Source organism: Petromyzon marinus, chromosome 18 (assembly GCF_048934315.1).
Source record: "Petromyzon marinus isolate PM22_M1 ecotype Great Lakes invasive population chromosome 18, UKy_Petmar_22M1.pri1.0, whole genome shotgun sequence".
Classification (NCBI taxonomy): Eukaryota; Metazoa; Chordata; class Hyperoartia; order Petromyzontiformes; family Petromyzontidae; genus Petromyzon; species Petromyzon marinus.
The window spans coordinates 14,648,213-14,792,391 of NC_133684.1; the positions used below are offsets into that span (position 1 = coordinate 14,648,213).

The window sequence follows — 144,179 nt, forward strand, 5'->3', positions numbered from 1 at the left end:
GTGTTAATCAGTGAGACTCCCACAGGGTTCAGTGTTATTCAGTGGGACTCCCACAGGGTTCAGTGTTAATCAGTGAGACTCCCACAGGGTTCAGTGTTAATCAGTGAGACTCCCACACGGTTCACTGTTAATCAGTGAGACTCCCACAGGGTTCAGTGTTAATCAGTGAGACTCACATAGGGTTCAGTGTTAATCAGTGAGACTCCCACAGCGTTCAGTGTTAATCAATGAGACTCCCATAGGGTTCAGTGTTAATCAGTGAGACTCCCACAGGGTTCAATGTTAATTAGTGGGCATCCCATAGGGTTCAGTGTTAATCAATGAGACTCCCACAGGGTTCAGTGTTATTCTGTGGGACTCCCAAAGGGTTCAGTGTTAATCAGTGAGACTCCCACAGGGTTCAGTGTTAATCAGTGAGACTCCCACACGGTTCACTGTTAATCAGTGAGACTCCCACAGGGTTCAGTGTTAATCAGTGAGACTCCCACAGGGTTAAGTGTTAATCAGAGGGACTCCCACAGGGTTCAGTGTTATTCAGTGGGACTCCCACAGGGTTCAGTGTTAATCAGTGAGTCTCCCACAGCGTTCACTGTTAATCAGTGAGACTCCCATAGGGTTCAGTGTTAATCAGTGAGCCTCCCACAGGGTTCAATGTTAATTAGTGAGCATCCCATAGGGTTTAGTGTTAATCAGTGAGACTCCCACAGGGTTCAGTGTTAATCAGTGTGACTCCCACAGGGTTCAGTGTTAATCAGTGAGAATCCCATAGGGTTCAGTGTTAATCAGTGAGACTCCCATTGGGTTCAGTGTTAATAAGTGAGACTCCCACAGGGTTCAGTGTTAATCAGTGAGACTCCCACAGGGTTCAGTATTAATCAGTGAAACTCCCATAGGGTTCAGTGTTAATCACTGAAACTCCGACAGGTTTCAGTGTTAATCAGTGAGACTCCCATAGGGTTCAGTGTTAATCAGTGAGACTCACATAGGGTTCAGTGTTAATCAGTGAGACTCCCACAGGGTTCAGTGTTAATCAGTGAGACTCCCACAGCGTTCAGTGTTAATCAGTGAGACTCCCATAGGGTTCAGTGTTAATCAGTGAGACTCCCACAGGGTTCAATGTTAATTAGTGAGCATCCCATAGGGTTCAGTGTTAATCAGTGAGACTCCCACAGGGTTCAGTGTTATTCAGTGGGACTCCCACAGGGTTCAGTGTTAATCAGTGAGATTCCCACAGGGTTCAGTGTTAATCAGTGAGACTCCCACAGGGTTCAGTGTTAATCAATGAGACTCCCACAGGGTTCAGTGTTAATCACTGAGACTCCAACAGGGTTCAATGTTAATCAGTGGGACTCCCACAGGGTTCAGTGTTATTCAGTGGGACTCCCACGGGGTTCAGTGTTAATCACTGAGACTCCCGTAGGGTTCAGTGTTCATCAATGAGAGTCCCATAGGGTTCTGTGTTAATCAGTGAGACTCCCATAGGGATCAGTGTTAATCATTGAGACTCCCATAGGGTTCAGTGTTAATCAGTGAGACTCCCATAGGGTTCAGTGTTAATCAGTGAGACTCCCATAGGGTTCAGTGTTAATCTGTGAGACTCCCACAGGGTTCAATGTAAATTAGTGAGCATCCCATAGGGTTCAGTGTTAATCAGTGAAACTCCGACAGGTTTCAGTGTTAATCAGTGAGAATCGCATAGGGTTCAGTGTTTATCAGTGAGACTCCCACAGGGTTCAGTGTTAATCAGTGAGACTCCCACAGGGTTCAGTGTTAATCAGTGAAACTCCCATAGGGTTCAGTGTTAATCATTGAGACTCCCATAGGGTTCAGTTTTAATCAGTGAGACTCCCATAGGGTTCAGTGTTATTCAGTAAGACTCCCACAGGTTTCAGTGTTAATCAGTGAGACTCCCACAGGGTTCAGTATTAATCAGTGAGACTCCCATAGGGTTCAGTGTTAATCAGTGAGACTCCCATAGGGTTCAGTGTTAATAAGTGAGACTCCCACAGGGTTCAGTGTTAATCAGTGAGACTCCCACAGGGTTCAGTATTAATCAGTGAAACTCCCATAGGGTTCAGTGTTAATCACTGAAACTCCGACAGGTTTCAGTGTTAATCAGTGAGACTCCCATAGGGTTCAGTGTTAATCAGTGAGACTCACATAGGGTTCAGTGTTAATCAGTCAGACTCCCACAGGGTTCAGTGTTAATCAGTGAGACTCCCACAGCGTTCAGTGTTAATCAGTGAGACTACCATAGGGTTCAGTGTTAATCAGTGAGACTCCCACAGGGTTCAATGTTAATTAGTGAGCATCCCATAGGGTTCAGTGTTAATCAGTGAGACTCCCACAGGGTTCAGTGTTATTCAGTGGGACTCCCACAGGGTTCAGTGTTAATCAGTGAGACTCCCACAGTGTTCAGTGTTAATCAGTGAGACTCCCACACGGTTCACTGTTAATCAGTGAGACTCCCACAGGGTTCAGTGTTAATCAGTGAGACTCACATAGGGTTCAGTGTTAATCAGTGAGACTCCCACAGCGTTCAGTGTTAATCAGTGAGACTCCCATAGGGTTCAGTGTTAATCAGTGAGACTCCCACAGGGTTCAATGTTAATTAGTGAGCATCCCATAGGGTTCATTGTTAATCAATGAGACTCCCACAGGGCTCAGTGTTATTCAGTGGGACTCCCACAGGGTTCAGTGTTAATCAGTGAGACTCCCACACGGTTCACTGTTAATCAGTGAGACTCCCACAGGGTTCAGTGTTAATCAGTGAGACTCCCACAGGGTTAAGTGTTAATCAGAGGGACTCCCACAGGGTTCAGTGTTATTCAGTGGGACTCCCACAGGGTTCAGTGTTAATCAGTGAGACTCCCACAGCGTTCACTGTTAATCAGTGAAACTCCCATAGGGTTCAGTGTTAATCAGTGAGCCTCCCACAGGGTTCAATGTTAATTAGTGAGCATCCCATAGGGTTTAGTGTTAATCAGTGAGACTCCCACAGGGTTCAGTGTTAATCAGTGTGACTCCCACAGGGTGCAGTGTTAATCAGTGAGAATCCCATAGGGTTCAGTGTTAATAAGTGAGACTCCCACAGGGTTCAGTGTTAATCAGTGAGACTCCCACAGGGTTCAGTATTAATCAGTGAAACTCCCATAGGGTTCAGTGTTAATCACTGAAACTCCGACAGGTTTCAGTGTTAATCAGTGAGACTCCCATAGGGTTCAGTGTTAATCAGTGAGACTCACATAGGGTTCAGTGTTAATCAGTGAGACTCCCACAGGGTTCAGTGTTAATCAGTGAGACTCCCACAGCGTTCAGTGTTAATCAGTGAGACTCCCATAGGGTTCAGTGTTAATCAGTGAGACTCCCACAGGGTTCAATGTTAATTAGTGAGCATCCCATAGGGTTCAGTGTTAATCAGTGAGATTCCCACAGGGTTCAGTGTTAATCAGTGAGACTCCCACAGGGTTCAGTGTTAATCAATGAGACTCCCACAGGGTTCAGTGTTAATCACTGAGACTCCAACAGGGTTCAATGTTAATCAGTGGGACTCCCACAGGGTTCAGTTTTATTCAGTGGGACTCCCACGGGGTTCAGTGTTAATCACTGAGACTCCCGTAGGGTTCAGTGTTCATCAATGAGAGTCCCATAGGGTTCTGTGTTAATCAGTGAGACTCCCATAGGGTTCAGTGTTAATCATTGAGACTCCCATAGGGTTCAGTGTTAATCAGTGAGACTCCCATAGGGTTCAGTGTTAATCAGTGAGACTCCCATAGGGGTCAGTGTTAATAAGTGAGACTCTCACAGGGTTCAGTGTTAATCAGTGAGACTCCCACAGCGTTCAGTATTAATCAGTGAGCCTCCCATAGGGTTCAGTGTTAATCACTGAAACGCCGACAGGTTTCAGTGTTAATCAGTGAGACTCCCATAGGGTTCAATGTTAATCAGTGAGACTCCCACAGGGTTCAGTGTTGATCAGTGAGTCTCCCACAGGGTTCATTGTTAATCATGGAGACTCCCACAGGGTTCAGTGTTAATCAGTGAGACTCCCACAGCGTTCACTGTTAATCAGTGAGACACCCATAGGGTTCAGTGTTAATCAGTGAGCCTCCCACAGGGTTCAATGTTAATTAGTGAGCATCCCATAGGGTTCAGTGTTAATCAGTGAGACTCCCACAGGGTTCAGTGTTAATCAGTGTGACTCCCACAGGGTTCAGTGTTAATCAGTGAGAATCCCACAGCGTTCAGTGTTAATCAGTGAAACTCCCATAGGGTTCAGTGTAAATCATTGAGACTCCCATAGGGTTCAGTGCTAATCAGTGAGACTCCCATATGGTTCAGTGTTAATCAGTGAGACTCCCACTGGGTTCAGTATTAATCAGTGAAACTCCCATAGGGTTCAGTGTTAATCACTGAAACTCCGACAGGTTTCAGTGTTAATCAATGAGACTCCCATAGGGTTCAGTGTTAATCAGTGAGACTCACATAGGGTTCAGTGTTAATTAGTGAGACTCCCTCAGCGTTCAGTGTTAATCAGTGAGACTCCCATAGGGTTCAGTGTTAATCAGTGAGACTGCCACAGGGTTCAATGTTAATTAGTGAGCATCCCATAGGGTTCAGTGTTAATCAGTGAGACTCCCACAGGGTTCAGTGTTATTCAGTGGGACTCCCACAGGGTTCAGTGTTAATCAGTGAGACTCCCACCGGGTTCAGTGTTAATCAGTGAGACTCCCTCACGGTTCACTGTTAATCAGTGAGACTCCCACAGGGTTCAGTGTTAATCAGTGAGACTCCCATAGGGTTCAGTGTTAATCAGTGAGACTCCCACAGGGTTCATTGTTAATTAGTGAGCATCCCATAGGGTTTAGTGTTAATCAATGCGACTCCCACAGGGTTCAGTGTTATTCAGTGGGACTCCCACAGGGTTCAGTGTTAATCAGTGAGATTCCCACAGGGTTCAGTGTTAATCAGTGAGACTCCCACACGATTCACTGTTAATCAGTGAGACTCCCACAGGGTTCAGTGTTAATCAGTGAGACTCCCACAGGGTTAAGTGTTAATCAGAGGGACTCCCACAGGGTTCAGTGTTATTGATTGGGACTCCCACAGGGTTCAGTGTTAATCACTGAGACTCTCGTAGGGTTCAGTGTTAATCAATGAGACTCCCATAGGGTTCAGTGTTAATCATTGAGACTCCCATAGGGTTCAGTGTTAATCAGTGAGACTCCCATAGGGTTCAGTGTTAATCACTGAAACTCCGACAGGTTTCAGTGTTAATCAGTGAAACTCGTATAGGGTTCAGTGTTAATCAGTGAGACTCCCATAGGGTTCAGTGTTAATCAGTGAGCCTCCCACAGGGTTCAATGTTAATTAGTGAGCATCCCATAGGGTTCAGTGTTAATCAGTGAGACTCCCACAGGGTTCAGTGTTAATCAGTGTGACTCCCACAGGGTTCAGTGTTACTGAACCCATAGGGTTCGTGTTAATCATTGAGACTCCCATAGGGTTCAGTGTTAATCAGTGAGACTCCCATATGGTTCAGTGTTATTCAGTGAGACTCCCACAAGTTTCAGTGTTAATCAGTGAGACTCCCACAGGGTTCAGTGTTAATCAGTGAGACTCCCATAGGGTTCAGTGTTAATCAGTGAGACTCCCATAGGGTTCAGTGTTAATAAGTGAGACTCCCACAGGGTTCAGTGTTAATCAGTGAGACTCCCACTGGGTTCAGTATTAATCAGTGAAACTCCCATAGGGTTCAGTGTTAATCACTGAAACTCTGACAGGTTTCAGTGTTAATCAGTGAGACTCCCATAGGGTTCAGTGTTAATCAGTGAGACTCACATAGGGTTCAGTGTTAATCAGTGAGACTCCCACAGGGTTCAGTGTTAATCAGTGAGACTCCCACAGCGTTCAGTGTTAATCAGTGAAACTCCCATAGGGTTCAGTGTTAATCAGTGAGACTCACATAGGGTTCAATGTAAATTAGTGAGCATCCCATAGGGTTCAGTGTTAATCAGTGAGACTCCCACAGGGTTCAGTGTTATTCAGTGGGACTCCTACAGGTTTCAGTGTTAATCAGTGAGACTCCCACAGGGTTCAGTGTTAATCAGTGAGTCTCCCACACGGTGCACTGTTAATCAGTTAGACTCCCACAGGGTTCAGTGTTAATCAGTGAGACTCCCACAGGGTTCAGTGTTAATCAGAGGGACTCCCACAGGGTTCAGTGTTATTCAGTGGGACTCCCACAGGGTTCAGTGTTAATCACTGAGACTCCCGTAGGGTTCAGTGTTAATCAATGAGACTCCCATAGGGTTCAGTGTTAATCATTGAGACTCCCATAGGGTTCAGTGTTAATCAGTGAGACTCCCATAGAGTTCAGTGTTAATCACTGAAACTCCGACAGGTTTCAGTGTTAATCAGTGAGACTCGCATAGGGTTCAGTGTTTATCAGTGAGACTCCCACAGGGTTCAGTGTTAATCAGTGAGACTCCCACAGGGTTCAGTGTTAATCAGTGAAACTCCCATAGGGTTCAGTGTTAATCATTGAGACTCCCATAGGGTTCAGTTTTAATCAGTGAGACTCCCATATGGTTCAGTGTTATTCAGTAAGACTCCCACAGGTTTCAGTGTTAATCAGTGAGACTCCCACAGGGTTCAGTGTTAATCAGTGAGACTCCCATAGGGTTCAGTGTTAATCAGTGAGACTCCCATAGGGTTCAGTGTTAATAAGTGAGACTCCCACAGGGTTCAGTGTTAATCACTGAGAGTCCCACAGGGTTCAGTATTAATCAGTGAAACTCCCATAGGGTTCAGTGTTAATCACTGAAACTCCGACAGGTTTCAGTGTTAATCAGTGAGACTCCCATAGGGTTCAGTGTTAATCAGTGAGACTCCCACAGCGTTCAGTGTTAATCAGTGAGACTACCATAGGGTTCAGTGTTAATCAGTGAGACTCCCACAGGGTTCAATGTTAATTAGTGAGCATCCCATAGGGTTCAGTGTTAATCAATGAGACTCCCACAGGGTTCAGTGATATTCAGTGGGACTCCCACAGGGTTCAGTGTTAATCAGTGAGACTCCCCCAGGGTCCAGTGTTAATGAGTGAGACTCCCATAGGGTTCAGTGTTAATCAGTGAGACTCCCACAGGGTTCAGTGTTAATCAGTGAGACTCCCACAGGGTTCATTGTTAATTAGTGAGCATCCCATAAGGTTCAGTGTTTATCAATGAGACTCCCACAGGGTTCAGTGTTATTCAGTGGGACTCCCACAGGGTTCAGTGTTAATCAGTGAGACTCCCACAGGGTTCAGTGTTAATCAGTGAGACTCCCACACGGTTCACTGTTAATCAGTGAGACTCCCACAGGGTTCAGTGTTAATCAGTGAGACTCCCACAGGGTTCATTGTTAATTAGTGAGCATCCCATAAGGTTCAGTGTTAATCAATGAGACTCCCACAGGGTTCAGTGTTATTCAGTGGGACTCCCACAGGGTTCAGTGTTAATCAGTGAGACTCCCACACGGTTCACTGTTAATCAGTGAGACTCCCACACGGTTCACTGTTAATCAGTGAGACTCCCACAGGGTTCAGTGTTAATCAGTGAGACTCCCACAGGGTTCATTGTTAATTAGTGAGCATCCCATAAGGTTCAGTGTTAATCAATGAGACTCCCACAGGGTTCAGTGTTATTCAGTGGGACTCCCACAGGGTTCAGTGTTAATCAGTGAGACTCCCACACGGTTCACTGTTAATCAGTGAGACTCCCACAGGGTTCAGTGTTAATCAGTGAGACTCCCACAGGGTTCAGTGTTATTGATTGGGACTCCCACAGGGTTCAGTGTTAATCACTGAGACTCCCGTAGGGTTCAGTGTTAATCAATGAGACTCCCATAGGGTTCAGTGTTAATCATTGAGACTCCCATAGGGTTCAGTGTTAATCACTGAGACTCCCATAGGGTTCAGTGTTAATCACTGAAACTCCGACAGGTTTCAGTGTTAATCAGTGAGACTCGCATAGGGTTCAGTGTTAATCAGTGAGACTCCCATAGGGTTCAGTGTTAATCAGTGAGCCTCCCACAGGGTTCAATGTGCCACGATGTTTTCCTGGCTGAGGGATTTTCCCTCCCCCAGGACCTTACAGAAATGCTCAGCAAATCTGCAAACCTGTTTCACCGGGGGGTCGGAGATTGGATCACCGTTTTTTTCCCCTAATGATGGTAATAGGTGTGGCACTGCAGGTAACTTTTTTGATGGAGTTAAATAGAGATTTGTGATCGTGGGCCACTGAGGCAGACTCCATTTCCTCAGCAACCCGCGACCACCATCCATCCTTGCAGCGCCTCACGGCTCTCCGAACCTCCGAGCGAAGGTTGCGGTAAGCCTCCTCATTCTCTGACGTGGGATTCTGTAGCCGATGACAGTGGGCCTGTCGCTTTTTCTCAAATATCCTGAACACCTCCTCTGTCAGCCCGGGTCTCTGGGGAGGTCTGGACCGCGTACCCAAAGCAGCCATTGCAGCTGCATGAGTCACAGTCCTAAACCTCGCCCATTTACCCTCGACATCAGGAGGAGTCGGGGACGATGCCAACCCCAGCCGCAGGCGATGATGAAATTCTCAGTAGATATATGGGCCCTGCTTCACCCACCCACCCACTCACTCCCTCATCCATCCACTCACCTACTCACCCATCCACTCACTTACTCAATGAGCCGCTCACCTTCTCACCCAGTACTTACACATTAACTGACCCTGCCACCCACTCAATTTCTAACCCACCTTCTCAATTTCTAACCCACTCACTCACCCAACCAGCTGCCCACTCCCTCAGCCACTCACCTACTTACCCACCCACTTATACATCCACTTACCATGCAACCCACTCAATTTCTAACCCACCCACTCACCCAACCACCCACCCACTCATCTACTCACCCATTACCACGGAATTAATTCACCCACTCACCCATCAGTCAACCACCCAATAATTCAACCACTCACAAACTAAATCACCTATTAATTAAACCACCCACTAACTCAGCCACCCACTACCTCAACCACCCACTAACTCAACCACCCACTAACTCGACCACCCACTAACTCAACCACCGAGCCACTCACCCACTCAGCAAGCCAACCAATACTATATCTCTAACCCACTATTTCACTCACACACCGACTCACTCACCTATCCACTTATGCACTCACTCACCCACCTCCCACTCACCTACACACTAAACTAAATCTAAATTATGTTTATTTTACCAGGTAAGGCACACTGAGCTATATATCTCGTTTTCAAAACAAGCGTCACCACAAATGATAGCTCAACAATGTGGCGTATCACGGATACATTTATAGCAGCCAACTCCTCTAAATGCATGTTTCTAAATGTTTAGGGAAATAGATACGCAACAAGGTAGGGATTGAACCTAGAAGCTCCTGGATACCAGGCGAGATAGTATCTTGTCCCATGGCGCTACACTCTTGGACTCTCTCACCCACTCAAACACCTACCCACTAACTTAATCACTCACTAACTCAACCAGCCACTTACTCAACCACCCACAAACTCAACCACCGAGCCATTCACACACGAACCCACTCACCATGCCACCATTGTTGTTATTCTGTCTCTCACTGTTCAAGTAAACCTACCATTAAATTATAGACTGATCTTTTTTTGTCAGTGGGCAAACGTACAAAATCAGCAGGGGATCAAATACTTTTTTCCCTCACTGTATATGTGATAAACCACTTTGTTTTCCTGTCATTTGTAACAAGGTCGCTTTTGAAAAAGATCTATATATCTCTGTGGACCTTAGCTAGTACGATGAAAAATAGTTCAGTTTTAGTTTATTGAGTGGGTAGGTGTGTGATTGAGTCATGGGTGGTTGGGTAGGTGGGTGAGTAGGTAAGTAGCTGGGTGAGCGGACGGGTGAGTGTGTGAGTTAGAGAGTGGGTGGATGGGTGGGTTTGTGAGTGGGGGAGTGAATAGGTGAGTGGGTGGGGGTGAGTGGAGTCTTGAGTGAGTGGGTGTTGTACATGTGGATGTGTGAAAATTGATGAAAAGTAATGAAAATTAAATGAAATTCGAAATTTGCATAATGAATCCAAAACTATGTTAATTGGTGTAATTATGCGTATAACTATGCGAATTAGAGAGGTAATCGTATTAATTTATACGAGTGGGTGTGGTTGTGTTAATGATTGCCTTTATGATAATCAGGCCCCGCCTCGTTGACGAGGTGGGGTTATCAATCAAGATAACGCAATCAATCGTGTGCAGTTACGCTAGTGTCAATTCGGCCTCGTTGTCTAACTTTGTATTATTGATCAGCATAATGTAAGGATTCTCGCTTTAACACTCTCCGAGTGTTCATATTTTAGGTCCCAAGTTCATATCATTCGCTTTAAAGTTTAATGAGTGTGGATTGGTGTGTTTATAGTTTAGGTTCCCGAGTTCATATCTCATCGCAGGATACAGATCTTATGCAAAAATTTCCGGAAAGAATCACACGACCACTTCTGTATTAATCAATTTATTTTCTAATTAAACCTTAACTATAATATGTATGTGAACTCTCAATCTCGGAACTTCAACACGGTATCCACACGGTATCAATACAGTATCATCAACGACTGTACGATTTCACTTTGATAACACATGCACCCTGCATAAAGCGATTGCTGTTAGTGAGAGAGAGAGTCAGAACATGCCAATGCTATGCTACACAAAAGTTTATACATTATAATATGAACGATCATTATGCTTGAAATGGTCAGCATGTTATCACAGGCGATTGATTAACATGCAACGGTATTCATCTAAAAAGACAATCAAACAGTTATTATTTCCAAAGGCATAAATGTAACAACAGATCCACCGGACAGACTAAGATTACCGAAATGGCTTAGTGTGAGGGTATTCGGCGGAACGTGTTATCTCACGGGAGATTAATTAATTCGTGAATAAGATTGTATGATCAAAAAATCGGTTTAGCACGATTCCTCCCCGGGAGCGTAGCTCCGTGGCGAAGGTGCCAAGGGTTAATTCGTATTAATGGATCGGTTGGTAACTTATGCGATTAGAAGTACAGTCCAAAACAAAATATTAAAGAGGAAAATTACGAATATACTTATAAACGACGGACTGTTATCACACGATCGATGCTTCCACGGCCAGATGGTTCACGGACTTGAGTGTTTGTGTGTCATGAATTGTGTGGAGTAGTCATTGTTTGGAGTTGTCTTTAGGTCCAGCGAACGTCAGATTGGTCGTGTAGTGGGGCATAGCGCATCACCGTATCGTGGAGTTCTCTTTATAGGGTAATGTGAGTGTGGTTGGTCTTCTCGCGTTAACATACGTCGACGGGTCCCTTGTATGAAAGGGATACTCGCTCCCTTTAGAGCTGTCAGGGTGAGTGGGGGTTGTGCATCATACGTATCGGCGTTCCCTCCTCCACACAGCAGCCAGCCTCTGTCCACGGGGGAGAGTTGCTTGATCGCTCTCAGTGCTGCTCAGTGGCCACTTCTCTCCACTGCTGGATGAGCTGCGCGATGACGCTCGTGCTGGTTCGCTGACAGCAGTTTCTCTCCGCTGCTGGATGAGCTGCATCGGCACGCTCCCTCTCTCTGGGTGGAGAACTCGAACGTGCTCGTTGCTGGTTTACTGAAAGCAGGTTTTTCTCCACTGCTGGATGACTCAAGTCGCACGTGCTCTTGCACTGGTTTGCAGAAGCTCTTGCTTGGTGCGTCGGTCGCTGTGCAGCTGGACTCAATGTAGAATAAACTTTCAACAATACTCTTTTTTTCAGCTCTTTTAAAATCACACTCGGTGGCGCCTCACTACCTTGCGAGTCTTGCCAACGTCAGTGGGTAGCGACGGGGCCACTTTGGCCTCTGTTCGCCGCCCCCTGTTCTGCAGCTCGCCGGCTGGCGACCTGTTCCTCTCGTTCCCGATTTGAACTGCTCCTGAGCCGACTCACTGGTCGAACTCTCTCGCGTTCCGACCTCCTCCGAGTCGAACTCCCCGAGTTCCGAGCCCCCTGGTCGAACTCTTCCGAGTTGCTCCTCCGAGTCGAACTGTCTCCCGAGAGTCGACCCCCCCCGGTCGAACTCTGGTGAGCCGACCCCCTCCGGTCGAACTGAGGTTTCAATGCTCAGGATCCTCTTTTTATGCACAAAAATCCCTTCACTCGGATCCTGCCCACAAGGCGGGGTTTCTTTCGATTTTTGCTGTGTCAGGATTTGTCCGTATGTATCTGCGTCCGTGTGTGTCTGTACGTGTGTCATTGTGTGCATCACCCACGGTATATTCCGTTGTCATACTCCTACCATAAAACCCACAAGTAAAACAATCAAATGTTATAAATTGTCTCGAAGGCGCCTCTGTCTGGGTGCACAACCTGGAGGGAGGGGCGATATTCCATCCGACTTTCACCGACGCACAAAGAAATGGTTAAAAAGTTCAGTTAACATTTCATTTAATCAGCGTTCCAAAGTTATGATTCTGTATTAATCCAAGGTCTGGGTCAGCTTCCCGTTGTGGTGTTTGACTCGTGTTTCCTCAAGCGTATACACACTCCTACCCCGCGCTGCGGGGATACAAAGACGGCCGGGATCTCCCTTTCTCTCCGACCTTGGGTTTAACATCGCCCTTTGCTTACGTTGCAGTTTTGCTGTGCGCTTGAATTTATTTTCCTCTCTACTCTTGCTTTAACCCTGCTTATTATTTGCGTATGGGTGGATTAGAGCATTCATGTTGACTTAGGAAAACCTGATTGTTATAGGCTTCGGGTCAAGTCGTATAGAAATTATTAAAATGTAAATACATTTCATATTAAATTAATAGACGGGTGATGGTTACATTGACATAGCTTGTGGCAGGGTTCAATTGAAGTGGGTGTGAAGATAAATAACTTTAGCCTACCCTGTCGTTAAATTCCGACTTTAAGTTACTTTAATAGTAATGCAGAACCAATTAGCTTTTTTGACTTAACTAGATCTAGGCTAACGCAACCTCCCAGTGACCCTGGCATTGTGTTTATGTCAGCCCCTTGCAATCCGCTGGGCTCTGCTCTCTATCTGCTCCCTCTGACCCTGGGAGGGCTCTGAACGTCAAAATCGTGTTAGTGGGTCAAGGTAAATATGACCTCCACATGCCATGCCGAGGCCTGGTTTGGCGTTTTTATTCATTATTAAAATAATAACAATAGAAATATGTATCTATATGTATCGAAAAATTACTTGTTAATATTAAGATGGAAAGGGGGGCATATACAACAGTGGCCTGCTTCATGTATCTATTTACGAACGTTCGATTTTACAAAATGTCACGTTCATGCAATTGACAAATTATGGACACCTTTAGATGAACAAAATCGAATTTTCGCGTGAACGAAATTCCATACGGCACGCGCCAGATCAAACGAGAAGCACCGTGGAGGCTGCATCATCCGTCCACTACAGTGTCACGGTGTCCCTGCAGGGCAGCAGCAAAGCCTCCACATCACCTCCAGTCAATTCAACATGCAAATCTTTTGGTGAATACCCTGCAAAGGTAAAAAAAAATCCTTACGGGTACTTTTGCATTGTGAAAAGTGATAGGTGTATATTTTTAGATAAGGAGTGGAGTTGATATGTCCGAAACGCATCCCGATTTTTTTTGCATTAAATTAATGGGAAATTAATTTGATATTTAGTTTTTCGCGCGTTTTATAAAGAAAGCATCGCTTTCGTAAATGGAGGAACATCAGTGAGTGTCGCTGTTGGTGAGCGTGACGCTAGCAATGATGGTCGAGTCAGAGGCGCGAATGTGGCCCAGGGCAGACACGCGGACGTGCGGGCGTGACAGTGGGGAACAACGGGGTCATGATTCCAGTCGTATGAGCACAGGGCTCGTTTCAAGTTTCAATTATTATTGGTATATCCCTGTGAGCCATGCGGCTCTTGAGTCGGGTGCAAGCACAAACAATATGAACAGAGAACATCTTAAAGCGACGACATGCAACAGAAACATCCTGGATAAAGCAGCAACTCTTCCAGAAAAGAAAACGGTATTACAACGCTGTGTGCAAAAATATCAGTGTAATGCAAGTCAAAGAATAACAACCATAAGACAATTTAGATTTAAGTTATCAGGCCAACTCCGCACTTCCACAAGAAACATGGCTTAAACCATGTTTTCGAAATCAAAATAAAGCTATAAGAACAATGTAAGAACAGTAATCATAGGAACTGTGATTCAAATTTAACAAAACACATTGCAGCGGAGGGAGCTGATAGGAACGTTGGGTTGCTCGGTCAATGACCAGGGTCAACGGCGGCGTGGTGTATTCCGCAAATATGCCCGACTATGAGGGCAGGCACAAGTCGGCGTGAGTAGGTTAAACGTTGAGTTTTATAAGGGCACCGCGGGGTGACCAGCCCCTCCCCACCCAGCCCCTCCCATTTTTGTATGCACGACGGACGGTCACAATTATCCCCTGTGGGCTGGTGTCACCAGGAGGTTCCTACCAGTATTAACGATATACATTTCAGTTTATTTATTTATTTGGTATAGCCCTGTGAGCCATTTGGCTCTTGAAATCGGGAGCAACCGCAACAAACAAAAAACAAGAAAAAACGAACAAGAAAACATCTTAAAGTGACTGTGCAAACAGAAAATCCAGGAAAAAACAGCAAAATATTCTTGAAAAAGCACCGTACACCAACGCTGTGTGCAAAAATCCCAGTGGGATGCAAGTCAAACAACAACAAGAAAACTTAGATTAAGGCCACCATTCTAACTCCGTACTACAAACATGTCCAAACCAAAAAACGTTTTCGAAATAACCAAAATGAAGCCATAATTGCAATGTAACAGTGATCATAGGGACTGACCGAATTTTTAACAATAAACTACATGAATAACTTGAAACACCAAACCCTAGAGCCACAGCTGGCTGAATGAGTTACTCCACAACAGAAGCATCAGTCGGAGTATCTATTTTTTCAATGCACCTTTAAGATCAGCACGCTAAATCAAAATACAGATAATACTTTGCAGTAGTCATCTGGAGCGAAACATTTTATTTTACGCTAATGAATAGCAGTAGCAGCTAGGGGTGTACAACTCCTCTAGAGCAGTGTTGAGAGAAGATCTCATTGGTAGCGATTCAAGTTGCAGTTTATTGGCAATAGCATTCCAGAACCTGGGGGCATCAATAGCAAAGACCCTTCCTCCAGTTTTTGTACGGCAATAGGGAATGTGAAGCTGGTAAATGAGCGAAGACCTGAGGTCAAATTTGTTCTTTGAAACAGAGACGAGATCCAGTAGGTAGTCTGCGGAATTTTTTGTAAGTACATCGTGAATAAATAAGATCTGTTGCACAAGCCGTCGAACATTAAGAGATGTTAAGTTTGACCCAATGTAGAGAGATCAGTGGTGAGTCCTATATGGGCAGTGCAATGTAAATCTTAAGGCCGAGTGATAGATGGAATCAAGCTTCAGTACTTGGGGCTGATTTTTACACGATGTCACAGTAATCAAGTAGATGCAGTATGGTAGCTTTTATCAATGCCAAAACGGAACATTGGGGGAGAAGCAGGGCTTGTGTCGATACAGAAAACCAATTCATATTTTCGTCTTTTTACCAATATAATCAATGCGATCTTCAAAATTCAGTTTTGAATCCAGGATGACCAAGATACTTATAGATTTTGACTTGCTCTATTTGATAATTATTTAAGGACTGTAATTGGGGAAAAATAACTTCCAGCTTTAGTCAAGGTGAGAAGCATAGCACCTTGGTTTTGGAAGTATTCAGGACTAGTTTAAGAGCAACTAGCTGATGTTGTAGTTTGTTGAAATCACCCTGTAGCTTAGCAATAAAGTCATCCGGAGAGCGGCCAGCAGTAATTAGTATCGTGTAATTTGCAAAAAGATTTACCCTGGAATGATCCAGGTAGTGCCCAAGTCATTGACATAAAGAGAGAACAAAAGGGGGCCAAGGATGGAACCCTGTGGAACCCCTTTTGTTATCTTAACGCCGATTGACCTCCAACCATCTGTGAATACAGTTTGGGTAAGAGAAGAGGTAATTTGTACCCATTTTACTGCGTTTTCGGAAAAACAGAGGCAACTTAGTTTACTTAGCAGGGTGTTGTGGTCTACTGTATCAAAAGCTTTGGACAGGTCAAGAAAAAGACAGGCACATTACTGCTTAGTATCAAGGCTACTGTAAATGTGATTCAGAGAGTCTAATGGAGCAGATGTGGTGCTGTATTTTTTTCAGAACCCAGATTGTTTTAGATGTAGTAGATTGTTGGTGGACAGGAAACTGATAATTTGGTAGTTCAATAATTTTTCAAAAATTTTCATGAACGGGGACAAAATTGAGATAGGTCGGTAGTTATTTGGATCACCTTTAGGGCCCTCTTTGTGAAGTGGACGGACATAGGAATGTTTCCATTCTAGAGCAACTGATGCTTATATGATGGACAGGTTGAAAATATGGGCTATAGGTTTGTATATTAGGTGACCAACAGTTAGTAGAGCAAAGATGGGAATACTATCTGCTCCGGTAGAGGAAGACCCTTTGAGGTAGGACAGTTGTTTCAGAACAATACTTTCGTGGATTTGCTGGAAACTAAAGTCGTTTAATATTTGGACAGGGGTGTATGAATTTGCATGAGCAGGGGTGACTCCCAATACATTATCAAAAATATTACCAGCTTCAGAAAAATGAAGGTTAAAAAATTGTCAACTATTTTTTTGGGATCTGAAAAATATTCCCCATTTCCGTTAAGCTCAACGGGCAGATTATCTGTATTGGATGCCTTTTCGATACATTTGATTGTTTTCCAGAAAATCCTGGCATTTCCATGTGATTCCAGGAGGAAAAAGGCATTTTTTCGACGCATCTATTCCTTAAAATCCTGTATTCTAGCCAGTCATTGACCAAAGTACTTTTCTGAGCACATGTCCAAGCCTTGTCCCTAGTTTTCACGAGCTTTGTAATCAAAGGATCAAACCATGGTGGGTGGTTGCCTTTAGTTTTAAATCTAACCAACGAAGCATGTTTGTTAAGAATTTGGAGAAACGTGTACCTGAAGGTCTCCCAAGCCGTAGTTAGGTTGGGGATATCACAGACCTTGTCAATATCCGAGTGAAGCACATCATTAGTAAATGCCCGAGTGCTGAAGTGTCCGAGTGCTTCGGGTCTGGCTGATGATCTCACCCCAAAAATGGAGCGATCACTAAGGTTTTTACCCAGAACACCAGTCAGTGTGAAATTGTGAGGGGCATTTGTCAATAGGACGTCAAGCAGAGATGACTGTACCAGATTTTTTAGGTTGGGTCTTGTGGGGACATTTATTAATTTAAACAGGTTAAATTCATCTGCAAAATTTGTGGCCACGGCCAGCGGGTTTAGCAAATTCCAATTTAGATCACCCACTAAAACTATTTCACCTTTAGGGAGGCCTCCAAAAAGCTCTGCAGATGCAGCTTCAACATCGTTCCCACTAGGCGGTCTATATCAGGACACTACCAATATATGTTATTTGGGAGAGTTAATCTGAGAGCCAGACCTTCACAGCAACATTTTTTAAACAAGGAGTGAGCTGGTGAACATGCAATAGTATTACGATACTATAACATGTCCGACCAAAGTTGCAGCCATAGCTGGCAGCATGACACTCCCAGTGTATGATGTGTGCGAGTCAGTGGTAGTGTGAGCGAGTGTATGATGAGTGAATGGGTCTGTGGTTGCGCGAGTCATTGATGTGCGAGTGAGTCGGTGTAAGAGGAGCGAGTTTATCACGGCATCCTTTCCGCTACCACGGCCTTCTCCACGCCATCACGGCCTCCATGACGTGGTGAGTGAGCACTCGAGTCAAGAAGTGCCGAAAATAAATGTCATTATACTCTTGGTAGGTAAGAGGCCAATGTTCAGTATAACCCTCCACCAACCGACAGAGCCAATCACTTCAAGTCGTCACTTGGGAAAACATGCCAATTGATTTGGCACTTCAGCAATAGCCGAAATGTTGAGAGCAAATTTTCCAATCTCATATTCGACGTTTCGCTGCAGATACCATTGTCGGCGTTAACAGAACAATAAAATTCACGACGTTTCGACTGCAACACAACAATCATCAGGTGTGAAAACCACGTGACTTTACCGAAAGAACCAAGAATATAGCAATACAACTGTTAAACTTTTTTTGGTACACTGTATTCAATTGACACCTTTTATTGCCTCCATACGCAATAATATAATCGTGATTGAGCGAACCAGTGAGTGAGTGTTGTTGAGACCTGTAGTGTGGTGGTTGAACACAGCTTAAAATGTTAATACAGGTTTTAGGATTAGATCCCATAAGTATAGATGCGTCGCAACCCTCCACCACCCGACAGCCAGTAAGGTATGTCACGTAAACAACGTGCCAAATAGTTAATTAAAATACAATATATTGCCAACAGCCTACTGTAGCCAGCACCTATGAAGGCTGGTACGATACACAATGGGGTGTGTGGCCAGCACCATGCTTGGCCGCCTTTATCTCCCCAGTGGCGTTGTTTACACATTGTAATTGATACTCATTCGAGGTTGAGTTAATCTAGGGGAGGCCCAGGACCGGCTCAGATAATTGTCACTGGTGTTGGACAATCGAACCCTGGTCGCCATGTTCATTAGTGTGTTAACCGCTGCGCCACCGCTCCCCACACTAGGTCTGATGCCCTATAAAAAATTGCCCACGAACTGCTCTATTTGAAGGGGTTAGAAGCACCTCACTCCCAGCGATTTTCTGGTCGAGCCGTTACCGCAGCTCAAGGGTATGAGCATCTGTGCATCCAGGGGAACCCTAACAGTTTCACACACCATGGCCTGAACCACAGTGTTAGCGATACACCATCCAGTAGGGGACTCCAAAAATCTCAACCGATGCCCCGACGGTAACTCCACACAACCCTGGTCAATTAAAATCCAGAGGGGCATCCTCTTCCAAAAATCCTTCCACAATAAACAAGGCACCGCTAACGAACTTGAAACCAACACCAGGCCCGTCCTTTAAATATCGCCAGTCCGTATAGATGCCTTGATTTAGCCCACAATGCCTAAACTCCCACCATTAGCGGCAACAGATTATCTACCAGACCCAGGCAACCCACATCTATGGCAGAGTCCTAAAAATAAACTCTGCACCCATGGTGGCGGATGCCCCCATATCTATGAGCATTCGCACCTCAACAGCCTGCACAAATCCACATACTGTGGATGATCCCGCTGCCATGACACAGTGTGCCAGTGCGGTCCATTGCCAACCATCATGCACCACCTTCATACCCCGTATTCCTATGAGGGGCGATGGCGTGTGCACCTGACACTGACTGCAATGGGATGCATGAGGTGGCTGTGTCGGCCGGGTGTGTGACCTATTGCAACCTGCCTTTGGACCCAGAGGAGCGGAGGCGGCCCCTGGAGATGTGTCCCGGTAGGCCACAACTGAAAGAGGTAATGGGCCCCCCCCCCCCCGCCGCTTGTCCCATCGTCGTCCCACTCCGAATGTCCTCCGCAGGCTCCAACCACCTGACGCGCACACCCAGGGAGACTCTCAGAGAGCCTGGTTGCCCTTTTCTCCCGGAAAACCAGCCCCTGCCGTCACCCCAGCACGTCGTCGCAGGTTATAGTGGGCCTGGATGCAATGGGCTACCTGAATCGAGGACAGGTCATCCTCCTCTGTGGCCGGCAAACAAACGTTAATTTCCTGAGCCAGCGTCAACATTTTCTCAAGCACCAGAGAATCCAGTCCTGCCTGCTCCATCTTTGGGTACGCATCCTTGGCCAGCGACAGCAGTGTGCTGCAGAAAGCGCGGGGTGTCTCTGTCTCCCCCCAACTATGTATTACGAATGTCTGCCGCGTTGGATGGCAGTTCAAAAATTGCCGCCAACTGGGAGTACGCTTGACGCAGCTTCGTTCTGTCCACCTCCGGAATGTAAAAAAAACGCCACCAAGGCTGTCATCCAGTGCGGTGGGAAGAATAAGTAGCGCCTCCGCATCGGACCACCCTGCGAGCTCGCAAGTGGTGGAGAACCGCCGCTGGAAGGCCGCCCAAGCACCCCCCCGCAGCCGAAAATTAATTGAGAAGCGGCAGCCGCTGCGCTAGGGAAGGTGCCCCCGGATGAGCTGTCGGCGGCAGGTTAAAGGGACCCAATTCATGCCCTCGGTCGGCAGTGATGGTGGAGTCGCCCGCTCGCCACCCCCGAGCCACAGCCCCTTCCTTCGGCTGTTCCCTGCCCAGCTGCCCCACCAGGGTCGACACTGTGGAAAGCAGCCCCACGATGCGCTTGCCGATTGCCCGCAGCCCCCCTTCAGCCGGCGGCGGCGCAGAGCCGTCGCCCTTTGCTCGCTGCCCCGCCGGGATCACCACTCCGGGGCCCCCCACAAGGGGTCCCGGTTGCCAGCCCTGCCCGGGAATCCTCCTTTCCCGAGGGTATGCGGGTGAGAGCCTTCCTCTTCACGTGTTTCAGCATAGTCTATTTCCCCCTCAAGGATTCGAAGAAAAAACATTCATAACAACCCTAAAATATAAAAAAAAATTCGTTAACACGCCTGACACCAAATGTTGTGTTCTAGTTCACAGACACTAATAGGAGGTACTCTATCTCTTTTATTCCGACCTTCAGAGCCTTAGGGGATAACCACACACCGGGTCGGGACAGCCAACATGCTGCCAAACCCACAGCTGAAGAGGGTGACGATCACAATTACGACAGCACGACGAATTCCACTCCAGATCGCAGCTGCCCCGGCTGTGAGTTGGAGCTCGCCTTATATCCTGAAAAGCGTGGCCAGGCTCCACCCTCGGCCCTGCACCCCTCTGGATCCTTCAGATGGCTTCATGCTTTGCCCACAGCTGCAACTGGTAGAACGGGCTGATAGTCCTAATGCCATTGTCTACCAATCTCCCAGCGGCACGCGCTCCAGTGACTCATTCCACGTCACCACACAAGTGTGTGAGCATTAGCTGGTAATGAAATCAGTATCCATCGAGCAGTGGATTAAACATGTCCGATGATGATGATGAAGAATTTAAACTGCAAGCATACACTTATATTTTATTAACGAAGAGCGTACAGACATTAAATGGCTCAATCGTGGCATGATGCCTCAATCTTCCACCTATCTAAATATGGCAACATAATTGACGTGAATAATTTCACACATTAAACTCATATTGCACACGTGTATATATTCTGCGCGAAGATGACTGAACAAAATATAATATATAATGCCAACCAACCGAATAAATGTTCCGTGTAGTTAACTGGTTCACAGTGGGTGTCCATTACATGTGTAGTGACATATAATGGGTCACTACGGTACCTAGTGCCATCTACCGACAGAGAGAAGAATAGTGGGTATAGTAGCCCTCTGCCAGCAGAGTATATGTCATGGTAGACGTCTCTGGGGCTGGCAGAGTAGGGGGCAGTTGAGGATGTAGCAGCCCGATTGGCCGCAGGGGCACGTGATGGCATGTAGGCCAAAGGTGACAGAGGGGACACGTGTTGTAGGACCCAGTACCTTCTAGTGAGTTCCAGAAGGGGGCGTGGCCGAGGGCAGAGCCAGGCAGGGGACATGTGGAAGGCGATCCAGAACCTTCTAGTAAGTTCTGGATGAAATCGTGTCCGAGGGCAGAGCGGGGCCCCGCTGAGGGGTATGAAAGGGGGGTCCCGGGGCTGCATCAGGGCTGTTTGCTGCAATAGAACCCGCCTTGCTACGTCTTCTCTTCGGTCTTCATGCTCAGCAACTTGGGTCAGGCAGTGTGCCGACTGACCTGACGCGTTTGTGTCGTTACCCCATTGTGGTCATAGAATAAATGTGTTGCCTCCTGAATCAGTGTGTCTTTCAAGTGAGCCCACTACACGTGCACTGTACTTAAATACATACGAAAAAGACTTAGAAATTACAACTAAGCTCATCTGAATTATACGTGAGGCTAACAAGATAACTACATTGTAAATTGAGAATGCCGCAATTAAAAAAAAATACATAATACTATCAAACTTAGTCACGTATTATTGATGTAATAGACTTGGAGTGAGTTCAACTGAGTCGCAGACATAGACTTGGAGGCAACACATGTATTTAACTCCAACACATGGGATAACTACCCCTTAACAGAATAACAACCTATGGTGGTGACCACCAGGCTAACTACACTAATTACAACGTACCGAGCTACTACGGACCGGGACCACAGCTCGGGTCCAGGTCCACGTATTGGAGACTCATTGAACTGAGAACGGAGAACGTAGAACGTAGACAAAGGTTTATTCAAGGATGAACAACAACGCCGGTCCCTCTGGGGACCCAGATTATATTCTCTGCGGCGTGGCTGGCTCTACACTTGGCCATGACCACCTTCCAAAATCCTCGGGAAGGATCTGGATGCTAACCACGTGACCAAACCTAGCCACCACTTGGGCCCCTTTGTAGACTTAACTGGTCACGTGTCCTCTCGGGTCAACCAGAGTGCCATGCCCTCTAGTAACCTAATTTCTATGGTCAGCACTCCCACACCTTGTCTTGTAGGGTTGGCACTGCACGCCAAGCATGGTGCCATCTAGCGCTATCCATCAGCGCTCACCAGGCCCCTCTAAGGCCAGTACTAGACCCACACTTTTGTGGTATCCGTGATGTGGTTACACCACACACAGTGCCTCTCTAGGGCCGGCACTGCACAGTGACTTCCCGCGATGTCACTACATCAACCCCCCCCCCCCCCCTTTGTAGCACTCAGCAGTCCCGCCTGTCAACTCCCCCTTCAACAAAAGAACAAAACGAACAACACCTTAGTGTTCCGCAACAAACAAATACCCCAACCCATCTATACAACATATACACTATATACAGAATATACAGTAACTAATGGGGGAAGAGGATGGAAGTACATAACAACAATAGGCAAAAAAAGGAAGAGAGAAAAGGGAAGAGAGAGAGAAAAAAACAAAACGCAGTAACACACGGAACCTTTGGACCCCCTCCAGCACCAGCAGCTCCCACACTCACCGTGTAACAACACCCGCAAGCATAATGAAGGCCAGGTTCAGCCAATAACCAATACAACTGCCGAGCGGCTGATGTCAATTTTTTGGAGCAGATGACACTTCTTCGGCTTAAATTTGAGGTTCGCCGCACGCATTTTAAGAATGACAGCACGTAACCGTTCCAGATGTTCTTCAAACGTACGGCTAAAAACGATAACATCATCGAGACATATCAGGCACGATAACCACTGCAGGCCAGCTAGAACCAGTTCTATCAATCGCTGGAACATAGCCAGCGTGGAATGAAGACCCATCGGAAGCCGATTAATTTCAAATAAGACTTGTGATGTATGAAAGGCTGTCTTGGGCTCAGCCAATAGGGGTTCTGCCGGATGGGAGTGGCGTCGCCCGTATCGATGTGGTGACTCAAAAGCGTAGTGCGGCTGATGTTAAATTTGCCATTGCTAAATACATTGGAGAATTCACGCAAAAGCGCCCTCAACTCCCACCTCTGGGACTCATAAAAATCAGAATTTTCGGAACAAAATGTATCCATCAGAAACCTGTTGCGGCTTCGTATTTGAAACGGCCCCCTTACCGCTATCGGTATTTCCCTCATGAAGCGTGGGTGATGTGTGGGCTAGCACGGTGCCCTCCTGAATGACAGACGTGTCCAACCCTGCATTCAGGACTTGAATGAACGGTTCCTGGTCATTGGATAACCAGAGTCTGGGTGCCTACCAACGTCAACTTCCGAATGGCTTTGTTTGAGGGTCCTAGGAGAATTCTTCCCGCAGTCGCCTCCTGGTCTAGCGGCTTGCGCAATCATAAAGAAACGAACATTTTCACACCGGGGGGAATCTTTACGGTCTTACTCGCAAGCGCTTGTACAGTAGTGTGGCCATGCACATTCGAGTGGGAGAAAGCGAAAAGGCCATTTGACGGCCCGATGTCGACTCAAGGCAACCTTGATCAATCAAAATTATTAGGGGCATCTTCCCCAAGATGTCAGTCTCGAGCAAGCAAAGCACGGCCAAGGACGTTGATACATGAACTGGTCCCGTCATTTTCTGGGTTGGAATCATTCTCAGGTGGTGCAATATATTTGGGAGGGTCAACATTGTAATCAAGTGCACCCTGTTAGGAAGAGACAATGGGATATGATTCCACACTGCCAGGGAAGTTTGGATCTATTGGGGTAGATGGGAGAAGTTCACCTTAAAAAGCTCACTCAGCCGACTCGGAATAATGACTCCGAGATATTTAATCCCCTGAAGGCACCATTTGAAGGGGCAGAATTTAATTGGGAGGCCTTGAGAGTCTGGGAGATGGTAACTAGTTATGATTTGTTTACATTTAGCTTATATCCTGCCATTTCTCCATATTCCTTAATCTCCTTCTGGAGGGCCGGGATTGAGGTTACAGGCTCGGTGATGGTTAATATTATATTGTCAGCATAGAGATGTATTTGATTTACTCAATCCCCACAGGACAGCACTTTGATCTCTATGCTTTTTCTAATCTTCTCAGCCAGGGCCTCTATGGATAGCACGCTCAGGAGGGAGAATTCCATGCGTGAGTGTGAACCTTCTTGAAATGATTCCGTTGGTGGAGACCGTTGTGCAGGGGTGGCAAGTACAATATATGGCACCAATTGACGATTCGGGTCAGTATCCCTATTTCTTCCATTGTACTGAACAGGAACTTCTATTTTGTATTTTGTGGTGTGTTGTATATATATAGGCCTTTTTTCCAAATATTGATATTAAGAAAAATTCTGCCAATATTTGTTTTTTTATAATAATAGATCGGGGTGTCGCTTGGGGCAAAAAGGGGGCGACACAAACACCCTCCCCTCAAACAGCAGCTGCCTCCCACAAGCTACACCAAGCAAGGAAGTAGCCATAAAATGTAATAAATAAATAAAAACCGGTGCAAAACGGGGAGAGGGGGGGTTGCTAATGAGATTCTGGGGAAATCTCTACACGGCTTCAAAGACCGCCACAAAGCACGTACAAACAATAGGCGCCACAATTCTTCCCGGGCGGCGAGAACCGAACAGACAACTTTTTTTGTAGTTTATTTTAGTTAACGGTAAAGTTCGAAACTTCGCGACAAGAATAAGTCTACATCATAGACTACCAACACACTCACCCAGATTACGAACCAGACAAAGGTCGAGAATAGTGGCTTTTATTTATTACTTACCTTATTTTAATCTTATTCACCATATATATTGTTTTTTTAATTGTATCTTTCTATCTATGTGACTTTACCTAAAGAACCAAGGAATATGAGTTCTGGCAATCACGAAAGCTTAAGTCAAAACTTAGTTATATCTCCAACCTCAGGATATTAAAATATAACTCGAGAATAAGAAGCACAGATCCCTGGTGACATGGACAAAGAACAAAGCTTAATAAAACCATCAGAATACCTGACGTAACAACTATGGTAGATCACAAATCTTGGTTAAACATAAACCAATTAATAATTATAAAGTATTAGACAGAGGGTCATCCAGAAGTAATACAATGCGAAACAGGTCAATAACAAACGACCAAGATAATATGTATTCCATAGAATCAGAGCCTCCCATCCGCCTTTGTCTTTCAGAAGGACGTGGTAGCAATAAATCACACATGCAGGGAGGGCGCCTCCCCTTGAGATATCAAACACCACGAAGAAATTCTAAACCAGGCGTACTGTAAACACTGCTCAAAATATACCTTGAGTCACTTAAAGAGTCAACACCGCAAAAAGGGATACACACTAAGATAAGGGGTGGAAAATAATGTTTATTTTTCTCTCAACTCACAACCCACAAGAGTGAACAGAACACATGGTAACGGGAGGTCACACTTCACGAGACGGCGCCCCTCTTTGTGAGAGACAAAAAAATGTAACACCTCCAACGGCGACGGAAGAGGGGGGGGGGGGAGAACGCAACCGGGCAAAAGGAACCCCTCCCTCTTCCAGATTAATCATTGCAGAAGTTGGAAAACTAGAAAAACACACTTAGGCACAATTGAAAGCATCTGTTTCCACAGTTGGCGAGATGGCTTGAGGAGGGGGACAGGAACCAGGCCTTGATGAGACTTAACAGATTGCTTAATAAATCAGAACACACACACACAACGTGCACCGGACAAACAACTGCTCCCACAAGCTGAGAGTGAAATCAAAGGAATTCCGGTCATTTGTGAGAAGGCAAGCCAAGGGGAGAGAATTTTAGATATAAGCAGGGACACAACACACACAATTCAGTTCTGCAAGTGGCAGGCTCCGGGAATCTTCCCCCGATAGGGAGCTGCATCGGCAGAAGCCACGAGTCTCCGAAGTCAACGGAAATTGAGTCTTGCTGCGGCAAGCTCCGGGGGTGGGCCCCACAATCGACACAGGATGGCGAGGCTTGCAGTGGCGATGTGTCACCGATTATGAGTTCGGCGCTGACAGACAAAGTATCGCTGAAAGTTTTATTCTACATTGAATGCCAGCTCCCACTAGCAGCTGCAGCAAGAGAGAAAGAGTGACGAGCAACGACAAGCAATCAACCTGGAGAAAGGGCGGAAAAGCGCCAAGCATCGACTAAGCGAGCATCGCACAGGACCAGCAGCAGTAGCCGAGCTGCGAGCGCAATCGGGCACCTTCAAAGACAAGCGTCGTGCCGACTCAGCTCATCCAACAGCAGAGAGGCCTGCAGCATCGCCAAGAGAGAGCGAGAGCGCCGTGTGTATGACACGCCCACACACACACACGACTCATCGCTCATCAGGGAACCAACTAATTTTTGCTACAAGAAACGCCCCTCCTTGGCGTCTACTTAACACAAAGAGTTGAGCAAGGAGACAATACACCAACGCACACATAACGCACATATCGGAACTAGAATAAGATTACTCCAAAGTTCTCCAACCATGGAAAAACAACCCCCTGAGAAGCCGATCAAAACCATCACGTTACCATACATAGCAGGTGTTACCAAAAAGATTTCCAAAATCCTAAACAAACACAAGATCCAGGTCCGATTCAATACAGTACACAAAATCCGTGATCTAATCCCATCTGTGAAGGATGTCATTCCTGAGATGCAATATCCTGGAGTCTACAAACTGAGTTGTACCTGCAGGAGCAGTTACATTGGGAAAACGAAACGACATGTCTCGGACCGTGTTTGAGAGCACAAGGCAGAACCAATACCTCTGCCGTGACTGACCATTGTTATAACGCTGTGAGCTCGCATGCTATTGTTTTTTCCGAGACCAAGGTACTCTGCAAACCTTCGGGCTAACTATCAAAGGTTTATTCATGAAGCCATTCAGATATATAAACATAGACATAACTTTAACCGAGAAGATGGATACAAATTGAGCAATCATTGGAAGGATGTTATTAACCAGGTAAAACCTCAACAGTTTATGGTTGTTCCATAATATCTGCCGGGTACGAGTCTATTTTTCCGAGTTAATTTCCCCCCGCAGCCCTAGCGTTCCCAGCCTCCCACGTCCAGCCCCGCCCACTCCCCCCCTCTCAACTTCACGTCCTCTCTCTCCCTAGCGTTCACGCAGCCCCCCCCATCCCCCCCCTATTTCTCTCTCCCCCCTTGCTCCTCCCCCTCTTTCTTTCCTATATAACCTCTTGCCACAGCAGCTCTCTCGCCCACTGCATTGGCATTGTTGCTACATTGGCATTGTTGCTACATTGGCATTGTTGCTGCATGGGCATTTTTGCTGCATTGGCATTTTTGCTGCATTGGCATTGTTGCTGCATTGGCATTGTTGCTGCATTGGAATTGTTGCTGCATTGGCACTCGTGCACCACCCATGCTCCTGATGCTGTTGATAAACTTGGGCTACACCCATCCCCAAACCTTTATAAACAGTTTGCCTTTAGAGGCTGACTCCTTTGCCTGATGACGACCGCTTGTGTTGCGATCGAAACGTCGTGATTTGTTTTATTTTATTTTATTTCTAACTACGTGACTTTACCAAAAGAACCAAAGAGTAGGATTCCTGCAGTCACGAAAGCTTCAAATCAAGAGGGAGACTATTGTGGTAAAATCACAAAATCTTGCCCGCGAATTTATTGAAGCCTTAGCCAATTGATAAGCATTCGCTAGACAAGCAGGCACACTGCTGCACACCATTGTTCCAAGACATTTCGTCAATTGCATAATCTTACCAATGAATTCATTGAGGTTTACTATTGCTTTCCGGACATGTTTCTTTATTGCTGTTTGTATGAATATTGTCACATTAATTTTTAAGGACTTTTTTCCCATCGCCGTGTATGCTCGCTTTACTCTGAGGAATTAACCGATTGTTCTGTTACCCAGTTTAACAAACGTAATCATTGAGGGTTAAATGTACGGATCAATGAGGAGGACATCTCCAGGAGTACTGTGTTGACATGCCTAGCATAAGAGTTCGCATATTAGAGTGTTGTGTTTAGAGACACAGAAGAGTCTGAGTGGTGCCGTCCTAAGTTCATGCATAATAATCTTAATTATAAGAAGTGTATCCTGCGGTGAGATCTGAATCTTGAGACCTGACATAAACACTAAAACACAATCAGTAAAAGTTAAAGTGAGAATCATTGTATTATCCTGATTGATAAGACAACCCTAGACAACGAAGCCGAGCTTAATCAGCATACTTACATCACACTTGCATAACTTCATACAATTCAGTGTATTATCCCGATTGATAATACAACCCTATACAACGAGGCAGGGCCTAATTATCATAATTGCATACATTAGCATACTTACATACACTTGCATAACTTAACACAATTACACCTGCCTAATTAGCATAAAGTTATTTGTATAATTACATACGTCGTTGGATAATTACACGTTTTTTAGTTTCATTTTTTCGTTATAATTTTTATATTTCAAGACCCAAAATATACAACAGGTGACATCAACCGCATTGACGAGGGTCCTTATGTTATCTGCGGAGTCTCTCCCCGATGACTATATATGCTGAAGTTACTTTTAAATTTCCATACGATTTTTGTTTACATATATAATCATTGACAGCTCTCGTTTAATCTATTGCTGGATGAATGTCTTTCCATGGCTTGTCGATCGTGGGGTTTGTTTAACCGTACATGATCACCCTCGTCAGTGCGGGTTGATAAATTTGTATGTATGTGTGTTACGTAATAAACCGTGCTAATCGGAGTTGGGGATGACTGATTTAAGGGAACACCACCCTGTTTATATACCAGGTTTTATTTGATCAAAACATTCATCATCTGAAAGGTAATAAAGTATTTGGCTGCCATCAATTTTCGTGATAAGCCACTTCGTTGAGCTATATGGCCAGGTCGCTTCTGAAAGGGAACAATACGGCTGAGTGGACCTTGCATGGTAAAATAAACATAGTTGTCTAGAAACATTGGCGTTCAACTCACAGCTTTTAAGTTGGTGCTTGCGGTGTTTTAAATTAAATACCAAAAGCAGCCTGGCTGGGCACTGGAATAAGTATCCTGAATAGTTTGAGGACCATTTGTGATATTTTAAGAATTTTTTATTATTATGAATTTAATCGATATTTTAATGTTGCTTGTTGTTTTACTGTGAGTCTTAAATGTTAATGTCAATGTTACGTCACAAAATCTTGGTCTGTGCGGCTTTTCAGTTTCCTGGGTGTTAAGTGGGCTAGGTTTTTTTTCTTTCCAATCCTGGCCAGCTGGCTCAAAACAGTGATGTTGGCCGTAACCAAAATAGTTCTGAGATTATCGGGTTCATAGAGCAGCGCTGTTCTACATCCACCTCTACAAATCTGTAAATTATCTTTCAAATTGTATCAATCTTGATTTGAAATTGTATCATTTAGATGTTTTCTGCAATCATGTATTTTTTTACGTCGTGGTCCTAAAAATCTGAAATGTAATATTTTACAGATTGTGCTTTGTTGTTTGTTTTTGACAATACAGAGATACAAATGTGATTAAAAGTAATGTGCTAATACATTAATACGTAAATATATCGGGCCCTGGTCTACAGAATACCTATTACTGTTTAAGGTGATTTGGTCTAGTTATAATGAATGCGTGCTATCTGAAGCAGTTTAATGCCAGAATGATCATAGCCAAGACAACAAAGTAATTGATCTCTATTTTATTTATAGTGTGCTTTAACCTGGTAAGGCAGGTTTGCGTTTAGAATATCACATAGCCCAAAATCATAACGTTTTAATTTCCAGATTGGGAGTAGTTTAATTTTTCTACGGTTGATCAAGCGAGAACCACTTAGATGAGATTTCCAGTCACACAAACACTGCCAAATATATATTCTTAGTTCTTTTGGTAAAGTCACGTTGGAGGGAAACAACAAAATAATAAAATATATATAAAACAATAAAAAAATATTATTATTTTGTTGTTTCCCTTCAACGTGACTTTACCGAAAGAACTAAGAATATGAATTACTGCAGTCACGAAAGCTTTAAATCAAAACTGCCAACTATGTTAAGAGGCCACCTTTATGTGTGTTCCGCAGTACACAGCTTCATGTGAAGCAACAGCAATGGTAGTATGTCCGACATCCTTCCATGTGTAATGAGCGACTTCTGCGACACGTCGTTTAGAGGGTACTCTTCTTTATTTCACACATGGGCACAACACAGGCCAACGTTATCTTCTCTTCTCCCGAGTACACACGTAGATATTAACGCCTCACAGACGACACACACGGGTGATCTCCCGGCGGGTCCCGCCCGTCCACTCCCGGCCTCGCCGCTGACTGATGGCGTGCTGGTGAGGGCGGTGGAGCTCCGCGTGGCCGGACGACGGAGAGAGATGACGGCGAGCAGCGACGCAGTCCGGACCCAAGACTCCACACACCGACCACGAGTCCGCCTCCGCTTATATTACTGCAGGCGCGGCTAATCTCCGCCCCCGGCCACGCTCTCTCGTGTAACTTTCTAGCCGGTTCTCGGAGTTTCTCGGCCAGCCCCACCCTTCACCTTTGGCCCAAATACCTCTCCCTTTTGGGATTGGATAATGTTTATAGTGGTGCCTGTACCCGTGCTTCCCTTTACTAACAAGTAGATGGCACTATCTGATTACACATGTAATTAGAGAAGATGCAACACGTGTTACCTTCACACACCTTTATAGGGTCTTCCCTGGCGAATAAACCGATGGCAGCAAAGCAAATGGACCACCCCTGAAGGACACGGCAGCCTTCCGATTAGTCCATCGCCGTGAATCGTGCAGCTCAACGTGGACGGATTGTGAAGCATCAAATGCGACTATCTTGTGAATGTTTTGAGGACAGAAGACATCATGTCCTGGCGCTGCATGATGGTGCACTTGAGAAGTCAAGGCTCCTGCTGGAAGATTCGTGGATACTGCCTTGTGACAGTGAGCCACAAACCCCGAAACGCTGACTGGCATCCTTTGTTACAGAAGACATCAGAGACACCATTCAAGTGCTGGACATCCCCGCTTTCCTGAACTATCACCATCAAGATCAGCGAACTGGCTGTGGTGAACTCGTATCAATCACGACCCACAGAATGGTCACAGCCAACGCTACCAACAGTGAATGAACACCTCAATACCACACTTAAAATATATTTGTATTGTTAAATGCTATACAGAGCGTTTACTCATTTTAAGTTAATACATAGTTTACTGCATATCAGAATGCACATTTTGTTGTATTTAAGACAGTTACATTAGATACCAAGGGCAAGATAAAACTTGCTTGAAATGTTCAGGAACCGAAAGCATTAGCCAATCCCATATCATAGGTTTGGTCCGTACACTCCTTGAGAGCATCTCTAATGCTTTTGAAATGATCATGAAGCCCAGGCGATCATCACTAAGTGCATTGCGCTCATTCTAATCCTGCGGTCGGGGCCGTGCCGGGACTCAGCCGCGATTGAACGTGGAGGTCACGTAAAGAGCGAAATACCATGCTCAGAGAAATTGTTCAAGAAAGGTACGGGCAAGAAGGCGTGACAATGGGATGGGGGATTTTAAACCATTAAATAAACTTTTCTTCATTTTTCCAGATAAAGACCACTCAGCTATATAGTTTTTTTTCAGAAGCGACCTGGCAGCAAATGATAGCCCCATGAAGTGGCTTATCATTTTGAAATTTATAGCAGCCAAATACTCTAAACGCACATTTAGAAATGTGTAGGGAAACCCCATCTACCTGACCAAGAGGAGAGAGACATGTAAACTCCAAATATACAGGCATCCGAGTCGGAATCGAACCTACGAACTCCTGCATACAAGGCGAGGGAGATAACATTTCGCCTTTGGAAATTGGTGGCAAATGTTAAAGGATGCCACCAATGCATTATTTGGGCTAAAATGTAAAGAATACATTGGCAGGAAGAGAGAGGAGAGTAAGAGAGAGTTTATAAACAGGTGTGAGACAGGCTGGGGGCTCGGGGTGAAGAAAAGGGTGGATGTCATTAATGAGTGTTGATACCCTGCCCAACGCGCGGTCGTGTTCGTGTTGAAGGGAACAATACAAATTCCGTGATCAAGACGATTTTTGTGGATTTCCTTTCACGATTGAAATTAGATTTGAAGCCAGAAATCCATCACTCAGTGCTTTATGTAAAGACTATTAATCGTAAACACTTTTTGCTTTATAATGTAACTAGCAGCCCGCGCGTCCTGTCGACGTCACCCTTCCTGCAGTCAGCTAACCAGCAAAACATTTGTCTTCATATTATCGTGTATTGGTGGATGGTTGGTGGATGGTTGGGGGATGGGGGGGAGGTGTGATGACGTCACCACGTACAAACCCTGCTCAATGCCGTGGGATGATTTTAAACTACTGACTGCAACTCTCATCCACTTATATGGCCAAAACGTCAGCTATTGTCTGTTTCATTTTAAGGAAGCGTTATTGACCAATCCGATTGGTTTGTTGTTGTTGTTGTTGTTTGTGCTTGCGCACCACTACCAACATAGTAATACTAAAGACACTGATGAAACAATACGAATCGGTTTTACCCTTTCTGGCAAAAAAAAACAGGCGGTGTGCATTAACCACAAGTACTTGTGGCAAAACATGCTGAGAAACTTGCTTTGATAATATATGCATTGTCTTTAAAACTGATTTGCCTACAGCAGAGATCCTTCTTTATGGCATTGTTTCACCATTGTTAGACCAGAGAACGCCAAAAGGTCAACGCATTTGGGGGAAATTCTTTCATTTTCCCCTGCCACAGAAAGTAACATTTGTAAAATAATCAAAACCACATTGGTTTTTTGTATTCCTATACAACATAAATTTTTAAAAATTAAGTCGAGAAGTAAACTTAATGGGTCCGTTTAACACGTAGGCTTTCGTGACCTATATTATTCATAATAAACATAATAAACGTTTTTGGGTGAGATCGCGTTATTTATAAATGTGTCGTAACCCTCCACCACCCGACACGGCCAAACAGTTGAAAATGTGTCACGTTCACAGAAGACAAATAGTTCTCTTCTTTAGCCCACCGGTGTGTTGAAGAGTGATTCAACATCATTTACAATTTTTGAGTACGACGTTTCGCTGGTAATTACATCCAGCATCATCAGGCAATTTGCCAGAATTGTGAAGCCCTCCACTCCCGGTCTTAAATAGAGCAGCACGGTGACGTCAACATATAACCTAATCTGGTGCAGTGATTTGAGGCGGAGAGGGGGAGGGTATTGTAATTATATAATAGATTGGTAATCATTCAATTGTTATTAATTAGTATTTCATTCCCCTATAAGGAATTGGAATTGTAATCTATTTTTTTTTAATAATACGCTTACAGGCCGCACTAAGCCTGTAGCTGTCATAGCGATTAAAGTATTTATCTCAATTTCAATGGATTCTCTAATTAGTTTTGGCCAGTAATAATTAGTTTTACACAACACTTCAACGTTATCAAAATCAATTGAGTGTCCTTGTTGACAAGCATGTTCTGCCACTGCCGACAGTTGTGTTTGAGATAATTTTACATTTCTTTGGTGTTCTTTTATGTGGCAGATGCTATATTGGTCAGACGGGATGTAACATCAGAGTAAGATGGTTACGACACATTTATAAATTACGCGATCTAACCCAAGAACGTTTATTAATGGGTCCGATTGTTTCGTAGAGTCATTAGCGACTAGGCTAAAACTCTCGAGTCCTTACACTTCAGAACTCAGCTTCATCACAAGTGGCTCTTTCGATTCGAACCCAGGATCAGAGCGGTGCAACACCTTGACCTCTGCTCAACCCGACCACCTCGAGTTCAAACATATTCAACATGAAAGCTATATTTGGTCGTGCTATCAATGATGACCATGGCGACACAATCAACTTCCTGATCTCTCGGTCGTTTTTGGATGTGGGGATTCACTGAGCTCACGGCGTCATCGTGACAGGTAACATGCATTACACGGAAGTGTCTAAGTGCCATCAGACTATTTTAGGAAACTGCTGGTGTTTTGATGTTAGTGATGTATATATGGTGTTTACTTCTTGATTTGTTTGCTTATTGATTTGTAACACTTGCTGCGTGTTTGTCTGCTGGCCGAGTCACCGTTGGTAACGAGCTGTAGAGTTCAATGTGTTATTGACTTGGCTAATCAACTTCTTATTCTATTTCTGAACCCCGGCCCCCCACATAGATTCCCAACCACGGCGAACATCAAACGGCAAGAGGATTCAGAACTAATTCCCCCACCCTCCCGCCGCCCCTCCTCCCACCCCTCTAAAGATAGAGGTCCCCCGTGTAGCCTAAATAGACCTGTTGGGGTAATTGCTGTTAGAGAATAGCACCTGAGAAGTCTTGCACGGCACACGAGGAGGTGGGTAGCTATCACAATGCCCGGCCGCATTTGTCTCTCTCGTGGCGATGTTTGCTACACACGACACCAGGTACTCATTTGAGGCCCAGAACCGGTTCTGGTGATCGTCAGTGGTGCTGGCCGTGAGCAGGAATTGAACTCGGGTGGCCGGGTTCGTAGCTCAACGGGCTAACCGCTGTACCGCCGCTCCCGACCCTTTCAAACAGATACCCCGTATAGCCTGAACAAACTGTTGGGGCAGGGGATGTTAGCGAGCACCTATGAAGGCCAGAACAGCACCAGAGAGGGTGGGTGAGCAGCACCACACCCAGCCTCCTTTGTCTCCCTAGTGGCGATGTTTTTACGCACCGCACCAGATACTCATGTGAGGCTAAGTCGACCTAGGGGAGGCCCAGGATCGGTTCAGATAGGCGTCGCCGATGTTGGCCGTGAGCGGGGAATCGAACTCGGGTATTCAGGTTCGTAGCGAAATGCGCCAACCACTGCGCCACCCATCCCCACCCCTCCCCACCCCTCCACCCTACTCGTCGCGAACACTGACCCAGCATGGTGGTCAAGTATGGTCGAAACAGCTCCCACAACCAACGTGGCGTCGGGATTCCATCATCTATTGGTAACGATGCTGGTGGGTGATGTTGATGAATGATGCTAATGTTCATCATGATTATGATGATGGTGACAATGGTGGTAATGCAATTAATGATGGCGATGGCGCTGTTGTTGATGTTTGATGACTCAATGTTAATGATGATGACGTGATTGATGTTGTTCATGGCAAAAAATGATGATGACGGAATTACGCTGCTTTGAACATTAACTCACGAAATCGCGACTGTGAACGTTAAGCCGCAGAGAATATCAGCTTCCTCATTGTAAATGTATGCCCCGTGGCTCAGCAAGTCTCTGCCTCCCTCAGCTATGTCATTGACCACTTGCAAATTATGGTGTCAAACTGAACCCGGGGTCATCGCTCCCTTTTGATATATATAATCAATGGTGCTACCACGCTATCTGAGACTAGTACCCCGCTCCCTAGAGGGCTCAGTGCTGATGCCTCTGTAGAAGTATGTAGACAGTTGAAATATCTGCATTCAGTGTCAGATGTTTTCTTTCCTCACCACTGGAGTCTAATCTTGCCAATTTTATAATAATCATTATCGCTAGTTCGTGTGACAATTATAATACACGGTGTAAGAGTGTAGCGTATCAACGCAATCGCATCTCAAAGATAAAACTATTGGGCTGATTGTCTCAACGACTCTCAGTTGAGCTCTACAGATGAGTTATGTCCATTAATCACGCCACAGCTCATCGCAGACAGGTAGGGGTTTAATGATTATTGAAGGGAGACCCGAGAGGGAGACTCTACCACCACCGGCATTTGAGCTCCCAAACGCGTAAACGGGCGATGACGAAACCTCAAGCATCACCGAAGTCCTTGAAGCCACCAGAGAAAGGAGAGGCGGGAGCTGTTGAATGGAAATGCGAGTGCCCGTGTGCGGACGAACGCAGGGACGTGCAGAGGAAAGCACAATCAGAAGAAGTGGAGCCCCAAACCCAATGCGAGAAGTAAGTTAACGTTTCACCACCACCACAATCACCACAACCAAAACCAGCACCATAACAACCACCACCACCAATAACACAGTACCAACAACACTACCACCATAACCACCACAAAAGAAACAGATCCACCTCATAGCTTTAACAGACTGTTGGCCCAAGTGCTGTTATCGAGCACCTATTAATGTTGGAATGGCACACTCGGGAGTGGGTGGCCAGCTCCACGCTCGGCCGCTTTTATCTCCTTTGTGGCGATTTTTACAAAAATGTACTCATTTGAGGTTGAGTCGACCTAGGGGAGGCCTAGGACTGATACAGATAATTGTCTGTACGAGTGGTAGTTAGCGTGCTAGCGTGCTAACTACCACACTACCACTCCCTACACCACAACCACCCCCACAACCACCACAACCACAACCACCATCAATTATCGTGAGCATCAGCCATGATCCATCCACTGCTGGATGAACACCGCCTCAAGTCGGTGTCATCTCTCACGGTGCTTTGTGGAATGTTCTCGCCCGTCGACAATGACGCGAGAATATTTCTACGACCGATTATTGGCCGACACGTGAACCATACCGCCAGGTACGTTAAGCGAAGAATACTAAATCAGCTGATTAAAACAAAGTAAACAACTATAAACTATTTTATTTTACCAAGTAATGCCCACTGTGCTGTAAAGCTATTTTCACATGCGACCTGGCCACAAATGATAGCTCAAACAATGGCTCATCATGTGGGAATTTATAGCAGCCAAATACTCTAAACGCGTGATTTTTATTCCAAATGTGGAGGGAAAACTCGGAGGACCCGCAAAAAAATCCATGCGGCCATGGGGAGACAGCGAGAGAGGATATGCAAACTCCAAATATACAATAGGCGCAATAGGCGTCAGGGTCGGGATCGAATACACGACCTCCTACATACTAGGCGAGGGAGATAACATCTCGCCACCGTGGTATTGCTGATGGCAGCGCCTCCCTTCACCACGGGGAGTCCTATGGGCCCCCGCTAGGGTTGTATGCGGCCCACTCTTCGAGACAGGCCTAAATGACGTATTGAATGGGTGGGGGTACCCACACTTTAACCCACCACATGCGATCAGCCGATCGACTTGAATTGCTGGTTGGACAGAGGCCAGCTGCCGCAACGGGAGAATCGCAAACACTGCAGCATCCCTCGATTATGTTCATTGTCTGCGTCGATTAGCCTCGGATGAGGGGCGAGATTCAAATGAAACGGCAATGGCCAAACACGCAAATAACATTTTGGCGAATTCCGTATCACCCCCAATTGGTGGCATTGAAGACACTGGTAAGTTTTCGTCAAAACATATAATGGAGTTACTGCGTGCGTGAGACAAATCATGGTCAGCCAACTGCCCTGTGAACCTGGTTACCTCAGCAGCACCAGCAAACAGGTGGGTGATTCGATCGTAGGCGACAAACTAAAATGTATATTTAAAAACAATTACGTAATAAAACCGACCCTCTTATGTTTAGCTTTAATAGCCAACCAGTTTCTGGCAAAGCGAAGCAATGCCCCAGAATGCGTCGCTCAAGCTGCTTGAGTCACCGTCGTCTGGGATCAATGTCGCAGAGGTTGCCATCGCTCCAGCCTCGGCGACAGGTGATGTCAATTTCCTCTCAGGCATGGGTGAGCATTGGTCACAAAGTGGCATCTTCCCCAGTCCACGCTGACCAGAATGGTCACGCATGGTCTTCCTCTCCTTGCCTCTTCGTGCAATGCCTAGCGTCCACCGATCCAGTCTCCTTTGCGCAATTATAAGAGGGTTGTTTTTTTGCCCTCCTCTCCATTTGCTTCGTCAACGTCTTCTTCCTATTAGCAACGAATATCGTCGATTAAAGCTCTGAAGTTATTCAACTGAATCTAGCAAAGTGTAGACTGTTGCGACCACTTATCGTGCTTCGTAATCGATTTTCGGGTCAGATCGTATGTGTAAAATGTTGTGTCGCAAAGCTTCCTCCACCTAACGCAACCAATGAAAAACGTTGTTACGTGAACAAAAGATCTAATGCATTACTGCAGCTTCAGCAACAGCAGCAGCTGATTTCGGAGAGCAATTTCGCAACACAACATTCACTGTGACTCGACCGAACGTCTGTTTCCACCGTAGATCCTGGGACAGGTTCAACATTCGCCCAGACATCAATGAGGAGGAGTCCTCAACTCGGGGTCTTCGGGTTCTCAGGTTTATCCTCCTGACACTGCTCTTCCTCGCCGTGTTCGGAACGGCGGTGCTCAGCAAGGTGAGGAGAAAGGAGGAGGAACTCCCTCACCTCTCTCCCCAGCCTCACCTCATTGCTGCACGATCACGCGATTCGTTTCCCACACCTCCGATTAGCACGGTTGGCTACTTACAGTGGGAAAGAAGCTCAAGATACATACACACATGCCCTCGATATGAAAAAAACTAAAACAATTTTTTATTTTACTAGGTAAAGCCCATTGAGTTGCATAGAATAAAAATGTCATGAGCGACCTGGCCACAAATGATAGCTCAACTTAGTGATGTATCATCATCACTTGGAAATGTATAGCAGTTAAATACTCTGAACGCGTGATGTTGATTCTAAATGTGGAGAGAAAATTGGGGGATCCAGCGAAAAATCCACACGACCACGGGGAGAGAGAGACCACGCAGACTCTAAATATAAAATAGGCATCATCAGGGACGGGATCGAACCCACGAACTCCTGTGTACCAGACGAGCGAGATAACATCTCGTCACCTCAACCCTCACATCGTGTTCATGTAGTCGGCATCTCAGTTGCTATTATTCTTAGTCTCATCGACGACAACCTGTGGGACGTCTCGGTCTGTGGGTTTTATTGTATTCTGTAAGCATATTTATTTTTTTGTCATGCCATGAAATACTTTACACTGCCCTCACCATAACCGCTGACACAGCAATGCCTTTCAGATGTTGCGGATACACACAGGCACACCCGTGTACATAGACGAGATATATCTCACTTAAGCCATACTTAATTAATGAGGTTGTCACTGAACAAATGTGCAGCCAATCAATGTGTATTACTGCTTCAGCAGCAGCAGGAGCATTGATTTATTGATTGACATTGAGCACCATTGGTGTGGTTGTTGTTGTTGTTGTTGTTCGAGAGTGATCCACACACATTCACCAACTGGGTATGGACGCCTCGCTGGGAGTTACAGCCAGCATCATCAGGCAGTTGCCAGAAATCTGAGGAGGGTTAACTGCACATGTATAGCGAGCAGTGTGCCACAAGCAAGATTCACGTTATAGCTAGAAGTCTGTCACATACTAGACTCGCGTTGTAGCAGGCGCAGTGCGCGTTTAACGAAAAACCTTCCATAAAATATAAATTGCGTGAAAGCAGAAGACGCGGAGAGTGAATGCCGCACGCTCAACGAGGATTCCCTATGTAGATAGGATGCGCAGAGTATCGTGACGCTTTTTTCTGTCTCGCGTGTGCAATGTGGTGGAATGCAACTGAGCCTGGTGTACTTGGCCGAGATGAAGAGGGTCGCCAGGCAGGCCGGCGAGCTCGACCAGAACCAGTTCTATTCCTGGGTCCACGCCTTCGTTCTCGTCCTCCCCAACATCTTCAGCTCCATCCGCTGCGGCCTCCGGCTCGCCTTCAAGAACTCCGATGTCTCCAATCGGATGATGATCGCTCTGGTAAGATTCAGAGAGACAAAGACGGACAGAGGACAAGGCAAAGGTGCAGTCTTGAAGTTGCTCTGTCAACGCGTGCTGCCCTACTTGTCCACGCTGCAAGCCCATGTCTAATCTAAGTTATATTTCTATAGAGCACCTTCTCCCCATGCACTCTATGATGTAGCTTGCATAACAATTACAGAATGGAATGATCTAGTGTACACGGGCGTGTTACAAGGATTGAGGAATGAGTGAGAGTGATAGAGGCATACTTAGGGGTAACGGAAGAGCTATAAAAAGAAGAAAGAGACGGAGTTGAGGGGCGAGGGGAGGGAAGAGGAAGCGAATGGGTCACCACAATGGCGAGATGTTATATTCCTATCCTAGTATACAGGTCGTGATTTCGATCCGGACTCTGACGCCTGTATATTTGGAGTGTGCATATTCTCCCTGGGTGGAGTATTTGGCTGCTATAAATGTCCACGTGATAAGCCACTTCGTTGAGCTATCGTTTATGGCTTCTGAAAAAGAAGCTAATAGCTCAGTGGACTTTACCTGCTAAAGTAAAGTTTTTTTTGTAAATCCTGTTTATAAGTGATTTGCTTATCTTTCCCATACTTTACACTTACGTGTTTTTTGTATTATTTGTTGTTGTAACGATCTGACCCACCTCGAATGGACATCTAAGAAAAAGAGTTGTATAGCTCATCGCATTCCTCAAGTATAAATGTAAATGATTCTGCTAGACCCCCCCCCCCCCGCCCTCCCTTGGTTCTGGGTGGGCAGAGCGAGGAGAGGTCACAAACTCGCCCGTTTATTTCAGCTGCCGCACTGGGAGATAGACCCGGCGGCCTAAGGAATTGCACGTCGACTGTGCTGACCATTACCTCGCAGCAGCAACATCGCGTCTATGTCACTAATAAAAATGAAACAATGAATATCATTCACGGAGTCATTTGACAATCCATTGCTGGACATACAAAATGTGGAAAGAGTATGTTGGGGATGCTGCAGCTGCGTTGGCAGTGGTGCCCAAGGCCAATTAACAACAATAACAGCATACTCTTTGGATCTATTCGGTAAAGTCACGTAGGTAAAAAATAAAACAACAAAAATCACAACGTTTCGACCACAACACAAGTGGCCTTCATCAGGTGAAGGGGACCGTACTGTCACGAGGACAGCGTTGGAGTGAAGACAGTCCAGCCCAGGTCGCGTCCTTTAAAGCTGTGTGGGAGGACACAAAACGCTTTGACAAAGGAATTAGCATAAAATGACCGTAAACTGCAAGAGGACCGGCAAGGAGGGGGGAGAGGGGGAGGGGAGTGTGAAGGGGAATGACCGTAACGTAGAGGACCAGCACGGGGGAGGGGGAGGGGAGTTTACAAATGTGGTTTGAAGTGAAATAAGCTGCAATGAAAGTTCTGCATATCACTACTTGGATAAATATACTACCATTGAAATTAGTTTAATGTTTGGTATGATTTAGTACCCCGGGGTTTACAAATTGAGCTGCACTTGTGGTGATTGCTATATCGGGGAGACAAAACGACGTGTCTCTGACCGAATTCGCGAGCACACATTAGATTTAAAACACGGCAGAACAAATTCTTCTGCCGTAGCTGACCACTGTTACAACGCTGTGGGTGATCACGATATCATTATATCCGATACCAATGTCCTTTGTAAAGCCACGGGTTTTCATCAGAGCTGTCTCTCTCCCCCTCCTCTGTTCCGACCATGGATGAACTCGTCCGTCTGAACGGGGCCCGTAGCTATCCGTGGTGCTAAAGTTGAGGGTAATAATCCACCCATTTTTTCGCCATATAGCATTGTGATATATAACGACTTATTGTTGGTAGCTTAGCTGATTGGAGAATATAGAGTTTATTGATAACAATAAGGTAATTTATATTTTAGTTTTTTATTGGTTCACTATATAGTACTGTGAATAGCTCAGATGTGTAGGCCTGGACTTCAACATAGTCATTTCTGTGATCAGTCACTAGCTAATCACTCAGTTATTTCAATGCTAAATTCGCCTAGTTATTTCAATGCTAAATTCTCCTGTTTGATTTGTACTAAGTGCCTCGGTGAATGTGTATGCTCTGACTTTAACGTAGCTATTTCTGTGACCAGTTACAAGCTAATCACTCAGCTATTTCAATGCTAAATTCTATGCTAATTCCTTTGTCAAGGGGTGCCTCTGCGGATGTGTGTGCTTTAACTTAGCTATTTCTATACTAAATTCTATGCTAATTCCTTTATCAAGGGGTGCCTCTGCGGATGTGTATACTTTAACTTTTAACATAGCTATTTCTGTGACCAGTCACAAGCTAATCACTCAGCCATTTCAATGCTAAATTATATGCTAATTCCTTTGTCAAGGCGCTTTGTTTCCTCTCACACAGCTTAAAGGTCGTGATCTGAACGTGGCTCTTTCACTCCAGCGCTGTCCTATCAGACAGTCTCGTCCCTTCACCTGATGAAGGCCGCTTGTGTTGTGGCCGAAACGTCGTGAGAATATTATTGTGTTATTTTATTTTATCAATTTATTATTTTATTCTCATACTACGTGACTTTACCGAAAGAACCAAAGAAGATCCCTCAAGTCCTTTTACTGGCTTCATCGGTGCTAGTCGCTAACAGCCCTTGCTCCAACAGTCTCTCAAGGCTCTATGGGCGATCTTTGTTTTTAGTTTGTGTTAGTCTGGTCGATGCCTTTGTCTATGTTTCGTGTTTTGCGTATCAGAGGTTAAGTATGGTCATATAATCAAAGCAAGATTTTATTCTTTCTGTTTTATTTCATAATGATTACGATTTGTGACGTTTGCCCTTCTGTTCTACAGACTGAAATATGTCCATCCCACAATATGCCCAATGCATAAAACAGAGAACCCGCGCTCTGCGATTCCTTCTCTCAATCTGAACATGATTTCATCTTCTCGTTGTATCCTCTAGCAACCACAAGCAAGAGAGGGTGAAGATCTACTTGTGCGCAACCATGTGGCACGAGACCAAGGAGGAGATGACGAAGATCATCTCGTCCATCCTGAGGTGGTATATTCCCTATCGCCCAATTCCATCAAGCGGCCGGATCCCAAGGGCCAGTGGGGGTCCCTCGCGAACATGCAGATGGGGTGTGGTCACGGCACCGCGCACTTTCAAATGCCCTTCTGCGGCCGTCTGGAACACTCTTCCTTCCGATATTAGGAAACAACTGGAGCTATGCACTTTTAAATAATATTGACAACTAATTTCTTCAGAATTTATTTTTGTGTTTAGATTGTTGTCCTTCTCCTGCACATTCGATTATCTTGGTTGGGTATGTATGGTGTGAAATAAGTCCACCACACATACGTACATTCATTTCTGCAGGGCACCACACCAGTCAGGCTACCACGCTACCGCGTCCCTCCCTTCAGCTCAACGAGATTTGAGGATATTAATCTAAACTGCACGTTTAAAGTGTCCTGAAAAAAATATATCGTGATATATGCAGCAATGCATATGCCGGTGAAAAAATGTTAAACAAAATAGAACCACATTACTGTGGCTCTTATTTGGACAATCTACAGCAATGCCATATTACCATGTCGCATATACGACCGTCATATTTCGACCTTGGACATTTAACCGCTTACACGCAGTGCAGTATTTGTGGGCGGTGTATTTTCAATTTTCTTTGGATGCTCGTAAATATGACATCTTCACATGGAGCAGCGCCTTCCTAACCTCAAGAACATTTGCCCTCCTTCGAACGTCGCAACTAATCAGCTGATCGTGTTTAACGCGGACCGTTCTTTGTATGTGACCATTGTACGATGTTTGTGAATTGTGCAAGCTGTAAACTTCTCTTGAGTTAACACGTCTGGGCTCCCGCAACAAAAAATATTATGATGCATGCTGAGAGCGTCGACAAGTGAGAGCCTGGGCAGGTGAGAGCCTCAACCAGGTGAGATCCTGGACAGATGAGAGCCTGGATGGGTTAGAGTCTGGATGGGTTAGAGTCTGCTTCTTGGTTGCTGCTGCGTGTGCACCAGTGGGAGATACAGAGAGAGCTCCAGACGGCTGCTGACTGGTACAGCTACAGAGAAACGCACTCATCCAGAAGCCGGTGCCGGCGATGGGTAGAGGTCGTTGTGAGTTGAACTCAGTAGGATGCGGTGGAAGTTTGCTGTGATCAGTGGGATGAGAAAGGTGTAGGAAACGTTTCGGCGGGAGACCTTGGGAGAGCGCTCGATTGCAGAGGAGAGCGATGCTGTACCATGACCTTGACTCGATGGGGAGCGTGTGGCGGGATAACAATAACGACCCTTCTCCCTTGCCGCTGCCAGGCTGGACAGGAGTGAGCCAAAGGATCTCAACGTCGGTTCCCGCGGCGGAGGGAAGAAGAAGAATGAGAAAAAGGAGGAGATGGAGAAGAAGGAGAATAAGAAGGAGGAAGAAGAGGGGAAGGAGGGGCAGGATGGGAAGAAGGAGGAGGAGAAGGAGAAAAATAAAGAAGAGAAGAAGACGAAAGAGAATGAGGAAAAGAAGCAGAAGGAGGAAAAGGAGGAAAAGAAGTGGGAGGAGGGAGGGAGGGATGGATGGATAGAGGCACGGGCCTTGTAATAACAAAGCACGGGACGACACGGGGTGGTTAAGCTCAGCTCGTGGTGCGAGAGACCACGGGAAGGATGGCAACAGGTTGCGCCGATGCCTTCGTTCAGAAGTGAATAGATCATGGTGAACGATGACGATGATTGGTGATGGTCACGCAGATGAACGTCGTGAGTGCGGATCGCAGGGCTAGCAATGCCTTCCTTGCGTCACCATCACCGTTGTTGAGTGCAAATCCGAAGGTGCACAAACTGACAATTGGCCGGCAAACAGAGACACTATGGTGGGCGGTGTGATAGATGGACGTTCACGCGCGTGTTGAATTGAGCAGAAACCTCATTTGTTGAACTATTTTTTGCACCATACGTAGCCAACCTTGCTGTAAAGCGGACTAGGCGCTTAACATAATTTACACAAACGGTGCAGCACTGGGGAGATAAAAGCAGGCGGGTGTGGTGCTGGTCACCCACCCCCTTGTGTGCCGGGCCGTCCTTCATGGGTGCTACTGGCTAACAGCCCTTGCTCCAACACTCTGTTGAAGGCTATACGGGGGGATCTTTGTCTTTTGTTCGTGCGTTGGTAAGAATTTGGGCAACGAGACGACTCAGTCTGGGCGACCGAGGCCCTCGCCGTGGGTGGAGCAATCGAGCAGCGAAGTTCGTGTGAACAGTAACAATGGTTGTAGAAGTAGTAGCGATAGAAGTGAGATACGGAGGCGACTGACTGGCAGAGAGCGAGCAAACGACTGGGAAATAATCTTTGAGTGCTGGATCATCAGTCACCCACGACTGCTGCTGCTTTACTCAATTCCGAATCAGAATATGTATTTATACTGCAGGAGGAATTCGATGAGCTAAAAGCTCTATTTCACAGATGTCCAGCAGGGGCGGGTCAGACCGTTACCTCAACAAACAACACGATAGGAGTGCAAAGTATAGGACAGGTTCGCAGATCACAAATAAAACGAAACTATTCTTTTTTTTACCAGGTAAGACCCACTGAGGTATAATCTTTTTTTTAGAAGCGCACTGGCCGCAAATGATAGCGTAACGAAGTGGCTTATCATGTGAAAATTTATAGCAGCAAAATAATCAAAATAAAAAAAAATTGCGAGTGTAGCAGTGAGGTGGCAACTGGGGACTTCATCCCAGATATGACAGCAGTAGCAGCAATGGAATATAGTAATTGGGGCATGTCTTTTCTGTCGCTTGCGCTGCTGCTGCTGATGTGAAGGTATTTTGAGAAAAACTCGAAGATTCCACAAGAGGCGCCCTCAATGGAGTGGACTCAGACGCCGTACGGAGCGCGACTCTCCTACAAACTCCCGCACGGCAACTCGCTGTGCGTGCACCTCAAAGACAAGGAGATGATCCGCCACCGCAAGTGCTTGTCCCAGGTATTTGTTGCATCCCTGGGCTTCAGATCTTCCACCCCAAATCTCATTGGGCCACAAACCCTACAACCGCATCCACACTTAGAGCATAGTAGCAACAGCAACATCTGATGTGCTTCTACATGACGATGACGATTATGCACAATTGGAAAAGTAAATATCTCCGGTCAGTGTCCGGCGACGATACGTATGTATGCTGAACTTCTATCGCACTGTACCTCACCAACCATGCTAATTGGTGGTATAGAGAAAGATACAAATAAATAAACACAAAAAGCAGTTCTAAATAAATTAGTATCAAATCTAGAGTTAAAAGTGCACAGCTTCGGTGCATTCCTAATATCGAAAGTGGTCACCACCTGGAACAGAGCGACTGAACACACAACGACTCAACACCCGATTCACAACACGAATGAAGGGAGAGGCATCATCACAGCAGCGATGATTCGCCACTCCGCTACTCCTGACGCAATCATCTGGATCGTCAACCACCTCGATGTAAATTTACAGCTCGCTCTACGAGTCGACATCAGCATCAGCCGTAAGAAGCAGATGGCAATAGCTCACATCTATTGAAGCCATCTGTATGCTACCTCGAGAGTCATGCTCTCATATTGAAATTAAATCACGTGATGATTAAAAATTCGTTTCACGTGCGAATCAGTGCACACCATAGAGACGAAGATACCCCATATAGGCTCAGCAGGCTTTTTGGGGCAAGTGCTGTAAACGAGTTGCACACAGCAGTGTTGTCCGTGACCGAGTGTTCCCCGACTCGATTGATTTGGTGTTCCGTGGTGTTACCCGTTGAGTGCTATGATGATGATGACTGCACCAGGGTTGTTATCGATGTATCACAGCAATCTCACGCCGATGCTCATTTGCGTGTTGTTCTATTGCCTTCTATCCACGACTGGGGGGGGGGAAGGTTGGTGGCGCTGTTGAGTTACACTTGAGCAGCACGCGCTGTCATGGCCATTGGGTCGAGAATAATAACGGAGCGGCAGCCAAAGAATGGAACTCATTGCAGAGAGGTGACCACTGGGGAGATGGAGCGATGGAATCAGTCGGTAATAGAGGTTCTGGGTGGATAACGACTCAGGATCTCATGAAACATCGCGACGACTTGGGTAGGTCTTAATCCAGTAGTGGATCAATCACGGCTGCTGCTGCTGATGGTGATTGTTGTTATTAAACCCCTTAACGTGTTCTGTACAGGTGATGTACTTGTACTACCTCCTTGGCTGGAAGATCTACCACAAGATCCACACAGTTAAGAAAGATGAACAAGAGGAATGGGTAGAGGTAAGGATTTTGTAAACTGCAAAGACAACGACGCCTCATATATCCATTAACAGACTGTTGAGGCAAGTGCTGTTAGCGAGCACCTGTTAAGGGTGGGATGGCATGCGAGCGGGTCGTGTGTCCAACACCACGCCCATCCGTCTTTGTCTCACCAGTGCTAATGTTTACTCATTTAAGGCTAAGCCGACATAGGGGAGGCCACTTTCAACTTAGCAGTATAAATAGGTAGGCCCTGCACATTCCGTGGATGGGCAGTTCTACATGCGGTGGGGTAGAGTGTGAATACTCACACTCTACCCCACTGCACGCGAACCGCACGCAAGCTGCCCATCCAGGGAACGTGCAGGGCCTACCCAATTATACTTCTCCCAAGACGTGGGAGCAGTGTGGAAGTGTAGGCCAAATACACCCTGCTAGGGTGCCGCCATGGCGAGATTTTAACTACCTCGCTTGGTATGCAGGAGGCACTGCGTTCGATCCCGACCCTGATGCCTGCATATTTTAAGTTTACGTGTCTCTCTCCCCTTGGCCGCATGGATATATCTCTGGGTCCTCCGGTTTTTCCCACCACATTTAGAATCAACATCACGCATTTCGTGAATTTGGCTGCTATAAATATCCAAATGATAATCCACTTTTTTGAGCTATTATTTGTGATAGCCAGGTCGCTTCTGAAAAGAGCTAATTGCTCAGTGGATCTTGCCTAGTAAATTTAAATTGTTTCGTTTGTTAGAGGGTCTCTCTCTCTCAGGCCCTTTCCCTCTGGGTTGAGGCCCAGTCATAGCGTGCACTATGCGTGTCTCTGCACACAGAGTCGGCACATTTAGAAGTTAATCTTTGGTTGCCTTTCTGGCACAATCTGTCACTCAACGCGCCATCATCACGTTGATACTCAAAATAGTGTACTGGGTTCCACGGAGGCACACACTTGAACTCGGAGGCAACACGTTTATTCTTACACCCCAACAGGGTAACTACATAAACATACAGCAGGTTAACTAGACGACAACGGGTAACTAGACACAACGGGGTAACTACATAACCGGGTCAGTAAGTAACACACTGCCTGACCCACGATGCCGAGCGTAAAGACCGACGACCGAGGATCGAAGAGGCGTAGCACCGACGCGTTCCATTCCAACAGACAGCCTGGATCGGCTCTCGGGACCTCCCTTTTATGCCCCTGAGCGTGGCCTGGCTCCGCCCTCGGCTACGCACCCTTCTGGATATTACCAGAAGGTTCTGGGCCTAATATCACGTGTCCCTCTCGCCACCTTTTGGCCCCCCTCATTTTCCTGTTCTGGTCACGTGCCCTCTCGGGTTCACCTAGACTGTCACGTCCTCAACTGCCCTCTCTCTGATAGTCACCAGAAGCATGCCCCGTAGGGCGCCCTTCCATGCCAAACATACTCTGGTGCCAGAGAGAGGCTATAACACGCACAGTTCCCCTATTCTGTCAGTAGCTGGCGCTAAACGCCATAGTGACCCAATATAGGTCACTACAATAGCAATATAACTTTCTATACAAAAAGAAAAAAATATATACACTTATTACAGTTGTTTAAAATAGAAGTGTAAAATAGGTTTGCGGCTGAAATTTATTTGTATTTATGTTTAACTTCTTTCGCACCGTACGTAGCCAACCGTGCTAATCGGAGGTGTGGGGGCAGGACAACAAACCAAACACAAAAAGCAGTTCTAGAGAATGTAGTTTCCAATCTAATTGATTATTTAAAAGTGCAAACCTCCAGTTGCTTCCTAATATCGGAAGGAAGAGCGTTCCAGACAACCGTAGAAGCGCATCTGAAAGCGCGAGATGCAGTGCCCATCTTTGTTCGATAGCTCGCTCAAAGCCGCTGCTGCGAGGATGACCGGAGTTAGTTGTTGGTGTACGCAAGCGAAAACAGCCGCGTTGTTGCTGTTGAGTTGTCACTTAATGAAGTGACGATGGAGTCGAGTGTGCGCACCGCTTCAGGGAGGTTGTTTCCAGAGGTTGTAGCGCTGCAGATAGAAACGATCTCTCCACTGGAGCTATGCACTTTTAAATAATCTATTTGAACACTCATTTCTGTGAAATGCAGTTTGTGTTTAGTTTGTATCCTTTCCTGACGAACATGGTTGGCTACATACGATGCGAAAGAAGTTATACATACATACAATATACATACAGCTAAGGCCGTAGCCATGGAGTCAACATTGGGGGGGACTAAGTCTTCCAGGGGGTCTCCCCCAGAAAAAAAAATCTTAATTTGAATACTGGTTTCCTGCCATTTCCTGCCTAAAATATATAAAAAAATATTCACTAACACATAGGACTTTTTTTTACAATAATGTCTAATAGTGTATTGTATTCCAATGCTCTGTTTTTTCTTATTTACCTTTTCTTGTTTCATTGTATGTAATGGCAGAGATCAGGGATTAATAAAGTACAACCATAACTACAATCATATAAACAGAAATGTATTTTATAGCAATACATTGGGGGGGGACATTTTGAGCATATTTGAATATTGGGGGACACATCCTCCTTGCATACAGCATGCATACGTTGTGTGTTTGGTTGTTAGAGGTTGGAGAAGGAGCGTTGGGGTTGAGGAGCTAAGTGAGACGGTTGCTTTGCTTGCTCTGTACGAGGTCACGGCTGTAATGCCACCGCTGTTGCTGATCTGTCTCCATGCCACTACTTCCCGTTCACCGCCGCAGAGGAAGAAGCGCAACACCTACGTGCTGGCCTTGGACGGAGACACGGATTTCTACCCCTCGGCGCTCTCCATGCTGGTCGACCGACTCACGAGGGACTCCACCGTTGGCGCCGCCTGCGGGAGAATTCACCCGACGGGCGTGGGTGCGCAGACAGCTGTGGTGTGTGTGGTGGTGCAGGATGTGTGTGTGTGGTGCAGGATGTGTGTGTGTGGTGCAGGATGTGTGTGTGGTGGTGCAGGGTGTGTGTGTGGTGCAGGATGTGTGTGTGTGGTGCAGGATGTGTGTGTGTGTGGTGCAGGATGTGTGTAGTGCAGGATGCTTGTGTGGTGCAGGATGTGTGTGGTGCAGGATGTGTGTAGTGCAGGATGCTTGTGTGGTGCAGGATGTGTGTAGTGCAGGATGTGTGTGTGGTGTAGGATGCGCGTGTGTGTGGTGTAGAGTGGTGGTGCAGTGGTTAGTGCACTGCGCTATGAACCTGGCGACCCAAGTTCGATTCTCGCTCAAGGTCAACACCAGTGACGATTATCTGAACCCGTACAGCGGCTCCCCTAGGTCAACTCAGCCTCAAATTATCACCTGGTACGATGTTTAAATGTCGCCGCTGGGGAGACAAAGGCCGCCGGGCATGGTGCTGACCACCCACCCCCTCGTGTGCCGTGCTGGCCTTCATAGGCGCTTCTTGTGAACAGCACTTGTTCCAACAGTCTATTAAGGCTACACAGGGGATCTTTGTCTTTGGTGCGGGATGTCACCAGATATCAGCAGCGCCGAGCCTGGACAGGGTGCGTGTGGATGGCAGATGTGTACAGCGTGATTTTACTGGTAGGAAACGTAGTGCACTAGAAGCCCAACCGGGATTAATTCACAGGAGGCAGGGGATTAATTGTGTATGTCTGTGGATGTCTGTCCACGTGGGAGGGGTGCGGCTGGGTGGAGAAGGGATGGTAGGGAGGGGCTGGGTGGGGAGGGTGGGGAGGGGCTGGGTGGGGAGGGTGGGGCTGGGTGGGGGGTGGGAGGGGTGGGGCTGGGTGGGGTGGGGCTGGGTGGGGAGGGGCTGGTCACCCCGTGGTGCCCTTATATGGACTGGAAGCCCAACCGGGATTAATTCTCACAGGAGGCAGGGGATTAATTGTGTATGTCTGTGGATGTCTGTCCACGTGGGAGGGGTGGGGCTGGGTGGAGAGGGGAGGGTAGGGAGGGGATGAGTGGGGAGGGGCTGGGTGGGGAGGGGAGGGTGGGGCTGGGTGGTGGGAGGGGTGGGGCTGGGTGGGCAGGGGCAGGTCACCCTGTGGTGCCCTTATAAAACTCAACGTTTAACCTACTCACGCCGGCTTCTGGCCGCCCTCACAGTCGGGCATATTTGCGGAATACACCACGCCGCCGTTGACCCTGGCCATTGACCGAGCAACCCAACGTTCCTACCAGCTCCCTCCACAGGAATGTGTTAATTGTTTACAAGTTATGGAAATGTGAAACCCGCGACAGTGATTAACGTTCGGATCGGATCTGATTTTGTTGATTTCGCATTCTGGGTGGGGAAATCAACGCCCCCCCCACCCCCACTTCCTGGTTGTGCCACACAATTTAACTGTGCGAACCGCATGCCCGCCCCGCACGTTTTATTGCTCGGCTTTTTATTGCTCGGCGTATTAACTTCAGCACCTTGAACGCCTTCGCCTCTGTTAAAGTCCTACAGTAAAATGGCACTCAACCCAATCAGATTACGCACAACCGTTGCAGGTCGGAATTAAGCATTCAACAATTAGTTCCCATCAGGTTATCGTTGAAGTAATTGGAAAACATGCAAATGCAGTGGCCTAGGGTGTCCCTGATGCAATCCTCACGCAAGATTCACCCTCAGTGCACACGCTGTTTCAGCAGACTAAGAGAACGCCAGTTTAACACGTAGGCTTTTGCAAGCAATATTATTCATAATAAAGGTTTTTGTGTTAGTTCGCATACGTATAAATGTTTAGTAACCCTCTACCTCCCTACACAGCCAGTCAGGTTTGTCACTGAAACAAAATGCGCCAATTAATGACTACTTCAGCCCACCCGTGTATTGGAGAGTAAATCTACAACATTTACAATTCGAGTACGATTTGTGAAATCGCCCGATGGTGATGAATGCAATTACCAGCAAAACCTCGTACTCAAATTGTAAATGTGTTGTCTCTCTCTGCTTGTGTCTGTCTTTGTGTCTCCGTGTTTGTCTTGTCTCTTTCTCAAATTTTACACTTAACTTCTAATTTAGTAATCTTTGGAAGAACGTAATCAACCAGGCTATGCGTTAATTCCCAAATTTTACTAAGTTTTTTTATTCAGTTGATTTTCTCTGTCTCCATGTTCTCTTTAGTATTTCCTGCAGTCACGAAAGCTCCAAAGCTCTCATTGACGTGCTAATTTATCTACCCCCCCTCTCTCTCTGCCCCCTGCTCTCTCTATTTAAGTCCTCGACACAGAGGCCATGTTTCTCTGTGTGCCTATGTGTGTGTCTCTCTCTGCTGACGTGTCTGTATATGTGTCTCCGTGTCCGTGTTTTGTCTCTCAAATTTAGCAATCTTTGGAAGAGTGTAATCAACCAGGTAGGGTTGATTACGTTGTATTGCATTATATTTCTAAGTTGACCAGGTTTGTTTTTTCTCATTCATTCGTACCTGATGATGATTGCTTGTGTTGCAATCGAAACGTCGTATTCTATTATTTAATTTATTTTGTTTCTACGTGACTTTACCGAAAGAACCAAAAAGTAATTCCTTCAGTCACGAAAGCTCCAAATCAAGCTTACTGGCTGTGTTGGATGGAGGAGGGTTATGACACATTTATACTTACGTGATCTAACCCAAAAACCTTTAATGTGAATCACAGAACGCCGTTGCTACCACAACTACTCGGGATGTTTAAATAAAGTTAAATAAACACACACGTAAGCACGGTGGAAGGATTGTAATTAAATCAACACGCATCCACCACAGCAATACCGAGTGGACATGGAGCAGGATTAGTATATCATGAAGTGGTCTGAGAAAGACCACTACCACCGCTAGTAATGGAAGTTTAACTTTACATAACTCAAATGAAATACCAAAATACTGCAAAGACTTCGGAGTAAATTACGCAAATCCTATAGAATTGTTAAGTGAAAACAAAATCAATATCATTATTATCAGCCGTGGTCCATACACTGCGGGATGAAGGCCTCCCCCCAAGTCGTCGCCATCTCTCACGACTCGCGGATGTAATAATCCAACACATCGCCAACCTTGGTAATCTTTCGATTTAAAGCTTTCGTGACTGCGATGATTCATCTTCTTTGGTTCTTTCGGTAAAGTGACGTAGAATGAGAATAAAATAATAAATTGATAAAATAAAATAACACAATAATATTCTCACGACGTTTCGGCCACAACACAAGCGGCCTTCATCAGGTGAAGGGACGAGACTGTCTGGTAGGACAGCGCTGGAGTGAAAGAGCCACGTTCAGATCACGGCCTTTAAGCTGTGTGAGAGGAACAAAGCGCCCTCAACTTTTACATTTTATGCTAATTCCTTTGTCAAGGCGTCTTTTCTGTTTACCCACTCACAGCTTAGAGGCGAACTGCGCTTGACTTTTTTCACTCCAACGCTGTCCTCCGGACAGGTTGGTCCCTTCACCTGATGAAGGCCACTTGTGTTGTGGTCAAAACGTCGTGATTTTTGTTATTTTTTTTTTACCTACGTGACTTTACCCAATAGAACCAAAGAGTATGACTAACACCAAACAGTGTTGTATATGTGGGTTATGAAAAATTTATGAAAATAATGAAAATTAAATGAAATTTAAAATTAGCATAATTTATCCAAAATTACATGAATATGTGTAATTATGCATATAAATTATGCTAATTCGAGATATAATCGTATTAATTTATGCGAGTGGGTGTGGTTATGATACTGCAGGTCGTTATGATAATCGGGCCCAGCCTCGGTGACGAAGGTTGGTTATCAATTAGGATGAGACAATTAATCGCATGCAGTTATGCAGGTGTTGTGAGCGTGAATGAGAGAGTCAACATGGCTTCGTTGTTTAACTCTGTATTAGCAATAAGGATACGATTATTCTTGCTTTAACATTTATTGATTATGTGTGTTAGTGTGCTTATGATAGGTCCACCAGGTTCAGATCTCAATCGCAGAACAATTCTTATGCGGAATTTCAGAAAGAATCACACACAACCCTTCTGCTTTAATCAATTTTATTCTCTAGCTAAACTTTAATTTTGGATAATATGAGAATGCTCAATCTCGGAATTTCAACACAGCATTAATACGGTAACCATCACGATTGCGTTTCACTTTCATTCATTCCCCCCCACGTAGCGCGAGCAGTTGGTGAGAGAGAGAGAGATGCTAAGAACATGCATATGCTATCCTAACAAAAACCTTAACCTTATAATATGCAAATTCGTATTTGAAAATTGCCCACACAGTACCACATCCCTTCATAGACCTTCAAGTCAATTCTTATCACGTTGTTTCACTTTGGGTATCGGCAATTAATTTTTATGCAATGTAACACGAACATATGAGAAATATGAATAAAGTCCTTAAAATTATGCGACGATATTCATACGAAAAACAATAAAACAAGTATTATTCCTAAAGGCACAAATGTGCGTTAATGGATTCGTTGGCAAGATTATGCCATTGAAAAGAAAAAGGTACGACTCTTTTGCTTCTAAATGACCTTATCCACGTAACTCAATGGCAGCAGTGTTTTTCATTATCAATTGATTTTTAATGCACCGCCTTGGAGTGGCAACCCTTCTTGATTATCCCGATATGCGTATCGTGTGTCTTCTTTATCACTGGTTCAATTCTTTGCGTAAAGCAGACGCCGAGGTTGGCATCTCTTATGTCAAAAATGTGTTTGTTCCCTGCGGAGTAGTGGGGGTGTGAGGGTGAGCGTGTGGGGGAGGGGGCATATGAACACGGTACACAGTTTCTGTCCACAGCTGGCTGGAAGAGTCGGCACGACGCTCGCCGTCGTCGCGCCGATGGGTGTTGAGTGCGGGCCCGCTGCTCTCTCCTAGTGCTGCTCGAACGCTCTCAGCACTGGTGGCGCACGGTGGCGTGAAGTGGCGCTGGTGGCGCGAACAGTGGCGCGCTGTAGCGCTGGCTGGCGCTGGTGGCGCGCTCTGAAGTGGCGCGCAGTGGTGGCGCTGGTGGCCCGAACAGTGGCGCGCAGTGGCGCTGACACTCTTGCTGGTCAGGCTCTTTCCGCTGCTGGATAAGCCAAGTCGCACGCGCTCTCTCTGTTGAGATGCCCGAGCGCTCTCAGCTGATTCGTTGGCAGCCGGCTTCTTCACTGCTGGATGACTGAGCTGCACGCTCTTGCTTGGCAGCGCTGGTCGCGCTGCAGCTAGAAGCTGGCACTTGATGTAGGAATAAAGTTTTGAGTGATACTTCGTCTCTTTGGCTCTGAAATCACTTTCGTTGATACATCGCGACTCGGCGATCCTCGCTACTCAGCGAGGCTCGCGCTTCTTGGAGCCAGCCGTTCGTTGCGACTGCCCGTGTCTTGTCGAACTTCTTGAACTGTTGATCTGTCTTGACTGAACTTTTGAAAAAATGGTTGGACCGTTATATATATAAAAAAAAAATCTCCGCTCTGCGCAGTGAAAAGGGGGGGGGGGGCGTGGCCTGTGTGTGTGTGTGTGTGTACGTGCGTGTGTGTAGCAACCCCCTACCTCCTCGCGGTGCCGGATGGGCAACTCTGTCGTGGACAGCGCTGTGGGGGGAGATCCAATTTTGATTGGCTCCTCCCCTTATGGCATATGTGTCCACCACAGGGGCTAAACGGGGGCTCTGGACGGGTGCGAGGGGCTGGTAACCCCTCCACCTTCAATTAATTACCACGAAACTACGAATTAAACTGAAATATGTAACAACTAAGCTTGTGCCGGAGGCCCCGGGGGGCCAGGCGTCTATGACGTCTCCTGGCCAAACCCCAATTGGCGGAGCCAGGAGATTGAATACCTACCCTCGGGGCTACTCCAGAAACAACGAAAAGCCACTACGGTTGGCCACGTGGAATGTTCGAACGCTCACTGCAGAGGAGAGGCTGCCACTCCTCTGTCGGGAGCTGGACCGGTACCGCCTGGATCTATGCGGCATTCAGGAGGTCCGGTGGACCGGCTCTGGCTCCTGCCACCATGAGGGGTGGACAGTCCTCTACTCGGGGCAGCAGACTGCCAAACAACAGGGTGTGGGTCTTCTTTTGAACAAAAGAATGAAGGGGGCGTGGGAGCGTGGCGGTGAGGTGTGGGAAGCTGTAAGCCCCAGGCTACTTTGGGCTCGCCTTCCCATCAACCGGAGGCGAGGAATGGTGGTCGTGGTTACTTATGCCCCCACCGAAGATGAACATCCGTGGAGGGATGCAGGCAAAGCCGATGAGTCAGATGCCTTCTATGACCTCCTGTCACAGGTGCTGGCTAAAGTGGCCCCTCGGGATAGAGTCATCATGTTGGGTGACTTCAATGCCCGAGTTGGTCATGATACTGGCACCTGGTCTGGAGTGATTGGAGGGCATGGGCCAGATCAGCTCAATAACAACGGTAGGAGGCTGCTAGATTTTTGTGCAGCCCATGGGCTTGTAATTACCAACACGCTGTTCCGGCATCGGCGCATCCACACAACATCATGGATGCATGCCGGGTCCAAGCAAGAACATCTGCTGGACTACATAGTGACGGACCAGCGAATGCGAGCCCATGTCCTTGACACCAGGACCTACCGTGGAGCTGATCTGCCCTCTGACCATCGACTAGTCATCTGTAAGATGCGCCTGCCATTCTTCCACTCCGGTGGTGGGTGTACACCCAGGACCCCATTCCAACCTAAAGTGGCCTGGTCTCAGTTATCTGATGAAAGTTGCAAGCGAGAATTTCATCATCGCTTGCGGCTGGGATTGGCATCGTCCCCGACTCCTCCTGATGTCGAGGGTAAATGGGCGAGGTTTAGGACTGTGACTCATGCTGCTGCAATGGCTGCTTTGGGTACGCGGTCCAGACCTCCCCAGACACCCTGGATGACAGAGGAGTTGTTCAGGATGGTTGAGAAAAAGCGACAGGCCCACTGTCATCGGCTACAGAATCCCACGTCAGAGAATGAGGAGGCTTACCGCAGCCTTCGCTCGGAGGTTCGGAGAGCCGTGAGGCGCTGCAAGGATGGGTGGTGGTCGCGGGTTGCTGAGGAGATGGAGTCTGCCTCAGTGGCCCGTGATCACAAATCTCTATTTAACTCCATCAAAAAAGTAACCTGCAGCGCCACACCTATTACCATCATTAGGGGAAAAAACGGTGATCCAATTTCCGACCCCCAGGAACAGGTTCGCAGATTTGCTGAGCATTTCTGTGAGGTCCTGGGGGAGGGAAAATCCCTCAGCCAGGAAAACATCGTGGCACAAAGTGAGGATGACCCTGCTGAGGCTGCGGTGCCTCAAATATCGGATGAAGTCACCCCCTGTGAGTGGCTGGCTGAGGTGCCAGCTGCTGATGAAGTATTGAAGGCGATCCGGAGTCTGAGACCAGGAAAGGCAGCGGGCAGAGATGATCTCCCAAGCGAAATGCTGAGGGAGGGTGGCGTTTGTGCACAGACTGCCCTATACGACATCATAACAACAGTCTGGACCACTGGACGGGTTCCGCAGGATTGGAAGGATGCCCTGGTGGTCCCCCTTTTTAAGAAGGGGGACCGCACAGACTGTAACAACTACAGGGGCATCTCACTCCTCAGTGTGCCGGGAAAGGTCCTGGCAAGGATTATTCAGCATCGCCTTGCCAGGCACGCTGAGGAGAGGCTTGCGGAGCCCCAATGCGGTTTCAGGAAAGGGCGGTCCTGCACAGATGCCATATTTTCTGTCCGTCTGCTACAGCAGAGGTGTAGGGAATTCCAACAAGACCTACATCTCTGCTTTATTGACCTGGTCAAGGCCTATGATACCATCAGTAGGCCTGGGCTCTGGGTCGTTCTTCGTGCTTTTGGAGTACCTGACCCTCTGCTCACGATCATTAAGGACCTTCATGATGGTGAGCGGGCCCGGGTAAAACTACGTGGCCGGGAGTCAGAGCCATTCCCTGTACACCTTGGGGTGCGACAGGGATGTCCTCTGGCTCCCACATTATTTAACATCTATTTTGACCACGTAGTTCGTGAAGCCTTCAATAGCTGTACCGGGGGAATCTCCATATGGTACAGATATAATGGGAGGCTAATCGATGCCCGGGTGCGGTCAAGGGATGGCTCCCTATTGCTCAACCACGTTATGTATGCTGATGACTTGGTAATAGCTGCTCAGTCAGAGGAGGAGTTGGAGACGCTGCTGCTGAGACTGGAGCGTGCAACTAAGAGGTGGGGCCTTACCATCAGCCCCACCAAAACTAAGCACCTGCCTGGGTATTTTGTACCATCGGACACTCCACCCCCACAACTACCAATCGGTGATGGGGCAGTTGTGGAGAGAGTGGAGAGTTTCCCATACCTGGGCAGTGTGCTTATGACTGGCTCCTGTTTAACAGCAGAGGTCTCACTCCGAATCAGTCGAGCGGCAATATCTTTTCATCGGTTGCGTAACGCTGTGTGGAAGCTACCTGGTCTGTCGCTCCGCACTAAGCTTCAAGTCTTCTCGGCCACGGTCATTCCCTCCCTTCTCTACGCTTGCGAAACGTGGACCCCCCTAATGGAACATCTTCGCCGGTTAGAAACATTTAGGCTGGCCTGCCTACGATCCATCCTGGGTTTAACCAGACTGGATTGTGTGAGGAGCTCACAAATCCTTGAAAGATCTGGGCAGGGTCCCATCGGTGAGCTCCTCCGGCAGGCAAGGCTGCGATGGCTGGGTCATGTAGCCCGCATGCCCAGCCACCGCATGCCGAAACAGCTTTTGTTTGGCCGGATTGGGGGGGCTAAGCGGGCGCGGCACGGGCTAGAGAGGAGATGGAGTGATGTGGTGCAGGAGGATGTGGAGCTGAGTGGACTTGCCGATGACTGGTGCCAGCGGTGTCAGGATCGGCCTCTGTGGAGGAGGCTCGTGAAGGATGCTACTGGGCAGTTGGAGGCAGTCGCCCTCCAACAACAACGGAGGGCGGAGGAGCGACGCTCACGGCGGCGAGCGGAGCGCCGGGTGGCTAAAGCACAGCAGGTTGGCACAGTAGGGGGCACAGGTGGTGCATCAGCCAGTCATCTCAGTCAGTCGACCCGTGGCACCTGGGTCTGCCCCGTGACCTCCTGCCAGCGGGCGTTCGACACTTCACGTGGCCTCAGGGTGCACATAGCCTGGCACAAGCGTCGTGGTGACGTCACCGCCACTTAGTGGCGAATGGCGGTTGTTGTTGTTGTTGTTGTGTGGCATTCCACAAGCCATCTGCGTTATATGATCCTGGGGGGCGGAGGGGACGACCCTCTTTGTAACAACAAGCCATTCCTCACTGGGTGTTAAATTCTTTTCTCGTGCTGCGGGGAGAGACAAAGACGGCCGGGATCTCTTTCTCTCTCCAACCCTTGAGTGAGAGAAAACAGATACCCCCTTTTCACCGTCCTTCCGTGGCAGTCTGGAGATTTCGCAGATAACCTCTGCCCTCTCTTGGAGTTTATTATTCTATACATTTATGTCCTTTTTACGATTTCCATCTGTGTTTGCGTGTTTTTGGGTTTGTGTGTTTTATGCATTATTTTTCTTTATTATTAAAAAAATATATATCGGCAGATATTATTGTTAATATCAATTTTGGAAAAAGCTCATATCCAACAATAGTTACGACGAAATCAAACTACATGGCACGCACTAATATCTAATCTCGATGCTTTAACGGCACAATTCAAATGTCCTTCGTTTATTAAGTGGTCAAGCTAGGCGGGACCAGCTAGGACACCCAGGAAACCGGAGAGCACAGATTTAGCCACTCCTTGACTTATTCTTATAACAAAAATCACATCTATTTATGAATGCACATTTTTTAATAAATAACAAATACGCAATTAAAACAGGAGAATAATTCAAAGAGCATGTATTTTTTTACTTGACCCCACCCATCCCTCTGCTCCCTGCCCTCCCGCTTTCCCACCGTGGCCTCCCGGATCGCTCTTCCCGGCTTGCTTCTCTTCCTCACCTCCTGCCCTCTCTCATAACCCTCTCCTTTCGTCTCCCCAGCATTCCCTTCCCTACCCTCTAGCCGTCCACTCTTTCTCCAACCCCTCCCTCCCTCTCCACCCCCAAATGTCTCCGATCTTCCCCTCCATTGCCCACCTGCCTATTCCCTCTCCCTCCTCCTGTACCTCCCCACCCCTCCTCTTGACTCGCCCTTAATCCCCCGTAGTCCGCAATTACATTTCCTCCCAATCTCGGAATTCAAAGTTCTAACCTCGCTCTCCATACTTACAAAAAACGTCCTTTGGTTGTGGTTTCAATGCAAAACCCACAGTCCTTTTTTCAGCACATATACATACAACGTACATACAGCATGAATACAATACACAATACAACATATAACCCACATACAACATATATAAACAACATACGTACAACATAAATGAATCCAAGAAAGCCACACCTGAATCGTAGGACTGCTCCATTGGGTTTTCACTTTGAGTTGCGTTCAGCCAATTAACCACAATTGTTTATACACCGACAGGGCCGCTCGTCTGCTACCAGAAGTTCGAGTACGCGGTAGGCCACTGGCTACAGAAGACGGCCGAGCACGTGATGGGCTGCGTTCTCTGCAGCCCTGGCTGCTTCAGCCTCTTCCGAGCCAAGGCCATCATGGATGACAACGTCCTCAAGACCTACACCACAGTGGCCACCGAGGCCCTGCAGTACATCCAGTACGACCAAGGTAAGCGTCGACGTGTGTTTGGATCTCGCACCTCCTATTAGCACGGTTGGCTACGTGTGGTGCGAAAGAAGTTCAACATGTATACATGTCACGCTGGCGAGATGTTAACTCCCAAGCTTGGTATACAGGAGGTCGTAAGTTCCATCCCGACCCTGACGCGTGTATATTGCAATTTGCGTCTCTCTCCCCATGGTTGCGTAGACTTTCTAAGGGTCCTCTAGTTTTTCCCTCATTTAGATGCAACATCACGTGCTTAGAATCTCTGTGATTGCCAACAAGGGTTTTGCCACCAAGTACGAAGTCATGTTTTGCAGAGGGGTCAAATACTTATTTCCCTCATTAAAATGCAAATCAATTCATAACATTTTTGACATGCGTTTTTCTGGATTTTTGTTGTTGTTATTCTCTCACTGTTCAAATAAACCTACCATTCAAATTATAGACTGATCATTTCTTTGTCAGTGGGCAAACGTACAAAATCAGCAGGGGATCAAGTACTTTTTTCCCTCACTGTATCGTGGTAATACTTGGGCCAAGACCCCGCAAGATCAATTTAATACGTAGACTTTCACGACCAATATTCATGATTCACAATTCATTCCTGCTGGATTAGATTGTCGTGTAGGTTTAGTGTAAATTTGTTTTAACTATAAGCGTCCAACACCCGACAGAGCCAATCGGGTAAGGTTGTTAGGTCATGGGGAAACTACGTCGATTTTGGTTTAATTAGCAAAATCCGAATATTGAAAGGCAAGCAAAATATAAAAAATGTTTGAAGGTGGATGATGCTGGTTGGATGTAGTTGCTGTGGCTCCTGCGTATGCAGCAGTGGGAGATGCAGAGAGAGAGATAATTGCAGAGGGCTACTGCCGGTGCAGCTACAGAGATATGCCGCTCGGCCAGGAGCTGGTGCTGGCTGTGGGTATTATGAGCCGGTTACCCTCTACCTCGCGGACGTCCCCTCTTCCATTTGTTGGTGCAGGTGAGGACCGCTGGCTGTGCACGCTGATGCTGCAGCAGGGCTGGCGCGTCGAGTACTGCACCGGATCGGACGCCTACACCAACGCCCCGCAGGAATTCAAGGAGTTCTTCAACCAGCGGAGGCGTTGGGGCCCCTCCACGATGGCGAACACCTTCAGCATCCTGGAAAATGGCGTCCGCACGGCCAAGAAGAACCCGTCCATCTCTCGGCTCTATATTCTTTATCAGATCATCTACACGGCCACCTCCAACATGGGTCCGGCCACCGTCTGTCTCATGATTGCAGGTGAATTCGGGTTGCCACATGTCTTGGGTTTTTTTATTTACCCGGGTTCATCCTTTTGATGCAGGGACTACATCAAAAGAGACGTCGCCATGGTGGAGAGGCGTTAACTCCCTCGCCTGGTATACAGGAGGTCATGGGTTCGAACCCGACCCTGACGCCTGTATATTTGGAGTTCGCATGTCTCTCCTCGTGGTTGTGTTGATTTTTATCCGGGTTCTCCGGTTTTTCTCTCTACATTTAGAATCAAAATCACGCGTTGAGTATTTGGCTGCTATAAATTTCTACGTAATAAGCCACTTCGTTCAGCTATAATTTGTGGCCAAGTTGCTTATGAAGAAGAGCTACATAGCTCAGTGGGCCTTATCTGGTATATTAAAAATAGTTTCGTTTTAAAAAAAAGTTAACTTGGAACACTTCTGCTCACAGTCGTGCATGGCTTCAAGTCGTCACTCAGAGTTGTTCCTTCCACGAGATTTTTGATTGCAAATATTTAACGATAACAATTGGCCATCTTTGGGTGTTTAACGCATACAACCTCAAAGTGAGTGGTCGTGTTAATCCTCTCATCATAACGTATGCGCACTGCTTGCGTTTTAAAAATATTGCGAGTCGTGTTGCTTGTGTACCAGGGTATTCAAACTGCTGCATGTTTCTTTCAGCCAAAAATTCTATACACACAGGCTGCACGATTCTGTTCATCTGAGTGCACTCTTTTCTTTACAGCTGATTGAACGGTTGTCGTTGTCAATCATGGTGGTGATGATGGTGGTGGTTGTGGTGATGAGATGATACTGGTAGGAAACGTAGTGGACTGGAAACCCAACCGGGATTAATTCACAGGAGGCAGGGGATTAATTGTGTATGTCTGTGGATGTCTGTCCATGTGGGAGGGGTGGGGCTGGGTGGAGAGGGGAGGGTAGGGAGGGGAGGGGCTGGGTGGGGAGAGTGGGGAGGGGCTGGGTGGGGAGGGTGGGGCTGGGTGGGGTGGGGCTGGGTGGAGAGGGGCTGGTCACCCCGTGGTGCCCTTGTATGGACTGAAAGCCCAACCGGAATTATTAACAGGAGGCAGGGGATTAATTGTGTACGTCTGTGGATGTCTGTCCACGTGTATCCAGACACCCGGATATATAATAAATGCGCTCCTAGTGGGCATTATTGGTAGGAAACGTAGTGGACTGGAAGCCCAACCGGGATTATCACAGGAGGCAGGGGATTAATTGTGTATGTCTGTGGATGTCTGTTCACTTGTATCCGGACACCCGAATAAAATGGGAGGGGTGGGGCTGGGTGGAGAGGGGAGGGTTGGGAGGGGCTGGGTGGGGAGGGTGGGGAGGGGCTGGGTGGGGAGGGGCTGGGTGGGGAGGGGCTGGGAGGGGCTGGGTGGAGAGGGTGGGGCTGGGTGGGGGGTGGGGAGAGTGGGGCTGGGTGGGGAGGGTGGGGAGGGTGGGGCTGGGTGGGGAGGGTAGGGAGGGTGGGGCTGGGTGGGGGGTGGGAGGGGTGGGGAGGGGCTGGTCACTCCGTGGTGCCCTTATAAAACTCAACGTTTAACCTACTCACACCAGTTTGTGTCTGCCCTCACAGTCGGGCATATTTGCGGAATACACCACGCCGCCATTGACCCTGGCCATTGACCGAGCAACCCAACGTTCCTACCAGCTCCCTCCGCAGGAATGTATTAATGATGGTATTCAGCTCGTGTGGTATTTGTCTCGTGCCGGTGCTCAGGTTGCTTCACCTTCGTTTTCAAAATGGACCAAAACTGGGCACTTCTCATCTCCATCGTTCCGCCTGCTCTATACATCGCCGTCTGCTTCAAAACGTAGCCGGACACGCAGATCAAGGTGGGCGCCCAGGCTTCTTCTGCAGAAGCACGTGGCACTCATTGCACACAACGTGCTTGCCACAAATGAAACACAATGTACGTATATATGTTGAACTTCTTTGGCACCGTACGTAGCCAACCTTGCTCATCGGAGTTGCAGGGGACGTACAAAAAACTAAACACAAAAAGCAGTCTTAAAGAAATTAGTTTTCAATCTACATGATTTAAAAGTGCAAACTACAGTGGCTTCCTAACATCGGAAGGAATATCGTTCCAGATGGCCGCAGCAGCGCATCTGAAAGCTTGTGATGCGGTAACGGTCTTTGTTCGATGGCTAGCCAAAAGCCACTGCGAGGATAGCTGGAGTTCGCGTGATTGTTTATGCTCTTTGACGTGGTTATCAAGGTATTGTAGTTCATTTGTGGCACGCTCTTTTTGTGTTACGAGTACGACCTTATAACAATGTATTTGGTCGGCAACTGGAAGCTAAAGCAGCTCGGCGAGCACTGGATGGACATGGTCGGGTCTTGCAATGCCTGTTACAACACGTGCCAACGTCCCATAGAGCGGTGTGTTGCAATAATTGTGCCTTATCGATACTATGCTACACATCACCGCGGTGGTTATGTCACTGCTCAATAGTGGTCGAATGTGTCGTGAGCCCTGATATGAAAATTACAGAAATTGACTACATTTTGCATGTGGTGATCACCTGACATATTCTGGTCGAGTGACGCCGAGGCTATTTTAATCACAATCTGAATCCTTGAGTCTGCGACTGCCACACCTGATCCTCGCACAATTTCGTTTCATGCAAACCACACGTGCATCACTCGCTTGCAATATTCGGGGTTGCCGATGCTCTCCACATTTAACTTGGACTTCATTGCGGTGTACAATTGTGAGTCATCAGCATATATATAGAACTTCATATTGAGATGATATTGGCGATCGGAGAGACATATATTGAAAATTAATAGGGCCCGAAGGCGGACCCTGTGGTATGCCGACTAGGCATGGCATAGGAGATGACTTCATCACCTAGCTTGACAAACTGTAATCCACCATACAGGTATGACTCAATACACTTTAGTGCCATACCCGATACACTGAACCTTGACCTTATCTGCTCAATGAGTATCTCATGGTCAATGGTGTCGAAGGTGGCTGAGAAATCGAGGCCAACCAATGCTGCGATGCACCGGTCAGCCATGATCTTTTAGAGGTCAACAGTGACATCTAGTAGAGTCATCTCAAGACTGTGGAATTGTCGGTACACCGACTAGAATGGGTTGAATTTGCCCATCCCAGTGACGTAGGGAATTAACCGCTTCAGACACAGGCACTCAATGACCTCTGAAATTGTACTCAGGTTTGAGATCGGGTGATAGTCTGGATGGTCACTATGGCTCAAGCCAACTTTTTCAGAAGCGGTGTTACCTGCGCCATTTTGCAATGGTCTGGCAAACAGCCCTCGCTGAATGAAATATTTGCCAGGTGGACAATCAGTGGCGCAAGTACGTCCAAGCATAATTTGAGAATTTATATCTGGACGGAGTCGAGCGGCGATGTCTTATTTGGCAGCTGGGCAATGAACATTGACACCTCTGCTACTGACGATGGTGCCAGGGTCTCAAGTTTTGCATTGGTTATCAGGTTGATCAAACTCACATGACAGACCAGGAGAATGCGTTGCTTGCAAGTTAGAAACTGCCGTCTTAATCATCACTTTATTGGCGAAGAACGTTGCAAGTACTGTGCACAGAACCGGCTGACTGGTTGATGGGGTTGGAGTGCAACAGACCCTTCACAATGTGCCACAGAGCACGGGGTCGCGAACTGACTCATTGATGCACAGACCATAGAACGGTCTGCGAGACTCAATAATGAGCTAGTTTTCAAATCTGTAGGCGGCTCTGTAAGCAGTCGGACAATCTGAAAACTAGTTTTTTTTCAAAGACACCCCAGCCTCCTCCGCGTCTTCTTCACAGTATCGCCTCCAGTGACAGTAAGTCACTTCGTGCTTTCCCGTTCTCTGTGTGCTTGTTTGGATGGACACACGTTCAAAGATAGCGATGATGCCATGTTCTAATTGAGCTGCAAATGAATAGACCGTTGATGCATTATTCAGGCTTGCCAATGATGACCGGATCTTCTGACTGAAAGCATCGTGGGTTAGTCGTTTTCAGTTCCTGTATGATATCGTTGTGATGGGTGGGCAAATAATTTGTAATGCCATTTTGCACGTCACAAGACTGATCTGACTTCAATACACGTTCTTATCTTCGATAAGAACGTGTATTGAACGTCGTTTAAAGTTACGACGTCGCCGTATGTGAAGATGTGATCCAGTATACTTCCTGAGCGGCATGTTGCACCGCTGACGTGCTGAGTTAAACTGACTGTCGAACGTTTCGGCGAGATCACTGTTGATTTTACCATAAAAACCAGTCGGTCCGGGACAGTTCTGGTCATCACAGATGATAAAGCGAGAGCCAAATGTCTCACAGTCTCGCAGACCAGAAAGCTAGGAAAATAATTCTGACAGCTGTGAAGTCGACGGTCGATAGACGACAGCGATCGTAAGCCCCCACATGCTGTTCGTTATTTCACAAGCAGCAGCTTGAATTATGTGATTGTTAATGAGTCGCTCAGGACTTTCACGCAGATTTCTCCACGGTGAATTAGTGCGACCCCATCACCATGTGAACTGCTAGTTTATAGCATAGTTATAACGCAACACAGGATAGAGCAGCGCACCGTGGCTGTTTCCTCCTCTTCCTCCCCCTCCTCCGTTCCGAACACAGATGGACTCGTCCGTCTGAACAAAGCTCGTCGCTCTCCGTGGTGTTAATCCCTCATACTAACATCATGCTAATCCCCCAGTTACATGCTAATTTACTGTTGATATGTAAACTCCTCTCCCCCCTCCTCTGTTCTGAACATAGATGGACTCGTCCGTCTTAACAAAGCTCGTCGCTCTCCGTGGTGCTAATCCCTCACACCAACATCATGTTAATCCCCCAGTTACACGCTAATTTATATGTAAACTGCTTTGTCAAGGTGCTCTGTTCCTCCCACACAGCTTAAAAGACGCTGCCATGCTTGGCAGGGTTCACTAAAGCGCTATCTTCCAGACAGTCCTGTTTCTTCACTTGAGGAAGGCTACTTGTGTTGTGGCCGAAACGTCGTGAGAATTTTATTCTGTTATTATTATTTTTATTATTTCATCTCCATTCTACGTGACTTTACCAAAAGAACCCAGAAGAACAATGAGCTATCATTATTTTGTTGTTGTTTGCAAAGTGCAGGGTGTTGAGGACTTTGTGGAAAAGTGCGGAATAAATGCAAAGTAACTCCCAAGAATTGGTGGTGGTTGGACAAAAGGACGATGGTGACGCCGATGGCTAAGGTCTCCTCCTGCAATGGCGAGATGTTAACTCCCTCGCATGGTATACAGGAGGTCGTGGGTTTGATCCCTATCCCGACCTTAACGCCTGTTATGTATTTGGAGTCCACGTGTTCTCTCTATCTTCCCTCCACATTTAATCTGGCTGCTGATATACATTACCACGTGATGAGCCACTTCGTTGATCTATCATTTGTGGCCAGGTGGCTTCTGAAAAGAGCTTTATACCTGGTATTTTTTTTAAGGTGGCCATGGTGCTCACCGTGATCTACATGTTCCTCATGACGGGCACGCTGCTCGCTATGGTCGGCGACATTGTCAAGAACGGTATCCTCACAATCAGCGGCATCTTCTTCATCACTCTCGCGGGCATCCATCTCATCGAGCGAGTTCTTCTGCATCGTGCACGGATTCTTGTACCTCATCTGCATTCCCACGGGATACCTGCTGCTGCTCATCTACTCATTGGTCAACATGTACAACGTATCATGGGGCACACGTGAGACCAAGGCGCCTTCTGAGCCCTCCCCCAAGGAGGTGAGTTACTTTGTGTGTTATCGTTATTGTCGTTGTTGTTTTTGTGTCGAACGTTATTTGGAGTGTCGCTCCATTCTCCTCTGTTGTTCCGTCCCACACCTCCGATTAGCATGATTGGCTACGTACATTGCAAAAAAAGTGTAACATATGCCCCCAACCCCCGCCAAGACGAAGGCAGCGATCCCCCATGTAGCTTTTAACCGACCGTTGGGGCAAGTGCTGTTAGCGAGTAGCACCTGTGAAGTCCGGAATGGCACATAAGGGGGTAGGTGACCAGCACCATGCCCGGCCGCCTTTGTCTCCATTGTTGTCATGTTTACTACATCACATTTGGCTATTTTTGAGGCTTTTTGAGGGAAGGCCAAGGACTGGTCCAGATGTATGTATGTTGAACTTCTTTCACACCATGTGTAGCCAACTGTGCTAATTGGAGGTGCGAAGGAAGGAACGTTTCTAAACACAAAGAGCAGTTTTTAAGAAATTAGTTTTCAATGTAATGATTTAAAAGTGCATAGCTCCAATTGCTTTCTCATATTGGAAGGAAGAGGGTTCCAGATGGACGCACAAGCGCACCCAAAAGCACGCGATGTGGTCACTGTCTTTGTTCAATGGTTAGCCAAAATCCACTGATGAGGATGACCAGAGTTTGCAAAATTATCGTTTATGTTTCTTGACAAGAACGGTGGTGGTGGCTGTGCCACTCGTGTCCATTAATCCAACACAGTGGGTATCGAGGAGGAGTCGTTCACTGACTTTCCAGGAGAATGCAGTATGACAATTATGGACTCTATCTGTTCCATCTGAATAGAACGCAATGTTTCCCCCTCGCATTTGTGGGTCTATTCCATGGTGTTCTGGTTTCCTGTTCGCCAATAAAATATTCATACATGGAGGACCGCAGAGCTTGGACAGTTATTGGCGCCAGTTCACTGAGCAGCTGAAACTGCCTTCCAGCTTGTGTGCGCTTCCCGCTGGTTTGATATCATTGAAGGACCCTGCCTTCAGCACAATGCCCATCCTCCTGTCCCAGCAGAAGAAGGAACGCAAGCATCGTTTGAATGTAACGAAATGCTGTATACTGCCACTCGAGTGGGACTGCTTCCAGTGGAGGATCAGCGTCCTTCCGAAGAAATACTCGGCGCTGAGTCAGGAGGATGACAGTTCAAGGTGCCACCACCTCACTGAGAGCCTGTAGCCATGCTTTTAACTTTGATCCTTACCTCTCGTGTATCAATAGTTCAATGTTTATGTCCCATATTATTGAGGGACTGTGTTATCTTGGTGTGGTTTGGGACTGTTGTTTTGCTGCCTTGCCCCAAGTTATGCATTTAGTATTGAAAAATTGGCAGTAACTGATGTACTCATGCAAGTTGCACTCATATACTTTATTTATTTTCTTATCTTTCCTATACTTAGCACTGCTATCGTTTTATGTTCTAACTTTCTAATCCCCTACACCTACTGGACATCTGTGAAAAGAGGTTCATAGCTCATTGGCCTCCTCCTGCAGTAGAAATACAGATTCTGATTATTGATTGGCTGTGTCGGGTGGAGGAGGATTTACAATGTAACATTTTACTCAAGTCAATACTGAGTCTTGTCTCAACTTATCAATTGTGAGTCTAGTTGTGCTTGTATCTTAGGCGCCGTGGTGGCTAGATGTTAACTACCTCCCCTGGTATGCAGGAGATAGTGGCTTCGATCCCAAACCTGACGCTGCCTGTTGCCTATATGGAGTCTGCGTCTATTCCTTTCTCTCCCCATGTTGGTGTGGATTTTTCTCCGGGTCCCCTGATTTTTTCCCTCCTCATTTAGAATCATCATGTGATTAGAGTATTTGGCTGCTGTAATTTCCACGTGATAAGCCGCTCATTGAGTTATAATTTGTGATATTCAGGTCGATTCTACAAATTTTTTTTATATCTCAGTGGGCCTTACATGGTAAAATAAAAATAATGGTTTAGTTTAACAGTTTATCATCATCCATCCCAGCCGAGTGGAGTCGTGCGCGGTGGAACTCGACAGAGAGATGAAGTTGCGTCCAATTGAGGCCAGACAACAGGACACTACGAGCACTCAGATGGAGCATCCTGAAGGAGCAGAGATCGAGGTGAGAGGAGAGGACATCGCGAACACTCATATGGAGCATCCAGAAGGAGCAGAGACGAGACCAGAGGACATCGTGATCACTCAGACAGATCATCCAGAAGGAGTAGAGAGTGAGGCGAGACGACAGGGCATCGCGAGCACTCCGACGGAGCATCCTGAAGGAGCAGAGATCGAGTCGAGAGGAGAGAACATCGCAAACACTCAGATGGAGCATCCAGAAGGAGCAGAGACGAGACCAGAGGACATCGCGAGCACTCAGACAGATCATCCAGTAGGAGTAGAGAGCGAGGAGAAACGACAGGGCATCGCGAGCACTGGGACAGAGCATCCTGAAGGAGCAGAGATCGAGTTGAGAAAAGAGGACATCGCAAACACTCAGATGGAGCATTCAGAAGGAGCAGAGACGAGACTAGAAGACATCGCGAGCACTCAAACAGAGCATCCAGAAGAAGTAGAGAGCAAAAGTCGACCTCCAGAGCAATCAGACACAGACCTCGCCCTCCATACCAAAGGTAATATTTTCATCAAACAAAGGCAAAGTCTTCTTGGTTCTTTCGTTAAAGTCACATAGAATGGAAATAAAATAATAAAAATAAAATAACATTCTCACGACGTTTCGGCCACAACACAAGTAGGCTTCTTCAGGTGAAGGAACAGAACTCTCGGGACGACAGCGCTTCAATGAACGCTGCTAAGATTCGCAGCGTCTTTTAAGCTAGGTGGGAGAAGTAAAGCGCCTTGACAAAGGAGTTTACACATCAAACAGGATAATTGAGCATTGAAATAGCGGTGTTAAAGTGTTGGATCAGCAGGGTGTTAAAGTCAGAAATTAGCATGTAACTGGGAGATTAGCATGATGTTAATGTGAGGGATTAGCATGTGACTGGTCACGGAAATAGCTATGTTAAAATCAAAGTTTACATATCAACAGAGCCATTTAGTATATGGACGCTAAAGGACTGCAACTATCCAACTATCATACAATAAACCGATGTGAAAAAACTAAGTATAAACTACATCAATATAATAAATGTACTCAATATTTTCTTCAATAAGTTGAGCTATTAACATAAAGTAACTGGGTATACACTACACTATATAATGAATACCATATAGTAAACTAATAAAAAACTAAAATATAAACTACATCAGTGTTATCAATAAACTCTATATACTCTCCAAACAGCTGAGCTACTAACAATAAGTCGTTATACATTACAATGCCATATGGCGAAAAAATGGTTAGCGGTTTTTTCTTTTCAACGTTAGCACCACGGAAAGCGACGAGCTTTGTTCAGACGTGCGAGTCCATCTATGCTCGGAACGAAGGAGGGGGGAGAAACAGCCACGATGCGCTGCTCTGTTCTGTGTTGCGTTACAACTATGTTATAAACTAGACTACAATACATTGCAATGTTATACCTTCCAATCTAAACTACATTGTATAATATCGTTTACAGCCCAATGCAAGCTCTAACATTATGCATTATATTGATATGTCTCCAACTAACTTTTTTCTACATTACACGACTATACACCGTAATATACATTGCCATAGACAAACCCACCATTAAATTATACAATTCGTTACTATACACTACCCTATACTTTAGACTGTAAAATAGACTTGTAATATTACACTATGTATTATTCTACCAACCCTACTGTATACCACACTGCTGTATATTCACTATACAATTACGATACCATATATTGCCTTATGAATTATGTTAAACATTACAATGTTATACTATTTATTATACAACATGCTATACCTTTGACCGTTGTGTGAACGGTATTTAGAGGCAATGCCAGGGAATGGACTGCAGTCTGAAAGTCACCGTAAAATACAATCAATTAAGAACCGAAATGGTTTATAACGTCTTTCCAATGGTTACTAAGCCAGAATCCATCTTCTCGTTTGAAACTGTCTCTGTGTTTGTATATGTGGATGGCCTCATGAACGAATGTCTCATGGTAGCCGGATGGCTTGCAGAGAACCTCCGTGTCATGTGAGCCCACTAAATTATAACAGTGATCTGCCACGGCTGAGGTGTTCGTCCTACCGTGTTTCAAGTCTGCTTTATGTTCACGGATGCGGTCCGAGATATGTCGTTTGGTTTCTCCAATGTAGCTGCTACCACAGAGGCAACTTATTTTGTAGACGCCCGGGTACTGTATGTCTGGAACCACATCTTTTACAGATGGAACCAGATCACGGATTTTATGTACTGTGTTGAATCGGACCTGGATCTTGTGTTTATTCAGGATTTTGGAGATGTTTTTTGTGACCCCCGCAATGTAGGGTAAGGTGATGGTTTTGAATGGCTCCTCAAGAGGATCCTTCTTCATGGCTGGAGTGATGGCTTTGCGGATTGTGTAGTCGGAGTAACCATTAGCCTTGAGAGATTGGTGTACGTGCTAGAGTTCACTGGCAATGTGTTCCTGGTCGGAAATGCATTGGGCTCTATGGAGAGCCTTCATGAGGGAGTTCTTCTGGGACGGATGGTGGTGGGAATCTGGTTTTAAGTAAACATCCATATGCGTAGCTTTCCTGTAGACACAGTGGCTCATTGAACCATCAGGTCTCCTTCTAATTAGGACATCCAAAAAGGGTAGCTTGCCATCTTTATCGACTTCCATGGTAAATCTGATGGCTGGGTGTATGGAATTGATGTGGTCGAGGAATTGGTCTAGAGCAGGCCGGCCATGTGGCCAGATGACAAAAGTGTCATCCACATACCTCTTCCATAAGGTCGGGCGTAGAGTGGCAGTTTGAATGGCGTCAGTTTCAAATTTCTCCATGAAAACGTTGGCTACAACCTGAGATAGGGGGGTGCCCATTGGGGTGCCCTCAGTTTGTTTGTAGAAAGTTCCATTCCAGGTGAAGTATGTGTTGGTTAAACAGTGTCTCACCAGGGGGGGGGGGGGGGGTACATCAGTATGCAGTCCTTGATGAACCAAGTCTTCAATGGTGTCAGGTACAGGAACTTTGGTGACTTCGCTGGCACTGCCTCTAAATACCGTTCACACAACGGTCAAAGGTATGGTTTATAGTATTTTGTATAATAATAAATAGTATAACATCGTAATGTTTAACATAAATTATAAGGCAATATATAGTATCGTAATTGTGTAGTGAATATACAGCAGTGTGGTATACAGTAGGATTGGTAGAATAATACAGTGTAATATTACAAATCTAATATTTTACAGTCTAAAGTATAGGGTAGTGTATAGTAACGCATTGTATAATTCAAGGGTGGGTTTGTCTATGCCAGTGTATATTATGGTGTATAGTCGTGTAATGTAGAAAGAAGTTTAGTTGGAGACATATCAATATAATGCATAATGTTAGAGCTTACATTGGGCTGTGTATACGATATTATACAATGTAGTTTAGATTGGAAGGTATAACATTGCAATGTATAGTAGTCTAGTTTATAAAATAGTTGTAACGCAACACAGGACAGAGCAGCGCATCGTGGATGTTTCTCTCCCCTCCTCCGTTCCAAGCATAGATGGACTCGTTCGTCTGAACAAAGCTCGTCGCTTTCCGTGGTAGTAACGTTGAAAAGAAAAAAAACGCCACACATTTTTTCGCCATATGGCATTGTAATGTATAACGACGTATTGTTAGTAGCTCAGCTGATTGGAGAGTATATAGAGTTTATTGATAACATTGATGTAGTTTATACTTAGTTTTTTCACATCGGTTTATTATATGATAGTTGGGTAGTTGCAGTCCTTTAGCGTCCATATACTAAATGCCTCTGTTGATATATAAACTTCGACTTTAACATAGCTATTTCCGTGACCAGTCACATGCTAATCCCTCACATTAACATCATGCTAATCTTCCAGTTACAAGCTAATTTCTGACTTTAACACCCTGCTGATCCAACACTTTAACACCGCTATTTCAATGCTAAATAATCCTGTTTGATATGTAAACACCTTTGTCAAGGCGCTTTACTTCTCCCACCTAGCTTAAAAGACGCTGCGAATCTTAGCAGCGTTCATTGAAGCGCTGTCGTCCCGACAGTTCTGTTCCTTCGCCTGAAGAAGGCTACTTGAGTTGTGGCCAAAACGTCGTGAGAATTTATTTTATCATGTTTTATTTGTAATATTTTATTTCCATTCTACGTGACTTTACCGAAAGAACCAAGAAGATGAATCCCTGCAGTCACGAAAGCTTTAAATATAAAATTAAATGCGAAGTCATTACTTGTCAATTAAACAAGACCGCGCATCTGAAATCACGCGATGCGGTGACCGTCTTTGTTCGATGAATGGATGAACGAAGTGTGGGTGATGGTTAATGCTCCTTGACGAGATTAGCAAGCTATTGTGATTCATTTGTGGCAAGCACTCTGTAATGAGGGCATGTTGCTGCTGCTGCAGAAGAAGCGTAGGAGATTGAGGAATGATCTCCCCCTGTTCTGCATGGGCATCTTTTTCTCCAGTTTCCTCCGATGTGTCATTGATATTGGCCAAAATTTTACACTTCTGAAAAATATAACTGCAAATCACTTAATTTGGACCGCACTCAGCAGCAACATCACCCCTCTACTATGGTAACTTGGTAAGACCCTCATGAACACAGAGCCTTGCGACTCAGCCAGGCTTTGTTGCAGGCTAAACCAGCCTAACGATGAGAATAATCATTACCGTCTGTGCAGCTCTCTTCGCTGAGTCACGGTAAACTTTTTTCCCGAGACTCTGTGGGAGTGCACCGCACATCGCTATCCTCCTTTGTCCCTTGCAGGGCGCCATGACCTCGTGTGGCAGCGCCACCAGAAGATGCAGGTCATGTTTGAGAACGTCCTGCCTCAGGGTTACGCCATCACGCAGAGGTGCAGCCTCGATCAGGTGCGTCCTTGTGTCTGTGTGTCTTTATGTCTGTGTGTTTTTATGTCTGTGTCGGTCTTTGTACGTGTGCTACATATACGTTGTGAGGAGTGGTGGCGCAGTGGTTAACACACTGCGCAAAGAAACGAGCGACCTGAGTTTGATTCCCGCTCACTCACCAACACCAGTGACGATTATCTGAACCGGTCCTATGTCTCTCCTAGGTCGACTCAGCCTCAAATGAGTACCTGGTGTAGTGTATAAATATCCCAAATTGAAGAGACAAAGGTGGCCGGACGTGGTGCTGGCCACCCACCTCCTCGTGTGCCGTGCTGGCCTTCAGAGGTGGTCGCTAACAGCACGTGCCCCAGCAGTCTGTTAAGACTACACGGGGGATCTTTGATCTTTGTCCTAGTTCGTGTATAAGTGCCCAGAAGATAACAACCAACTTTAATGAAGAAAATATATCGGGAAATTGCCTGGCAGCTAATTAGGCCCTTCCTACTGAAATAAATAAATCTATCAAAATAATATCGAGATGTTTACGTTTAAGATTTTACATTAATGTTGGGGTTCTTGTACTAAGCAACTCAATTAATTTAGAAGTCATCATTCCCCTCCCCCGGCTGCCTGTCTCGCTTAATTGTTCAACGCATTGGCCAAATGTCCAAATATTGCCGTCAGTTGACTGAGTGTCGTTTTCTGTGACGATCAAACAAGTGGCGCGTTCCTCTAATGTGTGGCTTTGAGACTTTGAAAAAAGGTACCTTAGCACTGCATTGTTCTGGGAGAGTTCCACTCGCAGTTTTTATCTCGTGCAAAGACAGTGCAATTTGGATAACAATTCTGGACAGTGGACAGGAAGTGATGTCATGATTCTTGGAGGTGGTGGTGGCTAGGCTGGTGCTACACGTGGTTGGTGGATCACACACTGAGAAGATGCCGTGAATTTCAGTTCCAGTGGGCGTCAGAAAGGAGCCGCACCCTGGCTTGCCAGGAGCGGGTGGTACAGAAAATGTAGAATCCACCTGTTCCGTCTGTATAGGATATAATGTTGCCCCCTCACACGCGTGCATTTTCTCCGGTTGCTCCGGTTTTCTGCGACATGTGAACAATCATTAATTGGCCGAGAACACATTTATATGCAGAGGACTGCAGAGCTTGGGCAATTGTTGGTAGCACCGTCTCATGGTGTGCATTGCTGCTGCTTTCCCATCTATATGTGATTCCTCCTCGTGTCTCTGAATCCCTCCCTATGTCTCTCGTCGAAAGCGAGCAAATAACTGTGCAGTGATCGGGCATTACAAATTACCATTAATATTAATTTTGATTTAAAGCCTTCGTGACTGCAGGGATTCATATTCTTGGTTCTTTCGGTAAAGTCACGTAGAAGGGAAACAATAAAATAATAAAAATTTAAAACAACAAAATTATCTGTGGTAGTAGTTACATTAGAGAAACCAAACGACATTCGTGAACACAAAGCAGACCTAAAACACGGTAGGACCAATACCTCGGCCGTGGCAGATCACTGTTATAATTCAGTAGGCTCACATGACATTGCCTTCTCCAAGACAGAGGTTCTTTGCAAGCCATCTGGCTACCATGAGAGATTCGTTCATGAGGCTATCCACATATACAAACACAGAGACAATTTCAACCGAGAAGATGGATTCTGGCTTAGCAATCATTGGAAGGATTTGATAAACCATTTCGGGTCTTAATTGATTGTTCACGCTTACGGTGGCTTTCAGACCGCATCCATTATTTTCGTCTCCCCCCTCATCTTTTCTGAACATAGATGGACTCGTCCATCTGAACAAACTGTAAAATCGCTCTACGTGGTGCTAACGTTAATAAAACCGCCACTTTTTCAAATTTTCTTGCTGTGGTTTTCACAGCTGATGATGATTGCTTGTGTTGCAGTCGAAATGTCGTAAGAATTTTATTATTTTATATTTTAATTATTTTATTGTTTCCCTTCTACGTGACTTTACCGAAAGAACCAAGAATATTAATATTTTAATTATGAGACCTCCTTTGCCAGTAACAAGATAGGTTTACCCTTTTAACTGGCACAAAAACTGAAACCTTTATTCAAGGCATCATGTTTGCAATAACCACAACACAAGCAGTCAAAAGGCAAACAAAAGAGACAACTCAGATAATAATATGCACTGTCCTTGAATTTGATTGGTCCACACCCGAGACGGCTTTTCTTAGAGCCTAGTCTCCACTGGTGTTGGACCAGAAGCCGCCAAAAGGCGTACAACTCAAAAACAGCGCACTATCAGAGTATTGAGGGCTCGGGGTGAGCATTTACATTATGAGACCTCCTTTGCCAGTAACAAGATATAGTAAAAGGTTTTACCCTTTTAACTGGCACAAAAACTGACACCTTTATTCAAGGCATCATGTTTGCAATAACCACAATACAAGCAGTCAAAATGCAAATAAAAGAGACAACTCTGATAATAATATGCACTGTCCTTGAATTTGATTGGTCCACACCCGAGACGGCTTTTTTTAGAGCCTAGCCTCCACTGGTGTTGGACCAGAAGACGCCAAAAGGCGTACAACTCAAAAACAGCGCACTATCAGAGTATTGAGGGCTCGGGGTGAGCATTTAACACCAGTGGAGACTAGGCTCTAAGAAAAGCCGTCTCGGGTGTGGACCAATCAAATTCAAGGACAGTGCATATTATTATCAGAGTTGTCTCTTTTGTTTGCATTTTGATTGCTTGTGTTGTGGTTATTGCAAACATGATGCCTTTAATAAAGGTGTCAGTTTTTGTGCCAGTTAAAAGGGTAAAACCTATTACTATTACAATATTAATATTATTCATCAGAGTAAGTTGTTGTTATTTGGACAATCGCACGAAGTGAACCTTCTGTCCCGTGGATGGGAATGTATAGGAGGAAGACGAGTTTTGGAAGAGCATGATCAGTGACTACCTCAAGCCTCTGGAGGAAGATGACGATCACAGGAAACGCGTGAAGCAGGAACTCTTCGAGATAAGAAACAAGGTACTGGCAACGCGTCATCGCGAGTACCGGAGATGCTTCAATAACAGAAAAATTGTGTTCCAGCGACAACGCGTTGTGCAAACAGCAGGTGTTAAGCGAGTACTTACCGTACTTGGCATGTGGTAGAAGAAGATTTAAACGGCATTAAATTACCTATGCCTTATTATTCCTACGAATGAATTGTTAATTGTTCCAAAAAGCCGCTAATCCTGTAAAATACATGAACAATAAAACAATAACAACAGAAGTGACCATTTGGCGTCGAGAGTGGACAGTGGGGGAGGAAAATGAACGTACAAAGAGGGGATCCATAAACAGCCCGGGGTCATCCCCCCCGCCACTCGGCCAATGCAATGTAAATCAGGCCTGGTCTGTCTGTCCCAACGTGCAGGGCACTTTCGTCTACTTCATGATCAATGCACTGTGGCTGGTGGCGACCCTGGCACTGCAGTTCGTGGGAGCCGACCTCTACATCCAGATCCCGAGCACGAAGAACGAGGGGACGGTCATCGACGTGCTGCCCCTCGCCTTCATGTTCCTCATCACCTTCTCCAGCATGCTCATTGTCCAGTTCCTGGCCATGCTGTACCACAGGTGAGGAGGAGGGGAGGAGGTCGACCCATGCGTGGCCATAGGGGGTGTGTGGGCATGCCGACTCAGTGACCAACAACAGTAACGATTATCTGAAATGGTCCTGGACCTCCCCCCTTGTGCCGTACCGGCCTTCATAGGTGTCTAAAGTAACATCTGCACCGGTTAGAAACATTCAGGTCACCCTGCCTACAATGCATCCTGGGTTTAACCAGACTGGATTGTGTCAGGAGCTCACAGATTCTTAAAAGATCTAGACACATTCCCATTGGTGAGCTCCTCTCACAAGCGTGGCTGTGTTGGCTGGGTCATGTAGCCCCCATGCCCAGCCACTGCATGGCAAAGCAGCCATTATTTGGCAGGATAGATCAGACTAAAAGGGCACGGCATGGGCTAGGGAAAAAAAGGAATGATATGGTACAAGAGGATATATAGAGATGAGTGGACTTGCCAATAACTGGTACCAGCGGTCTCAAGATCGGCCACTCCTTAGGAGATGCTACTTGGCAGTTGGAGGCAGTCGCCCACCAGCAATAATGGAGGGCAGAGGAGCGATGCTCGCATCCATAAGCAGAGCACCGGGCAGCTAAACACAACAATTTGGCACAGTAGGGGTCACAGCTGGTGCATTGTCAGTCATCTCAGTCAGTCAACCATTGGCTCCTAGGTCTGTCCCGTTACCTCCTGACATTTTGCCACCGTGGCGCCCCTTGCCCCTCCCCCTTCCCCTCCGTGCCCCCCCTCTGCCCCCGTTCAGGTTGTTCACGCTGCTGCACGTGCTCTCCTACGTGGAGTCGTCGTCGTCGGGCCAGCAGTCAAAGAGGGGTGCTGTTGTTCGAGACAACAAAGCATTCATCAACGATGGAGACGACGATGACGCTCAGCAGCGCCATCTCAGAGAGATTTTCTAAAAGATCCCTGGACCCCTTCCTCACACGCCGCACGCGGGTCCCCTCCCCGCACACAGCACATGGACCCCTTCCACTCACGGCGCACCTGGACCCCCTCCTCACAAGCCGCAAGTGGCCCCCCTCCATGCACGCTGCTCGTGGACCCCCCCCTCGCACGCTGCTCGTGGACCCCCTCCTCGCACGCTGCTCGTGGACCCCCTCCTCGCACGCTGCTCGTGGACCCCCTACTCGCATGCCATACGTGGACCTATGCACGTCGTGGTTTATCAATGACGGTGCGGTCAGTAAAGGTGCAGCCCTGCAAGATGCTTCCCTTGTTGGAAGAGGTGGGAGTTACCCACGCTTTACCCCACCACCGCATGTGACCTGCCGATCGACCAACTGTGCTGTATCCATTTACGCAGCTGGGTGGACAGAGGCAGCGAGATTTAAGAAGCTTGCAGCGTCGCTCCAAATGCCAGGCCTAAGGATCGACCTCTAGATCGCAAGTGTGGTGACGTGTTAATTGCAGCAGGGCAGCCTCTCATTACAATGGAATGCAGTCAAAAGGGCTGCTGAACAACAACGGTGGACATCACTTGTGATATCATCGGCTAAAGTAAATGTAGGGGCTTTGAAGCTGCTCCTGGCCACGGACAGAGAAGTCGCTTCTATGTAGCAGTGGTCAGATGAAGGAAACGTCCTGTTGTTGTTTGTATGTTCAATTTATTTTGCACTGCACTTAGCCAACCATGCTATCGTGGATGTAAACATCACCCACACATAGACTGTCCCGTTAACCATAGAAGTTGATCAAATCACATTTTTACGCCTGATTAATTTAGAGGTCGAGCGATCCACATGGGAAATCTTGTTTTTAGAAAGGTTTATCTACCAAACACAGAAAACGATTCCCCATATCGCTCTAATAGCCTTATGGAGCTGTTAGTGAGCACCTAATAACGGCAGGCACAGCACACAAGGTGGGTGACCAGCACCAAGTCAAACTGCATTACCGCACCATTTTATCATTTGAGGCTGAGTCGACCTAGGGGAGGCCCAGAACCGGTTTAGATAATCACCACTATTGTTGGTGGCCATGAGTGGGAGTCGAACTAGCGTCCTAAGGCTCAGATACTTGTGCAGGGCTATGAACACGAGTTTTATTTCATGTTCACTGATGGTCAGATATATATGCCAACATATATTTATAGATATTTATAATACTCTTTGGTTCTTTCGGTAAAGTCACGTAGGTATAAAATAAAATAAATCACGACGTTTCTATTGCAACACAAGCAACCATCATCAGGTGGGAAAACCAACAGCAAGAAGTTTTTTTCTACTGAAGTGGGAGAGAGATGCCATGGTAAGAGGTTTCTAGGTAAGAAAGGGGGGCGGGGCAAGGGGGGGAAAGAGGGGGTGTGTGGGCTAGGGGGAGGGGATCGTTGCGTGGACGCTAGATTGATATGTATAATGTGGTTTATTTACAGAGATGTAGAGTTACATTGAGACTGTGTGGATAAATTAAACAAGACAGAGAAGAAGCAGTCATCCATCCAGAGCACCACGTTCAGATAGTTTCCCCAAAATATTGTATTGGAGATGTGAATCCATAGTTTTAATGCTAAGGTAATGTTTCGCTGCTATTTGCCGCTGAGTAGATGTTATCTCCCTCGATCGGTACACAGGAGGTCATGGGTTCAATGCTGGACCCTGGCGGTGCCTCTGTTATACTTTTGGAGTCGGCGTGTGCTCTCGCTGTGGTGGTCGGAGCTTGGGTTTTTATCCGGGTTCCTTGGTTCAGATGATTAGACTGCTGTTATACATTCTCACGTGTGGTGATATCAGCTACTGCGATCATCAGCTATCATTACATGTGACAAGCTCGCCTATGAACAAGAGCTAAGAGCACAGTTGAGTTTAACTGGTAAATAAAACTGTGAATTCCCTTGCACCTTCTGAGGACGGTAGTGTCTTGGTCAACAGGTCACTTACCAAACGCTTAACGATCGATCCAAACCTTTTAGGTCCACGCTTCGCTGGGCGCGTATAGTGGTTACGCACACGTTAAGCTCTGTGTCTTTCTGGTGGATGCGTTGTCGGGCTGGTCCCATGGTGTCTGAAACGTGGAACAGCACGAAGGCGTTGGTGGTGAGCGGCTAAACGTGCACTCCTCCCCCACCCCCCCCAGATGAATGTAGGTTACACTCCTCTGCTTGACAATAAATCCCAAAGGTTATTTTTAGTTTATAACGTCGCGATTTATAGCTTTTGTTAAACTTGACAAGATTACGTTTTAGTTCATGGCAATGAGAATAGAGTTCATTTGTAGGAGAACATATTTGCACGATGCTATTTAAGTAAATTAACATACGATGTGGTAACACGGCACGTACTGATTATATACACTTTATAGCCTATTGTTTTTTACTTTGCACAAATATAGTTTACTGAACTTTTGCAAGCCGTTATCAGTCATGTATTCTCGACTGCTTGCATAGAGATAGTGGCGCAGCCCTGCAATGAATCACCCCTCCGGGCGATTGAGACAGCCTGCCACCTACAGATTGCGCAACAGCGCCCCACACGACTTCCAGCCGTTAGAACTCGGTCGTTGGTGTAATTTGCATTCTTATCTGGAGTAAACCATCCTCCAAATCTACATATCGCTGGGTTCACAGTTTAGCGCGCTAATCAATACTGCACCACTCACTTTAGCATTGCCACATCCAAATAAATAAATGCGTATGCACCAACCGCTTGAAATAATGCCACATCGCATAGTCGTCGTGTCGACAATTAAAGAGGTAGCCAGGTTGCTCAAAGATCAGCGCTGGACTGGTACCATTGAGAAGCTGGGTTCAACCCCGGCTACTGAAACTAAACTTTTATTTTTATTTTACCAGGTAAAGTCCACTAAGATATACAGCTTTTTTTTTTAAATAAGCGACCTGGCCACAAATAATAGCTCAACGAAGTGGATCATTAACCACGTGTACATTTGTAGCAGCAGTCAAATACTCTAAACGCACTTTGATTCCAAATATGGAGAACAATCCCAGCGACCACGAAGAGAAAGAGGCATGCAATCTCCAAACAGGCAAAGCATACAACAGGCATAGCAGGCGAGGTAGTTAACATCTCCTAGTCACCGTGGTACCCTGCCTGTGACTGGCAGGGCTCTCCCGGTATAGTTAGCTGATGGCCTCTGCCCGGTCACCAACGATTCAAAGACGGATTGTAAAAAAACTAATTAATTGGTATTGGTTCCCACGTGACCACTTGATTTGATTTGCTCTGACGGATGGTGGAGAGTATATCTGAATATTGCCTTTATACTCAAACCATCGAACTCAAAGTAAACAGACAGTCCTCGACTTGCGAGCGTCCGACTTACGAACGCCCGCTTCCATGAAATATATTTAAAAAAAGAAAAATATTGATTTAAAATGCGAACTCGTAATTGCAAACTGAACTGCCGGCTTACGAACCGTTCGAATTTCGAACAGGTCTCAGGAACGAACTAGGTTCGTAACCCGAATACTGCCCAGAAATAACTTCTGCTCAATAGGTTTGTGGTCATATATAGTTACTAATTATTGTTAACATGGGGATAGTACATTTGTGTGATGTAGGTGCTGGATGTGGTCATAGCTGGGATCTTATCCTTTTCTATATTTATAGAGCACCTTTGTTCAAGGCACGCTTTCCAACATTTAAAAGCTGTAACAAAAACAAAGTGATTTATATGGCAAGGGCAGTGCAAGGGCCGAGGAATGAGTGTCCCGAACAGAGGACATGTGGCTTCATGCAAGAGATATAGGGAAGGAACGGAACAAAATGGAACGGTGGGGAGGGAAGAGGAAGGGGATGGGCTGTTAAAAAGAGGTGAGGCCTTCAGAGAGGAATGGAAGGAGGTTATGGAGGTGGCCTGCTTCATGTTCAAGTATTTCTCTATTTACAAAGTTCGATTTTACGAAATTTCACGTTCATGCAATTGACAAATTACGTGTTCTAATGCTGTACTGTGCTGTGTGATTGTCACGAGGCCCCCATGGTGTCAGCCAGCGCTGGTCTCAAACCCTCGGTACCCACTATATCTGTTTACCTGCTATGAAGTAGGGGCATTGCTCGAAACGTCGACAATTATATACATGTCCTTTCAATGCATTGTTGTTAACGAGTGTGTTGTAGAGGAGGTTAATTGACCATACTTCACCACGCTGACCAAACCGGGTTGGTGGAGGTAGGTGAACATTATATAAACGTGGAGAGGAAGGAAAGTACGGTACAATATTTGAATTAATACGCACACAGTGGGGAGCACAGGCGTTGCCTCTGCCAGTGCTCTCAGTCAACCCACCGCTCCTGGGTCTGTCCCGTGAACTCCTCCTGCACCCAGCTGGCACAGCAGTCAACCCATAGCACCTGGGCCTGTCCTGGGACTCCTACCAGTAGCAAGCCTCCCACACTGCAAGTCGACTCAAAGTGCACTTAGCCTGTGACAAGCGCCGTGGTGACGTCACCACCACTTAATGGCGGATGGCGGCTGTTGTTAATGCACGGTGGAACAGAGTTCAGCTTCCAATGAGTAGGATGGTACGGTGTATGTGTGTATAAAGCAGCAGCACTGGAGAGACAAAGGTGGCCGGGTGTGGTGCTGGCCAACCACTCCCTCGCGTGCCGTACCGGGTTTCATCGGTACTTCTTGCTAACAGCACTTGTCCCAACAGCCTGATAGAGGCTATACATGAGTCTTTGTCTTTGCAGTGGTTTGTGCACTGCGCCACGGTCTCTGTGACCTTTATTGCACTGAGGTCCAGGTCGTTATAGGTCCAGCCTTGACGAACGCCTTTCAACGTATTGCATGCTTCTCCAAATTATAAGACGAATCCCAAAACATACATATTTGGCCTCACACAAGACAAAGATCGCCCGTATAGCCTGAACAGACTGTTGGGGAAAGTGCTGTAAGCGAGCACCAATGAAGGCTGACACAGCACAGGAGGGTTGGGTGGCCAGAACCACGCCCGGACGCCTTTATCTCCCCAGTGGCCATGTTAACACATTACACCGTACCGGGTAATAATGTGAGGCTGAGTCGAAGTTAGGGGAGGCCGTGAGCAGGAATCGAACTCGGGTCACCAAGTTCGTAGCGCCGAGCGCTGCTCTTCACAATAACAAAAAGTCGCCATTCGCCACTAAGTGGTGGTGACGTTACCATGACACTTGTGCCAGGCGATGTGCACTTTGAGGCCACGTCAATTGTCGAAGACCCTCTAACAGTAGGTCACAGGACAGACCCAGGTGCCATGGGTTGACTGAGATGACTGGCAGATGCACCACCTGTGCCCCCTATTGTGCCAACTTTCTGTATTTTTTTCGACCCGGTTATCCGCTCATTGTTGTGAGCGTCGCTCCTCTGCCCTCCGCTGTTGTTGGAGGACGATTGCCTCAAACTTCCCAATAGCGTCTTCTAGGTGCACGTAGCCTGGCACTGCACAGTAGCATCCTTAACGAGCCTCCTCGCTCACTCTACACGTAGCTGCGGGTCGTGCTCTTACATGTGGACGTCTCCTAGATTACAACTTTTGCTTTAAAATGCACAAGCCAAATGTGCGTCTCAGAATCGGCAGACCGCGGTAGAATGGAGTAGGATGTTGGAGTGGTGATGCCGCGACTGGCACATTAAAATAACAACCCGCCGAGCCGAGTTAGATAGCAAGACACGGCTAACATCTGCAGTGGCGAAGTGATGACACCTTGGATGAAGGTGAATCATTCCAAAAGCACGATTAACGATGATCCGTACCTCGAGATTCCTGGCTGGCTGCTGGCTGGGCGCCTCTCCACTCCAACCACAATTACTCCGCTGTTAGTGGCTGCTGTAGGCCGTTGCTACAGAAACTAGCTGGATAACATAACTGGCTATGCGTGATTATTTGTCGAACAAATGAAATTAAACGGCTTAAACGGAAGTCCGGCAGACGTCTAATAATAGTAATAATTATAATCATTAATTGGCATAGATAGCGACACCGAAAAGGTGGAAATAACGAATAGAGAATACTGACCACGGCTCATTTAAAATCGCTCTAACTTTTAAATGTGCTCCTATCAACGTAATTATTTTGCCAAGTTGCTTATTTCCTAGATGTGTGTATGTATATATATATAACCTCAGGCTTTGCGTTTTATTATCAGAATCAGAATCTTTAGTTATCCTGGAGAAATATGATAAGCTATGAAGATATTTTCCAGAGATGTCCAGTAGGGATGGGTCAGAAACTTAAACGAGAAGAGTAAGCAAATCACTCAAGATAAATGTATCAATAAATGAAAAACTAAAAAAAGCTATTTAATTTACCAGGTAAGGCCCACTGACTTATTAGCTATTTTCAGAATAGACTTGGCCACAAATGATAGCTCCACAAAGTGGCTTATTGTGTGGACATTGTATTGCAGGCAAACACTACACGCACCTTGTTGATTCTGAATGAGGAGGGAAAAACCAGAGGACCCGAAAAAAAATGCACGCGACCACGGGGCTAGAGAGTGAGACATAAACTCAAAATATACTGAAGGTCACGGGACAGACCCAGGGGCCATGGGCTGACTGAATTAGATGACTGGCAGATGTACCACCTGTGCCCCCTACTGTCAACTTGCCGCATTACATCTGCCCTGCGCTCCGCTCGATGGAGTCGGGATCTAACCCACGAACCTCGTGCAGATTACTGTTCGTGCTCCGAGCGCAGGAGGACTAAGACACGAGTCTGAACACGGACAGCTGTCGTTTGCTTGCGTGGCTGAGCTTCGTGACCTGCGAGACGAATCCACAGCCTGCCGCGTGTGCGGTGATTCACAGGCGATTCGTCATCCCACTTGCCAGGCCGTCAGCGCTCCGCAGGGCTGAGGGATTCGCGGGGAGAACGGGATGATGGGGAAATATGGAACCGATTAATTTGTTTTTGTTGCTTTCTTATTTATCCATACGAGTCGCACTGAACCGTGGGGCATTTTTAGCTGCGAAGCAACTGTGTACCACATAGTACAGGTTTTTTTGGATTATTTCGCGTAAATATAAATGTGTCGTTAACCCACCACCACCCAACACAGCTAATCAGCAAGGTTTGTCACCTAAACAAAACGTGCCAATTACTATGGGCAGCCGCCCCGCTAAGGCGGTCACAGTAGGACGATTGGGATCGGTTAGAGCAGTGTTCTTCATTTCAAGGCCCACGGGCCAATGGCGGCCCCAGGTGGCCTTCAGTGTGACCCCTGACAGCACATGGATATGAAACACCCCTTGCAGGTGAGGCGGTGTGGCGGCTCTCAGACTGATGTCATATTGGCTGAAGTAGCCTCCCTCTGAAAATGAGTGAAGAACACTGTTTTGGATCAGGAGGAGGTGGTGGCAGAACCTTCGAGAAACCTTTGAGAAGGGACATGGACCACGGGGGCCCTGGGTGACAGTGCAACTCGCCCTCTCACCTATACTCACCGTTGTCCTTCACCAACGTGGTTAGGAATGGTCAAAGTCCAACCCGCTCCCCACAAACCCCCAACCGCGATTGCGGAATTAAACAACGATGAGGCATACTCTTTGGTTCTATTCGGTAAAGTCACGTAGGTAAATAATAAAACAACAATAATCACGACGTTTCGGCCACAACACAAGCGGCCTTCATCAGGTGAAGGGACGAGCCTGTCTGGAGGACAGTGCTGGAGTGGAAGAAGCCACGCTTAGATCACGACATTTAAGCTGTGTGAGAGGAAGAAGAAGAAGACCACGGGCTTTGACAAAGGAATTAGCATATAAATTAGCATTGAAATGGCTCATTGAAATAGCTAAGTTAAAGTATACACATCCGCAGAGGTGCCCCTTGACAAAGGAAATTAGCATAGGATTTAGCATTTAAATAGTTTAGTGATTAGCTAGTAACTGGTCACAGAAATAGCTATGTTAAAGTCAGAGTATATACATTCACCGAGGCACCTAGTACTCATCAAACAGGAGAATTTAGCGAAACACAACCACGCTCAGACATCGGACCTGTGTGCGAGCAGAGAGGTGGTGTACGTGCCGGTGGACTTGCAGTTTGGCGAGGGGGGGGGGGAAAGGGGGGAGGGGGATTTTACCCATTGATGGTGTGAAAATGGGAATTTATAAGAGCTGCGAAAGTTTGGGGTACCACTACTCGAAAAATATACTGTACCATTGAAATTAGTTTAATGTTTAGTTCGATTTAGAACATCTTTCCAATGATTTAAAGCTTTCGTGACTGCAGTAATTCATATTCTTAGTTTTTTCGGTAAAGTCACGTTGAAGAGAAACAACAAAATAACAAAATATATATAAAACAATAAAAAATTCTCACGACGTTTCGACCATAACTCAAACGGTCATCATCAGGTGTGTTGGTTTGCATAAATTTATTAAAAAACGGCAAATTTATTTATTTATAAAAAACGTTGGCGTCACGCGCAGCGATTGGCAGTTTGCCCAGGACTAGTCCATCTATTTTTTTGAAAAGAGGAGGGGGGAGACGAAATTTTTTATAATGTATGCTGTCTGTAAGCCACTGTAAGCGTGAACAATCAATCAAGAACTGAAATGATTTATCAAATCTTTCCAATGATTGCTAAGATAGAATCCATCTTCTCGGTTGAAATTGTCTCTGTGCTTGTATATGTGGATAGCCTCATGAACGAATCTCTCATGGAAGCCAGATGGCTTACAAAGAACCTCCGTCTTGGAAAAGTCAATGGCATGTGAGCCTACTGAATTAGAACAATGATCTGCTACGGCCGAGGTGTTGGTCCTACCGTGTTTAAGGTCTGCTTTATGTTCACGAATGCGGTCCGAGACATGGCGTTTGGTTTCTCCAATGTAACTACTACCACAGAGGCAACTTAGTTTGTAGACACCAGGGTATTGTATGTCCGGAATCACATATTTTACAGACGGAACCAGATCACGGATTTTATGTAATGTGTTGAAACGGACCTGGATCTTGTGTTTATTCAAGATTTTGGAGATCTTTTTTGTGATCCCAGCAATGTAGGGTAAAGTGATGGTTTTGAAAGGCTCCTCAAGAGGGTTCTTCTTCATGGTTTGAGTGATAGCTTTGCGGATTGTATAGTCGGAGTAACCATTAGCCCTAAGAGCTTGGTGTACGTGCTTGAGTTCACTGCTTATGTGTTCCTGGTCGGATATGCATTGGGCTCTATGATACAGAGTCTTGATGAGAGAATTCTTCTGTGATGGATGGTGGTGGGAATCCGGTTTCAGATAAGCATCCGTATGGGTAGCTTTCCTGTAGACAGAGTGGCTCATTGAACCATCAGGTCTCTTTTTAATTAGGACATCCAAAAAAGGTATCTTGCCATCTATTTCGACTTCCATGGTAAATCTGATGGCTGGGTGTATGGAATTGATGTGGTCGAAGAATTGGTCTAGAGCAGGCCGGCCATGTGGCCAGATGACAAAAGTGTCATCCACGTACCTCTTCCATAAGGTTGGGCGCAGAGTGGCAGTCTGGATGGCGTCAGTCTCAAATTTCTCCATGAAAATGTTAGCTATAACTGGAGAAAGGGGGGAGCCCATTGGGGTGCCCTCAGTTTGTTTGTAGAAAGTTCCATTCCAAGTGAAGTATGTATTGGTTAAACAGTGTCTCACCAGGGGGGGTACCTCAGTGTTTAGTCCTTGATGAACCAAGTCTTCAATGATTGCAATAAATAAATTTGCCGTTTAAAAATAAATTTATGCAAACCAACACACCTGATGATGACCGTTTGAGTTATGGTCGAAACGTCGTGAGAATTGTTAATTGTTTTATATATATTTTGTTATTTTGTTGTTTCTCTTCAACGTGACTTTACCAAAAAACTAAGAATATGAATTACTGCAGTCACGAAAGCTTTAAATCAAAATTTAATCGCCTCTACGGGGAGGGTTTTCACGTAACTTTAAGATCCTTCAACAAACTCCGGGATAAGAAAGCTCAGCTGATCGAGTCTCTCACCTTCCTGAAGAGAGGCTGCGACTCTGGGGTAATACCAATCGCATTTACACTGACCTCTGCTGCTGTAACTTCTTCTAATGCGAAACGAATTCTTTTCAAAACTAGCTTAGCTCTTATCTCAGAAAAAATCAAACTTATACGCACAGAACTAGATCAGTTAGACAAGACACTCTACAAATCACACTTATCATTGGCGGCAATAATGTCCACATCGGATTGGGAACATGTAGACAATATGACTGCCTCTTCAGCTGCTACTATGTCGACCAAATGTAAGGAAAACCTGATTTCCAAATTTAACCTCCTCTTCAACAAAAGACCGGACCCACACACCAAAAAGTTAGACGTTAATAAAGTCGTAATTAATCGCAGTAACAGTTCTATTTCCGATGGTCTGAAATCCGTTTTAGCTAAAGGTCTAAACTTTGCAGTCACACCTAAACACATACCAGTTAATGATATAATTGCCCAAGTAAACGTTGCTCTCAGGGGCCTGGGTCACAACACTGCAGACGTAGCAAGATCTGAAATCGCTGCAACCCTCAAAAACGCTAAGATGCCAGCTAGCAACCTCAGCAAAGATGAGCGTTTTGAATTATATAAATTAAAAAAGAGGAATGATATTGTAGTTCTCTCAGCTGACAAAGGCAATGCTACTGTCATCATGGATAAAATAGAATACAACAACAAAATTAAAGAATTACTCGACGATGGTAGTTATACAAAAATAAAAAGAGATCCCATCAACAGCCTCGTCACACAAACCAACAAAATAATTTCTGATTCAACCGCATTAATTGATCAATCTAAACAGTTTTCGTTGAAACCTTCTGCTGCCAGGCCACCAAGATTATACGGCTTACCAAAAATACATAAAGTTGATACACCTCTTCGTCCCATAGTCTCTACTATCAGCTCCCCCACCTACAAACTAGCTCGTTTTTTGTCTGAAATCCTGCGTCCTTTCACTGGAAAGACCACCTCTGCGGTACAAAATTCTACTCACCTGGTATCAACAATCAAGGGTATTTCCCTGTCCCCAGACGACCTGCTTGTCAGTTTTGATGTAGTTTCCTTATTCACCAAGGTTCCTGTACCTGACACCATTGCAATCATTGAAGACTTGGTTCATCAAGGACTAAACACTGAGGTACCCCCCCTGGTGAGACACTGTTTAACCAATACATACTTCACTTGGAATGGAACTTTCTACAAACAAACTGAGGGCACCCCAATGGGCTCCCCCCTTTCTCCAGTTATAGCTAACATTTTCATGGAGAAATTTGAGACTGACGCCATCCAGACTGCCACTCTGCGCCCAACCTTATGGAAGAGGTACGTGGATGACACTTTTGTCATCTGGCCACATGGCCGGCCTGCTCTAGACCAATTCTTAGACCACATCAATTCCATACACCCAGCCATCAGATTTACCATGGAAGTCGAAATAGATGGCAAGATACCTTTTTTGGATGTCCTAATTAAAAAGAGACCTGATGGTTCAATGAGCCACTCTGTCTACAGGAAAGCTACCCATACGGATGCTTATCTGAAACCGGATTCCCACCACCATCCATCACAGAAGAATTCTCTCATCAAGACTCTGTATCATAGAGCCCAATGCATATCCGACCAGGAACACATAAGCAGTGAACTCAAGCACGTACACCAAGCTCTTAGGGCTAATGATTACTCCGACTATACAACCTGCAAAGCTATCACTCAAACCATGAAGAAGAACCCTCTTGAGGAGCCTTTCAAAACCATCACTTTACCCTACATTGCTGGGATCACAAAAAAGATCTCCAAAATCTTGAATAAACACAAGATCCAGGTCCGTTTCAACACATTACATAAAATCCGTGATCTGGTTCCGTCTGTAAAAGATGTGATTCCGGACATACAATACCCTGGTGTCTACAAACTAAGTTGCCTCTGTGGTAGTAGTTACATTGGAGAAACCAAACGCCATGTCTCGGACCGCATTCGTGAACATAAAGCAGACCTTAAACACGGTAGGACCAACACCTCGGCCGTAGCAGATCATTGTTCTAATTCAGTAGGCTCACATGCCATTGACTTTTCCAAGACGGAGGTTCTTTGTAAGCCATCTGGCTTCCATGAGAGATTCGTTCATGAGGCTATCCACATATACAAGCACAGAGACAATTTCAACCGAGAAGATGGATTCTATCTTAGCAATCATTGGAAAGATTTGATAAATCATTTCAGTTCTTGATTGATTGTTCACGCTTACAGTGGCTTACAGACAGCATACATTATAAAAAATGTCGTCTCCCCCCTCCTCTTTTCAAAAAAATAGATGGACTAGTCCTGGGCAAACTGCCAATCGCTGCGCGTGACGCCAACGTTTTTTATAAATAAATAAATTTGCCGTTTTTTAATAAATTTATGCAAACCAACACACCTGATGATGACCGTTTGAGTTATGGTCGAAACGTCGTGAGAATTTTTTTATTGTTTTATATATATTTTGTTATTTTGTTGTTTCTCTTCAACGTGACTTTACCGAAAAAACTAAGAATATCTTTCCAATGGTTGCTTAATTTGAAACCATCCTCTCGGTTGAAATTGTGTCTGTGTTTGTAGATCTGAATTGCTTCATGAACAAATCTCTGATAAAAGCCCGTGGGTTTGCAAAGAACCTTGGTATAGGAAAAAATTATATCGTGATCCCCCACAGCATTGTAACAGTGATCAGCTACGGCAGAAGAATTCGTTTTGCCGTGTTTCAAATCTGATTTGTGCTCGCGAATTCGGTCAGAGACATGTCGCTTTGTCTCACCGATGTAGCAATAACCGCAGGTACAACTAAATTTGTAAACCCCGGGGTACTGTAAATCAGGAATGACATCCTTCACGGATGGGATCAGATCACGAATTTTGTGTACTGTATTGAACCGGACCTGGATCTTGTGTTTGTTTAGAATTTTGGAAATCTTTTTAGTAACGCCTGCTATATATGGAAGTGTGATGGTTTTGACCGGAGTATCAAGTGGTTGTTTCTGTATGGAAGGAGAGACAGCTTGGCGGATGGTACGGTGAGAGTAACCATTCCTTTTGAGGGCCAGGTGTACATGTTTTAATTCACTGGTCAGGTGGTGTTGGTCCGAAATGCAATGAGCCCTATGGTATAAAGTTTTGATGAGAGAATTCTTTTGGGCTGGGTGGTGGTGGGAATCAGGTTTCAAGTAGGAATCTGTGTGGGTGGGTTTCCTGTAGACAGAATGCCCCAATGAGCCATCAGGTCTCCTCTCAAACAGAACATCTAAGAATGGTAGCTTGCCATCTTTCTCCACTTCCATGGTGAATTTGATGGCGGGATGTCTGGAATTGATGTGGTGTAGGAAAAGGTTCAGAGCTGGGAGGCCATGTGGCCAAATGACGAAAGTGTCATCCACATATCTCTTCCACAGGGAAGGTCTGAGGGTGGAAGTCTGGATGGCGTCTGATTCAAATTTCTCCAAGAAAATATTGGCTATCACTGGTGACAAGGGGGAACCCATGGGGGTACCCTCATTTTGTTTGTAGAAGGAGCCATTCCAAGTAAAGTAGGTATTGTTGAGGCAGTGCCTAACCAGTGCAGGTGTGTCGGGGTCTAGTCCATGTTGGACCAATTTTTCAATTATTTCAATGGTATCAGGTACTGGGACCTTGGTGAACAAAGAGACCACATCGAAGCTGACAAGGATATCGTCAGGGGACAGTACAACGTCTTTGACCATAGAGACCAATTGGGCTGAGTTAAGTACTGCTGAGGTGGTCTTGCCAGTGAAAGGCAGCAAGGTATCTGACAGAAAACGGGCTAGTCTATAGGTAGGGGAGTTGATCGTGGATACGATGGGTCGTAGTGGGGTGCCTTCTTTATGAATCTTGGGAAGACCATAGAATCTAGGGGGTCTTGCAGCAGAAGGTTTTAGGGAGGGACGTTTAGTTGGGTCGATTAGGGAGGTCGAACTTTTGATGATCTTGTTGGTTTTTATCGCTAGGCTATTAGTGGGGTCATTTTTTATTTTTGAGTAACTTCCATCGTTGAGCAGATTCTGGATTTTGTTGTTGTATGAATCTTTATCCATAATAACAGTAGCGTTTCCTTTATCGGCTGAGAGGATGACTATATCACTTCTGTTTTTTTAAATTCGCGAGTTCAGAGCGTTCATTTTTGCTGATGTTACTAATGGGTTTCTTAGCATTCTTAAGAATAGTGGCTATTTCAGCTCTCGCAACGTCTGCTTGGATGTGTCCTACGCCTTTGAGGGCTACATCAACCTGAGAGATGATATCATCTATTGGTATGTGTTTTGGGGTGACAGCAAAATTTAGTCCCCTAGCCAGTACTGTTTTCAGATTGTCCGAAATCGGGGTGCTACTCTGATTAATGACGATTTTGTTAACATCTAGTTTTGTTATATGTGGAACTGGGTTCTTCTTTGATAGGTGGTTGAATTTAGAGATCAGGTTAGCTTTACATTTGACTGACAGTGACTCAGCAGAAGAAGCAGTCATGTTGTCTACGTGATTCCAATCAGAAGGTGACATTTTTTGTGTTAACATTAAATGAGCTTGTAGGAGAGTCCTGTCTAAAGTATCGAGTTCAAATCGGAGTAGCCTTATTCTCTCTGAGATTAAAGATAGGCTGGCCTTAAGCAGAATCTGTTTAGAATTCGGAGAAGATACAGCAGCAGAAGTGAGTGTGAAAGCGATGGGTATTACCTTGTGATCGCGGCATCTTTTGAGGAAGGTCAGCGTCTCGATGAGCTGTGACTTCTTGTCCCGTTGTCTGTTAAAAGCTCTAACAGATAGGTGAAAGCCCTCCCCGTAGAGGTTATCAATTCTAGATTTAAAGCTTTCGTGACTGCAAGGATCCATACTCTTTGGTTCTATTCGGTAAAGTCACGTAGGTAAATAATAAAACAACAATAATCACGACGTTTCGTCCACAACACAAGCGGCCTTCATCAGGTGAAGGGACGAGCCTGTCTGGAGGACAGCGCTGGAGTGGAAGAAGCCACGCTTAGATCACGACATTTAAGCTGTGTGAGAGGAAGAAGAAGAAGACCACGGGCTTTGACAAAGGAATTAGCATATAAATTAGCATTGAAATGGCTCATTGAAATAGCTAAGTTAAAGTATACACATCCGCAGAGGGGCCCCTTGACAAAGGAAATTAGCATAGGATTTAGCATTTAAATAGCTTAGTGATTAGCTTGTAACTGGTCACAGAAATAGCTATGTTAAAGTCAGAGTATATACATTCACCGAGGCACCTAGTACTCATCAAACAGGAGAATTTAGCGAAACACAACCACGCTCAGACATCGGACCTGTGTGCGAGCAGAGAGGTGGTGTACGTGCCGGTGGACTTTCAGTTTGGCGAGGGGAGGGGGGAAAGGGGGGAGGGGGATTTTACCCATTGATGGTGTGAAAATGGGAATTTATAAGAGCTGCGAAAGTTTGGGGTACCACTACTCGAAAAATATACTGTACCATTGAAATTAGTTTAATGTTTAGTTCGATTTAGAACATCTTTCCAATGGGTGCTTAATTTGAAACCATCCTCTCGGTTGAACCTTTTCCTACACCACATCAATTCCAGACATCCCGCCATCAAATTCACCATGGAAGTGGAGAAAGATGGCAAGCTACCATTCTTAGACGTTCTGTTTGAGAGGAGACCTGATGGCTCATTGGGGCATTCTGTCTACAGGAAACCCACCCACACAGATTCCTACTTGAAACCTGATTCCCACCACCACCCAGCCCAAAATAATTCTCTCATCAAAACTTTATACCATAGGGCTCATTGCATTTCGGACCAACACCACCTGACCAGTGAATTAAAACATGTACACCTGGCCCTCAAAAGGAATGGTTACTCTCACCGTACCATACGCCAAGCTGTCTCTCCTTCCATACAGAAACAACCACTTGATACTCCGGTCAAAACCATCACACTTCCATATATAGCAGGCGTTACTAAAAAGATTTCCAAAATTCTAAACAAACACAAGATCCAGGTCCGGTTCAATACAGTACACAAAATTCGTGATCTGATCCCATCCGTGAAGGATGTCATTCCTGATTTACAGTACCCCGGGGTTTACAAATTTAGTTGTACCTGCGGTTATTGCTACATCGGTGAGACAAAGCAACATGTCTCTGACCGAATTCGCGAGCACAAATCAGATTTGAAACACGGCAAAACGAATTCTTCTGCCGTAGCTGATCACTGTTACAATGCTGTGGGGGATCACGATATAATTTTTTCCGATACCAAGGTTCTTGCAAACCCACTTTAACTTAGCTATTTCAATGAGCCATTTCAATGCTAATTTATATGCTAATTCCTTTGTCAAAGCCCGTGGTCTTCTTCTTCTTCCTCTCACACAGCTTAAATGTCGTGATCTAAGCGTGGCTTCTTCCACTCCAGCGCTGTCCTCCAGACAGGCTCGTCCCTTCACCTGATGAAGGCCGCTTGTGTTGTGGCCGAAACGTCGTGATTATTGTTGTTTTATTATTTACCTACGTGACTTTACCGAATAGAACCAAAGAGTATGGATCCTTGCAGTCACGAAAGCTTTAAATCTAGAAACGATGAGGCAATTACGGATTGACCCTTGCTGTGGCTGAACGCTATCGCGGGATGAATGTAAAGGCAGGTGCGCGGACTTCATCCCAATCGATACACTTTGTGAGCTTTGCAGTTGCAGGGATAATCAAATCACGTTCCTCTAATCACCTCGATAAGGCTTCTCATCGAGCCAGGTTGTTTATAAGGCAACATCCCCTTATACATTCACGTTCACGTGAGATGAATTGAGTTCACATTCTACTGTGGGTATGTGCGTGCGCATGTCTGTATGCATTTGGAGCCGCGGAACAGTGAACACGAGTTCGATTTCCGCTCACCTCCAATATCGGGTGACGAATATCTGAACCCGTACTGGGCCTCCCCTATGTCGACTCGGACTAAAACGAGTATCGGGTGCGGTGTGTAAAACATCAGCACTGGTGAGACAAAGGCGGCCGGATGTGGTGTTGCTCGTGCCAGCCTTCACCCATACAACCTTCAACAGTCTGTTGAAGCTTGTATGGGAGAACGTTGTCTTGCGTGTGTCTATCTCTCTGTCTCCCGCCATATTGTGTGTCTCTCGCGTTATGCTCTCACAATCTGCCTTTAACTTCTCATCAATTCACTGCCGTTCACCAATTTCTGCACGAGTGCCTGTCACATCAAAATCCGAATATTTATGTATATTGCAGGAGGAATCCGATGAGCTATGAAGCTCTTTTTCACAGATGTCCATTAGGGGTAGGTCAAAGCGTTACATCAACAAACAATACAAAACACGATAGGAGTGCAAAGTATAGGAAAGGTAAACAAATCACTACAAAAAAAAAATTGAAAGGAAAATAAACAATATTTAATTTACCAGGTAAAGCCCATTGAAGTATTAGCTTCTTTTTTCAGAAGCAACCTGGCCACAAATGATAGCTTCACGAAGTTGGCTTATCATGTGGAAATGAAAAGCAGCCAAATTTATAGCAGCCAAATTATCTTAATAATCTAAACGCATGTTTAAATATCCCTCCCCATGCGCATCTGCTACCGTCTGAAACGTTTTTCCTTCCGATATTATGAAGCCACTGAAGCTATGCACTTTTAAATCATAAATTAGCGAATTTCTTTAGAACTGCTTTTTTTCCTTTGCCAGTACCAAAATATGAGAATAGGTTTTCCCCTTTATCTGGCAACAAAACAAGTGTTAAGATTTTGATTTAAAGCTTTCGTGACTGCAGGGATTAATATTCTTGGTTCTTTCGGTAAAGTCACGTAGAAGGGAAACAATAAAAGAATAAAAATATAAAACAATCATCATGATGATAATTGCTTGTGTTACAGTCGAAACGTCTTGAGAATTTTATTGTTTTATATTTTTATTATTTGATTGTTTCCCTTCTACGTGACTTTACCGAAAGAACCAAGAATATGAATCCCTGCAGTCACGAAAGCTTTAAATCAAAAAGAATATAGGTGTTAAGATGTTAAAACACCAAAGTGAAACCTTTTACAAGGAATCTTGTCTGCATTAACACTGTTTGAGACTAGGCTCCAAAGAAAGCTGTCTCTGGTGTGGACCAACCAGTTTCAAAGACAATGCATATAATATATTCTTGGTTCTTTCGGTAGTTTGTTGTCCTTCCCCCACACCTCCGATTAGCACGGTTGGCTACGTACGGTGCTAAAGAAGATCAACAAACACCTAATTATGTTGTATATTTCCCAATATTTTTAAGTCTTGCTGTTAAAATCTATCTTTTTAAAGGGCTGCCCTTGTTAGCATCGCCTATGATCGTTGTATTTCACCTGCTCTGAATAAAGATGCCATCTGTGAATGTTTCACCTGAGCCGAGTCACAATTCCCACTCTGTGTTTATTATGTTTCACAGAGATGGCCTTGAGGCAGGGAAACACCATTTCCTTTTACATTGCTAGATACTTCACCCCAAAGGAGTCCCGGCGGCGATGCTGCTATCGGGCGCACAGTCACAGAGTGGGAACTCCTCAGCAGGCGATGAGTCACGGGGAGCATCTTGATGAGCACGACCCTTGCTCTGCAGAGGGACGGTCTTCTTGCTGAAATAGCCTCACGCAGTGGGTTAGTGATGTTGATGGATACCGGTCTGCCCTGCAATAAACATTACCACGATGACTGTGTCCATATGTAACATCGTACATATGAGAGAGAACCGGGTGGTAGCGGCTTCGCACGTCCCCGGTAATCCAGCACTATAGAGGTGGCAGGGAGGGTTGGTAAATCACCCACAGATGATGTCGTGAAACTCCCTTCCCGTGGGCTTCGAGGAAGTGCCTTACCCTGGCTCGTCAGGAGAGGGCGATACATCAAGTGGACTAATCGCCATCTGTTTCAATCTGAACCGGGATTGAACGTTGCCTCGTGCAACACGTGGGTTTTCACCAGGTTCTTGGGTTTGCTCCCACTTGCGTATAATAATAAACACTGCTGATCATTTATTGGCTATGAACAACTTAAAATAAAAACTCAATGTAGCATCAGCAAGCCCCTCCTTAAAATGAGTCTTTCCACTCAATGTGGCTTTCCTGGATATAAGTAAATATTGATTACGAGGTTATTTAAAGTGGATTAACTGCTAATTCCTGTGGATTACGAGCTAATTGTAGATGATTATTATTAGTAGTGTAATGCTTTGTGCTGACTGTTATTAAAACCACTGTTGTCTGCACCCCTTCAATGGAGGAGGAATAACACTACACAAATTATCTCCTGCAGTCCTCTCGTGGCTAGCAGACCTTGACATTGGCATCCAGTTCCTGAGCTCCCGAGCCGATTGCTGCCATATGCAAGAGTAGACGAGAATCAGATTCGCGTGATGACTCATCACCTCTTCTGGTTGCCTCGCTGTGCCCTGTGCACCCGATAAGAGCATTGTCGGGACTAATCTAACTGACTCACTATTTTTTTTTATTTTACCTGGTAAGTCCCATTAAGCTGTACAGCTCTTTTTATAAATGAGCTGACCACAAATTATAGCACAACGAAGTAACTTATCATGTGCAAATTTATAGCAGCCAAATACTCTAAAGGCATATTGATTCTAAATGTGGAGGGAAAAATTGGAGGACCCGGAGAAAAATCCACTCGACCACAGGGAGAAAGACATGCAAACTCCAAATATACAGCAGGCGTCACAGTCGGGATCAAACCCACGGTCTTCTGTATACCAATCGAGGGAGTTAACATCTTGTCACCGTGGCCCCCCTCAGGTAAATCTCAGTTTCTCGCATTACGAGGAGGCACGGCGATTTCACGGCCTCGACGGTATTTTTTTCATATAAATACATTTTGTGGTGAAATTAGTTCAGAATCAGAATCTTTATTTATCCTGGAGAAATCCGATGAGCTCTCAAGCTCTTTTTCAAAGGTGTCCCAAAGGGGCCAGTCAAAAAGTTACAACAATGCAAAAACACGAATAGGAGTGCAAAGTAGAGGAAAGGTAAGCAAAGCACCAAGAATGAATATATAACATAGATAAAGTATACAAGTTCATATTTCAAAAGTATATAAATTTCCAAGCTCGGTTGAAAAACAACAGCAAGAAAAGTGCCAGACGTTGCACATTAAAATTTAACTTTATATTGTAAGAAGAAAAAGACCACGCACCTTGACAAAGGAATTAGCATATAATTTAGCATTGAAATGGCTCATTGAAATAGCTAAGTTAAAGTATACACATCCGCAGAGGTACCCCTTGACAAAGGAATTAGCGCTGGAGTGGAAGAAGCCACGCTTAGATCACGACCTTTAAGCTGTGTGAGAAGAAAAGGACAAGTGCCTTGACAAAGGAATTATCATATAATTTAGCATTGAAATGGCTCATTGAAATAGCTAAGTTAAAGTAAACACATCCGCAGAGGTACCCTTTGACAAAGGAATTAGCATCGAATTTAGCATTGAAATAGCTGAGTGATTAGCTTGTAACTGCTCGCAGAAATAGCTATGTTAAAGTTAGAGCATATACGTTCACCGAGGCACCTAGTACTCATCAAACAGGAGAATTTAGCGAAACACAACCACGCTCAGACATCGGACCTGTGTGCGAGCAAACAAGGTGTTCTGACAAAGAAATTAGCATAATAATTAGCATTTGATTGGCGGATTTTTGGAAAGAGGTGGTGTACGTGCCGGTGGACTCGCAGTTTGGCGCGGGGGGGGGGGGGGGGGAAGGGGGGAGGGGGGAGTTTACCTATTGATGGTGTGAAAAGGGGGAATTTATGAGAGCTGCGAAAGTTTGCGGTACCACTACTTGAAAAATATACTGTACCATTGAAATTAGTTTAATGTTTAGTTCGATTTAGAACATCTTTCCAATGGTTGCTTAATTTGAAACCATCCTCTCGGTTGAAATTGTGTCTGTGTTTGTAGATCTGAATTGCTTCATGAACAAATCTCTGATAAAAGCCCGTGGGTTTGCAAAGAACCTTGGTATCAGAGAAAATTATATCGTGATCCCCCACAGCGTTGTAACAGTGATCAGCCCACGGCAGAAGAATTCTTTTGCCGTGTTTCAAATATGATTTGTGCTCGCGAATTCGGTCAGAGACATGTCGCTTTGTCTCACCGATGTAGCAATCACCGCAGGTACAACTCAATTTGTAAACCCCGGGGTACTGTAAATCAGGAATGACATCCTTCACGGATGGGATCAGATCACGAATTTTGTGTACTGTATTGAACCGGACCTGGATCTTGTGTTTGTTTAGAATTTTGGAAATATTTTTAGTAACGCCTGCTATATATGGAAGTGTGATGGTTTTGACCGGAGTATCAAGTGGTTGTTTCTGTATGGAGGGAGAGACAGCTTGGCGGATGGTACGGTCAGAGTAACCATTCCTTTTGAGGGCCAGGTGTATATGTTTTAATTCACTGGTCAGGTGGTGTTGGTCCGAAATGCAATGAGCCCTATGGTATAAAGTTTTGATGAGATAATTATTTTGGGCTGGGTGGTGGTGGGAATCAGGTTTCAAGTAGGAATCTGTGTGGGTGGGTTTCCTGTAGACAGAATGCCCCAATGAGCCATCAGGTCTCCTCTCAAACAGAACATCTAAGAATGGTAGCTTGCCATCTTTCTCCACTTCCATGGTGAATTTGATGGCGGGATGTCTGGAACTGATGTGGTGTAGGAAAAGGTTCAGAGCTGGGAGGCCATGTGGCCAAATGACGAAAGTGTCATCCACATATCTCTTTCACAGGGAAGATCTGAGGGTGGAAGTCTGGATAGCGTCTGATTCAAATTTCTCCATGAAAATATATTGAAATAATTGAAAATTTGGTCCAACATGGACTAGACCCAGACACACCTGCACTGGTTAGGCACTGCCTCAACAATACCTACTTTATTTGGAAGGGCTCCTTCTACAAACAAAATGAGGGTACCCCCATGGGATCCCCCTTATCACCAGTGATAGCCAATATTTTCATGGAGAAATTTGAATCAGACGCTATCCAGACTTCCACCCTCAGACCTTCCCTGTGGAAGAGATATGTGGATGACACTTTCGTCATTTGGCCACATGGCCTCCCAGCTCTGAACCTTTTCCTACACCACAACAATTCCAGACATCCCGCCATCAAATTCAAAATGGAAGTGAAGAAAGATGGCAAGCTACCATTCTTAGATGTTCTGTTTGAGAGTAGACCTGATGGCTCATTGGGGCATTCTGTCTACAGGAAACCCACCCACACAGATTCATACTTGAAACCTGATTCCCACCACCACCCAGCCCAAAAGAATTATCTCATCAAAACTTTATACCATAGGGCTCATTGCATTTCGGACCAACACCACCTGACCAGTGAATTAAAACATGTACACCTGGCCCTCAAAAGGAATGGTTACTCTGACCGTACCATCCGCCAAGCTGTCTCTCCCTCCATACAGAAACAACCACTTGATACTCCGGTCAAAACCATCACACTTCCATATATAGCAGGCGTTACTAAAAATATTTCCAAAATTCTAAACAAACACAAGATCCAGGTCCAGTTCAATACAGTACACAAAATTCGTGATCTGATCCCATCTGTGAAGGATGTCATTCCTGATTTACAGTACCCCGGGTTTACAAATTGAGTTGTACCTGCGGTGATTGCTACATCGGTGAGACAAAGCGACATGTCTCTGACCAAATTCGCGAGCACAAATCAGATTTGAAACACGGCAAAACGAATTCTTCTGCCGTGGCTGATCAATGTTACAATGCTGTGGGGGATCACGATATAATTTTCTCCGATACCAAGGTTCTTTGCAAACCCACGGGCTTTTATCAGAGATTTGTTCATGAAGCAATTCAGATCTACAAACACAGACACAATTTCAACCGAGAGGATGGTTTCAAATTAAGCAACCATTGGAAAGATGTTCTAAATCTAACTAAACATTAAACTAATTTCAATGGTACAGTATATTTTTCAAGTAGTGGTACCCCAAACTTTCGCAGCTCTTATAAATTCCCCCTTTTCACACCATCAATAGGTAAACTCCCCCCTCCCCCCTTTCCCCCCCCCCCGCGCCAAACTGCGAGTCCACCGGCACGTACACCACCTCTTTCCTAAAATCCGACAATCAAATGCTAATTTTTATGCTAATTTCTTTGTCAGAACACCTTGTTTGCTCGCACACAGGTCCAATGTCTGAGCGTGGTTGTGTTTCGCTAAATTCTCCTGTTTGATGAGTACTAGGTGCCTTGGTGAACGTATATGCTCTAACTTTAACATAGCTATTTCTGTGACCAGTTACAAGCTAATCACTCAGCCATTTCAATGCTAAATTCGATGCGAATTCCTTTGTCAAGGGGTACCTCTGCGGATGTGTATACTTTAACTTAGCTATTTCAATGAGCCATTTCAATGCTAAATTATATGCCAATTCCTTTGTCAAGTCACTTGGCCTTTTTCTTCTCACACAGCTTAAAGGTCGTGATCTAAGCGTGGCTTCTTCCACTCCAACGCTAATTCCTTTGTCAAGGGGTACCTCTGCGGATGTGTATACTTTAACTTAGCTATTTCAATGAGCCATTTCAATGCTAAATTATATGCTAATTCCTTTGTCAAGGCGCGTGGTCTTTTTATTCTCACACAGCTTAAAGGTCGTGATCTAAGTGTGGCTTCTTCCACTCCAGCGCTGTCCTCCAGACAGTCTCGTCCCTTCACCTGATGAAGGCCGCTTGTGTCATGGCCGAAACGTCGTGATTTTTTGTTATTTTATTTTCACCTACGTGACTTTACCCAATAGAACCAAAGAGTATGGATCCTAGCAGTCACGAAAGCTTTAAATCTAGAATTTACATTGTAACTTTTAAGTCTATAGTTATAGATTGAACAAAGATAATGACTTTTTACTGGGATGGGGAATGCAGCAGCAGTTACACCCGAGGCAGCAATGAGAGGCGCACCGGCAATCTCGTCAATCCGCTGCTGGATCCAATGCTCGCTTAGTGACGGGCAAGAGAGCGCAACGCTAACGTCAGTGGTGAGTACTTGAACGGCCGGTCCCTGAGGCACCGACCCCTTTACCGAAAAATGGCAAAGTAAAGAACACAGTAACACTCATGGAGAGAGGGCTTTATCCGGAATGGCATCTACAAAGAGGCTACGAATTCTCCGATCGATGTTCACAGGTGTGCGTTGTACCGCGTGTGGGGAGCGGTGGCACATCGGTTATTGAGCCGATGCTCTGAATGGATGGCATTGCTGATAGAATGTCACTTTGCTGACTTCTCTGTATCTTGTTTTATTCATCCATATAGTCTCAATTTAACTCTGCATCTCTGTAAATGAGCAACATTATTAATATTTATCAATATATATATAGGCATACATATGGCCACAAATTAACATGGACTAAAACTCATATTCATTTGAAAATAGTGTATTTTGCGCTAAGATCCTGGCGACCCGAGTTCGATTATGTGAACCGGTTCTGGGCCTCTTCTAGGTCGACTCAGACTCAAATGAGTACCTGGTGCGATGTGTAAACATCCCCACTCGGGAGAGACAAAGGCGGCCGGGGGTGGTGCTGGCCACCCAACCCCACGTGCCGTGCTGGCCTTCATAGGCGGTGCTCCGTAACAGCACTTGCCCCAACGGTCTGTTAAGCCTACGCGGGGGATCTTTTATTTGTTGACCGCATGAATGTTGCGCCCCACGTGCCTGGAGCGAGCGAGCTTCCTGAGGAACTGGGCAGGCGAAACGTCGCGCATTGGCACGATGCGCCACGCGTTTTCCAACCCGAGAGCTCATCAGATAGTCGTGCAGCTAACAAACACACCGACTGCATGCCAGGCTAGGTGTTCCCTCGACTTAAACATCTTACAATCCAGTCTCACATCGCCTTGATGCAAGAAGACATCTAAAGTGGGCCCTGGTCATTCATAAAACCCGTATTGGCAAATCTGCGTTGCACTTAGCTAATTCATTAACCCAAGAACCATAAGACGTCCATCAAATTTCCATTTAACTCTTCCTCAAACAAAAATATGAATAGGTGACCAAGCCTTTGACGTTGCAAACTATAACTGTTGTACATTTAACTAATTTTGCATAGTACGGAGCCAAACGTTATAATCGGAGATACTGGACACAAAAGAAATTGCAGATGTGATTTGCATCCTTGATCCTTGCCCCTCATGCATTGATAGTTCAATGTTCATGTGCAGTGTGTTGTTGTTTTGGTGAAGTCTGGGACTATTCTTCTTTGGTTCTTTCGGTAAAGTCACGTAGAATGAGAATAAAATAATAAATTGATAAAATAAAATAACACAATAATATTCTCACGACGTTTCGGCCACAACACAATCGGCCTTCTGATGAGAATATTATTGCGTCATTTTATTTTATCAATTTATTATTTTATTCTCATTCTACGTGACTTTACCGAAAGAACCAAAGAAGATGAATCATTGCAGTCACGAAAGCTTTAAATCGAAATCTGGGACTATTGTTTTTTGTTTTGCTGCCTTGCCCCAAGAATGCATTCAGTGTTGCAAATTTGGACTTCATAATTTGTTTGGTTATGTATTTATGTTTTGTGACTTTCTTACCTTTTCTATATTTTGCACGATTTTCCTTAAGACCAAAACCGGTGAATATATACACAATGCTTGCTGCCGCCTGATGATGCTAGTTCTGAGCGTTGCTCCTCCAACCTCTGCTGTTGTTGGAGGGTGACGGCCTCCAACTGCCCAATAGACTCACAGTGCACCTACCCTGGCACTGCCCAGTAGCGTCCTTCACGAGCCTGCTCCTCTGCCTCCTCTACAGAGGCCGACCTATGCTGTGTAGCAAACAAAGACAAAGATCCCCGCTGAAGCCTTAACAGCACCATTCCCAGCCGCCTTTGTCTCCTCAGTGGCGAAGCTTACTACAAACCGCACTAGGTACTCATTTAAGGCTAAGTCGACCAAGGGGAGGCCCGGGACCGGTTCAGATAACCATCGCAGGTGTTGACCGTGAACGGGAATCGAACCTGGATTGCCGGGTTTGTATCACAGCACGTTAACCATAGCACTACCGCTACCTGAAATGTGTAGCACCGTAGGCTGTAATGTATGAATTGTTTATCCTGACGCAAACATGAGGATATAATCTGTTAGCGGAGATTAGAGTATGTAGTCTTCCATATTCAACGCGCCCCTGTGTTACAACTTGCCCAATAATCTAACGGAGATAGACCCCACATCGAAGTTCTGTGTGGAAGTCACTGTCGCCGCAATATCCCCATCGCAATGCAATAATCCACGAGCTTACATTCCAACGTTCAAAGTCCGCTCTATTTGTCCTTCACGGGGATTTCTAGATTTTCTCAACTCATCCCCCATTTCAAGACGAGAGTCCGTGTAATATCGGCAGTTCACCAACACTGATTCAAGGGAGCCCGATGCTGCTGACGAGGCACCATACGTCGTAAGCGGTCGAGACGTTTTGGTGTCTTCATTTATTAAGGAGCATAAACCATGGCTTAAAGCTTTCGTGACTGCAGGAATCTATACTTTTTGGTTATTTCGGTAAAAGTCACGTAGGTATGGCCCGCTGGTTCTTCAGTTCCATTGCTGGATTTTTTTTTCTGTCTGAGAATGACCGATTGTGTTGCAATCGAAACGTCGTGATATATAATTTTTTATTTTTTATTTTTATACCTACGTTACTTTACCGAAAGAACCAAAGAGTATCTTTTGGTAAAGTCACGCAGAACAAAATTATAAAACAAAAAACTATGACGTTTCGATCGCAACATAAGCAATCGTCATCAGGAGGAAAAAGGAGGGGGAAAGCTGCTGAGGCAGACTTTTTATAGGTTTGAAATGGGTGTAGCCCAAGGGTCACAAACAAAGTGGGCGGGGCTAGTGATGTTAAAGTGAGAAATTTGCATGTTAATGTAAGATGGGAGGGCGACTTCCACGCCGAGGGCACAGAGGTGGCTATTGTAATGTGAGAGATTAGCATGTTAATGTAAGATTGCAAAGCCGCCGCGATGTCGAGGACGTGAGCGATGGTGGCTGTGTTAGTGTGAGACATTTAACCTATTAATGTAAAATCAGAAAGTCGAAAATAACAACTAACATCGGAAGGTAGGATGGAAACATCACAGCCAGTTATGACTTGAACTGGTTAATAGCGTCCTTCCAATGATTGCTCAGTTTGTACCCATCTTCTCAGTTGAAATTGTGTCGGTGTCTATATATTGGGATGGCTTCATGAACAAATCTTTGGTGATAGCCGGTGGGTTTGCAAAGTACTTTCGTTTTGGATAAATCAATTTCGTGAGCTCATCGCATTTAAACAGTGATCAGCCACAGCCGAGGTATTGGTCCTACCATGTTTCAGATCTGCCTTATGTTCCCGAACACGGTCCGAGACATGTCGCTTAGTTGCCCCAATGTAACTACTGCCACAGACACAGCTTAGTTTGTAGACTCCGGGGTATTGCATGTCAGAGATCACATCTTTCGCAGATTATGAATGATTTTGGAAATATTTTTGGTGACCCCTGTTATGTATGGCAAGGTGACGGTATTGATTGGGTCCTCAGATGGTTCTTTCTCAGCGGTTGGGGTGATAGCTTTAAGGATTGTGTAGTCTGAATATCCATTCATCTTGAGAGCTTGGTGTACGTGTTCCAGTTCACTGGCTAGGAGATGATGGTCGGAAATACATCGAGCTCTATGGTGTAGAGTTTTGATGAGGGAATTCTTCTGGGATGGATGGTGGTTTGAGTCAGGTTTTAGGTAGGCATCCATATGGGTGGCTTCCTGTAGACAGTGTCCCATTGAGCCATCTGGTCTCTTTTCGATTAAAACATCCAAGAATGGTAACTTGCCATCCTTTTCCACCTCCATGGTGAATTTGATGGCTGGGTGTATGGAATTGGTTGAGGAACTGGTTCAGAGCTGGTCGGTCACATGGCCAGATGACGAACGTGTCATCTGCGTACCTCTTCCACAAGGACGGACATAAAGTGCCTGCCTGGATGGCATCTGTCACAAATTTTTCCGTGAAAACATCAGCTACAACAAAGTTAGAGGTTGACACGATTGTTATCAATCAGAGTAACAGTCCAATTTCCAACAGCCTAAAATCGGTTCTAGCCAAAGGGTTGAATTTTGCAGTCACCCCTAAACACATCCCAGTTGATGATATCATTGCCCAGGTCTAAGGAGACCTTAAGGGTTTGGGACATATTACTGCAGACGTGGCAAGATCGGAAATCGCTGCAATCCTTAAAAACGCTAAGTCACCTACTAGCAACATCGGTAAGGATGAGCACTTTGAGCTTTCTCAATTCAAAAAGATAGAGCACATCGTCATTCTCTCAGCTGACAAGGGCAATCCCACAGACATCATGGACAAAACCACATACAAGAACAAAATTCAGGACCTACTTAATGATGGTAGCTATACAAAAATCAATAGAGATCCCACCAACTGCCTCGTTAAAAAAAATAATATCATCACTGATTCGACATCTTTAATCGAACCAACCAAGCGGTTTTCCTTAAAACACTCTGCTGCTAGATCACCCAGATTGTGAACGATTCGTTCATGAAGCCATCCAGGTAAAGTGGTACCTCGGTATACGTCGTTAATTCGTTTCAGAAGGTAGGACTTATACCGAAAATGACGTATACCAAACAAATTTTTCCCATAATAAATAAAGGGAAAGGAAATCATCTGTTCCAGAGTATAACAAATTATATTTTATATAGCATATCATACATTAATGAGGTTGTATAAAATAATTTAGACACTAATTACTAAAATGCATACAGAAGCAACGTGACCACGTTGCTGCCAGCTGCGCTGGTCACGTGGCATGCCTCAACCACGCACGCGCGCGCGCGCCTCGACCCGGGGCTCCACCCTCCATGGGGGCAGCCCCACACGCCCCCCGCCCCTCTCCCCAACGCCCCCCCCGCCCCTCTCCCCCCGCTCCTCTCCCCCACGCCCCCCGCTCCTATCTGCCACGCCCCCTGCCCATCTCCCCCATGCCCCCCGCTCCTCTCCCTCACGTCTCCCGCCTCTCTCCCCTCTCCCCCACGCCATCCCGCCCCTCTCGCTTTGTTTCAGTCGTGAACGGGGCATACGCGGGTACTGTACGCGGTGACTCATCCCGACCCATACAAGTTCTAGCAAGCGCGTCGTATCCCAAGCAAGACGTCGTATCCCAAGACATTTTTTTCTCGTAAAAACACGATGTATACCAATTTCGACGTATTCCAAAGCGGTCGTATACCGAGGTACCACTGTATATAGACACAGACACAATTTCAACCGAGAAGATGGGTACAGACTGACTAATCATTGGAAGGACGTTATTAACCAGTTTATGTCATAACTGGCCGTGATGTTTCCATCCTACCTTCCGATGTTAGTTGTTATTTTCGACTCTCTGATTTTACTTTAACAGGTTAAATGTCTCACACTAACACAGACACCGTCGCTCGCGTCCTCGTCATGGCGGCGGCTCTGCGATCTTACATTGACATGCTAATCTCTCACATTACAAAAGCCACCTCTGCACCCTTGGCGTGGAAGTCGCCCTCCGATCTTACAATAACATGCAAATTTCTCACTTTAACATCACTAGCCCCGCCCACTTCTTTATGACCCTTGGGCTACATCCATTTCAACCCTTTAAAACAGTCTGCCTCAGCAGCCTTCCCTCCTCTTATTTCATCCTAATGACGCCTACATTAACATGCTAATCTCTCACATTACAATAGCCACCTCCACGCCCTCGTCGTACAAGTCCTCCTTCGATCTTACATTAACATGCAAATTTCTCACATTAACATCACTAGCCCCGCCCACTTCGTTTATGACCCTTGGGCTACACCCATTTCAAACCTTTAAAACAGCCTGCCTCAGCAGCTTTCCCCCTCCATTTTTCCTCCTAATGACAATTGCTTGTGTTGCAATCGAAACGTCGTAGTTTTTTTGTAAAAAAAAAAATTGTTCTATGTGACTTTACCGAAGGACCCAAAAAATATGACCATAAACCATTATACGAACTCCGGTCATCTTCCCAGCGGCTTTTGGCTAGCCATCGAACAAAAACTGTCACCGCATCATGCGCTTTCAAATGCGCTTCTGCGGCCGTCTGGAATGCTCTTCCTTCCGATATGAGGAAACCACTGGAGCTTTGCACTTTTACATCAGCTTTATTTACAACTCATTTCTTTCGAAGAGTTTTTCGTGTTTAATTTGTTGTCCTTAAATCTTGATTTGAAGTTTTCGTGACTGCAGGAATCCATACGCTTTGTTTCTTTTGGTAAAGTCACGTAGGTATAAAATTAAATAAATCACGACCTTTCAATCGCAACACAAGCAGTCGTCCTCAGGAGGAAAAAATATAATCCAGCAGTGGAACTGCTGAACCAGCGAGAGAGCAGTTACAACAAGGTTATATATGTGGCGATGGGCAAGCAAGCGGGTGTCTGCTTGCCCATCGCCACATATATAACATTGTTGTAACTGCTCTCACGCTGGTTCAGCAGTTTCACTGCTGGATTATATTTTTTCTGCCTTAGGACGACTGCTTGTGTTGTTGTCCTTTCCCCGCACCTCCGATTAACAAGGTTGGCTATGTAGGGTGCGAAAGAAGTTCAACACACATGCATTCAATAGGAATGGGAGGGAAGAGAGGCTATACAAGTGTAGTGGCATAGCGCTGGATGCTGGCAAAAAAGGGTAACTGCGGTGTATGGCAGTACTCAATTCAGCAAGCCATGATATACACGAGAGGGAGATATCTCGGGGAAAGGTCACAGAATGGGCCCATCGGGAAGCCCCGGGAACTCGCTAGTTGGTTCCAGATAGGGGGCATACTCGGGTCGGAGCAAGACCACGCTGAGAGTATAAGAGGGGCCCCTGTGGTGGACCTCGGGGCTGTTGCTGGAAGTGGGATCCCTATCGTGGTTCTCAAGTACATCGTCGTCACCATCTCGTCGTCATCACCATCTCCTCGTCGTCGTCTCCATCTTCACCATCATGGGGCGCTGCTAGTCAGACAGCCTACCTACAGTTCTATCTGAGTAGTGGTTGCTGACAATAGACAGACTTAATAATAATAGTGTTCACCCACGTCAGGTGTGTGTTATCCTGAAGGTCCTTTTGAAATAAAATAAGTGCCTCAAAGTCTTACTGTCTCCGAGTTGAGTCACTACATTTGGTGCTAGAAACGGAAAGAAAAAAAGTATTGATATTGAAAGCAGCGAAGTGGAAGAACCCACCTGTAGTGTCCTCAGAGGACGATGATAACAGAAACGTTATCCCCTTAACAGCCCCGGAATCCAGGAACCCGGCCATGTGTCCTGAGGCAGCGGCCGACGAGGGATCACGCGAACTCACCGGGTGCCTCTGACAACTGTTCTCCTCTGCTGCACAGCTGGTCATCCAAATTGGGCTGGCTGCACCAGCCGGAGGATCTGCAGAGCAGGGGCTGCAGGCGGATGGGTCGCCTTCCACCGCCGCGCCCACGCGGGAACCAGTGGTTGTTTCGCCCGCGCACGCGGGTGGCCACCAGCAGCCAGAGCTATACCCCTACATCACCCCTCCCCCATGAAAAAAAAACAGCTGTCTCGGCTAACACAATTACTTTAACAGGGGTTAGCGGACATCAACAACAAGACCCCGTAATTATTTAACCAGAACCGTCAGGGAAGTGCAACAATCCATGACGTCCGCAGGCACGCCGCAGTCACGAGCATTGGGGTGGATCCCAGATCAAGCGGAAGCTGCAGTCTGGCTTGCGGTGGTGGCCACCAGCCGGACGACGTCGGAACACAATTGTCATGATGGGAAGGGAGCTGTTCAGTGCAAACGAAGCACTCTTGGAGCGAGTCCTCGACGCCAGTCCCCCACCACGAGCAGGAACTTGCGCGCTGGGAACCACCGGAACATCACAAATGGCCTAAAGGGTGCGGCTCCTCCCTGGGAGAAGAAGATGGCAACTGGGCTTCCATGCACGGTCCTTCACACGGAAGCGCTGCCGGGGGATCCCTGGACTTCAGCTTCTGGGCTCAGTCGCCCCGACTCGTCGGACACATCAGACGCCCGCCGCTCTGGAGATGGAGATGAACTATCTAATAAGGTGGAACATAGGGTTTTAACCATGACGGGTGCACAAAATAGCGACGGCGACCGACCTGTATATACACAAACTGCGGCCTCTTGACCTTGATCACCTCAACAGGGCCCTGCAACGGCCAGTATAATTTAGGGGACATACTCAGGGACACCTGGGGACAATGCAACGACGCCTTGTCCCCAGTTGGTCATGGGGCCCCGGACTCCCGTTGCCCCATGAGCTTCTCATTTGCATGCTGCCGTTTGGCCGAATTTTCCTGAGACACCTCCTGCGCCTCCTTCAAACGCCTAAGCATGACCTGCATGGGCATGGGCATGACGGCCCTCTTTTTACCCAAGTCCATGCCCAACTGTGCTTCCATGGGGGGATCACTCTCCCTCCTGTACATGATATTAAACGGGGAAAATCCTGTTAAAGCATGAGGGGCCAATCTATATGCAGCCAGGACACCGGGGATGTGCAAATTCCAGTCCAACTGCACCTCATTAACTCTTTGGCACAACATGGACATAAGAGTCCTGTGCAAGCATTCCACCATCCCATCCGTCTGAGGATGGTAGAGCGAAGTTCTAATTTTTCTTGTACCCAGCGAGTCACACACCTCCCATAACGATTTAGAAGAAAAATTCCACCCCTGATATTTAATAAGTTGTTCAGGAGCTCCCTTATCCATTACGTAGACGTGCAGAAATTTGTCCGCAATGGATGTGGCCGACTGGTCTGGCAGAGGCCATGCCATCGGCCACCGGGAAAGATATTCCACCCCGACCAGGATACATTTTTTCCCCTCTGAGTAGTGGGAATGGCCCAAGAATATCTAATTTGACTAGCTCGTTAATTTGAGACACCGTGATAGTTGTAATAGTGGCTTGTGGCGTGTGCAGTCAGTACAACATTTCACCATGTAGTATACATGATCCATCATACCGGGCCAATAGAAGTCACGCTTCAGCATTAGCGAAGTTTTACGGACTCTGAGACAAACACGAACCGCAGATGCTTATAAATGCTCATGAAACTTTGACTTTAAAAGTTCGTGACTGCAGGAATTCATATTCTTGGTTCTTTCGGTAAAATCACGTATATAGAAACAAAAATAAATCAAATTAATTTTTTTTTTAATAATAATAAAAGCAAAAAAAACAATAAAAATAAAAAGTTAAAATTGTAAAATAAAATGTTAATTACAAATTAAAATATGGCTTACTAAAAATCCATGAAGAAGGTATACCCCTTCATCTCATCGTCTCCACCATTGACTCACGCACCTACAAACTGGCCCGATATCTGTCGGAGACCTTGCAGCCATTCACTGGCATGACCACCTCTTCTATTCTTAACTCAGCTCACCTGGTTTCACTGTCCCCAGGTGATTTGCTCGTTAGTTTCAATGTAGTTTTTTTGTTCACCAAAGTTCCTGTGCCCGATAACATTGCAATAATTGAAGATTTGGTCCAACAAGGACTGAATGCTGATGTAACAGCCCTGGTGAGACACTGCCTTACCAATACAGTCTTCACTTGGAATGGACCATTCTACAAACAAACTGAAGGCACCCCAATGGGTTCTCCCTCATCTCCGGTTGTGGCCAACATTTTAATGGAAAAATTTTAGACGGACGCCATCCAGGCATCCACTCTACGCCCGCCTTTGTGGAAGACGTACGTGGATGACACGTTTGTCATCTGGCCACATGGCCGACCAGCTCTGAAATAATTCCTCAACCACATCAATTCCATACACCCAGCAAACAAATTCACTATAGAGATAGAAAAGGATGGCATGAGACCAGATGGCTCAATGAGCCACTCTGTCTACACGAAAGTAAACCTGATTCCCACCACCATCCATCCCAGAAAAATGCCCTCATCAAAACGCTACACCATAGAGCTCAATGTATCTCCGACCATGAACACCTGACCAGTGAACTCAAGCACGTACACCAAGCTCTCAAGGCGAATGGATATTGTGACTACACTATCCACAAAGCCATCACCCCAACCGTGAAGGAGCCATCTGAGGATCCAATCAAAACCATCATCTTGCCATACATAGCAGGGGTAACCATAATGAACAAACACAAGATCCAGGTTCGATTTAACACAGTGCATAAAATTTGTGACCTGATCCCATCTGTGAAGGACAAAATTCCTGACATGCAATATCCCGGCGTCTACAAACTAAGCTGTATTTGTGGCAGCACTTACATTGGGGAAACTAAGCAACATGTCTCTGACCGTGTTCTTGAACATAAGGCAGATCTCAAACACGACAGGACCAATACTTCTGTCGTGGCTGATCATTACTTTAATGCAGCTGGCTCACATGAAATTGATTTCTCTAAGACAATGGTACTTTCCAAGCCGACTGACTATCAACAAAGATTCGTTCACGAAGCCATCCATATATACAGACACAGTCACAATTTCAACCGAGACGACGGTTTTAAACCCAGCAATCATTGGAACGATGTCATCAACCACTTTGGGTCATGACTTGTGTTTTCTTGTCAACCTTTACCGTCAGTAGTGTGGATATGTGGAGCGAGTTGAAATGCCCCCCCCCCATCTCTGCCCCCCCCTCCACCCTCCTCTCCCCCTATCTCTGCCCCCTTCCTCCCCCCCATTGTCTGCTCCTACATTATCGCTGGCTGACTGGCTGCCCCGCCCATGCTGTTTGTGCTGCACAAGCTCCTGCATTAGCGTGTTGCTTGCGCAGCTCTCGTCCCCCGCCCACTCACTTTGGAACCCTTAAACATTTGGAGGCTTGCCGCCTATTTTCTCTCCGCCTGATGAAGACCACTTGTATTGCGATCGAAACGTCTTAGGTTTTTTGTATTTATTATTTTTAATTTATTTATAATTTTATTTTACTATTTTTATTTTTTATTTTTATTGTGTTTTTTGCTTTCATAATATTTAATTCATCATTATTTTTATTATTTTTTAAAAAAAATTATTAAAATTTTCTTATTTATATTTTTCTATCTACGTGATTTTACTAAAAGAACCAAGAATATGCTCCTGAAATGTGCCCCCGAATACAATGCCATCGTCCAGGTAAATGAGGCACAAATCCCATTGAAGACCTGCCAAGACCATTTCCATAAGCTGCTGGAATGTGGCAGAAGCCGAATGCAGCCCCATAGGGAGGCAATTAACTTGGAACAATCCTTGGGGTGTTTGGAACATGGTTTTAGGCCTGGATTCTTCATCCAAAGGCAAGTGCCAAAATCCGGACAACAAATCGAGGGTTAAAAAGAACCGTGTAAACAACAAGGCATCCAAGGAGTCATCCATCCAAGGGAGTGGATACGCGTCCGCCACAGAAATTGTGTTCTGCTTGCGGAAATCAATGCAAAATCGCAGACTCCCATAAAATGAAAGCCCCCCATGGGCTGATAGAGGGGGAAATAATGTCCGCACCCCGGGATGGTGAAGACGGAGACGACAACGAGGACATGGTGATGACGACGAGATGGCGATGACAATGGTCTTGAACAACCATGACGGCGATTTCACTTCCAGCAACAGCCCCGAGCTCCCGCTCAGGGCCCCCTCTTATGCTCCACTCCGCCCCGACCAAGCCCCACTTCTGGAACCTACTAGTGGGTTCCCAGGACTTCCCGATAGGCCCACTCTATGACCTTTCCCCCTAGATGTTCTCCTATCATATATACTGTGGCCTGTTGATGCGAGTACTGCCGTGCACCGCAGTTACCGTTTTCCGCCAGCAGCCAGCACTATACCCCTACCACCACAGTCAGCATCACAATGCTGTAGTCATAGCAGGATACCGCCAGTCAGCATGCAATGCTGTAGTCATAGCCGGATACCACCACAGTCAGTATGCAATGCTGTAGTCATAGCAGAATACCACCACAGTCAGTATGCAATGCTGTAGTCATAGCAGGATACCACCATAGCCAGCATGCACTGGTATAGTCATAGCAGGATACAACCACAGTCAGCATGCAATGCTGTAGTCATAGCAGGATACAACCACAGTCAGCATGCAATGGTGTAGTCATAGCAGGATACCACCGCAGTCAGTATGCAATGCTGAAGTCATAGCAGGATACCACTGCAGTCAGTATGCAATGCTGTAGTCATAGCAGGATACCACCACAGTCAGCATGCAATGCTGTAGTCATAGCAGGATACCACTACAGTCAGTATGCAATGCTGTAGTCATAGCAGGATACCACCACAGTCAGCATGCAATGGTGTAGTCATAGCAGGATACCACCACAGTCAGCATGCAATGCTGTAGTCATAGCAGGATACCACCAGTCAGCAAGCAATGCTGTAGTCATAGCACGATACCACCACAGTCAGCATGCAATGCTGTAGTCATAGCAGGATACCACCAGTCAGCATGCAATGCTGTAGTCATAGCTGGATACCACCACAGTCAGTATGCAATGCTGTAGTCATAGCAGAATACCACCACAGTCAGTATGCAATGCTGTAGTTATAGCAGGATACCACCATAGTCAGCATGCACTGCTATAGTCATAGCAGGATACAACCACAGTCAGCATGCAATGCTGTAGTCATAGCAGGATACCACCACAGTCAGCATGCAATGTTGTAGTCATAGCAGGATACCACCACAGTCAGCAAGCAATGCTGTAGTCATAGCAGGATACCACCACAGTCAGCATGCAATGCTGTAGTCATAGCAGGAGACCACCGCAGTCAGTATGCAATGCTGAAGTCATAGCAGGATACCACCACAGTCAGTATGCAATGCTGTCATCATAGCAGGTCCCACCACAGTCAGTATGCACTGGTGTAATCATAGCAGGTACCACGACAATATGCACTGCTGTAATCATAGCAGGTACCACAACAGCAGTTTCCACTGCTGTAATCATAGCAGGTACCACCAGTCAGTATGCACTGCTGTAATCATAGCAGGTACCACAGTCAGTATGCACTGCTGTAATCATAGCAGGATACCACCACCGTCAGCATGCAATACTGTAGTCATAGCAGGAAACCACCAGTCAGCATCCAATGCTGTAGTCATAGCAGGAGACCACCGCAGTCAGTATGCAATGCTGTAGTCATAGCAGGATACCACCACTGTCAGTATGCGATGCTGTAGTCATAGCAGGATACCACCACAGTCAGTATGCAATGCTGTAGTCATAGCAGGACACCACCAGTCAGCATGCAATGCTGTAGTCATAGCAGGATACCACCAGTCAGGATACAATGCTGTAGTCATAGCAGGATATCACCATAGTCAGCATGCAATGCTGTAGTCATAGCAGGATACAACCACAGTCAGCATGCAATGCTGAAGTCATAACAGGATACAACGGCAGTCAGCATGCAATGCTGTAGTCATAGCAGGATACCACCGCAGTCAGTATGCAATGTTGAAGTCATAGCAGGATACCACCACAGTCAGCATGCAATGCTGTAGTCATAGCAGGATACCACCACAGTCAGCATGTAATGCTGTAGTCATAGCAGGACACCACCACAGTCAGCATACAATGCTGTAGTCATAGCAGGATACCACCACAGTCAGCATCACAATGCTGTAGTCATAGCAGGATACTGCCTGTCAGCATGCAATGCTGTAGTCATAGCCGGACACCACCACAGTCAGTATGCAATGCTGTAGTCATAGCAGAATACCACCACAGTCAGTATGCAATGCTGTAGTCATAGCAGGATACCACCATAGTCAGCATGCACTGCTATAGTCATAGCAGGATACCACTACAGTCAGCATGCAATGCTGTAGTCATAGCAGGATACAACCACAGTCAACATGCAATGCTGTAGTCATAGCAGGATACCACCGCAGTCAGTATGCAATGCTGAAGTTATAGCAGGATACCACCGCAGTCAGTATGCAATGCTGTAGTCATAGCAGGATACCACCACAGTCAGCATGCAATGCTGTAGTCATAGCAGGATACCACCACAGTGAGCATGCAATCCTGTAGTCATAGCAGGATACCACCACAGTGAGCATGCACTGCTATAGTCATAGCAAGATACAACCACAGTCAGCATGCAATGCTGTAGTCATAGCAGGATACAACCACAGTCATCATGCAATGCTGTAGTCATAGCAGGATACCACTGCAGTCAGTATGCAATGCTGTAGTCATAGCAGGATACCACCACAGTCAGCATGCAATGCTGTAGTCATAGCAGGATACAACCACAGTCAGCATGCAATGCTGTAGTTATAGCAAGATAACACCACAGTCAGTATGCAATGCTGTCATCATAGCAGGTCCCACCACAGTCAGTATGCACTGCTGTAATCATAGCAGGTACCATGACAATATGCACTGCTGTAATCATAGCAGGTACGACAGCAGCAGTTTCCACTGCTGTAATCATAGCAGGTACCACCAGTCAGTATGCACTGCTGTAATCATAGCAGGAACCACAGTAAATATGCACTGCTGTAATCATAGCAGGATACCACCACCGTCAGCATGCAATACTGTAGTCATAGCAGGAAACCACCAGTCAGCATGCAATGCTGTAGTCATAGCAGGAGACCACCGCAGTCAGTATGCAATGCTGTAGTCATAGCAGGATACCACCACCGTCAGTATGCAATGCTGTAGTCATAGCAGGATACCACCACAGTCAGCATGCGATGTTGTAGTCATAGCAGGATACCACCACCGTCAGTATGCAATGCTGTAGTCATAGCAGGATACCACCACAGTCAGTATGCAATGCTGTAGTCATAGCAGGATATCACCATAGTCAGCATGCACTGCTATAGTCATAGCAGGATACAACCACAGTCAGCATGCAATGCTGAAGTCATAGCAGGATACAACGGCAGTCAGCATGCAATGCTGTAGTCATAGCAGGATACCACCGCAGTCAGTATGCAATTCTGAAGTCATAGCAGGATACCACCACAGTCAGCATGCAATGCTGTAGTCATAGCAGGATACCACCACCGTCAGTATGCAATGCTGTAGTCATAGCAGGATACCACCATAGTCAGCATGCACTGCTATAGTCATAGCAGGATACAACCACAGTCAGCATGCAATGCTGTAGTCATAGCAGGATACCACCACAGTCAGCATGCAATGTTGTAGTCATAGCAGGATACCACCACAGTCAGCAAGCAATGCTGTAGTCATAGCAGGATACCACCACAGTCAGCATGCAATGCTGTAGTCATAGCAGGAGACCACCGCAGTCAGTATGCAATGCTGAAGTCATAGCAGGATACCACCACAGTCAGTATGCAATGCTGTCATCATAGCAGGTCCCACCACAGTCAGTATGCACTGGTGTAATCATAGCAGGTACCACGACAATATGCACTGCTGTAATCATAGCAGGTACCACAACAGCAGTTTCCACTGCTGTAATCATAGCAGGTACCACCAGTCAGTATGCACTGCTGTAATCATAGCAGGTACCACAGTCAGTATGCACTGCTGTAATCATAGCAGGATACCACCACCGTCAGCATGAAATACTGTAGTCATAGCAGGAAACCACCAGTCAGCATCCAATGCTGTAGTCATAGCAGGAGACCACCGCAGTCAGTATGCAATGCTGTAGTCATAGCAGGATACCACCACTGTCAGTATGCGATGCTGTAGTCATAGCAGGATACCACCACAGTCAGTATGCAATGCTGTAGTCATAGCAGGACACCACCAGTCAGCATGCAATGCTGTAGTCATAGCAGGATACCACCAGTCAGGATGCAATGCTGTAGTCATAGCAGGATATCACCATAGTCAGCATGCAATGCTGTAGTCATAGCAGGATACAACCACAGTCAGCATGCAATGCTGAAGTCATAACAGGATACAACGGCAGTCAGCATGCAATGCTGTAGTCATAGCAGGATACCACCGCAGTCAGTATGCAATGCTGAAGTCATAGCAGGATACCACCACAGTCAGCATGCAATGGTGTAGTCATAGCAGGATACCACCACAGTCAGCATGTAATGCTGTAGTCATAGCAGGACACCACCACAGTCAGCATACAATGCTGTAGTCATAGCAGGATACCACCTAAGTCAGCATGCAATGCTTGAGTCATAGCAGGAAACGACCACAGTCAGCATGCAATGCTGTAGTCATAGCAGGATACCACCAGTCAGCAAGCAATGCTGTAGTCATAGCAGGATACCACCACAGTCAGCATGCAATGCTGTAGTCATAGCAGGATACCACCACAGTCAGCATGCAATGCTGTAGTCATAGCAGGATACCACCACAGTCAGCATCACAATGCTGTAGTCATAGCAGGATACTGCCTGTCAGCATGCAATGCTGTAGTCATAGCCGGACACCACCACAGTCAGTATGCAATGCTGTAGTCATAGCAGAATACCACCACAGTCAGTATGCAATGCTGTAGTCATAGCAGGATACCACCATAGTCAGCATGCACTGCTATAGTCATAGCAGGATACCACCACAGTCAGCATGCAATGCTGTAGTCATAGCAGGATACAACCACAGTCAACATGCAATGCTGTAGTCATAGCAGGATACCACCGCAGTCAGTATGCAATGCTGAAGTTATAGCAGGATACCACCGCAGTCAGTATGCAATGCTGTAGTCATAGCAGGATACCACCACAGTCAGCATGCAATGCTGTAGTCATAGCAGGATACCACCACAGTGAGCATGCAATCCTGTAGTCATAGCAGGATACCACCACAGTGAGCATGCACTGCTATAGTCATAGCAAGATACAACCACAGTCAGCATGCAATGCTGTAGTCATAGCAGGATACAACCACAGTCATCATGCAATGCTGTAGTCATAGCAGGATACCACCGCAGTCAGTATGCAATGCTGTAGTCATAGCAGGATACCACCACAGTCAGCATGCAATGCTGTAGTCATAGCAGGATACAACCACAGTCAGCATGCAATGCTGTAGTTATAGCAAGATACCACCACAGTCAGTATGCAATGCTGTCATCATAGCAGGTCCCACCACAGTCAGTATGCACTGCTGTAATCATAGCAGGTACCATGACAATATGCACTGCTGTAATCATAGCAGGTACGACAGCAGCAGTTTCCACTGCTGTAATCATAGCAGGTACCACCAGTCAGTATGCACTGCTGTAATCATAGCAGGAACCACAGTAAATATGCACTGCTGTAATCATAGCAGGATACCACCACCGTCAGCATGCAATACTGTAGTCATAGCAGGAAACCACCAGTCAGCATGCAATGCTGTAGTCATAGCAGGAGACCACCGCAGTCAGTATGCAATGCTGTAGTCATAGCAGGATACCACCACTGTCAGTATGCAATGCTGTAGTCATAGCAGGATACCACCACCGTCAGTATGCAATGCTGTAGTCATAGCAGGATACCACCACAGTCAGCATGCGATGTTGTAGTCATAGCAGGATACCACCACCGTCAGTATGCAATGCTGTAGTCATAGCAGGATACCACCACAGTCAGTATGCAATGCTGTAGTCATAGCAGGATATCACCATAGTCAGCATGCACTGCTATAGTCATAGCAGGATACAACCACAGTCAGCATGCAATGCTGAAGTCATAGCAGGATACAACGGCAGTCAGCATGCAATGCTGTAGTCATAGCAGGATACCACCGCAGTCAGTATGCAATTCTGAAGTCATAGCAGGATACCACCACAGTCAGCATGCAATGCTGTAGTCATAGCAGGATACCACCACCGTCAGTATGCAATGCTGTAGTCATAGCAGGATACCACCACAGTCAGCATGCGATGCTGTAGTCATAGCAGGATACCACCACCGTCAGTATGCAATGCTGTAGTCATAGCAGGATACCACCACAGTCAGCATGCAATGCTGTAGTCATAGCAGGATACCACCACAGTCAGCATGTAATGCTGTAGTCATAGCAGGATACCACCACAGTCAGCATACAATGCTGTAGTCATAGCAGGATACCACCACAGTCAGCATGCAATGCTTGAGTCATACCAGGAAACGACCACAGTCAGCATGCAATGCTGTAGTGATAGCAGGATACCACCACAGTCAGCACGCAATGCTGTAGTCATAGCAGGATACCACCACAGTCAGCATGCAATGCTGTAGTCATAGCAGGATACCACCACAGTCAGCATCACAATGCTGTAGTCATAGCAGGATACCACCATAGTCATAATGCACTGCTATAGTCATAGCAGGATACCACCACAGTCAGCATGCAATGCTGTAGTCATAGCAGGATACAACCACAGTCAGCATGCAATGCTGTAGTCATAGCAGGATACTACCGCAGTCAGTATGCAATGCTGAAGTTATAGAAGGATACCACCACAGTCAGCATGCAATGTTGTAGTCATAGCAGGATACCACCACAGTCAGCATGCAATGCTGTAGTCATAGCAGGATACCACCACAGTGAGCATGCACTGCTATAGTCATAGCAGGATACAACCACAGTCAGCATGCAATGCTGTAGTCATAGCAGGATACCACCACAGTCAGCATGCAATGCTGTAGTCATAGCAGGATACAACCACAGTCAGCATGCAATGCTGTAGTTATAGCAGGATACCACCACAGTCAGTATGCAATGCTGTCATCATAGCAGGTCCCACCACAGTCAGTATGCACTGCTGTAATCATAGCAGGTACCACGACAATATGCACTGCTGTAATCATAGCAGGTACCACAACAGCAGTTTCCACTGCTGTAATCATAGCAGGTACCACCAGTCAGTATGCACTGCTGTAATCATAGCAGGTACCACAGTAAGTATGCACTGCTGTAATCATAGCAGGATACCACCACCATCAGCATGCAATACTGTAGTCATAGCAGGAAACCACCAGTCAGCATGCAATGCTGTAGTCATAGCAGGAGACCACCGCAGTCAGTATGCAATGCTGTAGTCATAGCAGGATACCACTACTGTCAGTATGCAATGCTGTAGTCATAGCAGGATACCACCACAGTCAGTATGCAATGCTGTAGTTATAGCAGGACACCACCAGTCAGCATGCAATGCTGTAGTCATAGCAGGATACCACCACAGTCAGGATGCAATGCTGTAATCATAGCAGGATACCACCACAGTCAGGATGCAATGCTGTAGTCATAGCAGGATATCTCCATAGTCAGCATGCACTGCTATAGTCATAGCAGGATACAACGGCAGTCAGCATGCAATGCTGTAGTCATAGCAGGATACCACCGCAGTCAGAATGCAATGCTGAAGTCATAGCAGGATACCACCACAGTCAGCATGCAATGCTCTAGTCATAGCAGGATACGACCACCGTCAGTATGCAATGCTGTAGTCATAGCAGGATACCACCACAGTCAGCATGCGATGCTGTAATCATAGCAGGATACCACCACAGTCAGTATGCAATGCTGTAGTAATAGCAGGATACCACCACAGTCAGCATGTAATGCTGTAGTCATAGCAGGATACCACCACAGTCAGCATACAATGCTGTAGTCATAGCAGGATACCACCACAGTCAGTATGCAATGCTGTAGTCATAGCAGGATATCACCATAGTCAGCATGCACTGCTATAGTCATAGCAGGATACCACCGCAGTCAGAATGCAATGCTGAAGTCATAGCAGGATACCACCACAGTCAGCATGCAATGCTCTAGTCATAGCAGGATACCACCACCGTCAGTATGCAATGCTGTAGTCATAGCAGGATACCACCACAGTCAGCATGCGATGCTGTAATCAGAGCAGGATACCACCACAGTCAGCATGCAATGCTGTAGTAATAGCAGGATACCACCACAGTCAGCATGTAATGCTGTAGTCATAGCAGGATACCACCACAGTCAGCATACAATGCTGTAGTCATAGCAGGATACCACCACAGTCAGCATGCAATGCTTGATTCATAGCAGGAAACGACCACAGTCAGCACGCAATGCTGTAGTCATAGCAGGATACCACCACAGTCAGCACGCAATGCTGTAGTCATAGCAGGATACCACCACAGTCAGCATCACAATGCTGTAGTCATAGCAGGATACCACCATAGTCAGCATGCACTGCTATAGTCATAGCAGGATACCACCACAGTCAGCATGCAATGCTGTAGTCATAGCAGGATACAACCACAGTCAGCATGCAATGCTGCAGTCATAGCAGGATACCACCGCAGTCAGTATGCAATGCTGAAGTTATAGAAGGATACCACTGCAGTCAGTATGCAATGCTGTAGTCATAGCAGGATACCACCACAGTCAGCATGCAATGTTGTAGTCATAGCAGGATACCACCACAGTCAGCATGCAATGCTGTAATCATAGCAGGATACCACCACAGTGAGCATGCACTGCTATAGTCATAGCAGGATACAACCACAGTCAGCATGCAATGCTGTAGACATAGCAGGATACCACCACAGTCAGCATGCAATGCTGTAGTCATAGCAGGATACAACCACAGTCAGCATGCAATGCTGTAGTCATAGCAGGATACCACCACAGTCAGCATGCAATGCTGTAGTCATAGCAGGATACAACCACAGTCAGCATGCAATACTGTAGTCATAGCAGGATACCACCACAGTCAGTATGCAATGCTGTAATCATAGCAGGTACCACGACAATATGCAGTGCTGTAATCATAGCAGGTACCACAACAGCAGTTTCCACTGCTGTAATCATAGCAGGTACCACCAGTCAGTATGCACTGCTGTAATAATAGCAGGTACCACAGTAAGTATGCACTGCTGTAATCATAGCAGGATACCACCACCGTCAGCATGCAATACTGTAGTCATAGCAGGAAACCATCAGTCAGCATGCAATGCTGTAGTCATAGCAGGAGACCACCGCAGTCAGTATGCAATGCTGTAGTCATAGCAGGATATCACCACTGTCAGTATGCAATGCTGTAGTCATAGCAGGATACCACCACAGTCAGTATGCAATGCTGTAATCACAGCAGGATACCACCATAGTCAGCATGCACTGCTATAGTCATAGCAGGATATCACCATAGTCAGCATGCACTCTATAATCATAGCAGGATACAACCACAGTCAGCATGCAATGCTGAAGTCATAGCAGGATACAACGGCAGTCAGCATGCAATGCTGTAGTCTTAGCAGGATACCACCGCAGTCAGTATGCAATGCTGAAGTCATAGCAGGATACCGCCAGTCAGCATGCAATGCTGTAGTCATAGCCGGATACCACCACAGTCAGTATGCAATGCTGTAGTCATAGCAGAATACCACCACAGTCATTATGCAATGCTGTAGTCATAGCAGGATACCACCATAGTCAGCATGCACTGCTATAGTCATAGCAGGATACCACCACAGTCAGCATGCAATGCTGTAGTCATAGCAGGATACAACCACAGTCAGCATGCAATGCTGTAGTCATAGCAGGATACCACCGCAGTCAGTATGCAATGCTGAAGTTATAGCAGGATACCACTGCAGTCAGTATGCAATGCTGTAGTCATAGCAGGATACCACCACAGTCAGCATGCAATGCTGTAGTCATAACAGGATACCACCACAGTCAGCATGCAATGCTGTAGTCATAGCAGGATACCACCACAGTGAGCATGCACTGCTATAGTCATAGCAGGATACAACCACAGTCAGCATGCAATGCTGTAGTCATAGCAGGATACAACCACAGTCATCATGTAATGCTGTAGTCATAGCAGGATACCACCGCAGTCAGTATGCAATGCTGAAGTCATAGCAGGATACCACTGCAGTCAGTATGCAATGCTGTAGTCATAGCAGGATACCACCACAGTCAGCATGCAATGCTGTAGTCATAGCAGGGTACCACCACAGTCAGCATGCAATGCTGTAGTCATAGCAGGATACCACCACAGTCAGCATGCAATGTTATAGTCATAGCAGGATACAACCACAGTCAGCATGCAATGCTGTAGTCATAGCAGGATACAACCGCAGCATGCAATGCTGTAGTCATAGCAGGATACCACCACAGTCAGTATGCAATGCTGAAGTCATAGCAGGATACCACCGCAGTCAGTATGCAATGCTGTAGTCATAGCAGGATACCCCCACAGTCAGCTTACAATGCTGTAGTCATAGCAGGATACCACCACAGTCAGCATGCAATGCTGTAGTCATAGCAGGATACCACCACAGTTAGTATGCAATGCTGTAGTCATAGCAGGATACCACCAGTCAGCATGCAATGCTGTAGTGATAGCAGGTATTACCACAGTCAGTATGCCCTGCTCTAGGGAAAGCAGGTCCCACCAAAAGTAGGTATGCACCATATTATTGGTTCTTTCAGTAAAGTCACGTAGAAGGGAAAAAATAAAATAATAAAAATCAAACATAATATAATAAAATTCTCACGTTTAGGCCACAACGCAAGCAGCCGTCCTCAGGTGAAGAAACAGAGCTGTCGGAAAGACAGCGTCCTAACGAACACTGCTAAGCTTGGCGGCGTATTTTAAATTGGGTGGGAGGAGGAGAGCGTCTTGATAAAGAAATTTACATAACAGAGGAATTTAGCATGTTTATGACAAATGCAGATATGGGATTAGTCACTCCTTGTGGAATGTTTAGGCAGGTGGGGGGTCTCAAAGTCATATTATGTTAGTGTATCATGTAGGATTGGCAATAATAAACGGAGATAAAATTTTAATAATAAAGAACTGCAACAGCCCAAACCACCGCGTATCAAGCTAGTGCATTATGTGGAAAATAAAAAAGGGAGTTTCTAAAGAACTACACATACCCTACTACCATGCAATAAACCGATGTGAAAAAAATAAATATAAACTACATCAATATAATCAATGTACAAATATACTCTCCAATAATCTGAGCTGTTAACATTAAGTAACTGGGTATACACTACACTATATAATGACTACCATGTAGTAAACTGATAACAAAAACTAAAATATAAACTACATCAATATAATCAATATACTCAATATACTCTCCAATAAGCTGAGGTTACATTTCAGCAGAGGAATTTAGTATATTGACGCTAAGCAACTGCAACTACCCTACTACTAACAAAAAGTCATTATACATTACAATTTTACGTCACAAAAAATATATGCCTCCAACTAAACTTTTTTCTACATCACACGACTATACCCCATCATATATAGTCAGTATAGTCGTGTGATGTAGAAAATGTCATGTAATGTTCAAGTGATGAGCTCAATTCATGTCACTTTCAAGTGATGAGTACACTGCATGTCACGTCCAAGTGATGAGCTCACTGCATGTCACATTCAAGTGGCGAGCTCACTGCATGTCTTATTCACGTAACGAGCGCACTGCATGTCACGTTGAAGTGGTGAGTTCACTGCATGTCACATTCAAGTGATGAGCACACTGCATGTCCCATTCAAGTGATGAGCGCACTGCATATCACATTTAAGTGATGAGCACACTGGATGTCATTAAAGTGGCGAGCTCACTGCATGTCACATTCAAGTGGCGAGCTCACTGCATGTCACATTCAAGTGATGAGCGCACTGCATGTCACTTTCAAGTGGTGAGCTCATTGCATGTCACTTTCAAGTGATGAGCTCACTGCATGTCACATTCAAGTGTTGAGCTCACTGCATGTCACATTCAAGTGATGAGCGCACTGCATGACGTTCAAGTGGTCAGTGCACTACATGTCACATTCAAGTGTTGAGCTTACTGCATGTCACATTCAAGTGGTGAGCTCACTGCATGTCACATTCAAGTGGCGAACTCACTGCATGTCACATTCAAATGATGAGCGCACTGCATGTCACATTCAAGTGGTCAGTGCACTACATGTTACATTCAAGTGTTGAGCTCATTGCGTGTCACATTCAAGTGATGAGCTCACTGCATGTCCCATTCATTCATGTGATGAGCTCTCTGCATGTCACATTCAAGTGATGAGCTCACTGCATGTCACACTCAAGTGATGAGCGCACTGCATCTCACATTCAAGTGATAAGCTCACTGTTCGTTACATTCAAGTGATGAGCTCCTCCTCCTGCACGTAGCGTGGCAACCCATGGCACCTGTTGGGTCTGGGTTCCTGCGAGGAGGTGGGAGGTGGAGGAGGTTGAGGTGGAACTGGTGGTGGAGGAGGTGGACCCCTGACAAGGCCATTTTACCCCACCCTACCTGGCCATTATAACCCCACTCTCACTGGCCATTATAACCCCACCCTACCTGGCCATTATGAACTGACCCTCCCTAGCCATTATAACCCCACCCTACATGGCCATTATAAACCCACCCTACCAGCCTATTATAAACCCCAGTGACACGACAAATATGGACCCAGAACCCACACATCACTGACAATTATCACGATTGGTAATACCTCTAGACAACAAAGCCGAGCCTAATTAGCGTAATTGCATAAATTGACATAATTACCTAATTTTGTAAAATTACACCATTTGCATTTTTCATTTCATTTTTATTATTTTTCAAGACAATATATACAACAATCCTGACCCTGATGCCTGTTGTATATTTGGAGTTCGCATGTTTCTCTCACTCTCCCCTTCGTTGTGTGAATTTTTGTCCAGCTCCTGTTTGTCACTCCACATTTATAGTTGCTGATATAAATTAACACGTAAAATGCCACTTAATTGGGCAATCATATGTGGCCAGGTTACGTCTGAAAAAGAGATATATATCTTATGGGCTGTACCTGGTAAAATGAACAAATAAGCAGGTGGCTAGGTGAGTGATTGAATGAGAGAGTGGCTGAGTGATTGAGTGGTTGAGGGAGTGAGTGGCTGAGTTAGTGAGTGGCTGAGTGAGAGGCTGAATGAGTGAGTGGTTGAGTGAGTGGGTAGCAGAGTGACTAAGCAGCTGAGTGAGTGGCTGGGTGAGTGAGTGGTTGATTGAGAGCTTGAGTACGTGAGTGGTTGAGTGAGTGGCTGAGTGAGTGGCTGGTGAGAGGCTGAGTGAGTGAGTGGCTGAGTGAGTGAGTGGCTGAGTGACTGAGTGGTTGAGTGAGTGGCTGAGTGACTGAGTGGTTGAGTGAGTGGCTGAGTGGGTGGCTGAGTGAGTGGCTGAGTAAGTTAGTGTTTGAGTGGCTGAGTGAGTGAGTGGTTGAGTGAGTGGCTGAGTTGGTGGCTGAGTGGTTGAGTGATTGACAGGTTGAATGAGTGAGTGAGTGGTTGAGTGAGTGGCTGAGTGAATGAGTGGCTGGGTGAGTGAGTGGCTGCGTGAGAGTGTGGCTGCGTGAGTGAGTGGTTGAGTGAGTGGTTGAGTGAGTGAGAGGTTGAGTGAGAGGTTGAGTGAGTCGCTAAGTGAGTCAGTGGCTGGGTGATTGAGTGGCTGAGTGACTGAATGGTTGAGTGAGTGGCTGAGTGGGTGGCTGAGTGAGTGAGACACGGGAAGCAAGAGGGAGACAGGGGGAGATAGAAGAGTGAGACACGCGGAGAGAAAGGAGACACGGGGAGAGAGAGGAGGGAGACAGGGGGAGGTTGGAGAGGGAAAAGCGGGGAGAGAGAAGAGACACGGAGAAAGATAGGAGGGAAACGCGGGGAGGGAGAGGAGAGAGACACGGCGACATAGAGGAAGGAGACACGGGGAGAGAGAGGAGGGAGACCCTGGGAAAAAGAGAAAGGGGGAGACACGGGGAGGAGGTCAGAGGTAGGAGGAGAGTGCGTGGAGGTGAGAGGGGAGAGATAGGAAGAGAGTGCGTAGAGGAGGCGAGGGCTCCTATAATGATGACTTCAAGGCATGCTGGGAGACAAGTTCACGTGACCCACATAGCACAGGGAGCCATCGCTGTTGGAACCGCATGGGCAGGGAACGTGGCCTCCAACCCACCACCTGCACCAGCCACACCACCACAAACCAACAACCACAACTATAACTACAAATTCAACCACAAATGTAACCACAAATGTAACCACAGCCACAACCATAACCAACAACCATAACCACTATAACCACAACTATAACCAAAACCAACTACAATTATAACCACACCCACAACTATAACCACAATTATAACCATATCTATAACCACAACTCTAAGCACTAAAACCAGACACAACTATAACCACAACCATAATATAACCACTACAACTATAACCGCATCTCCGGTTATCACAGGTGGCAACATATTGTTCGAAAGAAGTTCAACACATACAACAACAAAAGACAAAAAATTATTCTATAGCCTATAACAGACTGTTGGGGCAAGTTCTGTTAGCGAGCACCTATGGAGGCCCGCAGTGTGGAACACAAGCAGGTGGGTGGTCAGCACTACACCCGACCGTCTTTGTCTCCCGAGTGGCGATGTTTATTACACACCACAACAGGTACTCATTTCAGGCAGAGTCGACGTAGGGGAAGCCCTGGACTGGTTCAGATGATCGTCACTGGTGTTGGCCGTGAGCGGGAATCGAACTTCCTCGGGTCGGTGGCGTGGCGTTCAACCGCTACTCTACCGCTCCCTACACATACAACAACCATGAAAGCCAACATAACCACCTTCACCACAACTATAACCACAAAAACATAACATAACCATCACAACTTTGACCACAATCACAATTATAACCACAACCCCAAGTATAACAACAATAACATAACCACAACTGTAGCTATAACCATGAAAACCCCAACCTCCACGTACACAACTATAGCCACAAAAAATATACCCCCCACAACCGCAATTATTACGACAACCAAAAGGACCATAACAACTAACATAACCACCTACACCACAACTAAAACCTGAACCACCACTACAACCAGCGATACAACCACAACTATAACTGCAGCCACCACATCCAAAACCACCACAACCAACATCACCTCAACCACCACAACCATAACAAGCAACATAACCACAACAACCACATTGATGTTGATACTCTAACACCACCTATGCAACCACTTTATCAAGGCTCTATGTATCCGTGTGTCCATGTGTCTCCGTGTGTCTCCACATGTCCCTGTGGGTGGGTGGATAGATGGGTTAGTGGGTGAGTTGGTGAGTGGGCAAGTGAGTGGGTGGGTGTGTGGGCGATGGAATCGAACCTGCACCTCTGCAGTGCAAGTCCAGTGAGCTAACGACCCGCATGTGGTGGGGTAAAGTGGGGGTACGCCCACCTTGCTCCAAAACGTGGAGATCAGCGTGGAAGAGTAGACCAAATACCCTAATTAGTGGCGTCTAGTGGAGGCCTCCTCCGCCAGCACGCGATTCGCCTCCTTCACAATAAACCCTTCCTTGCAAAGATGAAAAAGTATATTTGACTGATCCCATCAGCCTCTCATCAGCAGCAATGGCTCAACTCGAGCGCCACTCTGGACCGCTTTCCACCTTCAGTGCCTCAGCAGCAGAGCCGGGCTCTGCATGAACCGATGCCGTGAGCCCAGCAGCTGTTTAGAAGCCTACGGCTGTGGGCCGCCTTTGTCTCTCCTCCACCACTGCTGAGGTGTCCACACCATGCGAGGTTCTCACCTTCAGGCTGAGTCAACCCAGAGGAGGCCCAGGCAGCGAACCGCTTCAGAAGTTGGCGCCACGTTCACCGGCGGAAGCGGAAGTAGAGAGAGCAGCAGAAGCATCGCGTGTGGGGAGCAGCTGAGGTGTGGATCAGAACTGTGTATTAGTGGTGGTGTGGTAGTGGTGGTGTTAGTGGTGGTGTGGTAGTGGTGGTGGGGTTGTTATTGGTGGTGGCGTTGTTAGTGGTGGGGTTGTTGTTAGTAGTGCTCTGTTAAGGCTATATACGGGGGAGCTTTGTCTTCGGTGGTGTTAGTAGGGGGAGGGGGCGTAGGGGGGGGAAGGTGCTGGGGGGGAGGGGCTCACAGGATATTGCGTCACTGAGGGCGTGATCACCGAGCCCCGCCCCCACTTGCTTCTGCCGATCTTTTTTCTCACATGTGGCGGGAGAGAAGCACCGAGACGACAGAAGCAGCGACTCTTTGGAGGAAGTGAGGAACTGTAGGTGAGTGGTGATGTGAGTGGTGAGGACGTGTGTGTGTTTGTGTAGTGTACTGGCAGGAGGAGTGGTGGCGTTAGTGGTGTTACTGATAGTGATGGTGGTGTGTTGTGAGTGAGCCGTGACGATGTGAGTTCATGTCAGAATCAGAATATTTATACTGGAGTCAGATGAGCTATACAGCTCTTTCTCACAGATGTCCAGTGTTGTGGGTGAGTGGTAAAGATGTAACCTCGTGTTGATGTGAGTTTCTTATTAATGATGTGGGTCCGTGTTAATGATGTGGGTTTGTGATTTAAAGCTTTCGTGACTGCAGTAATTCATATCCTTAGTTCTTTCGGTAAAGTCACGTTGAAGGGAAACAATAAAATAATAAAATATATATAAAACAATACAAATTCTCACGACGTTTCGACCATAACACAAACGGTCGTCATCAGGTGTGTCGGTTTGCATACATTTATTTATTTTTAAACGGAGTATTTATTTATTTATAAAAAAAACGTTAGCGCCCCGCGCAGCGATTTGGCAGTTTATTTAGAAGGACGAGTCCATCTATGTTCTGAAAAGAGGAGGGGAGAGACGAAAAATTTAATGTATGCTGTCAGAACGCCACTGTAAGCGTGAACAATCAATTAAGACCTGAAATGGTTTATCAAATGTTTCCAATGATTGCTAAGCCAGAAGCCATCTTCTCGGTTGAAATTGTCTCTGTGCTTGTATATGTGGATAGCCTCATGAACGAATCTCTCATGGTAGCCAGATGGCTTACAAAGAACCTCTGTCTTGGAAAAGTCAATGTCATGTGAGCCTACTGAATTATAACAATGATCTGCCACGGCCGAGGTGTTGGTCCTACCGTGATTAAGGTCTGCTTTGTGTTCACGAATGCGGTCCGAGACATGGCGTTTGGTTTATCCAATGTAACTACTACCACAGAGGCAACTTAGTTTGTAGACACTAGGGTATTGTATGTCCGGAATCACATCGTTTACAGACGGAACCAGATCACGGATTTTATGTAATGTGTTGAAATGGACCTGGATCTTGTGTTTATTCAAGATTTTGGAGATTTTTTTTGTGATCCCCGCAATGTAGGGTAAAGTGATGGTTTTGAAAGGCTCCTCAAGAGGGTCCTTCTTCATGGTTTGAGTGATAGCTTTGCGGATTGTATAGTCGGAGTAACCATTAGCCTTAAGAGCTTGGTGTACGTGCTTGAGTTCACTGCCTATGTGTTCCTGGTCGGATATGCATTGGGCTCTATGATACAGAGTCTTGATGAGAGAATTCTTCTGTGATGGATGGTGGTGGGAATCCGGTTTCAGATAAGCATCCGTATGGGTAGCTTTCCTGTAGACAGAGTGGCTCAGTGAACCATCAGGTCTCTTTTTAATTAGGACATCCAAAAAAGGTAGCTTGCCATCTTTTTCGACTTCCATGGTAAATCTGATGGCTGGGTGTATGGAATTGATGTGGTCGAAGAATTGGTCTAGAGCAGGCCGGCCATGTGGTCAAATGACAAAAGTGTCATCCACGTACCTCTTCCATAAGGTTGGGCGCAGAGTGGCAGTCTGGATGGCGTCAGTCTCAAATTTCTCAATGAAAATGTTAGCTATAACCGGAGATAGGGGGGAGCCCATTGGGATGCCCTCAGTTTGTTTGTAGAAAGTTCCATTCCAAGTGAAGGGCTACCCACATATACAAGAACAGAGACAATTTCAACCGAGAAGATGGATTCTGGCTTAGCATTGGAAAGATTTGATAAACCATATCAGGTGTTGTGAGTGAGTCGTGATGATGTGAGTTCATGTCAGAATCAGAATATTTATACTGGAGTCAGATGAGCTATACAGCTCTTTCTCACAGATGTCCAGTGTTGTGGGTGAGTGGTAAAGATGTAACCTCGTCTTGATGTGAGTTTCTTATTAATGATGTGGGTCCGTGTTAATGATGTGGGTTTGTGATTTAAAGCTTTCGTGACTGCAGTAATTCATATTCTTAGTTCTTTCGGTAAAGTCATGTTGAAGGGAAACAATAAAATATATATAAAACAATAAAAATTCTCACGACGTTTCGACCATAACACAAACGGTCGTCATCAGGTGTGTCGGTTTGCATAAATTTATTTATTTTTAAACGGTGTATTTATTTATTAAAAACGTTAGCGCCACGCGCAGCGATTTGGCAGTTTATTTAGAAGGACGAGTCCGATTTAAAGCTTTCGTGACTGCAATGATTCATCTTCTTTGGTTCTTTCGGTAAAGTCACGTAGAATGAGAATAAAATGATAAATTTATAAAATAAAATAACACAATAATATTCTCACGACGTTTCGGCCACAACACAAGCGGCCTTCATCAGGTGAAGGGACGAGACTGTCTGGTAGGACAGCACTGGAGTGAAAAAGCCACGTTCAGATCACGACCTTTAAGCTGTGTGAGAGGAAACAAAGCGCCTTGACAAAGGAATTAGCATATAATTTAGCATTGAAATGGCTGAGTGATTAGCTTGTGTCTGGTCACAGAAATGGCTATGTTAAAAGTTAAAGCATACACATCTGCAGAGGCACCCCTTGACAAAGGAATTAGCATAGAATTTAGCATTGAAATAGCTAAGTTAAAGCATACACATCCGCAGAGGCACCCCTTGACAAAGGAATTAGCATAGAATTTAGCATTGAAATAGCTGAGTGATTAGCTTGTAACTGGTCACAGAAATAGCTATGTTAAAGTCAGAGCATACACATTCACCGAGGCACTTAGTACAAAACAAACAGGAGAATTTATCCTTGAAATAACAAGGCGAATTTAGCATTGAAATAACTGAGTGATTAGCTAGTGACTGGTCACAGAAATGGCTATGTTGAAGTCAAGGCCTACACATCTGAGCTATTCACAGTACTATATAGTGAACCAATAAAAAAACTAAAATATAAATTACCTTAATGTTATCAATAAACTCTATATTCTCCAATCAGCTAAGCTACCAACAATAAGTCGTTATATATCACAATGCTATATGGCGAAAAAATGGGTGGATTCTTACCCTCAACTTTAGCAACACGGATAGCTACGGGCCCCGTTCAGACAGACGAGTTCATCCATGGTCGGAACAGAGGAGGGGGAGAGAGACAGCTGCGAGGCGCTATTATACTCCATGTTGTAAACCATACCATTTACCGTGGTGTGAGAGGTATTAAGAGTCAATGCTGGCGAAAGAGCTGCGGTCTGAAGGTCATCGTAAAATACAATTAATTAAGAACAGAAATGGTTTAAAACATCTTTCCAATGGTTACTAAGCCAGAATCCATCTTCTCGGTTGAAATTGTCTCTGTGCTTGTATATGTGAATGGCCTCATGAACGAATCTCTCATAGTAGCCGGTTGGTTTGCAAAGAACCTCCGTCTTGGAGAAGTCAATGTCATGTGAGCCCAATGAATTATAACAGTGATCTGCCACGGCAGAGGAGTTCGTTCTACCGTGTTTCAAGTCTGCTTTATGTTCGCGGATGCGGTCTGAGATATGTCGTTTGGTTTCTCCAATGTAGCTACTACCACAGAGGCACTTTAGTTTGTAAACGCCCAGGTACTGTATGTCTGGAACAGCATCTTTTACAGATGGAACCAGATCACGGATTTTATGTACTGTGTTGAATCGGACCTGGATCTTGTGTTTATTCAGGATTTTGGAGATCTTTTTAGTGACCCCTGCAATGTAGGGTAAGGTGATGGTTTTGAGTGGCTCCACAAGAGGATCCTTCTTCATGACTGGAGTGATGGCTTTGCGGATTGTGTAGTCGGAGTAACCATTAGCCCTGAGAGCCTGGTGTACGTGCTTGAGTTCACTGGTAATGTGTTCCTGGTCGGAAATGCATTGGGCGCTATGGTATAGAGTCTTGATGAGGGAGTTCTTCTGGGATGGATGGTGGTGGGAATCCGGTTTCAAGTAAGCATCTGTATGGGTAGCTTTCCTGTAGACAGAGTGGCTCATTGAACCATCATGTCTCCTTTTAATTAAGACATCCAAAAAGGGTAGTTTGCCATCTTCTTCGACCTCCATGGTAAATCTGATGGCTGGGTGTATGGAATTGATGTGGTCGTGGAATTGGTCTAGAGCAGGCTGGCCATGTGGCCAGATGACAAAGGTGTCATCAACGTACCTCTTCCATAAGGTCGGGCATAGAGTGGCAGTCTGGATGGGGTCAGTTTCAAATTTTTCCATCAATACGTTGGCTACAACCGGAGATAGGGGGGAGCCCATTGGGGTGCCCTCAGTTTGTTTGTAGAAAGTTCCATTCCAGGTGAAGTATGTGTTGGTTGAGCAATGTCTCACTAAGGGGGGTACACCAGTATGCAGTCCTTGATGAACCAGGTCTTCAATGATAGCGATGGTGTCAGGTACCGGGACTTTGGTGAACAAGGACACCACATCAAAACTGACAAGCAGGTCGTCTGGGGACAGGGAAATGCCTTTGATTGTCGATACCAGGTGAGTAGAATTTAATACCGCAGAGGTGGTTTTTCCAGTGAAAGGTCGCAGTATATCAGCAAGAAAACGTGCCAGTTTGTAGGTGGGGGAGTTGATAGTAGAGACGATGGGACGAAGGGGTGTATCTTCTTTGTGTATCTTTGGAAGGCCATATAATCTTGGTGGTCTGGCAGCAGAGGGTTTCAACGAGAACTGTTTGATCTCATCAATTAATGCTGTTGAATCAGAGATGATTTTGTTCGTTTTGGTGACCAGGCTGTTGGTGGGATCTCTTTTTATTTTTGTATAGCTGCCATCGTTGAGTAGTTCTCAATTAAAAAAGAGGGATGATATTGTCGTCCTCTCAGCCGACAAGGGCAATGCCACTGTCATCATGGACAAAACAGAATATAACACATTGCCTTACTCGAGACTTTAGTTGTTATTTTTGCTGTGATCTGCTCCATTAACGGATGTAGAAAGTAAAATAACTTGTAGCGTGTTTAACTTCTTTCAACGTAGCCAACTGTGCTAATCGGAGTGTTGGGAGCAAGGGCAACACTAAAACACAAGCGCATGACTAAACAGTTTAACACGCAGGCTGTGTTATAAACTGTTTAACACGCAGGCTTTCGCGACAAATATTATCCATAATACACGTTTTTTTGGGTTAGATCACGTAAAATTGTACCAAAAAAACTGTATTATGTGCTATAAACCTGTATTGTGTGCTATAGACAATTACCTTTATGTTCCTGTTCAGGAAATGACGATACAGTACAGAAAATTATGAGCACGCGGTACACCACCTGTGGCTACCGCGTCTACTACCGCGTGTGCAGGCGGTGCAACTGCACGGGCCCACACAAGCGGGGAGCGGCTGCATTGCCACGCCACGTGGAGGAGAGGGGGACATTGGCAGGCTCCATTTTCTTGTTCCTTGCACCAGGCCCAGAGACTCTCACACAGAGACCCTGACCCTCACACAGAGACCCAGAGACTCGCACAAAGACCCAGAAGAGACCCTTACAGATAGCCAGCGACTCGCACACAGAGTCACAAGAGACCGACAGACGCTGGACACGAGAGGCCCAGAGACCAATGCGGCAGCGACTCCGTGAGCAGGGATGGTGCGAGACCGCGCTTTGGGTGACACCACGTGGTGATGACACCACGTGCCGAGTGCGCGTGCCGAGTCACGTGGAGGCGGGCGGCCATCTTACCTGGGGACAGTGCTGTACTGTAACAGCGGGGGAGCGGTGGTGCAGCGGTTAGCGCGGTGCTGTGTGTAAACATCGCCACTAGGGAGAAAAAGGCGGCCGGGCGTGGTGCTGGCTGCCCACCCCCTCGTGTGCCATGCATAGCTGCTCGCTAACAGCACTTGCCCCAAAAGTCTGTTCAGGATATACGGGGGATCTTTGTGTCAGTCTGTGTGTGTGTCTGTGTGAGTGTGTGAGTGAGTGTGTGAGCAGCAATATCTTTTCATCGGTTGCGTAACGCTGTGTGGAAGCTACCTGGTCTGTCACTTCGCATTAAGCTTCGGGTCTTCTCGGCCACGGTCATTCCCTTCCTTCTCTACACTTGCGAAACGTGGACCCCCCTAATGGAGCATCTTCGCAGGTTGGAAACATTTAAGCTGGCCTGCCTACGATCCATCCTGGGTTTAACCAGGCTGGATTGTGTGAGGAGCTCATAAATCCTCAAAAGATCTGGGCAAGGTCCCATCGGTGAGCTCCTCTGGCAGGCAAGGCTGTGTTGGCTGGGTCATGTAGCCCGCATGCCCAGCCACCGCATGCCGAAACAGCTTTTGTTCGGTCGGATCGAGGGGGCTAAACGGGCGCGGCATGGGCTAGAGAAGAGATGGAGTGATGTGGTACAGGAGGACGTGGAACTGAGTGGACTTGCCGATGACTGGTACCAGCGCTGTCAAGATCGGCCTCTGTGGAGGAGGCTCGTGAAGAACGCTACTGGGCAGTTGGAGGCAGTCGCCCTCCAACAACGGAGGGCGGAGGAGCGACGCTCACAACAATGAGCGGAGCGCCGGGTGACTAAGGCACAGCAGGTTGGCACAGTAGGGGGCACAGGTGGTGCATCAGCCAGTCATCTCAGTCGACCCGTGGCACCTGGGTCTGCCCCGTGACCTCCTGCCAGCGGGCGTTCGACACTTCACGTGGCCTCAAGGTGCACATGGCCTGGCACAAGCGTCGTGGTGACGTCGCCGCCCTACTTAGTGGCGAATGGCGGTTGTTGTTGAGTGAGTCTGTGAGTGAGTCTGTGTGTGTGAGTGTGTAAGTCTATGTGTGTGTGCGTGCACGTGTGCGTGCACATGTGGATCGCCACACAAATTTGGTGAAACTCCTACCCGTGGTCGCTGAGGTCGCCATCTCCTGGCCTAGCCAGGGTCTGGGCAGCGCAGCAAGCGGAGACATTTCCAGCTCTCGGAGATTGAATGTTTCCCCCTCACACGCGTTGGTTCTCTCCCCTCACATGTATACTCGCTCTTGAATGGAGCTGGGCAAACATATGTCATGCAGTGGGGCCCATTGCCTCAAACATCGCCCATGATATATTTTCCTCTTAAGGCAGCCGTTGTATTAACGAATGAGTTCAGTGATTTGTGTTATTTGTGCACCACTGCCAACGCGGTATCGACAAATAATCCCAATGTAGGACCACAGAGCTTGGGGATATTGTTGGTCGCGCCGGTTTCTGGCTGGCTGCAACACCAATGCACAAAATACAGCACTAACATAGAATATGTATGTATGTTGAACTTCTATCGCACCGTACGTAGCCAACCGTGCTAATCGAAGGTGCTGGGGAAGGACAACAAACTAAGCACAAAAAGCGGTTCTAAGAAAATGAGTTGTCAAAGACATTTAAAAGTGCAGAGCTCCAATGGCTTCCAAATATCGGAAGGAAGAGCGGTCCAGATGGCCGCAGAAGCGCATCTAAAAGCGGCGCGATGCGGTGACCGCACCCCAGAGCCCCCCCCAACGCCCCTTGGACCCCCTCCGCGAAGACAGCGCAGAGTGCCGCTGCTCCCTTGTGACCAGGTCGCGTCTGAAAAAGAGCTACATGGACCAGTGGGCCTTACTTGGTAAATAAAAATAGTTTAGTTCGGGCCACCTCCCGCAACACGACGCTTGTGAGCATGGGGACACCGCGTGCTCCCCTCCAGATCGCATCTCCAGCTCACATCAGCTTATACCTCGACCTTACACCTTGAGCTCACGCCTTAAGCTCGAACTTTCAGTTCACACCTCTGCCTCACCACCTTCTGTTGAGCTCCACCAAGCATGCTCGTCTCAGGTTATTTCATCACGAATACAGCAGCCGCGTTGTACAAAGACTCCACCGCCACTCAGGGACATCACCATTCACGGACATCTCCGCCACTCATAGCAGGGGCAACGGACACCACTGGTGACATTTCACATATGTGATTGAGATGCTCAGCAGTGGTTTCAGGTGCATTTTGATGACTCCATGAGAACCGTTCTTGATCTGCTGAAGTAGGAGCAATAATCCTCGTGCCACTTTTTTAGTTCGTCCCAGAGCACCCTACACCGACTGGGTCGTGGCAGTGACAGCAGCAGCAGCAGTGACATCGTGGCGCGTCACTGACACGGCTAAACACACATGAGCGGAGACGCAGTGGCGGCGGCAGGCAAAGCACATCCCTCACATGAACACTAAATCAAGCTACACTCTAGCCCACAGATGTGTCAGTCAAAGACAAAGATCCTCCGTAAAGACTTAAGACTGTTGTGGCAAGCGCTGTTAGCGAGCGCCTTATGAAGGCTGACATGGCATGTGAGGTAGCCTAAGCTAAATGAGCACCAGGCACTAATTTGAGACTGAGTCGACCTAGGGGAGGCCTAGTAACGATTTAGATAATCATCACTGGTGTTGGCCATGAGTGGAAATTGAACTCGGGTCGCCGGGTTCGTAGCGCAGCACGCTAACCTTTACACTTCTGCTCACCACAGATCTGTCAGTCACAAGCATACACATTGGAAGCAATCAACATCGGGCATATAAATGGTTCTGTTTAGACAACTTCACCAGTCCATCCAACTGCTGGTGGTAAAGGTAGGTTCACACCTTCTGTTAGCCGAAAATATCACTCGTGTCCTTGAGCATGTGATTGAGTCACCAAGGTGAATGTAGGCAAGGCGAGGCAATCATCTAGAAATGACTGACAAAGGATCTACATTAACCAGCTTTTCGAACAATATTATGACTTCACTTAATACAAAACAATATTCTTAGTAACTATTATTCTTAAAAAATAACAATAACTTATTTTAATGGATGACGTGTAAACAAAGGAGGGAACATGGAAAGGGTGCAGCGATGTTGGAATGTTATTTATTTTGTATTATTTCTTATTTGGGGTGGTGGTGGTGGTGTTGGTAGAGGTAAAGGTGTTTATAGAGTTGGCAATTGTAGGATAGGTAGCGTTGATAGGGCTGTTGTTGGAAAGAGTGATGTGTCGGTTGGGGTGGTCGTGTTGGTAGGAGTCATTGTGTTGGTAGGATTGGTGTTGGTAGGGTTGGTGTTGGTAGGGGGAGTGGTGTTGGTAGGAATAATGGTGTTGGTATGGTTGGTGTTGGTAGGGTTGGCGTTGGTAGGGTTGGTTTTGGTAGGAGTGGTGGTGTTCGTCGGAGTAGTTGCGTTTGGTAAGGGTAGCGGTGTTGGGAGGGGTGGTGGTGTTGGTAGGTGTGCGGATTCTAAAGGTGGTGGAGTTGGTAGGAGTGGTGGAGCGGGCATTGATCCGGGCCATGAAGAGTGGTCTCTTTGCCCTCATGATCACGAGGCGGGACTCACGCTCAGCTGGGGTGATGATGTGGGAAGGAGTGGTGGTGAGGGTAGAGGAAGTGATGGTGGTCAGGGTTGGGTTAGTAGAGGAGGTAGTGTTAGTAGGTGTGTGGTTGGTAGAGGTGGTGGAGTTGGTAGGAGTGGTGGAGCAGGCATTCATCCAGCCATGAAGAGTGATCTCTTTTCCCTCATGATCATGAGGCTGGACACATGCTCAGCTGGGGTGATGTGGGTAGGGGTGGTAGTGAGGGTAGAGGAGGTAATGTTGGTAAACGTGGGATTGGTCAAAGTGGCGGAGTTGGTAGGAGCGGTGGAGTTGGTGATTGAGCTGGTAGGGGTAATTGAGCTTATTTTAGTGCGGCGGGCATTGATGCGTGCCATTATCATGAGGTGACACCACTCACACTCAGCTGGGATGATGGTGTTGGTCCGGGTGGTAGTGAAGGTGGAGAAAATGCTGTTGGTAGGGTTTGTAGGGGTGGAAGGGGTGGTGGTGTTAGTCAGGATAGTATTGGTAGAGGTGTTGGTATTTAAAAGTGTGATGGTGTTAGTCGAGATAGCGGTGTTTTTCGGGGTGGGGTTTGTCATGGTGGTGTTGGTAGGAATGGTGGTGTTGGTAGGAGTGGTGGTGTTGGTAGGAGTGGTGCTGTTGGTGGGTGCGCTGGTAAGTGTTGGTGAGCTATTCATCATGGAGCAGCCATCCAGTTGAGTCTTGAGGGATCTATGGGTCCTCTTGATTTTCATGGGGTGGCACTTGCTCCGAGCCAATTTCCACATGGATCCTCTCATGTAGCGGCTTCGGTAAACTCGTCTGCGCTGCGATGACTTCTGTTTAAAACCGGAAACAAAATCATTATGAGAGGCAAGAGATTGCAGTCTCCTTCTTCCCCTGTTGGTCACTCCACTCAAATATTTTTTTTTCACTTGCCATCTGCCACACCACCACCATTGATTGAGCACGAGTGTTGTACCTGCCTTTCAGTGGCAAATATCGGACAACTATTTGTAATCCACCAACATGAACAATGTGTGCTTGTAATAAATGTGTGCGACTTTGTCGAGGATGTGAGTGTGATTTTTTATTGTTTGTTGTTGTAACGTTCTAACCTGCCTCTCCTGTACATCTGTGAAAAATAGCTTAATAGCTCATCGGATTCTTCCAGTATAAATATTCTGATTCTGATTTGTGTCATCTATGCATGTGAGATTATGACATTTGCCTGAGTGATCTATATCCATGATGCCTCTCTGGGTGTGGTGTCTCTGTTGTGGTGTCCTGCTGATGTTCTATGTGACAGTGAAGCCAGCATACTCTCTCTCTTATTAGTGGATTCTTCAGCCAGACTCTTAGGCTGGTAATGGTGATCCCCGCGCTCTCCACGTCGTAAGTGATGGCCACCGTTCCACTGTGCAGCATCTTCATCAAGGTCGTCCACCTTGAGGGAGACGGGTATTCTCCATCTTGGGGAACCGTCATCTGTGGTGCCGCCGCAGCGGAGCCGCTCCAGCGGAGCCGTGCCCACCGCCGCGACGCCGTCACCGATGCCTCGGATTTCCCGCCACTCTCCCGGGGCTGGTGCCTTCTCAGACGTCCGCGTTTTGCCCACTGCACAGTCGTGAGGCCGCCGCAGCAGAGCCGCTCTGCCGAGGCCGTGCCCACCGCCGTGAAGCCGCCACCGGGGGATGCCGACGCCAACGCGGTGCACCCTCGCCACCCCCCCCTCCCCCCGCACGAACGCACACACGCCCCACGTAGAGCCAGGAGGGGAGGTCACCCGGCCGATAGGTTTTTTTTCCAGAAGTCCCTAATGGGATCGATCTTCATGGTTTCCTGCGGCCGGGAAATTGGGCGATCTTCCCCCTGTAGCTGACATGCACTGCGGCGCCGGGACCTAATATTAAAGTTGCATGGTCACGGCAAGGGCCATCGAGCCACCGCGAGTGGAACCACACACACACAAGCACGGGTCAGTGGACTGGTAGCGGGAGAACAGAGAGCGGATGTCGGAGAGATCACTGCGGCGACATCACCCGAGTTGGTATCCGGGTATCGAAGGGCGGGAAAATCCGAGCCCCTGATTGGACGGGAGGCCAAGGGAGCGAAACGGCGAAATTCCTTTGTTGTAGGTGGGATAAAGGGAGGGGGATTCAGGTAGCAAGGAAGTTCTTCTTCAAGATCATCGCGGTCCACGCAGGAGGGGAGTTAGCTGTTCGAGACGTCCGCGTGATGCACTTCAGCGCAGCCAGGCTCAACCCTCTACTGATCGCTTTTCTACAGCTTCCAGCGCAGCAGAGTGGAAGTACACGTGAGTAAGAGAGAGAGGTAAGTTTGGGCTATTTGATCGAGGGTAGAAAGCAGAGCGATAGGCAGAGGAAATACAGTCTAGGATCTCAAGGGGAATAGGCTGACATCCACTGACCCACACAATTACGTGTAGCTTAACGGGTTGCTTGCAGTAAATAAAATAACTGGTAGGGGAATAAACTGTTTCGTGTGCTCCTTTGGAGGGTGAAGAGGAGGGTGGAGAGTGTTTTGTGTTCGCGCGCACACGCGGCTGTTTGCGGCGAATAAAGGAGTAGAGCGTGCTTGGTGTCCGTACCTGTACGATCGTTTACAGTATTGTTCAGCACGCGCGTGCCTACACGACTATTTTTGGTGGTGCCCAGCGCTCGCGTACCTGCGCAATCGCCTACAGTAGCGGTTTGCGCTCACGTGCGTGCGCGGTTTACAACGAGGTTGAGCTTTCATTTGTGACCAGGTTCCATCTGAAAAATAAGTTAGTACCTCAGTGGGCTTTGACTGGTATGATGGGGGTGTTCTTGATTTTAAGCTTTCGTGACTGCAGGAATCCATACTCTTTGGTTCTTTCGGCAAAGTCACGTAGGTATAAAATCAAATAAATCAGTCTGCCTCAGCAGCAGACCATGCTTTCCCCACCCGATGATGGACGCTTGTGTTGCACCCGAAACATCGTGATTTGCTTTATTTTATACCTACGTGACTTTACCGAAAGAACCAAAGAGTATGATGGGGCTGGTTTAGTTTTATTTGTTTGTGTTTGGGTGATTTGTTAACCTTTCTGGTACTTTGCACTATTATCATGTTTTTGTAGTATTTGTTGTTGTAACGTTCTTACCAGCCCCTACCGGACATCTGTGAAAAAGAGCTTTATAGCTCATCGGATTCCTCAACCATTAAAAAATATTATTGTTCTGACTCTACTGGCTAGGGGACATTGTTCTGTCCGCACCAGCGCAACTCACCAACGCCGCA

General features: G+C 46.2%; 2 protein-coding genes and 1 long non-coding RNA gene across 3 annotated transcripts; 2 read left to right on the forward strand and 1 right to left on the reverse strand.

The window, feature by feature from the left end:
* Nucleotides 1–10,521: 10,521 nt before the first annotated feature.
* LOC142925096 (uncharacterized) lies at nucleotides 10,522–22,525 on the reverse strand. The gene is made up of 2 exons (XR_012942203.1): nucleotides 19,698–22,525; nucleotides 10,522–19,573 (listed from the first exon to the last, which is right to left on the reverse strand). It is a non-coding gene; the product is annotated as an uncharacterized LOC142925096 (long non-coding RNA).
* A 19,848-nt stretch (nucleotides 22,526–42,373) lies between these two features.
* On the forward strand, nucleotides 42,374–80,367 carry LOC142925098 (uncharacterized). The gene is made up of 8 exons (XM_076067903.1): nucleotides 42,374–43,136; nucleotides 44,417–46,077; nucleotides 47,293–47,379; nucleotides 50,083–50,224; nucleotides 74,866–74,969; nucleotides 77,865–77,975; nucleotides 78,367–78,569; nucleotides 79,324–80,367. The coding sequence occupies exons 2-8, from the start codon at nucleotides 45,958–45,960 to the stop codon at nucleotides 79,475–79,477; spliced, it is 921 nt and encodes a 306-aa protein (XP_075924018.1). The 5' UTR covers nucleotides 42,374–43,136; nucleotides 44,417–45,957; the 3' UTR covers nucleotides 79,478–80,367.
* Nucleotides 59,730–68,045, forward strand: LOC142925097 (chitin synthase chs-1-like). The gene is made up of 4 exons (XM_076067901.1): nucleotides 59,730–60,953; nucleotides 61,936–62,220; nucleotides 63,946–64,061; nucleotides 67,697–68,045. The coding sequence occupies exons 1-3, from the start codon at nucleotides 60,824–60,826 to the stop codon at nucleotides 64,041–64,043; spliced, it is 513 nt and encodes a 170-aa protein (XP_075924016.1). The 5' UTR covers nucleotides 59,730–60,823; the 3' UTR covers nucleotides 64,044–64,061; nucleotides 67,697–68,045.
* Nucleotides 80,368–144,179: the final 63,812 nt, after the last annotated feature.

Excerpts from the sequence above, each read along its gene's own strand:
- LOC142925098 (XM_076067903.1), top strand. The coding sequence starts at position 45,958 with ATGGAGTGGACTCAGACGCCGTACGGAGCGCGACTCTCCTACAAACTC. Across the intron at positions 50,225-74,865 it reads AATTCACCCGACGGGCGTGG|GGCGCCATGACCTCGTGTGG; the intron begins GTGCGCAGACAG and ends TGTCCCTTGCAG. Across the intron at positions 74,970-77,864 it reads AGAGGTGCAGCCTCGATCAG|GAGGAAGACGAGTTTTGGAA; the intron begins GTGCGTCCTTGT and ends GGGAATGTATAG.
- LOC142925097 (XM_076067901.1), top strand. The coding sequence starts at position 60,824 with ATGGGCTGCGTTCTCTGCAGCCCTGGCTGCTTCAGCCTCTTCCGAGCC. Across the intron at positions 60,954-61,935 it reads GTACATCCAGTACGACCAAG|GTGAGGACCGCTGGCTGTGC; the intron begins GTAAGCGTCGAC and ends TTGTTGGTGCAG. Across the intron at positions 62,221-63,945 it reads CGTCTGTCTCATGATTGCAG|GTTGCTTCACCTTCGTTTTC; the intron begins GTGAATTCGGGT and ends GCCGGTGCTCAG.